Here is a 144,179-nt window from a genome sequence, read left to right as displayed (position 1 = left end):
TTCTCACAATGGAAGATAACACAAAAAGAATACCGAGCACGCATAAAAAAAAATAAGTGGAAACTTTCAAGAGGGGCGAGAAAACGTTGAATTCAAAACCGCAAGAACGTAGGTAGAGAACCGCGCTGAGCGGGTCTTCACAGTCCAAGAGAGTGGCAGAAAATTTCTAGCTGATAGAGGGCGCGAGAGTCGCACCAGCCGCATGAGCATCAGCAACATGGTGGCGGCCTACGAGCTGTTTTTGGAAAAGTGAGTTTGCGTAGACCGCGTTTCTCCCACCTCTAAACAAAAACACGCTCAAAAAGAGAAAAACGATTCTTGTCTGCAAATACGGAAGAAAAATAATATATTTCTAAGAGATCTGTGGAGAGAAACATGATCGATAAGTTGATTGCATACACAGTACCATGAACGTTAATTACATTTGCGAGGAACGCTTTCAGTACTATGGGGCTCAATAGCGATCATGACGCGGCATGGTTCAAAACGGCCCTCTCGAAGCTTCGAAAGTTTGAAAAGACCGAAATGGCGAATGCCATGGCAACAGAAACCTATCAGCCAATCGCCTAGCGAGGTTCGGTCGTCTGTTTGTTAGTATTCGTTAGCGTCCTGCTAGAAGGGAGGGAAGGCGATGACGCTACTTTCCTAGGATCCGGTGACTGTGATCGGTATCAGGTTGCTGTCCAATCATTCGGGTCCCCCGCACGTTCCCTCGAGTTGCGGGATCCCATTCCCGTGTCCTGCTTTCCTCAACATAAGGTCCGATAAACGACAATTTCTTGTTCGACACCAAAAAATAATTCACACCGAAAGACACCGAGTTTGTGTGACAACATGGGCCACAAACAAACATCCCAAATTCAATAAAAAATAAACCACGAAAATACGAAATCCCTCAGTTCACTAAAGTGATTATTAGAGGCCGGATGTTTAGGCACTAAAAAAGGCCACTTTTAGGCACATATGAAAGGCACTAAAAACTTAGTAATAAGCATTTATAGGTGTGATATTTCCAAGAGATATACTAATTAAGACACCGAACGCGAAGTGGTGTCTGGCTGGCTATCAGCCTCGGCTCGGACTGCCCGAGCGCCGTCGTCGTCGTCTTTATTCACACCGTTCTCCGCACCTCGATCCATAACAATAGGCACAATCAGTTTTTAGTCACAGGGCGCTTTTGAAAACATTTAAGGCATCTGCCATTCAAATAAAAACAGAATAAAGTGATACAATAGGAATTACAATTTAATTTTTTCAACATTCGAAAAAAAAAAAAAGTCAACCAAGCCCACACCGAACTAAGCTGCCCCCAGGCAGTTCATAGTCAAACTAGAAACAGTGGGAAAAATTGCCAGAACAATAGCAAACAATCACCTTCTCAAGATTCTTGATTTTAAACTTCTGCCTCTTGTCGCTTAGAACCAGTTTGTACACTGATAAAAGAGCGTTCCACGTCAACTGATGTGAGTGGGGCGTACATGTACTTAGGAACATTCAATGCTTCCACACCCTCTGGTTCCCTGGAGTGTTATTCGATGAGAACCTTCGGGACTTCTTTGAGTATTTCTATTTCTGCTCAAGACGGACTGAAGCTTTGAATAAACTTTTACAGTAGCGGTGCCTGCGTGGACAGCGTCGACTCGTTTTTGAAATTCGAAATAAGCCCGATGTTCCAAGCCAGAGTTCCGCCAGCACTTTCGAGTCTTATGATTGTGTCCGCCCGAAACGTGAAATTGGAGCACAAATACGCCAGGTCACCTTCGAGAGTGTCCTCGTGCAGGATATCTTGAGCCTTTCCGAATGAGACTCTATCGTCTGCTGGAAACCCGTTAATGAACATCTTCACACCAGCAAAGTTAGTACTGTAATACTCTCAGCTTTAAGCCACGTACCCTATCGCGTCACGATGGGTTCTGGTGGAAGAGGCACCCCATGGTAGCTGTTCCTGAAACGCACAAACATGAGACGGTGACTTAAGGAACATAGCCTTCACAGCAGCAACGAGATAATTTACATGTTTGAAGTGTTTTGTTATCTTTTTTCAAATGCGGTGAATGCCGTGGGCGAGGCAGGTGACGTGCAACATCCGCGGGTAGAACGCTTTCAGGAGGAGGGCAACTTCGTGCATATAAGCCGCCGCATCCGTGTAAAGTAGCCACACCCTGATGTCTTCCAGTCCAGTAGGGTGTAGCACCTTCAAAGACGCGTTGACAAACTGCGGCACGTTCTCCCTATTTGCTCCCTCTAACGTCTTGGAGCACATAAGAAACGACATTATTCTCTTGTCTGCCACAAGCTTCCGAACTACGAGGTGCGCGACAAAGCGTCCAATCACATCTGTCGTTTCGTCCACGGAGACCCCAGTGCACTAGTCCCCAAGTTAATCACTGATTTTCCTTAGTGTTTCCTTGTACGTGGGCCGCAGATAGGTCTTGCGAAGACTGGACTCTGACGGTACGGTAATGCTTGAAGTATTTTTCTAAGGATGTTTTAAAAACTGGGTTTTCTACTTTCGCCCAAGGAATATTAGCGGCGATTAATGCCTCGCACAAGTCTGCGTAGAATGCGTTCTTTCCATCCCTCAGGTTTTCTCTGAAAAATGACCGCCTAGACGTTGAGGGCAGGTTGCTTTTTGCGTTGGCGTGATGTCCTGCTGTTTTTTTGTGTTGTGCCAGGTGGCAATTGTTCTCGCATGGAATCTGTAAAAAACAACATTACGATATGTTGAAAAGCGTGGTGCGCCGTCCTTAGCCGGGATGGCTTTAAGCGAATATCTTCCTAACACTTCTAAATATTCCGACACTGAAAATATATAAATATTTTACAACGGTGAAAGAGCCTACTCATCGTGCAAGCTTGTTCAGGATTTAGTTTAGCATCAGTGCACACAGCTGCCATACGCTGCTCTGCCAAAACTCACTCTTGCGAGACTCTCTGCCGTTTAGGTAACAGGGCGAAGGGCTGTTGGGTGAACTACGATTCGTGCCCAAATTGGGTGTGGGCTGTTTATGAGGGGTATCGTTAAAGACTGCAAGCTATTTATCTTTCCAGAGTTGGTTTGCTGATTATATCGAGCAAGGTAAGGGGTATTTCAGTTGCCTCACCCCCGGCGTTAGTTTCAACTGTACACGCCTAACCAAAGCATGACGCGATGCAAAAAGCATGTACTGGAAATCGGTTATCCGATAGAAGGTTACTGTGGGTTTTGTCTTATTACTGAGTATAGTTAAATTATTAATTACTATTTCAATTAGCGTCAAGAAGTTTGTGTGACTCCTTTTAGTGGTCCTAACCGGGACGTCACGGAGATAATTTGTTTTCTGAGTCACTTTGCGAAAGGTCCTGCAATGGCTGATGGCAACTTCGAATATTCTTTCTGCTTGGTCTTCGAATACCGCGCGTACAGTTTAATTTGTGCTATTTTAATCTCACGGAAACAAGGTCTATTTCCTTACTGTGACGTCGCGGAGACGACACAGCAACCAATCAGCGCGCTGCAACTACCAGCAACGGTTGTGCTCCTTCTCGGGCAGATAGATTTTGAAAAACAAAAAAAAAAACATTGTGCTTGACTGATATCCGTCGAATAAAAAATCACTTGGAATGTTTTTGGAGGGTCATGCCAGGATTCAGGAATACCCTCTATTACTAATGTATGTGCCAGTCTTGGCACAATTTTGTAGAGGCTTGTGGACTTTGCGCAGGAAATTCTTCTCCAATTCATAAACGAGTAAACCTTTCTTAAAATAATTACATCTACATCACCTTTTTAATAAATATGCGGGTGTTTCTTTTTGTCGATAATATATGAGCGCATGGCGTTTTAGCGTTCAGAAAATATTTGAGCGGACGAACGTTCTTGCGAATGACATTTTAGCGAATAGGCTATTTTTTTGGTGGTGACGAGCTAGGCTTTTAAACTGGCGAGGTTACCCCTCGTTGTCGATCAAGGGAAACGAACCTTCCATTCGCTACAGCGTGATTTGATGAAACGTCGTGAATTCGTTTTCATTCGCTAAATCGTCGTTCGAGAAAGTTTTGGTTTTTCTCCGAAACAAGGTATTGAAGGGTGTGTTCTTACCTGCTCTCCACGCGGTTGACAATAAACCATATCCCCGTCGGTCGAGTAGCAAACGGAATGTTCGGTCCATTACCGAATCAGCACGCTTTTTGGACCTTCCTTTTAGGCATTGTTAAGAAGCTTCAGGCAGCGAAAGCGAAGAGCAGCAAGCCAGACCACCGGACACAATAACGTTAGAGACCGACGCGCACGCGAAAGGAGCAAACCACGGCCTCCTATTTCCTTTCCCTCACATGTAGGCTGGCCGGCACGCACACGCACACGCACATACACACACGCACATACACACGCACACAGACACACGCGCTCGTTCCCTAGAGAAAAAAAAAAAGACCTTCGGTGGGCATTAGGCTCCGTTTCCCGATCTTACAACAAACCGCAGCGAATAGGACGAGCCATCCCAGCCAATCCAGTCTTATGAGGACGTGAGTGGAGCTTCCATTTGGGCGCAGCGACACGCGGAGACTCCAGATCACAAGCCACTCTCCCAGCGCTGGACTGGCTGGGACGCTCCCAGCATTTCCTAAACTCCATTTAGTGTGAAATGGAATACAGCAGCATCCAGATCCAGACATCCTGCCCCCAGGAAGCTCCCGAGCTCCACACGGTCCAGGCATGCTATGACAACAAATTCGCTTCCCTTGGACGAGGCGTGAGGGGGAGAAAGCGAAGGCGCGGCAAGAAATAGAAAGAAGGACGATGCGTGGGGAAGAGCGGGAAGTACCTTCTTCAAAAAGAAAGGCGCCGTTGGCGCCTCGGCTGACAGGCGTGAAGAAACAAAAACAACGATGTTTGTGGTGGATCTCGGGACAGAAATTGGAGCAGCCTGTTGCCATGCGTCGTAGAACTAAACAGAAGAAGTCATTTTGGGGTAGCGAAGCCAAAAAGTAAAAAAAAAAAAAAAAGAAAAGAATTTATAGGCAAGAAACGGTCATTTAAACCCAAACACCGAAATAGCATTTATAGACACTATAAAATTACTCTTAAGACGCTTGTTCATGATTCGTGCTCATATATAGAAAAGGCACAATAGGAACCAAAGGAACAAAATAGGCATTTACCTAAAGATCCGGCATCTTGATTATTGTCGAACTTTTGAGGCGTTGGCTATTGTCATCTTATTTAATCTGAGACCTATTCACGGTTGAGAAGGAAAAAATGGAAATACCATAATTTCACTTCTCAAGTTCTCTCGACTTCATATAAAAAGCCATTGTTTTTGAACAAATGGCTTATTTTTTAACAATTGGTCAGTGATCTGTACTCATTAAAATGCATAGATTCACTCATTTATTACTTCAATTAGCAGACCCGTTAAGTAGTGTTCTTGGTCCACCGTTTCCCTAATACAGCGTGTCACTCAAAAAGTGTTTTTGTTGTTGTTGACAGAAGAAATAAGTTAAGCTTCGCCGAACGTTAAGTCTCCGCCCTAAATGCTGCGCTAGCGGTCCGGACCACACACCAAACTCCCCGAACTCGCCGCTGCCTTATTAAAAAGTTAAAAACATGTTTAATAAAACTTCCAATGAAAAAAAAAAAAAAAAAGTCCCCTTCTTGCTAGTTGACGCCATTCATCCCCGTTCATTCCTCAGGTCCGTCGGCCTCTATGTTCCAATTAAAAGTTTCCGAAAATCGCTTATCACATGATTAGCACAATGCCGGGATCTCACTGCTCATACATCATACAAAAGACTGTCTGCAAACACGGGTCACCGCAATACCTGTGGTTCGAATGCCGCGTGCCAAGTTCTCTGATTGAACTCATTGCCATACGGCAATCGAAGCACGGATAAAGCGGTGACTCGCGTTCGATTCTGTATGGGCACACACAACGTGTATGTATGACGTAGGAGGAGTAGCTGTGTCAACGTTCGGCGTGAGCTCGGGCCAGCTCGCATCGAGAGCGAGTATAGTGCTACGTCAGCCTTCGGCGAGGCGTCGGATCCAATCGGACGCTTCGTCGCGCCCAAGAAATAACGGCCGCCAATGTGGCCAGATGAGTGACGCCGCCGTAGCTGTAGGTCACAGGGTATACTCGAGATAAATTTTACTAATTTTCATCTTGCATCAACGACTGTAACTCACTCACTGACATTATATTGTTATAGCTAGTTTATGCTTGTCCTGTTCCAAGAGCAACGCGATTTCGGGAATGTAATCTTTATTGTTGCGCACGTTTTATTTGTTATACATATACCTTACAGTGCGTAACTTACTTAGTGTTAGTCTTCAAACTATAGATTTGACGTTAAGCGTTTTACTGACTCGTTTGTCTATTTTGTGACACCCTCCTCATGTCATAAACCTTACGTACCTTTTTGAGCATTAATTGAACTTGTAAATATTTTCTTTGCCAAATGGGGCATTTTTTTAAAACAATTCCTCTTATTTATACATCTTCCTGGTATAAGAAAATTTACTCAAAGGTAACTAGAATTCCAAGGGTCTCGGTCAACTAGCCGCAAACACAAGCCCCGGGCCCAAATATGTAAACTTCACCTTTTCGGCATTCTTCGTAGCAATTAAGTGCCACCAGCGGGCGGCGAAAGAGCTTCTCTGTGGTTGTGTGCCTTGTGGGAAAAATGAGTTGAAATCAATCAATCAATCAATCAATCAATCAATCAATCAATCAATCAATCAATCAATCAATCATATGATCATTTACATAATAACGTAATAAATTGAACGCCAATCAATTAAACTGCCGACTTGCTTGCAGCGATGAATTTTCATCTTTTTCTTTGTGTATAATTTCAGCTGGTTGTCTCGCCCTATAAACAATTAGGATCTACTCTCGTAAGTCAGTACTATTTGTGCGTACTCTTTTACGAGAATAAACTACATTATACTATAGTCACTCAACAAATAAAATAATAAAACAATCATTGAATGGCTTATCCTTTTGTTTGTATACAATTTCTGGTTGTTCTCTCTCCCTACTCAAAATTAGGATCTTCTTTAGTAGGCCAGGACTATTTGTGTGCACTCTTTCACGAGTATAAACTCTATTATATTATATTTAATGATCGAATGTAATTGTCAATCAATCAATCAATCAATCAATCAATCAATCAATCAATCAATCAATCAATCAATCAATCAATAAATCAATCAATCCATCGATCCATCGATCAAAACTGCCGACTTGCTTGCAACGACGAATGTTTATTTTGCTTTCTATATCATTGCTGCTGGTTGCCTAGCCATACGGACAAGGAGGATCTGTTTTCGTGGGCCAGCGCTATTTCTATGCTGTGTTTCATGAGAATAAACTGTATTGTATTTTATTCAGTCAACCAATAAAATGTGAATAAAGAAGTAAATTAAACAGCCGACTTGCTTGCAACGATGAACGTTTGTTCTTTTGTGTGTATATTATTTCTACCGGTTGTCTCGCCTTAGGTACAAGTAGAATCTGCTTTCGTAGCTTAGCACTACTTGTATGTACTCTTTTACAATAATGAGCTTTATTACAATTAATTCATTAAAATATCAATCAATCAATCAATGAACCACTCAAGACTATAAGTAATGTAATATAAGTAATCAATCAATCCACCTATTATTTTATAATCAACCAGTCGATTAATTTATAAGTAATAACAATAATGATTTAATTACTCGAGGACTACTAAATCAGTGCACCTAATGAACAAATAAATCATTTATTGGTATACATACAAAAGTACTTGTAACAGTGAACAAATAGCAAAGAAATGATTACTAGAAGTCGTATCTTGCATAAAAGTGGTTTTGGGCCTTTTGTGTTTGTAACGGGTCACAACGAGTCATCCGATTATAAGGGCAATTAGCCAGTAGTACTTCAGTAGCTTTTTATCTCTATTTTAGGGCATCTGAGCGATTGCGACGTAGCAAAGAAAAATGACGGACAAATGGTGAAACCGGGAAACGACAAGTTGAGGTAGCGGAGAGAGAGAGAGTTTCAGAAGAGCTGCACAGTGGAACGGGGAAAAGGGGGAGAAAGAGAGAGACGGGAGGAAGAAGAATGGCGAATGCACCTTACTCCACTTATTATCGAAGGGGTTTTCCTACGCGGTTACGCACGCCATTTAGGCATTTTTCCGCCTTTTATCGGTACGGTGCACGTATGGAAATTAGTACTTCTTTCAGCCGATTTTCCGGAAGCTGTTTACCGTCGGAAATGCCTGGGCGCGTGATCTCATGCGAGGTGGTACACAGAGGGCGCAAGCGTGTGCAAGTGGGCTCTGTTCCGGTCAATAGAGGTTCGGAGATTGTGCCCTATTTGTCATCAACACCCATGCGAGACTTTTTCTCCGACGTTAGAGGCTGATGCACTCACACGTAACCAAAAGAACCCAAGCTCGTTCAGTAGTGTCACGCACGAAAAAATGGTAGACGAACTCAAATCTGAAAATAAATGTTAAATAAAACCAACTTGCGAATAAAATCTTAAAAAAAAAGAAAAGGAAAAGGTACACGTATTAACGCATTCAGTGTCGGAGACGAAAGGGCGACTGTCGAGAAGCAGTGCGCTATCTCCGGTGTTGTACACGTTTCTTAAAAAAAGGAACGGAAGCTCGCTTTTAGTTCCTTTTTATTTTTTTAGCGCTTTCCCGTTACAAGTTGCATCCGTGAGAAAGGAACCCGTTTCCGTTACCGTTTAAGAAATGAAACGTATCGTTACAAATACGTTCCTTTTGTATTTTGCAAATTTTTAAAAAGATATACATCGCGTCAAATCGTAACATACGAATTTGAATGCCGCGATAAAAGGACACCAGGAGAAGAAAATATTTCGAAGCAAGCTTTTATTTGTTGATATATTCAGCTTAAAACAAATCGTAGCGTTTTAGCTTATTTTTGTTCATGGTGAGCGATTCAGACGAGCCAAATGTGCTGTGATCCGGGAAGGTGGAGCGGAGTTAATTTAGTGTCCTTTATTAAAATGTAATCCCAAATTGCACGAGCGTTTTACAGCAACCTCACAGGTTTCAATCCAACAAAGTCCCTTGTTTGAACTTTCGAACGGTTGCTTTTTGATGTTGCAGTCCGCAAGACGAGCAAGTGAAGAGGAGTGTAGGGCTTTCGGAAGGTCAGTCTTGAAAACTACCAGTTCTTCTTCGTGAAGGTCGGATTCGTTGTTCAGTTTGATGGTCGGGGTGAAAGGGATTGGGAATGAAGGTTCATTTTTTTTGTATCTTTTAACTTAGTGACCAAAGTTCGAGCTACAAGGGTGCGTTCGATATCCGGTAACCTGGTCTTTTGTTGTAACTGCAGGTCTTTCATAGAAGTTTAGTGATGGCTAGAGCCGGCCTTAGGTTTTTGAGTGTATGAGGACACGTGGAAGTACTGAAAGCAGATGAGTACGAGACGCCCCTCGTCCGGCGTCGTCATTTTCAACTAAGTGTTTTGTTTCTTTGTGCAGCGATCTCGGGCACTGAAAAAAGAATTAATTTCCACCAGCTCGCCTGCACCCTACTCTTAACAACCGAGGACCTCACAAGATAAACCCTAAAATAAGTAATAAAAAAGTTATCGAGATCCTGCTGTTCGTAAAACGAAAATATTGTGTTTTTTTTACTTTTTTAGGTTTTCTTCTTGGAAAAAAAAAACAACATGGAAACGCCTAACTGAAAGTAGAAAAAGGGGTACGCCGCTCCTTTTTCCGTTGCCGTAAAAACGTAACCAGTTCCCGTTCCAGTTCCACCAAGCAAGATGGAACGGGGCATTCCCTCGTTCCTCCTAAATGAAACGCGTTCCAGGAACGCCGTTCCGTACAACGCTGGCTATCTCTGCTCCTATATGCGCGGAAAGTGAGCAATGTTCAGAAACAAGAACGCACGGTGACAGCGGCCGCGAGCGGCGTTTCAAACCCCGATCCTCGGCGTGGCAGCAGCCGCGTGCTTTGTCGACTTCGCCACGCGCGTGGTGATGTACACAGTCGCCCATCCAGGGAGTTTTTGACCGCCGTCACTGTTCACTTTATCTATAAGCAGTATCGAGTATCTCTAATTTTTGATTCCCCGCAAGCATAGGAAGACTGCTCTTGAAGTGACAAGGCTGAAAAGATATATAGACCTCAAGCAAACAATCTGCGCTGTGACACTGAACTCAACTTTCCACCATGCTCATTAGTGCAGCGCAGGCTATTTTCCTTTGGTCGAATCACTTTTCCAACCTCGTTCTCATTTGGCGAACTTTATCTGTAGCTTCTAACGATTGGCTGGCTCTCGCAAGGGCTTTGCGGGAGAGTGGACACTGCAGGTTTCCTAGAGTGTTTACCTGAACATGTTTTTTGACAGTGTTTGTGAACAAGCCTATAGTTTAAATTATTTCTCTCAGAGCACGAGTAGTCGTAACTATACCAAAGAGGCAATGCGACCCAAAGGTAAGTACGTGTGACATTTAGAAACCGAGAGGTCGCGTCTGTCGAAATGTGCAACGAAAACACCCGAGGCCCGGGGGTTAAAATCTGAAACAAAGGAAGGGGGATCATACACGCATCGTTGGAGTCGAAAGCAGAGGATTATTACGAGAAAAAAAATGAGCCTCATGAGAAAAATAAAGGCTAACCTCCTATATATATATATATATATATATATATAAATCTGTGCTTTTTATTTATTTTTATTTAGGAATACTGCGCCTCTCCATTGAGAGCCATGGCAGGACTGACATATAATGTTATATTTTACTCACAAAAAAGTACATGCACACTAGAGCGGTCTAAGTATATGAAAAGAGAAAGGAACATGCACGCAATCTACATAAATCCCTACTATTTCTTATATATTTTAATAATCTTAACTTATAGCATGTCAGCCGCACAGCAATGACCCCGATCTTCCTGGTTCAATACGGGTATTGAAAAAAAAAAACGAACGAATCTAATTTCCGTACCAAAAAAATGAACGGGTTACGTGTAGGTGTAACAACGCTATAACCCTGACAGTGTATGGTTTTCTTAAAAAAATAGAACGTATATTAAAACAACAACAAAAAATCCTGGAACTTGTTTCTACACTTCAAGAAAGACGCACCACAACAGCACTGTGGTAACACGACTTCGGAGAACCCTTGATGCTAGCTAGCAAAGAGAAAAACGTGATTCAGAAGTCGTATAAAACAAACAGAAAAAAAGAAAACGTACGAGAAACAGGCTTTCGAAGACAAGCGGGTAGGGCTACTAGCAATGAGTCTAACCCTGGCGGCGGTGACGCCTTTCGCTTTCCTGCTATCATTTCATCTCTTATCGAGGCGCGCATCCGATTCCCACGACGCTTCAATCCTTACGTTTGACATACGAAGAGGAACAATAGCACTGCCGCCGGGCATGTAGACTTCATCTCACAAACATATCTAGTGTCGACAGAGGCAAGGGACTGATCGTGCGACTTTGGAAGGTGCATCTACTGCGCGAGTTCTCGTGCAGATAAAAGCATTCTGATGAGTTGATGTTGATGTTTATAACGAGCCAAAAAAAAAAAAAAAAAAACCCACGAATGTTATGGAGAGAGAGAGAGAAAGAGAGAAACAACTTTATTAGAACATCAAAACTGGGAGCCGCAGGGTAAGCATTCACCTACCGCGGCTTCCTAAAAAAGATAGGAAGCTTCTGGAGGCTACATGATGCCACCAGAGGTGAAGCCGGAGTAGATTTCCAGTTTGGAGGGACACGCCCCAATGATGTCAAAAAACACACTAAACAAAAAATACTATGAACATGAACATTCATGAGGACACATAAAAAGGAGACAGTGGTGCTCCTGAAGCATTTCCGGCTATTTTTAACTTCAGATGAAACGTTGTTCATATCCCTCGAACAGATCGCATTTCGGAGTCATGGCAGTTTTTGGGAAACATTGTTCGCTACAGACGGCCCCTCATAGCAGTCACTGGAACATTGCCTGCCGCGATACGTACTGTGCGGACTTTGAGGGCTTGTAGACGTGAAAATATGTTTGAAGGTGTATGATCTTTCGGTAGACAAGATTTTCAAGTACAGAGAAGGCGACGCTACCGAGGGGAAAATATGCGAATGAGAGAAAGAGGGCGCTACAGCCCATCCCAGTGTGCAGCGGAAACTGGTCAGGCAAGGGTGGCTGAAACGTAGATCAGAGGAATGGGGATTAAACGCGAGTTGTTGGAGTTGCGATTATATTATCATTGACAGCCTTAGGAACCCTGTGCGTGGTTTGGATGTTGAACCGTATATAAAAATGATTGTACGGATAATCTACGACAGGTATTTTGTTCGCGAATATTATGCTAAATATGATTTTATTTTATCTAGACTAAGGTTGAGGACTTTAAATCACAAAAGGTCTATCCGGAACGTCAAAGTTTTTAATGTTTTTTTTTTGCGTAGGTTTGTTCCTGGAACAATAGAAAATCCTAGTCTCCTCGCCTTTCCACACTTCTGTTATCCTGCTAGCGTAAGCTCTAGATATACAGTGTATTTTACCCGGATCTTCACCCCAATTTCTCACCGGTATCACGAAATTAACATGTTTTAAATACAGAGTTTTGAACATCGATAATTATTTTGTGCAAATTTGCCCCTCTTTAAGCATTTGTATACGTTTTCAGCATGCTCATGGTTTTAAGCTGGTGTACGACATTTAAGCGTGTATATTTGTGGTGAATATGTATCTAATGTTTTGGCGTTTTACAACAAAGGCCTTCGGGCTGTTCGAAAATTATCAATTAACATTGAATTGAATTGATTTAGTTTGTTCACGTTCTTTGCTTCTGAAGTTGTTTTTCGCCATTCTAATTGGCTGATTCGTTTTTCGGCATTCTAATTGACTCTCGTTGTGGGGAGCAATGATAAAATGCTCTTGATTGGACCAAATATTTTGCAGTCATGCTCCTAACTGTTCACTTCAGCTTTGTGGACGACACATATAAATTACTACTGCGATAGCAGTTAGTGGGACACTTCGTGGATTTCGCGCCGTCGACCGCGCTCCATATCGACGCGGGCCATTTTCGGCACTCCGCCAAAAGACGCTGACGTCATGCCGCTCGACACTACTCTGACATGACGCCGAGCATCACGCCACCTGTTACCAACGTTACTAAATTACCTGATCTGTGAAACACCCGGCAAGAAGGAACCTCCCCCCCCCCCTTCCCCCTCACTCACTTCAGCCCGCCTCCCGTCGTTTAAAGCGCCATCTGGATTTCCGTTGCATAACTGTGCGTTCCATAAAGTATAGCGGAACGCCACCTAGACGTTTGCTTCAAAACGTACGTATTCCATAGAATACACTGCAGTTACCATAGCAGCCCTCCGGCGCGTCGAGCCGAGGGAGACAAGCCGTGGTGAGAGAGAGGGGGGGGGGGGGGGAAACTACTCGTGCAAGCAGCGTCTATGAGCAGTTCCGTAACTGAGCTGAGCTGTTTCCTGCCACCTGGCGTCAGCTGGCACCATGGCGTGACGTTGTCATGTCAAGTCCCGTTGCACAGTGACGCCATGCGACTTAATGATGTCAGGGGAAACCGTGAGTCACGTGATGTCATGACGTCAAGGGACAATGTGATGTCAGGTCACATTCAGACCTCACGCGACGCCATGACGGCACGCGGAGACATGAACATGAAACTGATAATCATGGAAACGATAAACACAAACCGTTTGTGCTAGTTAAGCCAGAAAGGTTTTAGGGCGATAAAACGCACAAAGCTAGGTCCGTGTTAAGCCGGCGAAACCCCGGGCATCAAATTAGGTGGAGCTACACGGCTTGAGACTTGAGTGCGCGAGTTTGGAGGTGTTCTTCAGTGACCACAAGGTGGTGTTAGTTCTTGTCCAATACCATTTCATACGACGTTCACAGGCAGCCACACCAAGGACAGGGAACGGTTCACGCATGCACACGCAGTTTCGTCGTTCCCTGGATTTCATCCTTGAGTACGCGAGTCTCTAAATGTTCTTAAGTTACCGTGAGGCGGTCCTAGTTTGTGTCCAATAAAATTGTTTGACAGGTTCACTAAAATCTCTCCACTTAATACGACCTCACTGGTTTCAAAATGTTGTGTTGTTCGGTTTAACACGAAACGCCTATGCGGTCTCTAATGACATGCGCGCTCGCACCTCCCCCCCCCCCCCTCCCCCCCTTTACCGTTCATTCAGTTCATCTTCTCCGAAATGACACCTTAGCGCCTCCGACGTCGAACCTCAGCTGTCGCAGTGTTTCACCTTACGGGTAGCGTAAGTGTTTACCATTTTTTTATCTGTTTCTGACGCGGTCTTTCGCTGACCTACAGCCAAAAGCTACGTCAGCGTTCAGCTGGAATTCGAGCATCAGTGTTCAGCTGGTGCAGCACCATCTATGATGCCCCGTGCTCGATCAAAGTGGATGACTGGATAAATGCAACGCACATGTCTTGTGTTGGATTAACATTCAGCAGTGCGACGAACAAGCCGTGACAGAGTGCCGCTTATTGTACGATTTCCTCTTTAATGGCTACCCAAACTTTGGCACCCGAGGCCATCGTTATCCAGTGCTTATGGCACGGGGGCCCAACAAGCTGCGAGTTACATTCCGGACGATTGCACGGTATGCCGGTGAATGCGTGTTCTTCGCTTTGGAAGAGATAAAAAAAATACACATACTGCGCTAAACGCTGGGTTGACACAGTGATTCGCGTATTTGACTTCTTTCATTCCCACGCCTCGCATATCTTGGGTGAATGAACTCCACTGGCGCACCTTCCGCCCATAAGCCGTCACCACCGCATTCTGCTAGTTTTGGGAAACGAGTCGTTCGGAGAGGTTCGCATAAAAACGTGTCGGCGTCGGCACCGCGGAATGTTTGGTGATGGCAGCTCCTTGGGGTTTGTCTCATCGTTAACTTTCCGAATGTCACGAGGACCACTAAATGATATACGCGTCGGAGTAACAGTAGTGCAGCCATTTCGTACTTTATATATATATATATATATATATATAGATGCAAGGTGACGGTAGAAAACAAACCAGGAGGATTTTATTCGACGTTTCGACCTGAGGCAGGTCTCCGTCATTCCTGACGAAGACCTGCCTCAGGTCGGAACGTCGAATAAAATCCTCCTGGTTTGTTTTCTACCGTCACCTTGCATCTGTTATCTACGACTTCGGCCTCCAAGCCAACATGCCTCTATATATATATATATATATATATATATATATATATATATATATATATATATGTATATATGGGTGGTTTCATCTCAAATCGTGCAGGCAAAAAGGGTTGAATTTTTAATTTTGATTAAAAAAATATATGTTATGGCGCCGTTTCTAAAACCGCAGTCGACACAAACCGCAAGGTCGTCGGATTTTTTGTTCTCGACTTATGAATTTTTAAAGAGGCCGCGGCGAAAAGCAGTGTTTTTCACACCCGTCGTGGGTCGGATGTTTCGCTTGATCTCCCGCCATGGATTTTCAGTCCACATTATATTATCTTTTTCGAAGCACTCTGTGGACACATTTAAAAGGCTCCAATACCATGAAATAATTTTAGGCCTTTTGCTTTTTTTCTGTAAAAATGTCAAATACGCCTCCTCGGTCAATTGTTGACGAACTTTGACAATTAATTACTGGAGATCTACTTAGGTTACACCGATATTGTTTATGTCCACGGAGAGCCCAAAACACGCTCTTTTTATTTATTATAAAATTCCTTGGCTGTATAAAATATCCTTTGCGGTACGTTTACGTTAATATTATGCAAAAACCAAAAAGTACCATTTTTGAAATTGATTTTCTCAAAAAACCCATTTTTTATTTTTTTTATTTTTTGTTCAAATGTAGATATGATAGTTGTCTACACGAAAATCAAGCCTAGAGAGTGTATATTTTGTTTGCATGTTTTATATTTAGGCCTCAATATCGGAAAAATACGTCTTTGTTTTGCAAGACCTAAGTTAGACATAGCGACCCATGCGTCTCTATGAATTGTGAAAAAGTTTTCTTGAATTTTCTTCTGCATTTTTGTAATCAATTATAAACAGATTTTGTGGTATTGAATATTTATGTATGTTTTGATAAGAGCGGGAACCATGAGATACATATCTAACCAAATCAGCAGGCCTAGTAGACTTTCAATAACCAAATGGGACAGACGTTGTATTGTTTCGATTTATAAACCTTTCAAAGTAAACTAGCACGACTAGCTATTAGCTGTCATATTACTAAGACAAAGAAAGTCACCACATTGTCGATATATACAATTCTTTACGAAACCAAACACTGGGGCTTGTTCACAGCACATCGCACAGGTCACCAGGGAATGTCCTTTCACTTCCGTAATACACAAAAGTGGTGACTCAGAAACGGTCCGAAACACACAGAGAGTGTGTCATGGAGAGGGGTAGGAAATAAAAATAAATAAATAGGAATTAAATTGCCCAACTCCCATCTTAACGAAAATTGCGTTAAAAAAAAAAAAAGTATTTAGGTTCGAGTGGTGGCAAGGCGATAGGTCCACGCCTGGTGGAGAGTCAGACAAAGAAGTCGACGGCACGTAAAGGTAAAACAAAAAAAAAAAATCAATAATTTTATAAAGACGGGAAAACTCAGCCGCACATGGCAAGAACAAAAACCAACTCCCCCGGGCATTCCCTAAACGGGACGCAACCAAATGCGTGCGAACACGCTCTCTACATCACCGCCTGGCCGCTACGCCATGACGAAATAAACCCAACAACCGAACAGTGCTAACAAAAAGTTAGCAAGAAAACATTGAAAAAAAACAAAAAACGTTCAGAAAAAACCGCACCCGAGAAACAAAGTTCAACGGGGCGAAGAAACACGCACGAGTCGGTCCCACGACATTGAAGTCTGGCAGGATGACGGCGTCCAGATGATGCTCTAATCTGTTCCTCCCTCTATTGCGCACATCCACGACGGCTATGCGGAACAGTGGCTGTACGAAAGAAAGTGAAGAATAGATTCGAGCAGGCGATGCGCGACAAGGTAACCGAGACTATGCTTCAAGCTTTATATCGGGAGAGGAGCTTTCGAGGTAGTTTCTGCAGTTACTCAACCTTTCTCTGTCCCCTTCCCTTTTTCAAGAGAACACGTCAGCCGGCGCTAACGTTTCATCTCGGGAGAAACCCACTCTTCACAAACGGTTATAGTTGACAAGGAGGCTGACTTCGACCCAACTAGTCTCCGGGCAGAATACAAGCACAAGTATATTTACCAACACGCTCGTTTTTCCAAAAGATATAACCCTTTATAAGGACAGAACGAGCGGGTTGGTGGGGATAATGAAACTTAAACACTCCCTTCTCGTTTTCTTCCTCAAGTTTAATAGATAACCCTTCGGTGCTATCGGATCTCCCCGGAGAGAGAGAGAGAGCACGGCCGTTTCAAGGTAAGGATAGGGCGCTCGAAGCTAGGGCAAACAGGCGGTATCGTTTCACGCATGCACGGATGGCTGGTTTCAAATTCCCCCACATCCCTAACAAAACCGGCCCATCTTCGTGTGTGCGTCTGCGGGATTTCTGTCCCGCGCCGCCGATTTTAGCGCGCACGCGGCGTTGTTTTGGCTGGCAGAACAGTTGTTGACCGTCGACATTGTAAGGCCCTGGTGTTCTCATCCTTTCAGGCAACGATTCCTTTGCTTTCCCTTGTACAATACTCTGACAGACTCCTCCTGGGTGGCTGTCACTGTTCGCCGCGTCAACGACAGAATCGTACCATTTCACTCCTCGTGACACAGGGTGCGCTGCTCGCTTTACTGTCACGGGCTGTCCCATCTAACACAACGAGCGCGAAAGGTCGAGGTCATCTGCTGGCTCCGAAAGGGTGGGACGTTCATGCAGGCCAATGAGGGCCCCGAATCAATAAGACGTCTGCCGACTCCAACACGTTAAAAATTTACGACACCTGCTGCTCTGTTAATAAGTGTTGCTTTCTCTTTTTGGAACTCCTCCGATGTAGCTAGCCGCCTATAATAAAATTTAAATAATCAATAAATATATCTGGGTGGAAATACTGTATTTTATTTTTATGTGGGAACGTTGAAAAAAAGAAAAAAACTATTTCCAAGCTTGTGAAGACGCGCAATTCGCAAGTCCAATTCGAGCCGTAAAAACACGTTTTTGTACGATGTTGATGCTTAAATGTAGAACATACAAACAAAATATACACTTTCTAGGCTTGATTTTCGTGTAGACAACTATCATATCTACATTTGAACAAAAAATAAAAAAAATAAAAAATGGGTTTTTTGAGAAAATCAATTTCAAAAATGGTACTTTTTGGTTTTTGCATAATATTAACGTAAACGTACCGCAAAGGATATTCTAAACAACCAAGGAATTTTATAATAAATATAAAGAGCGTGTTTTGGGCTCTCCGTGGGCATAAAAAATATCGGTGTAACCCAAGTAGATCTCCAGTAATTAATTGTCAAAGTTCGTCAACAATTGACCGAGGAGGCGTTTTTGACATTTTTACAGAAAAAAAGCAAAAGGCCTAAAATTATTTCATGTTATTGGAGCCTTTTAAATGTGTCCACAGAGTGCTTCGAAAAAGATAATATAATGTGGACTGAAAATCCATGGCGGGAGATCAAGCGAAACATCCGACCCACGACGGGTGTGAAAAACACTGCTTTTCGCCGCGGCCTCTTTAAAAATTCATAAGTCGAGAACAAAAAATCTGACGAACTTGCGGTTTGTGTCGACTACGGTTTTAGAAACGGCGCCATAACATATATTTTTTTCATCGAAATTAAAAATTCGACCCTTTTTGCCTGCACGATTTGAGATGAAACCACCCATATATATATATATATATATATATATATATATATATATATATATATATATATATATATATATATATATATATATATATATATATATATATATATATATATATATATATATATATATATATATATATATATATATATATATATATATATATATATATATATATATATATATAGATATATATATATATATACCTGGTGTTTTTGCGAAGATTTTCAGAAATCCTAAAAATTAGGGCGTTTGAAAAAAGAAGAAACTGTCTTCGGGAACAAACTACCAGCCACGGCGGACGTCAGGGATCGCCAAAAACATACTAATTAGCCAGCTAATTAATTAAAATTTGTTAATTAACTTTTTAATTAGGGGAAATAGACATATGGTTCCAATTAGAAAGTTGCTGAGCGTTATTGAAAACTACTAAATCAGTCGTTTTCAGAAAGACTTTGAGCCCGTGAGAAGCGTAGTAGCGCACTAAAGTTACCGCTCTTTGAACAGGTACAAAGCTAGCGGTTGCGATAATGCGCCCGCGCGAGTTTTCCGTCTTTTATCTAGCCCCAGCCTTGTACCTGCTCCACGAGTGGTAACTTTAGTGCACTACTACGCTTCTCACGCGCCGAAAGTCTTTTTGAAAATGACTTATTTAGTGGTTTTCGATAACGCTCAGCAACTTTCTAATTAGAACCATATGTCTATTTCCACTAATTAAAAAGTTAATTAACAAATTTTAATTAATTAGTTGGCTAATTACTATGTTTTTGGCAATTCCTGACGTCCGCCGTGGCTGGTGGTTCGTTCCCGAAGAAAGATTTTTTTTTTTGACGCTTTAATTTTTAGGATTTTTGAAAGTCTTCGCAGAAACACCCGGTATATATATATATGCACACATTTTTGAGGGGGTATTGAAAATTTTATACACATTTTCACAATGCCCAATTTTTACTTTTTCTGGGATGTGATTTAATATCTCAAAATTCGAAATAGGTAATGAGAAAACAGCGAGTGACGGTTTACGAAAAAATAACATTCCAAGCTTCCCGCGCAGAACTCCAGTGGGGTGTAGCCACATGTTTTCGTCTTTGTCAGGAAGAAAGAAAAAACAACATTCATAACAGGGCAAAAAGAAAAAAAAGAAAGAAAGATGTACTTGCGAACAAAAAGGAAGAGAGAAAACTACCAGAAGCGAAGCAAAGGAATAAATTAAGATTTGAAAAGCACAACACCGAGTACAGTTACTCTAAAGGCGCGTTCACACCGGCGATGCGACTTGATCGCATCGAAAAAAAAAAAAAATCAGATGATTACATTGGCGCGGGCGTTGAGCGAGTTGCTTCCCGTAAACTCGCCCTCGCTGAAGGAAATGCCGGATGTAAACAAACCGGCGAGTCAGTTTCGGGGCGTCGCTGATTGGCTCAGCCGCTCCGCGACTAGATCGCATCGCAATAGAATCGGGTCAGCTGGCGACTGCTCGAAACGCAATGCGTTTTTTACAGCGGAGCTGTTAAGGGCCAGGTTCCCCAGGATGGTGTCTGCGTATGTCGACACAAACCTACCTGGACAGCTACCGCCATCAATAAGCGACGGCGGCAAGCACAGTATGGTTTCCGCCGTTGCTCGTAGATGGCGGAAACCTTTCCAGCTATAATAGAAGAAGGGATAGAAGCACACAATGTATCGAGTACAGCTACAAATCAAATTTGGGGGTTTTATGTGCCAAACCAACGACCGGCATCTGGCACGCCCCAGCGGAGGACTGAGGATTTTTGGACCACCTGGGGATCTTTTGACGTGCAACCGAAAGCTCGGTTACACGCCGCCTCCTCCGCATTAGGCCTCCGTCAGATTGCGGGCACCTCGGCCGGGATTCGAACACGCCAGATGGGGATCCGTAGGCCAGCGCTGTCGCCTCGGAACCACCGAGGCGGTGAGTACAGCTGTGCTGGTCTTCCTTCTTCACGAGAGTGGAAAGGCTGAACGTTTTTTTTTATTTTTCCGCGATGGTCGGTTTTGCGACGAACGTTATCGCGCGAGTGCTGCACATTGCCGGTGTGAACGCGCCTTAAAGCAGTCACGATTAGAAAAAAGTCCGAGGACACCTAAGCACTTCTTATAAGTTGTGAATGCAAAAGCATGAATGTCGTTCTTCCGCTCCCTTAGTTCGTCTGTGGCGTACTGGCGTGGACGGCCACGTTTCGCTAAAACGGAGGCTGTGGCCAACGGCCGAGCGCGCGCTCTCGTGAAGTGGTCGCGCCGTGCTGAGCACGGCCGTGCTGCCTCTCCGGAGTTTGCCCTAGCGGGCCGTGCGGCCAGGCCCGCACTTTTACCGGTAGCAGGGCCCCTGAGTGCGCTACGCCACCATGAAGAGGGCTTCTCTGGTGGCGTTTTTTGGAACTACGGCGCGCGAGAGCCAATGGGAGCCTCGTTCCTTGATGACGCGTGCCAGCCGATGGGAGCCTATCCATCAGGGATCTCGGCTTCACTTCGCTCTATTAGGACAGGGGAGTTTCAGTGCCACTTGGCTCGGTTTCAAAGCTCATGACGTCGGTTCGATCCGTGAGACAGTTAATACTTTCGAATTAATAATCCCGTTGTAGCTCTCGTCTAAGTCTCTTCTGCCGGTGTCTTTCAGACCGTCGCCGCTTGACGAGATATGGTATGGATGGCGGTGCAGGGCGCGCTTCTCCTGAGGCTGTCCGAAGCAGCGCCGCTTCGTTGACGCTCCGCGCTGACTGAGCACTCGTAGCCAGCCTTCGCGGCTGGTCCTCTCCGGGGTTCTGGCCGTAACGGTGCGTTGCGGTCCGACCTATGGCTTCGAACCCCGCCGTTCTCCTTCGTCACGCTCGCCTTTCACGAATAGCTTGCTACTTCTCTTTTTCTTTGTATGTTTGCGCGTTTCTTTTTTTTTTTGCTCGGCGGGAGCTCTCTCGGCATCTATTTAACACCGGAAAACTTCTTGTAACTCGTAAAGAAAGCAAGTGTACTGCCCACCTATTACAACTTTTGACGTCACGTTTTCGGTGTTGTCAGTATAGAACTTCTCAGCCTCGCAAACATACTTAAAAATGCAATAGCTTCGCGAAAAAAAACAAACAACTATGGTTATTTGCAATTCGATTTACCAGTCCAGATGTGTCTAATGATAAGTTGAACCAATCTTGACTCAAATCGGTGACTATCCAAAGTTCGTCTTGTAGTTCATTCTTTCCAGATATCTGGAGCTTTTATCTGAAATGGCAGGAAACGCTTTTTCGTACTCCTCTTAGAACAGTCCGCGGGAGGTCAAGACGATATCGCCAGAGTTTTCTGACATAGCTGAAGAAGTTGCATTTTCGAACCGTTAATTATTGCCAACTTTGCCATCTGTACACAAACAGACTGTTTATAAACTAGCCCACATTTCCGGCACCGAATGTGGGCACTGCACGCGTGCGTTTTGCACATGCGCTGTTGCTCTGCTGAACTTGCGCTTTTGCTCTGCTGAACATGCACTGTTGCTCTGCTGAACATGCGCTGTTGCTCTGCTGAACATGCGCTGTTGTTACGGACTTAAGCTGAGCAAGTTGGTTCATTGCTTGTGAATGGGACCAGCTGAACATGAAAAACACACAGAGAAAAAATTTTAACATTCGCACCGCTGGACTAGCAACAGATATAATATTGCCTCTTTTTCTTTTTCTGCTAATCCTTGATTCCGGTTTTCTTTTTCGTTACACAAACTTAGATTTTTTTTTATTCTTAACACTTGATTTACGTTTTCTTTTTCTTTACACTTAATTCGGAATTTTTTTTCCTTTAACGCATTGACCTTTCTGCAGTCAGAATGTTCTAATCCCTTCTCTTCTGTCTACTTTAAGCGATCTACCTTTGCCTGGAACTCATGTCACTCCGCAGGAAAATCTTCTCTGAGTTGTGTAGTGCAACGGAAGGGGCACTAACACAGTCCTCGCCTTTCTGTTCTATGGCTAGGGCTTCCAGTAGTTCACTGGCGAGTTGATTTTTATATCGCCCCACAATGTTTACGTTGCACAAAGTTGTCTCGCATTGTCATGCGCGACAATGGGCTGCGAAGTGTCCTGCTGCTGGTCAAGTTTCGTAGAGATGTGGCATGTTCCCTGGTTCTATCATTAACGCAGCGCCCTGTCTGCCCAATATAGCACCTTCCAAATGTTAATGGAATGTTATAAATTACTTCTTTTTGACATTGGGCGTACCTTGTTTTGTGTGGGATCTTACATGCCTCCTCGTGCCTACGTTAGTTTTCGTTTACCTTGCCGCACATTGAATACCCCTTGTTCGGCGCGGAGTTTATCATTTGGACCCCTTGCCGGCCTGCGATCTTTTTCAGCCGGTGAGTGATGCCATGGAGATCTGGTGCTACCACCATGGGATTTCCAGTCTTTTTCTTTGTTGTTCGCTCGATGCCTTTCTGTCCGCGCTTCGGCTTCTGGGATATCTTTTCACATATTGATACCAGTAATGTTTCCGGATACGCAGCATCAAGTAGCCTAGATATCTGAGTGTCAAAACTCTTCTGGATCTGGTGTTCACATGACTTCTTTAAGGCACATGTTAGTGCCGTGGTGGTGACCCCACGTTTCACGTTCTTTGAGTGTTCGGATTCGAATGGAAGGAACCCTTTGCAGGACCGAGCTTAATATCGCCAGCAGACGTGACCATCTTTAAACTCTAAGGCAAGATCAAGGAATCTGATAGATTTGTTTACGGGTAGTTCATGAGTGAACACAAGTCCTGAGCAGCTCTCGTCAAAGCATCTCATGAGATACTCGCGGCAACCGTTTTCTTGTTCTTCTACCTTCGTGTTACAAAGTATTAAGAAATCATTAACGTAGCGGAAGATGACTTCAATCTGGGGATCTTTCATGTTTCGTTGCGAGAAACATATCGCTGATGTAAGGAGCCACTCGATACACGTTGCATACACCCTTTTTCTGCGCATACTGCTGATCTTGATAGGACACCACCGTCGCCTTCAAGTAAACACTTAGCAATTCCAAAAAGCTGTCGAGGGACATGCCAGTCGCACTTTGGAATGATGCGAGGCCTAGCTGTTCAATTGTTTTTCGAAGTATGTTTAGGAGGCTTGCATGGGAGATGGAGTAATACATATCTTTTATACCAAGAGAAAATCCAGGGCAATGTTAGGACCATTTTCCTGCAGAAAGGAAATCACACTTTCTGAGTTTGGAATCTTGAAAGGGTCTTCTGCCTGCACTTGGGACAGTTGTTTGGCCAGAAATGTTGACACTTGTGCTTGCCAAGTATTTATTTCTGATACAATTGTTTATTCATTGGGTCTCAAGTGGTTCCTTACCTCAGTGATGTGTTTCTCGCAGTATGCGGACTTGCTATCCAACGAAGCATGAGAGATCCCCGGATTGAAGTAATCTTCCGCTACGATGATGATTTCTTAACACTTTGTAACACGGAGGTAGAAGAACAAGAAAACGGTTGCCGCGAGTATGTCATGAGATGCTTTGACGAGAGCTGCTCAGAACTTGAGTTCACTTATGAACTACCCTAAATAAATCTATGAGATTTTTTGATCCCGCCTTAAACTTTAAAGATGGCCACTTCTGCTGGCGATACCAAGCTTGGTCCTGCAAAGGGCTTCTTCCATTTGAATCCGGACACTCAAAGAACGTGAAACATGGGGTCGCCACTACGGCACTAACATCTGCTTTAAAGTAGTCATGTGAACACCAGATCCAGAAGAGTTTTTACACTCAAATATCTAGGCTACTTGATGCTGCGTATCCGAAAACATTACTGGTATCAATGTGTGAAAAGATATCCCAGAAGTTAAAGCGCGAACAGGAAGGCATCAAGCGAACCACAAAGAAAAGGACTGGAAATACTATAGTGGTAGCACCAGATCTCCACGGCATCACTCACCAGCTAAAAAAATCGCAGGCGGGCAAGGGGTCGAAGTGATAAGCTCCGCGCCGAACAAGGGATATTCAATGTGCGACAGGGTAAACGAAAAGTAACGTAGGCACCAAGAGGCTAGTAACATCGCACACAAAACAAGGTACGCCCAATGTCAAAAAGAAGTAATTCATAACATTCCATTAACATGTGCAAAGTGTTATATTGGGCATTAATGATAGAACCAGGGAACATGCCACATCTCTACGAAACTTGACAGCAGCAGGACACCTTGCAGCCCATTGTCGCGCATGCCAATGCGAGGCAACGTTGTGCAATGTAAGCATCGTGGGACGACATAAAAATCAACTCGCCCGTGAACTACTGGACGCCCTAGCAACCGAAGAAAAAGGCGGGGACTGTGTTTGTGTCCCTTCCGTTGCACTACACAACTTATGGCGAATTCCACAGGTCGTTTTGGAGCGCGACGGGATCGACTTTTCTGGAGCAAGCCTATTTCACTGGGCGATCGGGATTGAGACCGACGTGTTTCACATGTCCGTTTCGGATTAGCTCCCGCTCCAGATCTCGATCTGGATCCGAGAAAAGTCGCTCCAACGATTTCGGGGGATTCAACAGGAAGCCAGCCGGGCCAGCCCTCGGCGCACACACGTGACTTCCTCTCTCGTGGGGCATCTCGCCTGATCTCGCCTATCTCGCCTCAGAAGAAGTAGCACGTCGCGGGCTGGGCTCCTAGATTGTCTCGACATCAGAAGAATTCGTAATGGCCGCTTGCTTATTCCTTGGCTCAACAGCCGGTTTGTTTTCCAGGAAGGAGAAGAGAAGGTTTTGACGCGCTACGGACATTCCGGCAATCCTTGCTAGAAGCGCCTGAGCCACTCCTGCCGCTCGTGCGTCGAACACGTGTTAGCGCCGCGATTGCGAAAACGTCTTCGAAACGACCGCAACGACCGCGGAAAGGGGATTCCCGGGCAGGTTGAATGACGAGAAGGAATCCGCCGATCCCGGAGCACATGGTCATGTTCCACGGGGGATCCGTAGGCGGCGCGACCCCGTTCGGATCGTGTGCTCCAGTCCGGATCTGGTCAACTGATCCCGGCGCGCTCGACAACGTTTAGTGGAATTTGCCATCAGAGAAGATTTTCCTGCGAAGTGACATGAGTTCCAGGCAAAGGTATAAGAAGAAGAAGATCGCTTAAAGAGGAGTGAGAACATTCCACCAGCAGAAAGTTCAATGCGTTAAAGGAAAAGAAATTCCGAATGAAGTGTAACGGAAAAGAAAAACCTAAATCAACTGTAAAGAATACAAAAAAATCTAAGTTACTGTAAAAAAAAAGAAAACCGAATCAAGGATTAACAGAAAAGGAAAAGGAGGCACGATTAAATGATGATAGTCCAGCGGTGCTAATGACTGTATGTTTTTTTATGTTCAGTTAGCCCCATTCACAATCACAAGCAATCCGCTGTTGCTCTGCTGAACATGCGCTGTTGCTCTGCTCTCAGATGCTCAGTGACTCAGAATTTTCGCCAGTGTGATATACGCTGGAAAGCTGTTTACGGCATGCAAGTTCGTCTGCTCTTTACGCACCTCGTGTGTTTGTTTACCCGAAAATGCGCCCGCTTGCTTTCGTTTCCACCCGACCTTAAGCAATGACGGCGTGAGCTTGGGTGCCTCATCGTCGTGCCTTCCCTTCGCGGTCTCAATGTTGCCCTTTTGGTCGGTATGCTCCTTCTGGCATTCCGATGTGCATAAGAGACATCTTCAAAAACTTGCCGTATAGACCTCTGCAAAATTGGCCTTGCAACTTGTAAAACTTGTAATAGCGATATGGTTAGGATCCCAACATATATGTATTTATTTTCTGTTTATATATGTTTATTTTTTTATGCATACAAACAGTAACATGCCTTCGTGGTGGTGCATCACAACACAGGCGAAGAAGACATATGCACACACATGAAACACTCTAACATTATAAATTCACAGGTTCTATCATACTCCTGACATTACTGGTAGGCTTTTAATATCGCTTGAATGCATGAACATATCAGTTGAAGGTGGCAAAATACCATGATACAAAACTTCCATTCAGGGGACAGGCGAAAGCCGGGAGCTCCCAGCAACATAAAACAGTTCCGTTGACCGGAAAATGCAGGAAGAAGAAAAAAAAAAAAAAAAAAAAAAAGCTCACAGTGGATAATAAACTTGAGCATGACACTTCTCCACTTAAAAGTTTGTGCAAAAATACCAAATCATAAATATATCTTCTTTAGGAGAGTATGTCCATACTCATTTTACTCAGTAGCCAGTTGTTGTGATAATGATACTTATTTTCCAGGGGTATCGGTCATAAATTAAACGAATAAATTGTCTCTGGACGCGTTCAATACGCTTCGATTTTGAAGAATTAAGAAAATTCCAGGCAGTCAAAGCAAGTTCCAGTTTGTAGCGGACAAAGAAATCATAGACGCTTTACACACGCGCCGAATTGAGCCGCCATAGCCGACCTTCTCTCGTGTTACCGAGATGCCTAGCCACTGAAGCGGTCATTGACCAGCCTCCCCGAAGGCCTATGCTGCGGAGAAAGACACAGAACACCTAAAGTGGCAATAACCTGCCCTGCTGTGGCAATGATGAAGTGAAGCGAACGGATTAAGAGGACACAAAAACTGAAGGGCGTTTATGGAGGCGCCCATGCACAGCTGCTGCAAAGCGTCTATACAGCACAGGCACAGATGGAAGAATTTTAAACTCTCGCCTAATTCTTGTCACCACGCCGAGCATCCTCACCAATGAAGCCACCAAAGCTATAAAAAGTGAGTTCATCCGAAGCCCGGAGTTCCATAACACATAAAGGTCGCCTATGCCAGATGTTCTTTCTATTTCGAACATGTTGGGCACGTAGGAATATGTATATAGTATATAATATGGACTAAATGGGATAACGGGCCATTACCTGAGCACCACATATTGAGTGCGTCGATATCAATCTGTAATTCCATGAAGTCACAGTGGGCTAAAATCTTGTGAAATATTTGCTCCATTAGAATACTGCTATAATTGAGAAAACTGAAAAATAATAGAAGGGATCATTAGCAAAATGTTTTACAAAAAGGGAGCATGGTGAGATGCCGGTCGGACTCTAGAAGGGGAAGTGTACGGGGCCGACGGCCTCCTCCGTCCACTTCATTCAGAATATAACACATACTCTGGTAAATAAAAAGAAAACAAGCAAACATATACCGCGATTGCGTCTCCACAGCGCTTTAGAATTCGATGTAAACTTTCATCCGAACCTAAGAGTTTCATTAGTATTTTGTTAAAGATTAAAGACTCCTTAGATAGCAATATTCGTGCAAATACACCGCTGACATATCTGTACAGAAACAAACAGGACCCATGACAGGTGAGTTAACAAATATTGTTGTAAAGTTTGAGCTCGAATGTGGACTGGAATAAGCACACCAAAAAGACTATTACGGATACGCTGACATGGTTCGCGCCGAGAGAAAGTGCGAATCACAAGGAACCGCAACAACACCGCCTGGGGGCGCATCCAGCGCGAACAGGATTTAACAGAAATCTGAGAGACCAGTATGAAAGGAAAAGCACTTCCGTCAGAGAACCGAGATGGAACTGATCGACAAAGGAATGCTGCAGCAAAATACACTAAATTAATCTCCTCCACTTCCAACCGAACTTGAGTTCTAAGTCGCAGAGAGTTTTTGATTCCCCATACCCCGCCGACACCCTTTCGCCCCCATCGTATCGTTATCGGGCATCTTTACTGGAGGCATGGGAACGATCTACGAATACTCCCTAGTGATGAACTAAAGTTATGAGAACGGCTACACGTGCGTTTGTGACTAAAACACGAACAAATGTGTTGTCACAGAGTCTCGGCCCCTACGAGCAAGCGGCTTGTTCGGCTAGAGTGCATCATAAACATCATTGTCCATTGTAAAGTGACCGTTTCACGGTCACATCACAGTGGACCACAACTGAGGGTACGAGGCATCCCATGGGCCATCCGGGACTGAGCATGTCACGTGATCACGCGCTGTGCGCTTCACTGCCTCCCCACCAAAGGTCACGTGACAATCGCATCGCATTGAATTGGCTCCGATGACTCGCAGCGTCCGCTGCAGTCTTCGTGAGGAGAAAGGGAGGATGGTGGAAAAGGATAAAAATAAATAAAAAAAAAAGTTATAAACAAAGACTTTTCTGTTTTTTTTTCTCGTGCAGGTGCATTTGTGATGGCACATAACGGTGCAAACCCCCGAGCTATGGCATCCATTCCCAAGTGATCACCACGTCCGTAGGGACGCAGACGGATGTCGGTCTATTTCATCACGTGTTGAGGCAATACTATGATGCCCGGTACGTGTCTCCGACTGGTGTTTTCATCGCGTTACCAGAAGCGAACCCTCGAAGGCGCAACGACAGCAACACTCGCGTTTGCTCGCCCTCTGTTTTTTTGTTTCTTCGTTTTTACGGATCTGCTAGCACCGATTCCCAGGATCGCAACGTCACGCAACATGCATAGCCGGCTTTTGTGACTGTAAAATATGGGCGGGATAGGACGCTAAATACACCGTCCAAAACGTGTTTCACGCACAGTTGCAACACCGCCTAAAACACAAGGCCCGCGTCTTTGCCTCAGAAACGTCATAACTAGCAGATTCACGCAGCGGGTCTTATAGCAATACCACCTAGAAGAAAAAGCCTGCGCATGACGTTTGGTTAATATACAGGGTGTCACAAAAGAAAATTTACACGGTCTTTTTTACCGCAAAAATAAACTAGGCATCGCCGAACGCTCATTCTCCGCCCAAAGGTAGCGCTAGAGGTCACAACCAGATGCCAAAGTTTCAGCCCGATCCGATAACTTTATCAAAAGTTATAAGTGATTTTCTCAAAATTTCAATGGGAAAATGGCGGCCCACGGAGTTTTCAAACACATGGGGCGCCAGAAACCGAAAACGGGCAAAAATGGGCTCCATTTTCCCATTGAAATTTTCAGAAAATCGCTTATAACTTTTGATTAAGTTATTGGATTGGGCTGAAACTTTGGCATCTGGTTGTGACCTCTAGCTCTATCTTTGGGCGGAGAATGAGCGTTCGGCGATGCCTAGTTTATTTTTGCGGTAAAGAAGACTGTGTAAATTTTCTTTTGTGACACCCTGTAGATCCCCGAATCGCTCCAAGCGGCCAACAGGCTGAAGCTTCACGAGAGTATGGACCGCGTCACAACTACGTCGCAGTTACTGGCGGCCACAGCTGGGTGCGCGAACTGCTGAGCGCGAGCTGATAGCGAGCTTCCACAGTCTATTTGCAACGTGCATGCGACACCATTAACATTGCCGGTCTTAGCAGACGAATAATGTGAGCCCGTGCGACACCATAAGATTGCCGATCTTTGCAGCCTATTATTGTGATCTCGTTCTAATCATGATCACTGAAGCAGCCGATGGAGCAGACAATGTCGCAGTCGATGGAGCTGACGAAGATGCTCATTCGGGCTACCTAGGGGCGCTGAGGGGATTTACTAGTGATGACGTTTAGAGGAGGAAATGCGCAGGCATTGTCTTCTAGGTGCTTTTTTCTTAGTAGTCTAGTAATGTGAGCTTGTTCTGAGCATGACCACTGAAGCAGGCGATGGAGCAGACGATGTCGCACTCGACGGAGCAGACGATGGTGCTCATCCGGGCTATTTAGAGAGCACTGAGGGGATCTACTGGTGATGACGTTTGGAGGAGGAAAGGCGCAGGCCTTGTGTTCTAGGTGGTATTGCCTTAGCAGCCTATTAATGTGAGCTCGTTCTGAGCATGACCACTGAAGCAGGCGATCGAGCAGACGATGTCGCAGTCGATATAGCAGACGATGGTGCTCATCCGGGCTACCTTGTGGGCGCTAAGGGGACATACTAGTGATGACGTTTAGAGAAGCAAAGGCGCAGGCCTTGTTTTCTAGGTGGGATTGCTTGCAGCCTCTCACAACGAGCGCGACGCTATGCGGAGAGCAAGTCGTCTGCTACTTGCGCGGGAGTTGTAGTGACGTCAGAATGGCGTCGAGCTCTGATTGGCTTTGATTGGAACGATAGTGGGTAGACGTCAATGCTAGGTGCCTCGAGGTCTACCCACTATTTTTTTTTTTCAATCAGAAACTGAGAGCTCGGCGTTCTGGCATCATCGCAACCTCTGTGCATGAAGCAGGCGTACTTGCGCTTCGCTTACACTTCATTCCACTTTAAGTCCAGACACAGCCGACGCTATACGACCTCATCGGACCAATCAGACAGGCTCAAAAGCGTATCATCCTGGTGTTTGTCACGTTTCTGCACGTGTTTTGTTATCGCTGAACCAATCATAAACAGAAAAAGGCGAAGTGACTTGCGCTTTTGATGCTGCTTGATGAGTAACATTAGCTCGTATCGCGTCGGCTGCGTCAGGACTTGAGCTGAAACAAAGTATAGCGCACGGCGACGCCAGGTGCACTTTCGTCGAGCTTCAGCGTGCTTGCCGGTAGGGGCGGGGCGGCGATCCACGAACAATGACGTCACACATAGGCCTAGTCTTCTAGGCGCTGTTGACTGAAGGTGACTTGCTCCCGTGCGCCCTTCTCAACTTGCAAAACGCCGTGTCGACGGTCCTCGCGCAGATGTAAATGCCTGGCGAAGAGCGAACACGTGCATGTTTAAAGCAAACAGAGTTTGCATATAACGCAACCCGTGTGGCAAAACCTTTTAGATAGGCGCAAGCAGAAAACGGATAATGTATCCGCGCGCGTCTCCGGCTTTTGTGCTGTCGGCGCAGGGACACCCTAAACACGTGCGTAGTCGGGTAAATAAACTGTACTTGAATGATGTGTCCGGCGTGACGGGGTCGCCGGGGGAAGGGGATGTTCTTGACGGGCGACGAGCGCGGCTCCTATTGATCGACAACCACACGTTCTGCGACACGTGCTGCAGCTCCCGGGAAACGTACGGATTATCGCTTCTATTTGAAAGCAAACCGAATCAGCGTTCACGTTGCCCTTTCGAAAGCAGAATGTTTTTGTACGTTTTTTTCTATAAAAAAAAAATAAAGAAAACGTCGCACTCGGATGGAACAGTAGGCAGCTACACGTAGTTTAAAGTTATTTAAGGCATACACAGTAGACGTCTCACATCCTTGAAGGCGTAATGGTACTCAAAACATCCATCTAACACCCTAATTTTTGATATGAAGGGAGTTGGAAGGGTGTCCGACACGACTAAAACACCCTTGTTACACCCTTCAAATAAGAAAGGGTGTATGGTGGGTGTTACAAGGGTCCAGGGAAGGGGTTAGGTGATGAGGGCACACCCCATGAGGCTGCTATAAAGTGTAAGGGTGTCTGTAGTTTGATTCTTGAAAACAGTGGAGAGCAGTTTTAAGATTAATTCAAACTGAGGCACACGCTACGATCAGGTGAAGCCAATAAAAGAAAATGTCTTGTTATGGCGCTTGCCGTCTTTGCGCGTCTGCTATCACTGCCAGGACTCATCACGCAGAGTGAATGCGTCGTGGTCCTGCGCTTCTTTCTGTGCTATTTTGGTCGAGCCGGCAAGATCAAGCGCATGAAAACGACGAGTGACATGACGATGCACTTTTTGATCTGCTTGATTGGCTCCATCAAATCATGACGTTGGTTGTGGTCGTACCTAATAATAAACTTAGTACAGACCTCTGCCAAAATCGCCTTCTGCACGCTGCCACCTTTGTCTGCTCGGCTGTGAACACCTTCTGAGCATGCGCTGTTGCTCTGCTGTGCGGTGGGTATATCAGACGCTGCACATGATTTCACAGCTTAGTGACTCAGCATTTTTCACCCGGGTGATAAGCGATGCAAAATACTATGAACGAACTTGAAACCCGGAATGCCAACGTTACGTATATGTTCGATTCCGTGTTTTCGGAGTTCAGTTCTCGTCAAATTCGGAGGGTGTTTTTCCGAGTTAATTTTTTTCCGAAAACTTGGAGTTTACAGAAATTATCTCTGTTTATCTCTGAAATTATCTCTGAAAGAAAAAAATAATAATCAGGCGTAAATGTAAGGTAGATAAAAAAAATGAAATTTTATTAATTAATATTTCTTCAGATGAATTTGGGGTTAGTGCCATTGCCGCTGACAGCACTAATTTGTCCAACGGCAAAAGTTGAACACATCTGTGGCTTCGATAAACGCCCATACCTTAAAAATAAACTACTGGAGGAAGTCGCTCGGAAACACGTATTCATTCCATCCTATTCTATGCCACACCGCGGCCGCGCGAGGTGGAGTGGTAAAGGATGCAATAGGGAAGTTTCAACTGACTTCTTGCCAATTTTATGTAATCTCTATAGTACATAGCTTTCACTCCTATAAAAAACACAACCTCTCCTTACTTAAAACACGAACAGTATGGCCCAAACTAGAACCCAATACAGAGGCTTTGGTCGTGACCCGAAAGTACAATGACATGTCGTCCTGAACCTCGACAAGATAAGCGGTAAGACCACCTTTGTCAATGATACGCGATTTTAAAGATAACTGTGGTGGCATTTTACCGGGACCATTGCCGCCCTGTTAGCTGAACAAGCTTAATTGTACAATACCGTCTTTATTCAGCTTTTTTCGGGGGGGGGGGGGGGGGGGGTGGAAGAAGGAGAAGGGGGAAGGTGAAGAAGACATTGGCCCGTGAAAATTCGGAGTTCAACGGATGAATCCGAATTGGCTAAAATTCCGGAAAACTCCTTTCCGGATTTATGGGAAAACACGGAACCCTACATATATACTGCGCTTCACGGGCGTAAGAGCTTGTCAGGATGACGCGCATCTAAATGTATCATAGGCCAACGTGACTTTTTACAAACAAGCTCGCGTTTGCCCAAACCAGGTGTGGGCACTGCGCATGCGCAAAAACCAGATTCTTTCGAGGTCAGAATTGTCCGCGCATGCTCGCTGTGGACAGCAGCGCCACCGCAGCAGTGTGACGTCAGAGCCGCCGGATGGCGTAGGTATAGAGCTTTAGAAATGAATAAAATAAATGAGCAATGCAAGCTCCGTTAGCCTTGATGTATAGGACTGGGTATAGATTTACATTGCTGAAATGGCGCGTTCCCTGTTTCGGAGAAGAAAAAAAGAAAAGGAAGCCTCGCTCTTGATGGGAGAAAATACATATTCATATTCGGGAATTTTAAACTTTAACGCGTCTTCTAAATCGGAACGTGGGAATATTAAGTTGTCAAAAGCAAAGTAGTTTCCGAAAAACGGATATTATAATAGTGCATTAATTAAACTCGAAATGGTTGTATCTGAAAGAAAAAAAAAAGAAACAGACATTTCAGTATGATAAACAGCGAATAATTCAAAGAAACATTTCTACACCGTGCTGTTTTAGAAAAAAAACAAAAAAACGCTCCACACACGCGCACAAAAAAAAAAGAGAAAAAAAAACACTTACTAGAGGAATGAAGACGGTTAAACATATTAAAGGACCAGCAATATAGTTCAGTACAATAACACAAATATGCATCTGTGTAGGGTATTGCTATACTAATCTTATAAAAGCAGGCAGCTTGAGAAATGCAGGGCGTGACTTTTATGTTCAGGCTTTTAACTTCATTATTTGTTATTCGGTGTACTTCGTTCGGAAAATGTCGAGAAATATTAGGATGTAAATTATATTGGGAAGAAACATCTCACTATTATTTTGATGACAACGGATAGATCAAAAACATTTTGGATTTTCTTCTGTGTATTATGATTTTTATGTACAAAACAAAGCGATTTTTAAGCACTTGCCAACGCTTTAAAATTATATTTACCGCGGAAAAAAAAACACCACTTGGATTGTTGATTACAGACTCGTGAAATCCCTTTCATCAAAAGGTTGTTAACCACGCAGGCGAAGGAGTAAAACAGAAAAGCTCAAAACAAGCCCTCGGTTTGATTAGGAGTGTTATGCCATATGAACGATGAAAAGGCAGCATTTAAACCAGCAAAATGAAAACCGTTCTAAAATTACAAGTTTAAATAGAATAGTGGCGCAAACCATCCCTCCTCTCAGCTTTCGTTTGATTGAACTTAAACATTTATATTAAAAAAAAATGAAAGCCGTTTACAACTCCCTGTAACGCCAAACTAGAGCGCAGCTCTTGAGGAGGACGAGGGAAGGGTACTCAGGGTCACGTGTTGTCGGGGGGGGGGGGTCACGTGACCTGGGGGAGGGGTCACGTGACCTCGGGGGGGGGGGGGGGGGGGGGGGTCACGGGACCCCCCAGAAAAATTTTTCCGCTAAATCTAGCCGGGAAATTTTCCCGCTAGATTTAGTGGGGAAATTTTTCCGCTAGATTTAGCGGGTAAATTTTCCGCCAGATTTAGCGGGGAAATTGTGCCGCTAGATTTAGCAGGGAAATTTTTCCGCAAGATTTAGCGGGGAAAGTTTTCTGCTAGATCTAGCGGGGAAATTTTTTCGCTAGATTTAGCGGGTAAATTATTCCGCCAGATTTAGTGGGAAATTTGTTCCGCTAGATTTACCGGGGAAATTTTTCCGCGAGATTTATCCGGGAAATTTTTCCTCTAGATTCAGCGGGGAAATTTTTCCGCCAGTTTTAGCGTGGAAATTGTTCCGCTAGATTCAGTGGGAAAAATTTTCCGCTAAATTTAGCGAGGAATTTTACCCATAATGCACCGCGCGGTTACGCCGACGCCGACGCCGACGGCGACACCGACGCCGCTCAAGCCGGAAACGGGCGCCTAAGAGCTGCGCTCTAAAAGCATCGGATGAAACGCGAAGCAAAATAAGTGCACACGAGCCCCCACCCAAGATACCGAAACGAAACAGCAACAAGTCTTTTAAGAAAAGGCAGGCGTAGGTCGTAGCCAATCCACGTTCGTATCAAAGATGGCTTCCTTTCGGTTACGGCCGGAACTGCGACCGGGGACACTTCTACGTGTGGATGGAATTACAAGTGAAAATATTTCGGCAGCATGCTTGTAGAAGAATTGATGTGTCCAGGAATCCAGTAAGCGACTAGCGATACCGCTTACACAGTGATCGACTTGCTTAAAGCTTAAAAATGGTGGTAGAAAGTGTAATGACCGGCTGGCTTCAATTTTTGTTTTTACTCTTTCGAGCCATAACCGCCAAAACTACTATTGAAAGACAATCGTGCTACTGATTTCTTTTTCGTTTTCACGCCGGTGCCTCTTTTCTCGCCAACTATTGAAACTGTACAATCTGGAAACATTATTACTTCATCGGTGGGGAGTGTGGGCATAGGTTTCTTGTTTTTGCGTCATAAGCTCGAGAATTCACCAGATTGTGTGTATCGCTTTCGAATTGTCGTTGTTTAGCGATTTAATTAACATTCTCAGCACCAGTTCTTACGTTCTCTTGGCTTGACAACAAATTCAGCACAAAAGACGAAGACAAGAGAGAGACACAAGCAAGGAGATGTCTTCGTCTCCCTTTCTTGACCACGTCTTTTGAGCTGAATTTGCTCTCATTAATTACCAAAGCCCAACTATCAAATTTTGTCTTCGCTTCCGGTCATATAATTTAATTAATTTATATTGAAGCTAAGGTTTTGTGGAAGCACGGTGTTTTTTGATCTGATGTCAGGGGCAAATGGTTGTCTTCCAGTAGATAAGGCAAACTGCACAGACTTCGTAATTTTTCGCGTAGTCGAGATTATGTGCGAGTCTCATGTTTTCAAGTTTTAGCAATTTACGTAATTAGAAAAAAATAATAAAAAATCGAACATGTACCTGGGTCTTGCTTTTGCTACTGTGATTGACATGAACATATGAAGTATTAATTAGAGCATCTAGACCAGTTTAGAGCAGTAACTTAAGTAAAGAAATGCATTTCTTACAAAGGTCTAATAGTAAGCATTGTTCAAGGTGTTTTGCACTGAATATAAATGGTATAAACTTAGTTTCTTTTAGCTATGGACCTGCTGAATATGTGGCTGTGAGGGTCCTGCTCTTTTTTGTAAATGTGGCTCTGTGGATTGTTTCGCCTATCATAAGATATGTTGTTTTAATATCATAAGTTAAAGTGCTTCAGTGACTTTAAAATTTCATGTTGGCTTCCAGAGCGCAGAAATTAGGGTTCAAAGCCTGGGTTGTTCCTTTTGTGGAGCCTTTGGGTCTTTTATTTCAATTGTTTTGTGGCTAAAAGCATCAATAAACTCTTTTTTATTAGATGCATTCCAGGCCAAGCAGAAACTCACGTGTAATATGAAGATTCTGATGAGCGTACACTCAAGCCATATAGTTTTTATTGTCTACGTTTCTGGCGTTCATCGTTTGTAACAACCATTCAGCAGCAGTTATTCTGAGAAACATACCTTGACTTCAAGGGTGTTGATAGGAGGTGCCTTAATATTTTAGCAATACATTAGAAACAGGTCATTCATGCAGCTGTCAGTGAAATTTTAATGCTGTATGAATAACAGGAATGCCGCAAGGTTATCTATTAATGCAGTGTTTTTCTGGGTTAATTTTTTGACAACATGGTCAATCAAATGAACGGCCGTACGGCAACAATATTGCAGTTCCAGAACATTTGGAGGCAAACAGCCACTGACATACTGTAAATGTGCAGGGCTCTGGCTAACTAAGATGTTTGTGTTCCTGCTTTATTTCGGTGCATGCCATAAGTTGGGGGGTGGAAACATGTCGAATATTTCGTAGCAACGTCTTATGTACCCGCCTGGCACTTGATATTGACTCTGTCATGACACTGTCTGAAAAATACGTATGAAAGTGCATGTCCTAATATTAAGCCACACTTCTGCCTGTGACTTGTACGTATGTGATCACATAAATAAATGCCCCTTTACAAACTGCCAAAAGTTTGATGCAGAAGAGACAGTGCACCACACCATTTGTGCATGCCCGGCGTGTGAAGGAAACAGAAGTGATGAGCCTATGAATTAACAAAGGCAACCCAGTATCATCAGTCGACATTGTCTACCCAGACGCACACCGACAGAAGTGTCAAAGGACTTTCAAAGAAGTGCTCGACTTCCTTCGGGACACAGAAACGATTGACCGCCTGTAGGTCAATGCCGGGGCGAACAACGCAGTAAGCTTGTAAGACCGTTAAATAGCCCTCATCAGGGCTTGTCTCCTGCTTATACCAGCGACTTTCGAGCAGGGCTAACCTAAGGGACGTAAAACCTCAACGTCGTACCCCCACCACCACGCCACGACGTAAATGCCCAAACATCTCGCACTTGGAACGCCACCACGATACTGTAATAATTTTATTTCACACCCGAAATGCTGTAACGTCAGATAAAAGCAATGTTTTTTTTTTTTAAATTTAGGTATCATTTTAGTTTTGTTTAAATATAAGAATGATATGGTGGGCGGTCGATCAGTCGTGTCCGCTTGGGTCGTCTACGCAAGAGAGGCCTCGTGTGCTGTCTTCGCAAGTCGCTAGCATCCAGTTTCCGGTGATCGTTGCCCACCTTGCTGGGTCTTACAAACCGCTTATGACACGCACCTCCCGTGGGAGGTGCACGTCAGAAACGGCTTGGAAAACCAACAGAATTCTCAAGGTTTGGTTATGAAAGGAATATATCTTTATGATAGATTCGCGCACGGTCACCATCACAAACACTAGCACCAGCAGGACTTTCAATCCAAAGAAGAAAAAAAAACGCTGCAAGAACACTACGCTACTTAGTTTGTTGTGGCTTATTGAACGTGCGGACTTGAGTGTGGCAAGGGAAAAGGTTGTGCGCTCTATGGGGAAATTTTGATATATCATTTGAAACGTGAAGACCGAACAAAACAAAAGAGTAAAATACAAACACACGCATTTTTGAATACGGGGTTTGCGTTACTATTTTCCTCTTCTCATATTCGGACTTAAAACTGGCGATGTATCAGGTTTTGTAATCCCCATTGGGGCATCCGATACTCAGCCCCTCACCTATGCCAACTTGCTAAAACAGCGTCTCAGCTGAGACTGGATGAAAGAAAAGTACTGCAAAGACTGGGGCACCCGAGCGTCTTGAGACGCGGTTTGAGTCCCGCTCAGCTCATGCGCTGACTTTGGCACTGCTCCCTTTCACCCAGTCTCAGCTGAGAAGCTGTTTCTGCCAGGCCGGCCCAGGTGTCTAGGCAATTGCAGGGTATTGCCTACTGGGGTGCGAGTTTTAATAAACGAGCAAAAAAAAAAAAAGAGACAGCGGACGTGATAACAATTTACGTAAAAACACGCCATAAATACTGACATCCGTCGCTGTCAGCAGCAGCCCCAAATCACAGAGAGGCTTCTAGAGGATGATACCCTTATGTTGATCAGGACGACACTTAGATGGCAGTAGAAATGTTAAATGCTAATCCTCCTGCACTTTTTACCTCTCCCGTGGCATCACAGTACTTGGCAGTGTATTCTAGCACGAGAAGCCTTTGGTTTCATGTAACTGATACGAAGCCATCTTTAGTCAAGATCTGGCGGGAGTCGGAGTCAGTCTTTCCCTCATAAGTCTTCGATCTCGTCTCTGAAGTACTGGTCGTACTCTTCCTTGTAACATTTCAAGCGCTTCCTTTCCCAAGCCATGACGTCTGGCGAGTTCTGGTAGCCATCGGAGTCCACGCAGCGACACGAGGACGGTGTGGTGCACTGCATCGGCAGATAGTTGCCGTTGCGGGCGCACCGTTGCAGTCGGAACGTCGTGACGAGCATGCTCGACGCAACCGATGGCCCGGCGTCCCAGAGCAGCTGCTGTTCACGAAGGCAATCTGCGCGAGAACGAGATGGGCAAACTCAAGAACATAGGAACAGAAAGTCAGGGTGCAAGCGAGCTGGTGAAAACGATACATGTTGAGAACTTTTAATAAACTGTATCCGTCGTCGTTTCTCGGGGTAGTATTACGTCTAATTAGGAATATATTTATTAACCTTTTAACTTAACCCGAAGCGCCTAGAACGCATTAGTGGAGGAAATTGCGAAGAGTAAACTATACCAATGTATCCAAATATGCGCACAAATATGCACACAAATATACAAACAGAATGATTAATAAAATTGACTTTGTAGAAAATATGTATAACATAAAAATACGCAAATCATCGAAAATAATTAGATAAATAAACCATACTTGATCCATCACGTACAGCTCATTCATCTGAATATGTTCCGATATTTGCCGCTGTGGAGACCACGTATGATGATGAAAGTGCCCGTAATATATTAAAGAAAAAAAAAAAAGAAACGTTAATTATTGTCGTATAACAGAGGCTGTGAAAACAAGTAATTCCATAGCATCGATGCAACATTGATGGTTAGCCGGTTTGATGCTTGAACAGCACGTGGAAAAAACGAGCACTGGAAGGTATCAATTCTACAGTTGAATTATCTCATTTTTCAAGTGTGATCTCTCCTTAGTGAAACAAAATATTTCACGAAGGACCGGCGTGAAATAATAAATGCGAAATACAATCAGGAGATTGAACTTGTTGCGCGCAATAAGACTCGGTTACCAACCGGGAAACGTTGGAGTTCGGTACGCAGACCCTTCTGCTCCAGAAACCTTTCCCTAACAATATACAAACGACCTCCCCCGTACGAGACGCATGATTAAAAACGCTCTGCGTCCGCGGTGAACTTAACTGTAAGAAATCTGGTGCGTCTACGTTTCTGAGATAAGCTTGAGAGAGCCAATAGACCCTTTTTCAAAATGTGCGCCATATAGTATATATAGCTGCTGCGCCAATTGTTTGACTCCGCCATTGTTTTGGGCACGCACTCTGAGCATGCGCTAGACTCGAGAGTTGCGCCAGCGCTCGGCGACGTCTCGGATCCAATCACACGCTTCGTGCACTAAAAATGGCGATCGCCAATGTTGCTTGACGTACTTTTGAAAAGAGCCTATTGCTGCAAACTACGGAGGGAGCACGGGGAATGGCGAAACTGAATATATGCTCGAACCCCCCCCCCCCCCCCCCCCCCAAAAAAAAAAAAAAAAAAAAAAAAACTTTGTTGTTAAGTCTAGTGGTTAAGCAATGCTCAGTGTCACAAGCACATACTTTTTTTTTAGGTCAAGGCACATTGTTAGTATCGCCATTTGCCGATAAGACTGCTAACTGGGCGAGTTGGTAGCTCATGTTGATTAACGTTACAGCCCGCACCACAAGAGAGACACTGACAAACAGACACACGTAGAAAATATACACTCACTCGGCGCTTACTCACAACTTATGGTTTGTATTGCCTTCTTCTATGCACAAAAAAACAACTACCTCTTTTTCTACGTTCTAGGAACGAGACGACGACATCAGATGCAATTACAAAAATAAACAAATAAATAAATAAAACATAAAACAATTTAAACAGTAAAATTTATAAAAAATACATTAAAAATAAAGAATATAGTAAAGGATTACCACTGCTGATGCTTAAGAGACCTTTTGGTCAAATACTCATGCTCTTCAGTGAGAAAGTTAAAGATGGCCTGCTGACATAGTTGTCATTGTGTCCTTCGGTAATTGCTGCCTCGATAATCTGGTGAGCTAATTGGAGCTTCTTCCCAGCACAGTACAGTTACTCAAAATCGCCGAACACCCACAGTCGCTGCAGTGTAGTACTGTGGGGGTTCGGCGCTTTTGAGTAACTGCACTGTGCTGGGAAGGAGGGGCTCCTTCCCAGTAATCTGCTATTATATTAACCATTTTCGCTCTTCCCATTACCAAGCCGAGTAGCGACTTTCCCCGCTATGGAGGCTCACATATTATGGTTATATATTTTTTTTCTGAACAAGAAACTAAACAATAACATAAATGGATAAACCCTACTTCTGGTACCTTTATCATTTTACTAAAGCGTTCAATTTTGCAAACCACAGTTTTTTCGCAGAGAAAAAAAAAAACGAAAACACAAGCTCTGTTGTCTGACATGCAGCACATTATATCTATCATACCGTAAAAACATACACCTATATAGCAAACAAAATTAGCGGAGGCCACGCCACCCAGTGGAAAAGACGTGAAGGTAGAATCAGGGAGCTACCGTCATACAAGTAAGCACCAAAAACTGTGACGACATGGCGGCCAACATGGGAAACAGAGAAAATGAGATGACATGCACGCCGTTGGAGTCGCGAATTAAAAGGGTCACCTTAAGCATGCATTGTGTTCCACCACAGTGTTTGTACGCGGTGATCATAAAGAAGTATAAATATACCCTAATCTCACGAATAGGGTCGGGAGACACAGAAAGTGCAGCATGTTCTGAGCCCTCCCACCATTGGAGCGTCAGTTATTGTGGCAATACGAGCACACATATTCCCACTATAACTGCGCTAACCTAAGAAACTTACTTCCCTTGCACTGGAGATATATGTCACTGCATTATACTGAGTGTGAAGTCGGGGGATTTATTCCTGCTGAAGAGCACATTGTTTTGTAAAGACAACTGGCCCTGTTAGCATATTTTTGTTACGCCATTTTTTGACGCTCGAGGCTTGGAAACCTTCTCTAAGACACAGAATGAAAAATTGGTCCACTTGGTACAGATTCATTTTGAAACAGCGCAACTAGACACGTACGAAGTGAGAGACTGGACAAAAAACACATTCTGTTCATTCTAAAACACACTTGGTGCAAGTACAAAATGTGATTTCCATAGGAGTTAATACGCACTGCAGGTCATCTCTTCCGCTTCTTTCGAGTAACGAGGCACGGAGTACTTTTCCATGTCGTACTCCTTTCCACTGGGACTCACGCAGTAGCACCTGCGGGAAAAGAAAGCAAGAGCGCGACAAGTTGGACAGGGGTTGACTCTCTGAAACGAAGCCACCATCCCCTTCCACTGACAGATAGGAGCTTCCAGGCGATAATGCCATGAGATTGCACGGACGTACTTAGAAATAGGGAACGCTTTTCGAGATCATTCCTAAATAGACATAGTCAACCAAATGTCCTGCAAGAATAGCACTCTACAAGTTGAGAAAAAGGACGGAACAGGTTTTTCCGATGGTTTCCCTTTTAATAAAATAGTTGAATTGGGCAACGGAAAGAGTGACTGTGGCGTAATTGCACGAAACGAAAATTACAGCACAGATTGGCGGCGTTTACTTCGGAGTAATTTATATGCTAAGAGGTAAAATAAAGCCAATATAACGCCTTGGATAATTACTGTTTAGATTTAATCTGCGGCTGCCGTAGTTAGATTCTGTCCGAGTGCACACACACGCTACTCATTGTGAAATGCAGCAAAGAAAATTTAACAGCGTTCGACTCCAACTCGCGGAGCGAACGGCTGTGCCAAACTCGAGCAATTTAGTCATTGAAATCCTACCGAACCAAAGTAATTATCTCTCCCAGAAGCGCAAGGCAATATATCAAAGCTATACCAACGTCTCGTTGCCTAGACATGCATTGGTGAACACTGGACCACATTGGGATGAATGGATAGATGAATGAATATTACTGAACACTTTTATTTGGGCAGGGGTTTGCGCCACCTAGCCAAAGCTTATTATTTCAACAATTAACTGATCTCCAACTAAAAAAAAGTAAGGTTAAGGTTTTTAACCGGATAGTTAATTATTTCCAATTAGTGGAGCTCTGTAAATAATCCAATATTGCAAATAAGCTTGATAATTTATTTAACATACTGAACAACCGAATGTCACAAGCTGTGCGGCGATGGTGCTTTCATTTTCCGTGCCACAGATTTCGAAATTCGGTTCTCCGTGGAAGTCGTTGATCACTGCACAATGGCGAACACGGAAAAACATTATCCAAAACCGCAATGTCATGGAGGACCTTCAACTATGATTAGCCCGGAGGGAGGGGCAGGATGACCTGCTTACTTGTTCCCCTTGCACTGTCTAGGTGCGTAGGAGCCGTCTGGGTCGCAAGTTGGAGGGTCGTGGTTCAGCTCTGTGATGAACGCTCCTTGCTTCTTCCCGAACCTCTGCACTGCTTCCTTGCGCTCATGGAGGCAGCGTGTTAACACGGGATTCCCAGCATGTCCAAAGTTCGCGTTGACTGAAAAAGAGCGGGCCTTGCTTGTTTATGATAACACGCTGAAACTGTAGACCCTTCTCAAAAGTGCGTGCCCTCCCGTGGCTGTTCCGAGGCAGCCAGAGTTGGGGGGTGCATTTTGAGCATGCATTGACCACGACCACTTGGTCGGCGTTCGTTGCGTTCTTGGCTGCAAACATATTTGACACGAGTACGGCGTCAGCGCTCGGCGGGAACTCAGATGCAATCACACGCTTCGCGCGATAGGCCATGGTCAAAATCTGGCGACCGCCGGTGTTCCCTGTTTGAAATTTATAAAGTCTCTATTGCTTCGATTGCGTTCGCGGCATCATGAAACGCATGAGTGAGTGGGACAACCTTGCTTAAACCGCTTGGCAACCGTAGCAAGGTTTAGCAAGGCGAAGCAATTGTGGAGAGAAAAGGTGCGCGCCTGTGTCGCTTTCTGTTCATGATTGGTCGGTCACAAGCCACGTGACTGATCCATCTGTCTCTTGAGTAGAATTCCACTTGGTGTCTACGAGGCAAGGGTTTCGCGTTTAGTTGTAATCGCTGGCATTGTCGTTGCGCTCAACGCAGTTAGGCATATCTTGCAAATGGCTTTCATTATCCCTCGAGCTAATTGATATCATAAGATAATTTCGAGAATCTAAAGGGTTTTAAATAAAACTTTATGGTAATTAGTTGAGAACATGTAATTACCGCATTCACCTCCCATACAGCTGTATTATCTGAAAATTCGAAATATTTAAATCTCACAGTAAGGAATGCTCGGACGGTGTTTGCAAGTGTGATTGTTTACGAAACATATGACTTTGCTTCGTTTCAAAGTCTCCGTTTCCTTGAATTCTCATTTCTCGAGTAAGAAAATGCGTTTTGCTAAAATTTTGGAGTTTGTTCAGAGATATCTTACGTATAAGCAGAGTTTTTTTTTTTTTTTTTTTTTTTTTTTTGCATGGGTAAATACATTGATATCTTTTCTATGCGCCGAGAATGTAAGAGAGAAGAGGAGACGAGAGCGCGCTCTCTCGTCTCGTCTCGTCTCCGAGCTCTGATCTCAATGATTAGTGGACTACACCTAAATCTAGCTGCCTTTGTCTTCACTGCACTCGTTGAACGCGTTCGAATGCGAGAGCTAAACGCCAGACGCCGGCGTTCCGCGTTCTACTGGGTTCGACGAGCGCCGTGGAGATAAAGGCAGCTATAGCTTTAGGTCTACCCACTAATCATACCAATCGGAGCTCGGCGTTCTGACGTCTCCGCGCGCTCTCGTACACTCCTCTCCCTCACTTTCTCGGCGCGTTGGTGCCCCTTTGACTATTGTCTTCAGTTTTCGACTATAAGTAGCAATAATAATATTGATAATATTAATTTCATTGAACATGAAAAATACGAGTGGGCTTAGCTTGGGGCGGATGCCCATGAAAAGCTCCGGCTCGTGCCCACCGTCTTCACAACGCTGCGAGTAACTCGCTATAGTCACCGACAGGCTTAGATAGGCAAGGAGGTCTTTTACTGGCCCCGCTTCCAGCGCGAGCTTCCTATCTTCGATAACGCCTCGGCGTAAACCGCAGTCCTCGAGCGTGCACGCGTGCAGCCAAATCACGGCGTGCTGAAGGCCGGACGTCGAAAACAGAAATCAGCCTGACGTTCTCATTCCTTCAGTGGCTATACGGAAGGAAAATGAGGGAGAGAGGGAGACGACAGCGCGCGGGGGCCTCAGAGCGTCGAGCTCTGATTGGAAGGATTAGGGTGTCAACGGAAAGGCTTAGCTGCTTTTTCCTCTACCAACCGCTTCCCTCCAATCAGAAAAAACAAGAGCGTCGTCTGTTTCTCGCGCAAGATCTTGCGTTGGAACACCAAACACCAGCGTCTGGAGTTCGAACGCCGGCACCTGTGCGAAGAACAGACGACTTTCCCGTTTGCTCTGATTAGAGGAAGACAGCGGGCCAAACTAACTTTTCTATGTATTCGCTATCCTTCCAGTCAAACCTCGGCATCCTATGATGCCACCGCGCGCTCTCAACTCCTCCTCTTCCTCTCAAATGTTTACCGTGTAGGTGAAGTAAGTAAGAGATAAACACCCACAGCATTTGAGCCTCTGGATGGGTTCCTTGATGGGAATGGGCGGTCCGTCCAGGCGGCCGTCGGGGGTCAGGCAGTAGCAGTGAGTGTCCGAACACTGCAGGGGGCTGAGGTTTCCGTTGGCCGTGCATCGCAGTCGCCCCTCGGGTGCCACCGCCATGCTGAGTGCTTGCAGCCTTGAGCAGTCTGAACAAAGTCACGGAGATATGAACAAGAGGTGGTGGTGAGGCCAGAAACTCTGCATTCCTTAGAAGAACCTGACGTGCATACGAAATATGGCGTGGTTTTTTTTTTTTTCAAATTTGTAAGTTTGCTGTGAAGATCCTAGAGTTTAAAACGCGTTTAAACTTTGCGAAGACGCCCTTGCATTTGTAGGTCGTCTTCATTATTATTAAAATAAAATGACAAACAAAACCTTTACAGCTGAATTTTGATATATTGTCCAAAGCGTAATTTTCAGAATTGAAGCGCATTTCCGAAACATCGCTAAGTTTCTGTTTTTTTTTTTTACCTACTTCTTGCGACGACATTGAGAATGCATAAAGATGAAGCCTAGAAACGTCGCGTGGGTTGATTCATAGCTTGTTATGACAAGCAACGCTTGCGAACATGCAGAGTTTGTGGGAAGGGCCGGTGTTTTTCAGTCCGCCAGCTCTGCTGCCTTCTGCGTCCCTTCGAAGGCATGCTTCAGACGACGTAAAGTTTGAGTTAGTTTTGGTGGTAAGGCAATCCTGCATTAGAAACGTCGCGGATATCGGTGACGACCTGCGCTTTTTGACTTACAGTTCAACGCCGTGTTCCCTCAAACTCTATACTTCGACTAAGACCGATATCACTTAGCGTTCGGCGCATGCGTGACGCCGCCATAACTATAGTCCACCGGAGGCGGACGGCCGTGCATGCGAGGGGTCGTGCCGTCTCCTACTTCAGAAGCGCAGAGCTTCAGCAAGATTATTGCGCGTGCAGAAAAACCTAAAGTTCCCTCGACGCATTGCGGTAGCTGTGGCGTAGTCAAACTGGCTAATGAGATCGGTCTAAGTATTCACGGCGCCTTTTTGTGATATATCAAAATCTGACCCTTCAAAACAAGCTCAACATCGTATATATATATATATATATATATATATATATATATATATATATATATATATATATATATATATATATATATATATATATAAAAGAAAAAAAAAACATCTACGTGAGGGGTGAGAAACGGGAACGAAGAGGCCTCACTTAAGATAAAATATTAAGTACAGTACTAAGAGCGGGGCCGAAGTTACGTGGACGAATGCAAGGCGATATGGAAAAAAGTGAGTAAAGTTGTTGGGCTAAAAAAAATATGCAGACGATATAAAATTTAGGACAATTTTAAGCATAGTCGTAGAACAGATGGTACATAAGAATATCTAAACACAAGGTCAAAAGGTTAGGGAGAAATTTCAAACTGCTTCTAACACCATGAATATCGGCGCGAAAACAACGATGAAGATTGACAAGGTGTAAAACCTTCACCGGGACCAAGAAAATAGACCATAGTATCGACACATGTGTAAACGAGGTTAAAGAGTTTTGTTCATATGTTTTGTCGGCTTGCATATTCAAACAAACATGGAAATAACAAAAAAAAAAAAAATGAGGAAAATGCGAGCTGCCTTACTGCAGCAGCCAACATGCTGTGAAGTTCCTAAAAAAACAAAATTTTATAAAGAAGCTGAAGTCTGAATCAGTGACAAAATTTGAAAGTCTCGAAGAGCCCCGAATGATCGAGGTAAACATTTAGAGAAGTTACAAATAACACTTTCAGGTTGGAATGAAGGTCTTTCTTGAGCCTGATGTCGACTCATCAAGGCCGAGTACTTCTTTAGACACGGCCGAACACATGCTTCAGACCTCTCTTCATTTTTAGTTCTACGACATGTTGATATTTCGTGTTTATCTTGCTCTATAACTTGAGCACGGTATGCTTACTGCAATGCATTTCGTCCGCCTCGGAGTGCAGGGCTGTGCCGAAAATTCGCGTTCCATTCTTGTCAACGCAGTGGCATCTGAAAAAAAAAAGAAGAAAACATTGAAGCATTCTTAATGAGACCCTGACATCTCTACAGAAAACATAAATAAATTAGTCATCTTTGCATTTTAATTATTGCCACCTATTATCAACCTTCCTGGCACTGGCACGCCTGATCCCCCTCCCTTCATTGACACCCCTGCCACTGAGGAGGTATAAATGGATAAATGATTAAATACATAACCGCCTGGTGCATGGTGACGGCGCTCATGAACTTTGTTCGTTCGCTATCCCCGATGGTACTCCGTTCATCTTTAAATGGACACTGCAAGGGGGAAAAAAATTTCGTTTTACAAGGCATCGATGGGGGGGACACGTAATTTTAAAAATATATTTTCCCCGAAAGCATTTTTTTTTTCACGCAATATTTACGCCGTTCGACGCAATTTGGATGCAGAAGGTGGAAGTAGCAGACAGCTAAGCACTGCCCCGTGCTTACAAGGTGCCTTCATCTTTTATTGGCTGGAGAGATGATTGACGTGTGAAAGGTTGGTTGTAAATTTGTATCTCCGTGCCTTGACAGTATTTTAATGGCTATTTTTTATGTTTGAGACGCTAATAATCAAGATAGGTTCAATATTGTTTTCATGTGTATTTCAAGATGGCTTTCCCGATTTGGTTTGAAACGTTAAGAAACATGGCTGCCGGCGTCTGCGGAGTGCAATAGGGGCAAAGCTTGTTGAGCTCGTCAGTTTTTATGAGTGCGAGTGCTTTTGAGTTCACAAACATGCTTAGAAGAATATCTCCTCAACCGGAGTAGTTTGCAACAAACAACTGCCGCAAGTACGCGCCTTCGTAAGCACTGTGCAGGTGCTTGTTCTCGAAGCCGGACTGGTCTAAACCTAGCATCCGAGATCAATTGTTTTGATCGATCTGGCTCGACTTCTTTCTTTGCACAAGTGGATGCTGAATAAAGACCTTGTTTCCCATAAAAGCGGCCCCGCTGTTTTGTGCATTGTGTAACCGTCGTGATTGCGATCACGGTTTCAATACCGAAAATATACCTAAACAGGCAAGAATTGGCGAGCCGTTTGGTTACAGGGAATCTGACGTTCGGCACGCGTCAAATTTGTCTACATATGTTCCCGTCATTGCGACACGAAAGACAAGCTTTGAAGTTTTGCTGCGCACCTGGCCTACCAAAGCGTATATGTTTACGTGGCGTTTCAAGTGTGCGTCATGACACTCACCCGCCTTGCTCGCGGATGCCATGTGAAAAATATAACAAGAAATGTAAATCCTTAAGGACAACATATTTATTTTGTTCATTTTTTGGTTCTCTCGGTCGCTTATTTTTCACATCCATAGAAGCTGACAGACGCCCGTATAAAGGGTATGCACTGAACGCCGTATTGGAGGGCGATGCTTAGAGAGAGTGCTCAGAAGGAGCTCATATGAGTAGGCAGCTAAGACCGCCAATCTTGGTGATTGCGAATGCACGTTGCACAAATAATTGTGGAAGCTCGCCGTCAGCACGCGCTTAGCAGTTGAGCACACAGCTATGGCCGCCAGTGAATGCTCCCTATTGGACCGCGGGTCCTGCATGATGGAACACTAGAACGTCGCTTTCATGGTGGTGTCTTCGGAAGTTTACAGAAGTTTTTAGACGGCGGATGAGTAGCAGACGGAAGGAGGCGAAAACGGAAGCCGACGCGCAGCTTTCGTGTCCGCGTCTCACGGCATTGCAGACGACGTGGAGGTGACATGACGTCACCAGAGGTGAAACCAAAAGTGTGGAGTGATATGCCCCCAACAATGACCAAAACCAAGAAACGCTATTGGACGAAAAGGAGAGCTCTCCTTTTCGTCCAATAGCGTCTCTAGGTTTTGGTCACAGTTGGGGTCGTGTCCCTCCACACTTTTGGCTTCTCCTCTGGTGGCGTCATGTAGCCTCCAGTGGCTTCCTACCTCTTAGGAAGACGATGATAGGCGGCGGTAAAATAGCAGGCGATGCCGGAGGCTGCCGCTCGTCTGCCCGCACGACTAGCAGAGACTTCCAGACTAAACGCACCGGATGACGCGGGAGGCAGACACTACGCTTGTTTAGGGCGATTCATACACTTGCGTTGAGTCTGCCCGAGTGGGAAGGTTGCTATGGCAACAGCTGCGTGGGCTCCGACAAAACGGAGTGAAACTTGTTTTTGTTGGAGCCGATGCCGCTGTTGCCATAGCAACCCTCCCACTTGGTAGGACACATCGCAAGTGTGTGAATCGCCCTTTAGCTTGTTCGGTCAAGCAGCCAAGCCAGTCCAGTAGTAATGGGTGGGGCAACTGCTCTGTGGGCGGGGCTTAGAACGCCCCCGCCTTTATTCCATCTAATGGCGTAAATATTGAACGATTTTTTTTCCTCTGGAAGAAATATAAAAAAAAACCTGTCCCGTTTATGCCATTTTAAAAAAAGTCTTTGCCCTTGCAGTGTCCATTTAAACTGTCAGTGACCATAAACACGCCGATGGCTTTGCTCTTTGCAGTTGAATACCCAATTTTCGCCACGTGCAAAGGGTGGTCTGCTCAGTGATGGCGATAATGGGAAAGAAGAAAGCTTTTCCAGCGAAACACAAAGTTTGGGATGACACCCAGCCAGGCCTTCTTGGATAATCTCATCGTGTTCAATGTCGCAATGAAGGTTAGTTCAGGCTTGCGTTTCGTCGCGATCGAGTGCGTTGTGTAGCCTCGTGCAGGCTCGGGATACTTAACGACGATGAGAACGCACTTGTACGCTGGCCTCATTTATGAGGTTGCCGTCAAAAAAGCATTTAACTATGGTGAAAATTTTTACAGTATTTGCGAGGTCAAATATTGTACTATGTATGAGAAGTGGCCGTTTGTAACAGCGTCAAGCGTTTCTTTTTTTTTTTTTTTCAAGTCTACGGTGAAAGAAGAAGAATGCGGAAGAAAGTTAGGCATTTAAACTAACAAGTGTGTCCTGCTCTACTCGATAGATAGAGGGCGCCAGTTTGTCCTGTTGTCGTACGCGATCACGAGAGGTTCTGATGCACTCGGTAGCAAGCAGACGAAAGTGTGCGAACTGTGTACTTTACTTTCAGGTCCGGACGTATTTTTAGTCGCGTCACTCGCGAGCCCCATCTGGAGATCAGAGAGGTCGATTCCTATAGAGTCACCGATGTTTTAAAACCCGACAAGAGCAGCGAAGAACAAATAGTGAAGCAAAAAGCGTGGATACCCGCCTTGCGTACCTGTCAGTGACCATAGACGGCTGTGCAGCAAAAGAAACGCAAGGAGTTTTTTTTTTTTCCTTTACAGTGTTAAATATTACAGCAAGCGGAGCTTGCCTTCATGTATTGATTAAACGGGCGGGGAAACGATTTATCAGACATTGGCCACTGAATTGCGGGAATTTATCTGTGTCACCGGTGGAATGAATAACAGAGAACCACGCTTTTATTCACGCGCTAGTTTATATATATATATATATATATGTGTATATAGATATTGTTACGAGCGTTCCAGCCGTTGCCCTTTCCTACTGTCCGTACTTCGCCCACCTCCTAATGTCCCCGTTTGTCTTCTTTACTTTCGCCCGTTACAATCGCCCCCCTCCAAGGGACTGTCCGTCCCGGACAGAACCAACGTCGTCATCGCGGGCCCCATAAAGTTTGAGTTGACTGACATGAGCTGTCAGAGTCCGGTGTCTTCCTTGTTGAGGCAGCGCTCGCAATTCCTCGAGGCGATATGTCACAGGACCGTGTTGCCTGCTTATTTTGAAGGGCCCGCAGTACCTTGGGAGCAATTTCTCGAATCGCTGCGGCCGTCTGAGGTGACTTCGAAGAAGCACTAGATTTCCTGTATTGAACGATGGTCCAAAACTTCCAGTGCGCAGGCGCTGGGTGGGATGTGACCGCTTGTGAAGGATGGCGAGTCGAGCTCTTTCTTTTGCTTCGTGTAGTCGCCCAGAGAAGTCGCATTCATAGTCCCGCCCGCGGCGGGTCCACGTTGTGTTCATCGCTGTCTCCTCTGGAAGCGTGGGAAGCCTTCCATACACCAGCTCGAAAGGCGATTGGCTCGTTGTTTCTTGACGGGATGTATTTAGTGCAAACGCAGCAGGGTCAATATATTGGTCCCAGTTCTTGTGGGATGAATTAACGAATGCAGCTAATATATCGCTCAAAGTACGGCTAGTGGGCTCTACCAATCCGTTTGTTTGAAGGTGGTAAGGTGAAGCCGCTGCATGCTGAGTCCCGTAGTTCCTAAGGACATCCTTGAAATCACAAGACATGAACGATGTTCCTCGGTCAGAAATTATCATTCGTGGAGTCCCATGCCGCAACACCAGATGGTTGTTCACAAAACTGATGAGGTGTGTCGCTGACGTGTCGGGAACTGCGTGTACCTCAACCCACTTCGTTAAGTGGTCTATGGCCACAATTATGTGCCTGTTGCCATCTTCTGATTTTGGGAATGGTCCCAGATGGTCTATACCGATTTTTTCAAACGAACTTGTTGAGGGAGGTATCTGGTGAAGTTCTGCCTTTTTTGGTTCGGCGGTGTTTTGCGCATTAGGTAAGTGGTGCATGAAGCAACGTACCGCCGAACGTCACCTCTCAAACCAGCCCACCAGAACCTTTGAGCGATTTTTTCTAATGTCCGGTGTTGTCCAAGGTGACCAGCAGTTGGAGCGTCGTGACACATGACCATAACGTTGCGGCGCAGACTCGTGGGAACAACAGGCGGCCACGAATCTGACTGCCGTGATCGATAACAGAGACGCCCGTCACGGAGCTGGTAGCGTGCTCGCAAACGTTGCAGGCGTCTTCCGTGAAGACGAGAAGAGTCACTGTTTGTGTTTCCGAGATGACTGACGATAGTTGAAGTCTCTGTGTCGTTTGACTGCGCTGCCTCCAAATCAAGCAGAGCTGAAACAGAAACTGATGAACCATTCTCCACGGGATTGCGGGAGAGGAAGTCGGCGTCTTGATGGTGTCTTCCGCTTCGGTGAACAATTGCAACATTGTACTCTTCAAGTTTCATTGCCCAGCGAGCAAGCTTTGGCGTAAGATCGCTCTTCGATTGGGGCCACTGCAATGCAGAGTTGTCGGTGACCACTGTAAATGTCTGGCCGTAGAGGTAAGGGCCAAACTTTTCCACAGCCCACACTACTGCGAGACACTCCAGTTTGGAAGTGTGGCACCGGCTTTCTGGTTCACTAAGCCTCCTGCTCGCGTAGGCAACGGGGCGTTCTCGACCATCTTTTTCCTGTTGGAGAAGGGCAGCACCCAAGCCTTCTCGACTGGCGTCAGTGTGGATGACGGTGCGTGCGTCATCCACAAAATGAGCCCGCGTAGGCGGTTCTAGAAGAGCTCTCTTGAGGTCCGCGAAGGTTGCCGCTTCTTCCGCTCCCCATACAAATTTGGCGTTTTTTCTTAGGACCCGGTTCAGGGGAGAAGCCCTCACTGAAAAGTTCTCCACAAAGCGGTGAAAGTAGGACGCGAAACCTAGAAAGCTCTTTAGTTCCTTTATCGTTGTGGGTTCGGGTATATTAGCAAAAGCTAATAGCTTTGCAGGGTCTGGACGAATACCATTTTTGTTGACGACATGGCCGAGGTAGATTACTTCGTCATATCCGAAGAAACATTTTGATGGTTTTACACGAAGTGCAGCTTTCGAAAGGGCACCTAAAACAAGACTAAGACGATGTTGATGCTTGTGTAAGCTCTCGGCATACACGATTACGTCATCGAGGTAGACCAAGGCCATGGTCCATTTCAAGTGGCCGAGGACTTTTTCCATAAGACGCTGGAAGGTCACCGGTGCATTGAACAATCCAAACGGCAAACGTCTGAACTGAAACAGGCCGTCAGGCGTTACGAAGGCTGACTTTTCAGCGTCATCTGGATCAAATTCAACTTGCCAGTATCCCGAGATGAGGTACAAGGTCCAGAAATAGTGGGAACCATGGAGACGATCCAGGGCATCATCAAGTCGAGGTAGGGGGTACACATCGGGCTTAGTGATGCTGTTCATCCTTCTATAGTCGACGCAGAACCTTGTCGAGCCATCTTTTTTCTTGACGAGCACCACAGGCGACGACCACGGGCTGTTAGAAAGTGTTACTATGCCCCTTTGGAGCATATCGTCAACTTGAGCGTTGATTTCCCGTCTCTCGGGCATAGAGACTCGTCGTGGGTGTTGATGTACTGGCGCGTGGTCACCGGTGTTGATGGCATGGCGGACGAGGGGTGTATAACTCAGCTCTTCTTTTGTAACGGCGATGCAGCTTCGGAAATTCATGAGAAGGGACTGAATAAATTCCTTCTCTGCCGCGGTTAGATTGGGTCCAAACTTAAACTCAGACCAGGGCAGGGGTCCGGTTCTGCCCAACTTCTCTTCTGAAGCGGGAAACGAAGGTGAACTTACAAAAGTGGCAACCACCGTTTGTGACTTAACCTCAAAAGCAACTCCTAAGCTGTCGACTCGCTTTAGGTGAAGGTCGTCGCTGGCCAAGTTAGCAACAAGAATGTCCAAGACGCCTTGGCGAGAGGAGGTGAGACAGCGGGGCGTGACGAATTCCGCCCCAGGGCGCGAGTGCAGGACATTTTCGTTTATAAAGTCTCCAGATCGCTTATCTCCCTGAAGTGTTGCTCGGATCCAGACCGCCGAAGACTTTGGAACCGTAATGTCTTTCGTGGCAACAACTGAGCCCATAAACGGTTCGCACACGAGCGTAAAACAATCTTGAACCTTTCAGCAAGTAGGCGCATGGTGTTCAAACTTGTTTGTACGAAGCTGATAAGGAAAAACAGTGCGCAGCAGAAAAAACCTTTGTGCACAGATGTTTCCTTAATGTTTGGCCTCAGTTCTTCACAAAGTTCCAACGTTGATGCGTCGGCAGCTGTACAACAGGACTTGCATTCTCGTTGTGTTGATAACTGTGCATGACCGTGTTCAAAGGAGACGAGCAGATTGACTGCCGCACACCAGTCACATCCGAAAATAACTGGAGGGTTTAAATTCTTCACAACGAAGAATGAAAGTGTCACACTCTCCCCAAGTGTTTCCACGGTCAGTTCGATACGTCCGATGTGAAGAATGTGGCTTCCGTTTGGCAAGAGAAGTCTTAGTTCTTTACAGCCTGTTGTTGATGCGATACGGTCGGCCGATCGTAGCAACTTAGCATCGATGACGGACATTCCAGCTCCGGTGTCTATAATAGCATCGGTACATTGTCCGATTCCCGGCAGGAAGACAGCGACGTGTGGGGTCAGCGATGGGCACATCGATGTTGTAGCCAAGGGAACTTCGTGGACCACACGGGACCCCGCCCTGTCGGGCACGCGCGGAGGGTGTTCCTGACGTGGAGGGCACGGATTCCGGCAAGATCGAGCAAGGTGGCCTCGTCATCCACAGTTAAAGCATTGACGCCAGTCAGGCCGGCGGGGGCCGTCTTGCGTGCCACCACTACTAGCAATATGGTTTGCTGGGCTCACCGTAGACGCTGTTGCTCTTATCACCGCGTGCGTTTCCAACGCGTGACCCAGGGCAGAGCGGAGCGTGGAGGGTCGCGCGAGCCGCACATATCGTTGAACTCCGGGATCCTTCATGGCATAGATGAAAGCAAAAGTGTTCATCAGGTGGAGTGTGTCTTCAGAGCACCTTACCAAAGTCTTCCTCGCCAATCTCTCGACGGCGTCGGCTAGCTTTTGTAGCGGCTCTGTTCCCTAGCGATAGGTTTTGAGCGCCGTTAGGTGGAGCTGTTGTAGATGCACATCATTAAATCGAGAGTCCAGAGCTTGTAACAGATGTTCATATGTAGTTGGACTTGAATCCGGAATACACTCGAGGTACTCTGCTGCTTTTCTACGTAGATGGGCGACTCAGGCAGCAGCCTTGCCAGGGGAAACCCAGCCATTGTGTACAGCCACCGTTTCGAATTGCACGATGAACGCCCTCCAGGAGCCAAGACCATCGAACGTCGGGGGTTTGAGCCGCCTAGCGCCGGAATCCGATGGAGCTAACTCTGCCTGTCTCTCGGGCTCATCGTTCCTGCTATGGCGAACCGCTGCTGCTTCCTGGCTGGGAAAAGGGTTGCCCGAACCTTCTGGAGGCGTCCCAGCTTGTAGGGCCTGTTCCAGGTGCTCCAGTCGAGTTTGTACAGATGAGAGGTGTTGATGTACATCGGTGACTTGTTGATGCAAAGTCTGCTCCACGTTTGCAATGCGAGGGGCGAGGCGATCGTCGAACTGTGCAAGTATATGTGCAGCGTCAGTCGAGCTCTTCTCCACCAACCGATTTTAAAGCTGTTCGGTGAGTTGCTCCCAATTGGGTTCCGGATTTGGAGGCTGGGAGCGGGCGTTCATGCTGAAAATCCCACTGCTGCCACCAAAATGTTACGAGCGTTCCAGCCGTTGTCCTTTTCCTACTGTTCGTACTTCGTCCTCCTCCTATTGTCTCCGTTTGTCTTCTTTACTTTCACCCGTTACAACACACACACACACACATCTATATATGGTGGTTCAAGTCACCAGGCTCGATCTAAAATGGACCGTAAAAATCGACGCCTGCACGTAGCAATCTAAACTTTTCGTCACAGCTGTAGTTCACAGGTCGGTGTTTCCTTGCAAAAATACAAAGCGTAGCTCTGTTTTTTGTAAAAAAATAAGGCCAAGAAACTTGCCAGTGTCTATGGCGGCCAGCAACGCAGACGACAGGGGTCCAATAGCGGGGTGTGTTTGGCGTTTGTATTGATAGATGGCGCTACATCCTTATCGCGACGACTCACGATCACCATGGCTTATTAAAATGAATATAGTCTCATTGAAAGGCACCTTCGGTTAAAAAATAAATGCGAACAATAAAAGCAATACTTAAAGTAAAAAACGCGTCTGCATAACGGCGGCGCTTTTGTTGCCAACGGGTTTCGTCTGCGTGTCGTCTGCTATCTTTCGCTGGTCGGCTGCACCTTGAGACGCTGCTCCCGAGGCCATCTATCAATACGAACGCCAAACACACCCCGCTACTGGACTTGGTCGTCAAGGTCGCCGCCCGCCGTAGACCCTGGCAAGTTTCTTGGCCACATTTTTTACTAGGAAAGAACTACGCTTTGTAATTTTACAAGAAAAAACCAATCTGTGAAAAACATCTTTGACGAAAACTTTAGATGGCTACGAGCAGTCGTCGATTTTTACGGTCCATTTTAAATCAAGCCTGGTGATTTGAACCACCATATATATATATATATATATGTAACTGAAAATGAAGAAAACCCTTGGTGAAAACAGCAACAACGGACGATTTATTCTTCGACGTTTCGGCCGGAGTCCGGCCTTCGTCAGGAAGAACTTTTATGGAAAAAAAATGGTTTGCGCTGTGTGTTTACACAGCCTTGATGGAGATACGCCACGACGGGTAGCCGTAGATGAGAAATTTAGCCAGTGCAGTACAACCACTAACCTGAAATTTTTAACGTGCATCACGCAGTAGTGATACACGAGCGCGTGCCGGTACAAAACTCATCCAGATCGAAGCGGGCGGGAGTAGTGGGGAATCGAACCCAGGAGGTTCCCAGCGCAAGCTTTCGCTCCACGCTCCGAGCTGAGTCGCGTTAGCCCACTCGGCCCCTTCCTCCCCTAACTTTTACAGATGAACGCGGGTGGTATTTATACAATGCTACGGTCGGGTCCAAATTTCGGCGGGGTGACGATTGGAGCTTTCGTGAGAGGGAAGCGTAAGGCAGTAAGTATCCGGGTGAAAAAGGTTGAAGGTCGGAGCCAAGTTCCAAGGACGCTGGGATGACAGTTGTAGCTTCTTGGGAGGAGGCGCAAGGTGACTTTGTGTCCGGGCGGCCAGGGGTGACCTGGACGATAGCGTACAATAGACGAAAGATACACGCGCAAACTAAAATGCTGTCTCAAGAAAAAAGAAAAAAAGACGGCACGGTCGTTTGTGTTCTTTTGTGGGGCATGCATGAGTTAGACCTGGAAGGGAACAACGTTAAACCTAGAAAAAATAAAGTAAGAAAATGAATATTAAAACCTGGAAATAAAAGAGAAAACTGATGGTCCAGTTCCGGCCACAAACACAGCACCACTGCTAACAATAAGGTCTGGGACCTGAAAAGATGTCCCCTGTTCGCTGTTGCTATTCGTCTGTTATCATTTCAATCGATGCCAGAGTACCGGGCTTTCACTTATTACTTGTTTAATAGCGTTGAAACGGTAAATTAGATAGGATTCACGCTGTTCACGTGCGCGATTTGATTTAAAACCGGATTCTAGGATCGTCGCCGACAATTTATCAAACGAGTGTTTTGGGAGAGCGAGATGTTTGGATTGAGGCAGTGTCGGAAGATTTATGGCTTGAGATTTGTGATTATTAAAGCGCAGTCTAAATGCCGTTCTAGTCTGCCCTATGTATTGCATTTTGCATACCGTACACTCTAAAGAGTACACAACATTCGTCGAGGCACATGTTAAGTGCCCTTTAATTTTGATCGAGATCTGCGAGTGCGGGCTGCTGGCCGTGTTTGTGTGCTGCATCTGTTTACAGATCAGGCATCCTGGGTGCATGGTGGCGATGCGATGCGGGGCGCGGTGCCGCCCGGGCCGATATGCGATCCGGTAGTAAACCGAAACTTAAAAACCCGGCGAATTTGTGCGGTTTTTCAGAAAGCCGTAAAATGATGCGCGTGCCTTCTATCGTTCTGCAATTTGTTGATTTACTGTTTTTCTACGATGCTGAGCAATTTTCTAACTGAAACCATGGCCTTAAACACAATATTAAAAAAATTAATTACGCGAAAATAATTAACAACTGAATTATCGCGGACTTTAATAGTTTTTCTAAATGGGCCCCTGGCCCGGAACCAAAACGACACAAGCCTTTTTTTGTTGCGATGATTATTTTTGGCAGGAGCGATTTGGCTTGAGTTCTTTGAAACACGCTGTATATAAATATATAAACGCATGGAATGTCAAAGTGCTTCTGAACTCTCACGCCCTCTTTCGAGTGACGTCTCTGGTGGACCACCTGGTTGGCCGTTTGGTTCTCCCTTCAGAGACCCCAGCCGTTTCCTCCGAAATTGTGGACATTTCAAGGGCTAGCATCGCCGAAGGTCACGGCGAGCGATCGACACAAAAGGCGGTTCTCGCCACGTGGCTCAAGGCGAGTGTAGCAGAGGAGGGGGACAAGTTTCGTTGACTTCCGCGAGTCCTCCAGAGACTTGCCACCGCAGTTCCCGTAATCGCCCCACGCGGCTGCAGATCGACAAACAATTCTTTTTTTTTCCCTTTGCGATTACTCAGCGCAATAGCAATTTTGGGGGCAAGGTTTCGCATTTTTTGTCACATGTGGCTAGATAGACGATCTACAAAAAATACAAACTGCAATTTCGTTCAAGATTAGAATCGTTGCACTACCCCTTTTAAAAAATGGCGAGCTGTACTCATTAAATAAAATCGACGATTGTCGCTCCAAGAGTACTGGAGGGCAGTATGCGTGGTGGCACTCCTAAGAGTGTTGGACATTGTATAAGAAATAATATCCCCCAAAATTAGCTACACACTCTAAGAGCTCGCCGAACGACGAGGCTGAAAAAAATGTATATGGAGAGAGACGCAGAAAAAAACAATGCGCTGTGGCACGTTTCACCTTGCTTATTGTAACAGCGCAGACGACTATTAATGTGAAAGCATTAACTGTCCTTGGAGCGAAGCCGGTGTTGTCTGTACACGTTGTCTGTAGCAGCGAAGAACGGCTCCTAAACTCCTTTTGGATGAGCGAAACGACAGCAACGCAAATGCTTTGTCACGGGAGGCGGCGGGGGCGCTCGAGGTCCAAAGCGGATGCGCCTCAGAAATAAAACACAAAGAAAACCACAGTAACACAGATGCTTCGTCACGGAAGCAGTCGTGGATCCGGCGGGTTTCGCCGTGCCTGTGAAGTGGGGTAGCGTGATGTCACCGCCGGAGCGCCGCGTAAAAATGGAAGACGTGACGCGCTGCTTGCAAGAATACGCTGCGCGTAGGAATGCTTTCGCATTCCTACATGTAAGCAGTTTTAAGTGTCTCTTTTAGGTATAGACGTAGTGCTAGCCTCATCAGACTTGTACGGTACTCATCACAGGTAATCAAAGTACTGCAATCGATTACTTTATGGAGTTCATTCGTAATTATTTGAATACATCTATAGAAAAGTAATTACGACAGTAGTTTATTTACTTTCGGCAGTACTAAAGTTACCTCTAACCGTTACTATCCCTCCCCCCCCTCCCCCCCTTTCACTAAAGCCCTTTGTTTCTACATGTCTCTTCTAAGAAATCCTCGAAGTCTCCGAAACGAGCAGGGTTTACCAAAGTGTGTAAAATTAGAATAATAAGTAGGTTATAATTCGATGATTTTAATCCAACATATTGTACAGTACGATAGACTTTTTTTTCAAAACCCGAGTACATTCTGTCGCTTTGAAAACCTGAAGATGATCGGAGCAGTTACGGTTACTTTTTCAAGTAAGGGCCAGTTACTTTTTTCTCAAGGAATGGAGTAATCTAATTAGGTACTTAGGTACCTAATTAGATTAATTACTAATTAATCTAATTAGTAAATAATTACTAATTAATTAGGTAACCAAGAGTAATTGTAATCGATTACTTTTTTAGTGACGTAGTCACAGCAGTAATAGTAACTTTTTCAAGTAACTGCCAATGACATTTCTTGTAAAGTACTAAAGTAATCTAAGTTAATATTTGTACCAAGAGTAATTTCAATCGATTACTTTTTGGAGCAACGTAATCGGAGCAGTAACGGTTACTTTTTCAAGTAACGGCCAATTACTTCTCGTCTATAGTAATTAGGCAATCTAATTGAATGCTTTTAATCGAGATTAATTGTAAACGATTACTTTCTTTGAGTAATGTGTACAAGACTGCTCATCATTCGCCGAGATCTCGGCGTATATGGGAGCAATTGGCTCTTCCAAGTGCCTGGCGGGAGAGGAGTCGCTTAAGATTTTCTCAGATCATAGTCAGTGTCAGCTTAAGAAACACAGGTCGTAGCCTATTATGATCACGTTTCTTGCTTTGTGATAAGTTCCTAGGCGTTAACTTACCAGCTTATGCAGGAATGTCACTAACCAGCAGAAAACAGAGTGCGTCGTCTGCTCGCTTCGCCTATCGGGAGATGGCGCCACAGGTTACAATCATCGCTAACTCGGTCGTCTGCGAAGCACGTCCGCCGTTGACTGTGGCGAGTCCGTCGGTTTGATTTCTTGCAGTGACGGACCTACGTCTTTTAAAACCTGGGAAATCACCACTGAGCCTGGATTCCTTCCGCGCTGTAAGTTTAACCAGTAGCGTCGGAAAGCTGCTCGAGAGGATCTTACATAACCGCTTACAGTGGTGGTTGGAAACTATTGTAAAGCGTTTCCCGAAGAAATTACAGGATTTCGTCCACGTAGATGCACAATGGATGGAACTTAGACCCCACCACCTGTGTAGAGTATGAACGAGATAGCGGAAACATTACAGTAGGGGTGTTCCTAGATATTCGCCGAGCATTTGATACGGTGAGTCACGCTCATGTTCTTAAAGGACTTGTGCTTCATGGTGTACATGGACGCATGTTTCGCTAGATATAAAAGTTTCTTCGATGCAAGAACATCGTGGTGTGTACAAATGATGGAGACAGCAAGCATCATGAACTACACCATGGAGTACCCCAAGGTAGCGTGCTGAGCCCTACTCTTTTCAACGTCGTAATAGCACAGTTACCTCCGAAACTCCAGCCACCTTTACAAATATCTATTTATGCTGACGATATTTGTATCTGGATCTCTGGCTTGTCCCCAGATATTTTAAAGAACCAGCTACCCATAGCCTTTGACACGACAAACAATTTTTTAACAGAACGAGGAATGGAGCTATCTGCCACGAAATCGATATTTATACCATTTACCTGGAATGTCCAAGATACGACCAGTGGCGAAGTCGATTACGAGTGGGACTAAGCATACTCGACAATCGCTCTTTTTCTTTGGCCAAAATGTTTAGGTCCCTGGCCGGACTTAAAAAGCCAGAAGAGGGCATCAACTTTTCTACGTGAATTTTTACTGACACAAATATAGTTGACAGATATTAGGTATTATTCGAAGGTCAAAATACGCAAGACGCGCCCTTAAAAGATAACTGCGTTTGTTTATGGTAATTTTATTACTATGCTACTGTAATCTATTGTACATATCTACAAATGTATTTACTGCGTAATCGCTTCTCTCATCCGTGTAAATTTTTTGTGCGTGTACGGTAACTAAGAGTATTATTCATGGTGTTCTGATTTTATAATTGGATGTTATACATCACTCATACTGTACAATACTTGATTTGATGTGGCCGGTCCCAGGATACGGAACCAAACTGCTCAACTCATCAAATAAACGTTGAATTGAATTGACTTAGGTCTTACAATTCCAGAAGGTAAAATCCACCACCTAAATGGGCATTCGGTGAAAGTTTCAGTTTTATATGTGCAAGCGCCGTTTGTGTTTCGGCCTGCTTTTACAGCGTAGTAAGAACATTGTGGCCACGATGCATATGGCACTCACATGAGTCCTTTTTTGCACCGCTTCGGTTTGAAGTCGCCGTAGATGTCGCAGTCCGGTGCGGGGCTCCCGTATACCATTTCGGAAGTGGCGCCGTCCTTGAGCCTCTCCTGTACCTTCTTTACGCAGGGCTTGTCTGTATCTGAAATGTGCACACACCGAGTGTCAGTGGCCGTGTTCCAAAATTTACTCGATCTTACTCTAGGGTAAGGGTTTTCTACCTTCGCGTTTCAAAACTTACCCTTGTCCAGCGTTTTTCAATCTGTGCCACGTGACACGACCCGCCGGAGTAAATCGGATCCATTTGAGTAAGATTTGGAACACAGCCAGTGAGGCCGCTGGATAAATGAACGGATGGATGGTAATGTCTATGCAGGGTGGTTGCGCCACATCCGGCCGCCATGACAGGGGAGAGAAATACTTCCGGTTCTCCTTTGTGTACTGTTGCAATCGGCAACGGCAGCGCGGATGGCTGTTGTAATCGGCACATCGGCCCGCCGATGGACGTCAGCGGCCTTGGTTTGTCGTCTCATGTTTCGCTCACGGGCGAGGCCCGTCGTCACGTAATTCACCGCCGAAATAACGTGTCTTCGAGGCGTTGAGCCGGCCGAATGTCTGCTCTTCTTGAAACCCAAGTGAAATACCCGGGCAAGGTCAACCCAGCAGACCTCGGACCCGAACATTACGTCAAGCTCTCGCCCTGCCTGCCCCAAGACACCTGCAAGGACGACGCCTTCAAAAGAGGCTGGTGCGTTGATGCATGGCGCCATCGAGTGAGACGACCTCTTCGGTATGGTGTGCGCGGACGTGTGACGTAACTTGGACAGAGGGTCTTTCCGAGAAGGCGTGGGTGACAAAACTGGTGCACCTCCGCGATTGGTTTCCGCCCGACCGCATGGCAACCGAAATACTTTAAAAGAACTGAGCTCACCTAACTCGCAGAGCTCACCAAGATCAAGGCTCATAGCTGCGGCTAGCTGCTGTATAGCCAGAGCTCATTGCTCCCCTGACATGTAAATAAAGGAGAGTTTTAACCATCGTCGCCTGCTGAGATTCCTGCCCGGAGCTCCGTCCGGATCTGGACCCCACCCGAGCCTGGTCCATCCTGGGGACTCACGTCGGCCGCGACAGTACCTTGTGTTTGGGTGGGTGTGCGACAAGTCTTATTTCCCTAGCGAGGAATTGCATGAGAGCTATGCTCTAGAAATGCCCCTTTACAGTGCTTTTAAGTTTCCAATGCGTACCGGCACGAACAAAATGTAACAAGTGAAGTTACTTCCATTATCTTGAGACGAGGAACGCCACCGACGTTGACAAGCTTGGGTGATCGCCGGGCGACGTCATTAGCAGACGGCGCGAGCCTACCTGGATGTGCTGGCGACAGATGGCGCAACGTGACAAAAGCGAGAATGCGGCGCCGGTGTGGGACGCTCATTTAACTACTCCGCCAGAAACATTACGGTAGCCATCATTGCGTACGCCTAAGTACCGTAGTAGTTTCGGCGTATGCGAAAGCAACTACGGCAGTTTTTTCCAGGTACCCTACTTTCACCACCGTCACGCCGAAATCCTTACCCATTACTCCGTAAAGAGCGATCGTCAACTGAGACAAGTAACGTACTGACCATCGCCTAGTCTGCTCCTTGTGTAATTATGAGATGAAATGAAACTTCCCGCTCGTGACGAAGTGAGGGATGACCGCGCAGATCGCGGCCTCTTTTAAACCAAAGTTAGACCATTCGCGGTTCTGGCCCCAGGACGAGCGCCGCGACTCACGGGCGCCTCAAAGATGAAACCCAAGGGTGCGAGAACCCCCAGCCACAGGCACGACTACAACAACAAGCGAAGTGAAGCCCCCTACACGTTGCGGGAGCGTGCAGTTCACAAAGCAAGTTTCCACGAAACGTAAAGTGTTGACGACGCGGGTGCCTGTCAAACGTGTTTTCATAAAACGATACGTAAACCTGTCGCCCAAACCAGGGCCGCTCGATCGCAAGGATGTCATTGGCTGTCTCTATCCTTTCAACTGTTTGAACCACCAAACTGCCGACTGTAATTGCTACACAGCTGAAGAAACCAACCTGCATTCGCATGCCGCTATGGTGGGCTCAAGGAAGAGGTGTGCGAATCGCTCGCTTCGTCCGGCGGGAGAGAATGGCAAGGCTGTTCAGCACGCGGCGTTAGCATCGATTTGCCCTCTGCAGTGCCACAACGGCACTCCGTCGCACTGTGAATGCTATAGAGGAAAATTTCTTTACTGTTGATCGCAATCGTGAAGTGCCGCGTAATGAATCTTTTTTCGCAAGGCAGCACGCATACTGCGGACCTTGTTTCAAGGCATCGGTCCGACCCAGGAATAGTCCGTTCCCATGCTCAAAATGTTTCAAGTTTTTTTTTTTTTTTTTTTGGAAAAGCCAGAAAAAAAAAAAAAAAAAAAAAACGTCGCATTTTTGCTTTCTGACCTTCAAGACACACACCCAGTCTTGCAGCCTGTGACGCAACAGTGTTGTTGTCGCTGCTTGTTAGCCGTATAACGAAATTTGGCACAGCACATTGAGCTCGACGCAATGAAGACAGCATACAGTGAAGCTATGGTTGACTTATGAAGCCTCTTGATGTACGGGGAGTTCCCAAGAAACCAGAACTGGGTTTTTCGGCTCGGGTGAATAAAGTAAGCATCGCAGAAAGCTCAAACTTTGTGAGAATGTGACGTTAGCAGCTGCGATAGAACGCGAAAGATTGAGAACAGGACGTCATCTGGATCAAGAGATAATTGAGAAAAACGAAATTTTTTTACGAGCCGACCCCCAGCTAAGCTTAATTTCGTTCGTCAAAACAAGAATGACACTGTGGGCGCATGTAGTATCTATTTCGATGAGATAAACTTCTCAGCAAGAAGGAAAATAATATCCCCTTTCTTGCTGCTAAGTTTTTTTCCACTGAAATAGACAGCTCCCACAGTGTATTTTTTTGTTTTGTTTTAACGATATTAGGCTTATGTGTTTCGTTTTTATCAATTATTTTTTGAAGAAAGTAACCTCATGTTCTTAAACTTTCACGTTCTATCCCAACCGCCATGTGTCACATTCTCAGAGAGTTTGAACTTTCTGCGATGCATAGTTTATCTACCCGGGCCGAAAAAATAACCGGTTCTCGTTTTTCGGAAACTCGCTGTACTTCTTTTTTAACCTCCTGTTCCCTTTAATGCAGTGTGGCGCTGCGATCCACTTATCCATGGCTCACCGCCCCGCTATAACGCACCACAGCTCAGCATGCTAGATGGATGAGTCACTTTCACAAGCGCGATCATCACACCTCCCCCTTTCTAGCCCACCATAAGGCCGCCGTGTAGGCACCCATTTTGATCATGGTGGTCGACTGAGGAAAGTTTGTTCGCTAGTGTGCGCGAAATTGGAAGCCCACCGAAAAAGTTCAGAGGTTTGGAATTCGGCGTGAGGGCAGTGCATTTGGGATACGCGTAAAAGACTACAGATGTGGATATTGCGTACTCCAAAACAACTATACCGTGGTTATTTCGGCGTATGTAATAACCGCTACCGTAGTGAAAGTAGGTTTGGCGTACTACACCGGTGGCGCTGCTCCTCAATCGACTGTGTAAGTACAACCGGTACAACGATGGGCCATTACGGCACGTACAAATACAATGTGCACAGTGTTCTGGGAAAGAGACGCGTAATATGCCAAAGCAAGCAAATCAACACATTCGAAAATTGTGCATTACAGAGACTCGTGTCCCGCTAAAGGAAGCGTAATAAAAGCTTTCGGAAGATTGACTGCTAAAACGAAGACACGGCTCGGCCACCTCTGCGGGGAAGCTCGGCGCGTATCTTGTGACGACTGTGGGAGTTATAGTGTCCAGCGCCGATGCCTTGCCGTTCACGAAGAAGTTGAAAGCGTTTACGGCCTTGTAGTTTATAAGTCGTTCCTTGGTATATGGACCAGGCAAGTCGAATAAATAGTCCTGCAGATGCGTCCCCGATACTTACGGCAAATTTGTAATTTCTTTAAGGAACAAGTGCTCTTTCTTTTCACCCACGGGATCAAGAAGGCATGTCGATCGCGTAATAAGTAAATTTCGGGAGGTACCGCTGACAGCCCTCGGCGGTGAAACTTTTAAAGTATGCGATACTCACTGAGGTTCCTCAAAAACAAGCAAAAACAATAGCCAACCGGAAGTAACACACTCCACCCGGACGTTCAGCCATTTTGTGGTTTTGTCTACCTCTGCACACCCGGTATAGCCTCTGAATCGGACAGTGGCTTGCGCTACTTTGCTTAAAAAAAGATTACAAGTATTCTTTTATACTTTTTTGTAAACACCGCTTTTTGTTAAATCGTCTAATTCACGAATTTTGTTTGTTTGTTTGTATTAAAGTACTTTATTGCAACTTTTCCTCGATCTACTTTTTAACTTCCTCTTTGTCGAAGTAACCCTAAATATTGCTAAACAGCGTTCTCAGCTCAAAAATAAAAAGAATCCGAGTGAGAATTCGTAGAAATTGACAAAAACCACTAAATTCAAAACTCTGGGCAATAACTACAGTAGGATACAAATTATTTGTACAAGGATCATTCAAGGTCGAGCGATACTTCCCACAGAAGAAATAAAAAAGTCGACCAACACAAAACTATACCAGTTGTTCAAGATATCCAAATAGACCGCCGTCAAAAGTTTATCGAACAACATTGGCGGTCGCCATTGCGCGGCCACGAAGCGTGTGATTAGATCCGATTCCTCGCCGACCGCTGACGCAGCACTCGTTTCCAGCAGGAGCTTAGCCGGGTTCACGCCGAACACTGAGGCAGCCTTCGTGTCCCATACATGCTCGGAGCACGTGATCAAGCAATGGCGGATTGGCGATGGTGCGGACATTTTGCAAAGGGTCTACCGCGCTCCCAGGCACCGCTGACGTTGATTTGGCCGTTCCCTGATTTCTTTGCCGTAAACATAATTGGTCTATGTGACTGCAGTCACATAGCCCAATTATGGCTATGTGACTGCAGTCCGGGCCCATGCGGTTCGTTTGTGTACCCGTCTGTTTCTACTAGCGCAGGAGTGGCAGTGACGTCAGAGGGACGTCGAGCTCTGATTGGCTTTGATTGAAAGGATAGTGGGCAGACCTCAATGATAGACATTTCGAGGTCTACCCACTACTTTTTTTCAATCAGCCAATAAGAGTTTGGAGTTCTGACATCATCGCAACCCCTGTGCAAGTAGCATACGAACTTGCGCTCCGCATAGACTGCGCTGCGAGGCTCCTCTAATGATGACGTTCAGGGAGGATAGGTGCGGGCCTTGTATTCTGGGTAGGATTGCATCATGCAACGCTTAAACTGAAAAAGACGCACTTGGGACGCAGACTTTGTCGACGCAAGTGAGGGACGGACCGCATTCCTGGCTCGGAAGGGACGCCGTCTCCGTATTTTCACAGCGAGCACCTTCTCCTGTAACGTGAAAGCGTGACACATTCTTTTTGTGGCAATGCGGGAACATGAGTTAAGAAGGCTGCTTTTTTTTTTCAAAACTTCTCATGAACTGGGTCAAGAAAACAAGAGTGCGAAATTTATTTTTGTCATACACAAAATGCAAATGCAAACTCTGAGTGGAGCGCAAGTTCGTCTGCTTCCTGCACAGAGGTTTCGATGGTGTCAGAATGCCAAGCTATGATTAGCTGACTGAAAACAAATTCGTGGGTAAATCTCAAAGCATTTATCATTGAGGTCTACCCACTATACTTTTAATTAAAGCCAATCAGAGCTCGGCGTCTTTGTGACGTCACCGCAACATTCTGCGCAAGAAGCAGACGACTTGCTTTCCGCATAACTACTTTTCCGTAAAAATCACCGCACAGATTAAGGCAGTTATTATGACTTGGCACTAGATTTAGTTTGCCGTCCACAAAGAAGGTTGCCGCTCGAAATTTCAATCCTTCCGATAAACGGAGTAAACAAAAACGAGTGATGAAATATTTTTTAGTATACACAAAGAATGTAGAGTGCATGCACCCAAACTTAACGAGTCCACTGGGTTCCCAAACATCAAGCTTGTGTCGGCTACTTACTGTTAAGTTTGTCACCAAAACGTTTGGGATGCCTTCATAGAATGGAATAGAATTCTGGAACTCAAACATTCTTCAGATAGTTGAATCGGCCGCCGCAGGGACTGTCAGAAACGGCAAATGCTGCGGCGGCGTTAAGTTTGAAGCGCACTGTATGTGCAAACTCTAACCACTTTTTCAGATAATCACCGCGCAGATATAGACAGTCATTGTGACGTAGTACGAGAGCTTGGGTGCCCTCTCTAAAGTGGTTTGCCTCCTAGGCCTACGGTCATTCCATCACGAGTTCGACAAGACCCCGAAGTCGCCTCGACCGTCCTTTTCTAACCCACATTCTCAAGAACTTATGTTCATCCTTTATGAAACTTTTTGCCGTTTCCTTCACGCACATTACACTTCTATGGCGAGTGACGGTCTTGCTAACGCAGGACGGAACATCTGGGAACGGAGGGTTGACCGAGGCGGCGACCTTGTTTGGAGAGGCAATCCAAAAGCTTGCACCACGTCATACTGACTGCCGAAATCTGTACTGTGATCACGTGGATAAGTAGCTAGAGTACGTATCTACATTCTATGTATATATAAAAAATGCTTTATTGTTCCTGTCTTTTGCTTAACCAAATCATAAAAATCTGCAGCAACAACAACAACCACAAAAAAGTACGCGGCATTTTTGCACATGAAGAAATCCGGTGCGTCCGCGATCGCTCAAAATACTCGAAAGAACCAATCGCTGCAGTCTATGGAAAAAAGCTCGGTGAAGGGGATATCTGTAGATGTCTCGTCTGAAGAAAAGAAGCAGTGTGCGTTGCGACATTGAGCATAAAGATTCACCACCCTCAGTGCCATATCACAGACTTGCTTCTGTTTAGGTCTAAACAAATTTCCAACCTCCATCACTCGTTTACCCCTCCATGACCGCAGCGATTGGTTTTCAGAAGTGCTTTATAGGAAATTAGATTTTCCAGATTTCATTGAGTCCAGAAAAAGGGCGGGGAGGGGGGGGGGGGGGGGGGGGGAGCTCGAACGGTCTCGATCATCTCATTATCGTTCGTTAACCTATCAGATAGCGACATTAGCTGATAAGAACGGCCAACAACCAATCAGGGAGCGAGAGGCGTGAACACAATAAGCAACACTTTGCGCGTTTCTCTAGTTCTCATTGGACCATAGAATCTTGGAAGCTTAGACGTCGACGCTAATACACTTGCCTAGGGGCTTGACGCAGATGGGGCAGCAGCCGCACGTCGTGGCATTTTGAATGAGGCGTCCGCCGTCGCAATCGACGGGCTTACAGCCGGCCTTGCACGCCCCCTCGGTGCAGTAGAAGAGGATCTGTGCACTGGCTGCACCGAGTAGGGCGAGCACCAGGACAACCCAGGAAGAAAGGTGCGGTCCGCTCATGTCGACGTCACCATCACCCGACGGCGTGCTTGAAATGAGTGGTTTCTGTTTACACCGGTGATAAATATTCTTCTTGTTTGCTTTCGCAGCTCCGTGCCTTTTTTTTGTGTGTGTGTGTGTGTGTCATGGGACACTTTTGTTTTCAGTGCGGTCACGAGTAAACTGCTGGACGCGTTCTCACATCTTCATGCTTTGTCAAGAATCTGCGATAGTATTAAGGTTCCAGGAACGCACCTTGGACTGGCGTGTTCAGCGTCCTATATACCCTATACTGGATCGAAAGTGGTCCCCAAGTGTGTAATGGGAGTCGTTCGTGTCGCGTCAGATGTCGCGATCTTGGCGGTTGGTCGTAGAAGTTGCGGAAGAAAGTATGAACGAAAGCAAGTGTCATTGTCATTGCGGCTTTCCAACCTTTAGCTGCTAAAACTTCAGTGGACTCTCAAGCCGGTGAGCGATTTGCAACAAAACAGACGTCTATCGCTTTCCACTTCCGCTGCTGTACGACCGCCAAAACCGCGGCAGGCAACAGCCTGACATTTCTATGGAATCATCGAATGGCAATTGATGGACGTCTTAAAAAGAGCTAAACACACCTGCTGGAGACACATTCCAGGGAGCATGATAATACAAAAAGATAAATTGTTGTGCGTCGTCAACACAAAGCCTGCTTTCTGGCAACACGGGTAATAGCTTTCCTACCACCACCTGTTTGCATACATTTTTGTGGTCAGGTGGCTACGCTCAAACTTATAAGATGCTTCTACCAAGGTGTATCTGGTCTGCCTTTGAGCGGTGCTCATTGCTTGCAAAGCTGGTTGCTGTAACTATGCTCTAAAGAATGGTTCACTCATTTGCGTTGGAGTGTAAATGCTCGTTCACGCACTTGCGCTTGACTGCGTTAAGACTGCTCGCGTCACGCTGTTGCTATGGCGATCCTTACGACGAGCCAATGTGGAAACGCTGTGCTGCACGACGGAACACAGTTGATGGAATTGTGTTAACGAGCCTTAAGAAATTGCGTTACGACCGTTACGACGAATTGTGACCGCTTAACACTAGAGAACATCCTGGCCCTGGAAACACTCTTTATACAGCATTGGTGAGATCAGATCTACGCATCGTCTATTAGCTATGGTCGTTCATTAGTTATTACGTTATCAACGTTATTTAGAGCCCACGGTAAAAATTGATGCGCAATAAAATGAGGAATTATACAGGGTTCAAAAGTGTTCTAATGCTGCCTGATAGAAGACGCTAATGTGCTCTCTTGTTGTAAGCAGTCACAAGCCTTTGTAACACATTAAAGCGCTGCAATTACCTTTCATATCATAGCCGTACTGGCGAACGTAGTCAAATAGTTCCCAAACATTTCATTCGACAAAATTTATCTCTTTGTACAGGCGGCTGCCCGACATCTTGCTTATCTGAACTTCAGCAGGTTGGATGACTATCGCCATCAGGGAAACATTAGCTCTCCTCTACGTGTTTGTTATAGGAACCACACAAGACACTGCGTCTTGCGGAGAACTCGTGACCTCTAAAGGCTACTTAAATTAGGTAAATTAAATATTAGAATAAAAATAAATCTTGAGAACTGTTTAATGGTGGTCGTTGTAACTTCACAATGCTGTTGCCCAAAAAGGAATAAACAAACAAATTTAGTGGTTAATTTTTTTTGTACTTCAGGTTTTTGAAAGAGTTATTTTTCGTTTTAACGCTGGCTTCTCGTGAGTACTCTGAATACATTGAAGCCGAGGACATCACTAGGGATTATCTTATGTTTGGCTATCTGAATTCCCATAAAATCACCCTTAGTCCATTTAATTTAATCTATCCATCTCAACAGTTGGCAACAATAGCTTCTAGTTTATTCTCCTAAATAGCAGACATAAAAAAATATGTCAGACTAAATACGAAAATAGATTCATCATCTTATTGTATCAGAACTGCTCTTACGGGTGTGCTGATAAAAGCAACGCGACACGTTGTTGCAACGGTGTGACGTAAGTTAGGGAGGCAGAAACGCAACGACATTTGTTTTCAACAGTAAGTTCTACGATGACATTTCAGGCTAACAGTAGCCACATAACTGAAATAGCTTTCTGACCATGAACCTTTATATCAATACACCCCTCTTATTTACAAGCTAAATGCAAGAAAGGTTGTATATCGCGCGGTATTTGAAATATCATTTTGATGATTATAATAATTGAAGGCCTGCGATTGAATATGTGCCGGAATTAATTTGAATTATTTATGCACCAGTGAGATGTCATGCCCCGAGACTTTGTGAGTTTAGATTGAAAGACAACACGACTGCCGATTCATTAAATCAGCGAAAACCTTTCCCTTAGGTACACATTTCGCTTAGGGTTAATATCTTGTGAACAACTATAACAAATATGTGCAAAGCGTGCTAATCCTCGACGTCCAAATGCTCTTTCTGAAGTTTTTAAACACCGTGTAATATATTTATCAAATGATCAGCAATTCAATTAACGGAATCTACTTAAAACCACTCCAAAAGTATACAAAGCTGATGAAAAGTGGTGTAGAACAAGGCGGATGGTTATTCCTGAAATGTTTATCGAAACTGATGTCGAACTTACCTTTAGAGTTTTCACTTTGCGAAATTCAACCGAACGTTGTCTTTTTCACGACGTCTCCCTTTTCCGAGAGACAGCCCAGGCAGGTTTGGCACGTCGAGACGGCTGCGCAGTTCTCCGGAGCGTTATTTTATCTTGCACTCGGCGGTGACGCGTGCGATAAGATAAGCTGGAAAAACGTGCCCTTGTTCATTGCACGCTGAATCAGTCTCGGGTGATTACAGGTACTAGAACGCTCGAAAAGTGCTGGTTATTATCGGCAACGCACAGCTTTCTTAAGGTGACGTACAAAGTTAATCACCATAATATTAGAACGGTCGCGGGAACCCTTTCTTTTTTATTCGGTGGTTTTCAACGACCGTTTTCGCCAGCCGCATCGATCCCCAGAACCCACTAGGAGATCCGCAGCTCTATAGCGAAGGCTAGCGGCGCGGGAGTGCCGCGGGATGTGCCCTTTCGCAATTCGGGTGACGATTATTAGAAGGTTGGGACCACTGCGCAAGGGCGGGACAACTGACATTGTCGAACGTGCAAGTCATTTCATAAGAGTAGAGTAGAACGTCGGAGGGCGGCCAACGCTAGGAGCCGGCGAGCCAATCAAACAGCGTCGAAAGTGCAATGTCACTGCGCTCGTCGCCTTTTTTTTATTCCACTCGAACAAAACGCATAAGGTGTGCCCTGGCATTGCGGTTTTAGGCTGCCATTGTGCAAGGATTTCACAGCTGCCAACAGAGGGCGGTATTTCGAAAGGAGTCTATTGGCGGACGCAGAACAGAAGGCAATGTTACTAAAACACTCAGTTGGGAAACTTACCCTTGAAACCCGTACCGCTCGCGTCACCCGAGACCAAACTAAATACGATGACAGCGCCATCCTTTAGAGAATAGTCGAAACATAAAAGTTAATTTGTACTGCTGCTACGAAATGGGACTGCTAGCTGGTGCGAGCGGCCCCTGCGCGACTCGACCCGAACCACGTGCAGGCGTCCAGTTCCCTGAGTGGCCGCTGCGGGAGAAATGGCGTTGTTGCAATCGCCATTAGTTCGGTTCTCGAGTACGGATCGGAAGCCACTTTTTCAGGGGTCTGTTGCGGACTTGTGCCCGTTACTTGAAAAATTACAATTACAAATTACCGAGCCTCAAATGTAATGGATTACCGTTACAAATTAATTTCGCTGAAAATTAACGGATCACTTTACTCGTTATGTTACAAATTACTCTCACTTGACTTGTTCTGGACACTCATCAAGGAAGACAATAGAAACAATATTGAAATCTTTTCAAAAATATTCTGCAATACTGCTTTCCAATTCTGATACTTAGGAGAAAAAGAAATACACGATGGAAGGTGATGCGTGGCTTCCGAGATCCCGAAGCGCGCGCGCGAACGTTCGCGCGCTTCGGGGTCTTGGAGGCCATGGGTGATGGAAAGAGGCAGAGCCTATCTCGGCGCTGTCTTCTTGACCTTAATTTTTTTTTGCATATTTAATGGATTTTGCACGTTTTTCAAGTGGTTCTAGTGACGAGTCATACCAAACATCGTGTTTTAATTTCGGCTGTTCTTCTCTTCCCGATCTTCTTTTTTTCTTTTTTTTAGTTTGTTATGATTTATGCTGCTGAATTGCCTGCTCCACTTTCTGCATTATGTTCACATAAAAAGAAAAGTAACGAGTAATCGAGGCAATCCGTTAGCAATCATTGTGACGAAATTACATTACAAATTACTGCCCCAGAAAAGTAACGTGGGAATTACAAAATTACTCATAAAAGTAACGGATTACAAGTAATTTGTTACTTGTAGCGGATTACTTGCTAAGTCTCGTCTGTTGGCTTCCGCAGAGAGGGAAAAACGGTTTGCGAAAGCACCCCAGTACGAACAACAGAATGACGGATTCTTGTAACGTTTTCGTGTTCACGCCCATGACACCGAATGAAGTGGAAGCGGCGGTCCTTGGCTAAAGCGGATGCGCGCACAAAACAAACAAACAAAATGTTTAAAATTACGCGTAGGAAAATAAAAAAAGAAGCGCCGAGAAGCGCTTCTGTTTTATTGGCAGAAGGTGAGAAGGAGACGAGAGAACGTGCGCGAGGGACTTCGGAACGCCGAGCTCCGGTTCTAACAATTAGTGTGCGGTCCTAAAACTATGCGGAGCGCAAGTGCCGTCTGCTTCCTGCACAACGTTGCGATTATGTCAGAACGCCGAGCTCTTATTGGCTGATTAAAAAACTACGACATCCATGACATCGTTACTTTTGATAGCAAAACTATTTCTCACATTCTTTCTTCTTTTCTGATTTGATACAGTACAATCGTCAGCCTGTAAAAAACTTAACACAAATTAGAAAAAAAAAAGAAGAAAAGAGGTTGAAGCATGGGGAGTGAAGATTCTCGCTGCAGGAGCCAGGGTTCCTTAGTTCAAACCCCGCCCCTGCTTGTTTCGAAATGAAGGAGAATCCGTACCGGTATGTCATCACTGCCCGGTGCACTTGGAAGACCTTTGGGTTGTTAGCACGTGGCCTGCGCTCTCTGATCGACTTTTCCCCACAGCGAAGGAGTCGCCTCGTTTGAAAGCAGACCAAACTTCACGCTTTATAAATATTAACAGATCCGAATAAAATCTCCATTTATGTCTAAATCGTCCAAACAAGTGGCCTATTTCTTTACGTCTAGAGAATGAAAACACATTACGATTAGAATGATTACGCAATTTATGTTATTAAAAATCGTTTTTTTTTTATTGTGGCCAGATATTTAGAGCGCCGTGGTTGGTCAACTCACGGTGCAAAACACTGTATCGCCATGTTTTTCTTTTTTTTTTTTCAACACTGGTTTAGCTTTTAGCTGAAACGTCATCGTATCATCGACAGTAAATCTCCTGAATCCTGGCGTTTGCACGCCTCCACGTTCACGTGCAATCTGTATACGCTTCGCATTTAAAGGAAGCCTGATATGTACAGATGAAACTTTCCGGCGACATGAACTCGTCTGCTGCACAGTGGCCGCTATGCGCGAAAGTTCGATGTACTGTCAAATACATTTTGTTCGCGTAAGAACGCTCTTTTACGTGTCCTCAATAAGTCTCACTTAACACGTATTAAGCCACCAGTATCCTACGTACGTTGGTGCATTTTGTTCCCCGGACGTACGAGAGACCAAAACCCAAAAGTTCTCACAGTCTGATTTTAACCTTGCCATTCGCCAAACTCGCTCAGCAGATAGCAGTGATTGACACTCCCAAGTGCTTTGAGAAAAAGTACTTGCTCCTTATTTTTTTAGAGTGTACAGCGGCATACTTTCCTTGCGAGTTCATAGAAGCAGTTTTACGAGGTTGAACGCAGATATTTGTGTTTCAAGACGAGGGATCCGCAAAATTGTTATTACTCGAAAGAAAAAAAAGAAAAAAAAAAGAAGAGGGCAGATAAGTGCGTGCTTAGTGCCCCACTTATATGCCAAGTCCATGTAAACTATGAGGGCATCAATATTTCAAGCGTTACAACGAAGAGGACTACTGTACTCTTTTGACACCCGTTTGTCGCTCACATTGAATGGGCTCGCGGTTAGACTGGGAGGGTGGCGCCATCTCAAGGAAAGTAAGAGAATTAAGCAACCACCGCGTTGTAAGAAAAAAAAAAAGCTTTTGCGTATGACACGCACAGGGTGATGAAATTACTTGAAGATGGCGCCAGCATTAAGTTTATATTTTTGAAGCGTCTTGCTTTTCGCTGAATAGCACCTTGGATGTAAGAATCGCCGAGTTTCAAACGTTTTCGGCACGCGTTATTAAAGGGGCTGTGTAAAGAATTTGTTACTTTCGCTAAGTACCGCCTGAAAATCGCTTCTGAGTTTAAGCCTAAGGAAATACGTGTTATTTTTTTTTTCGCCCTTCACAAAACGTCGCAGGACAAAAAAAAAAAAAAAAAAGAAAAAAAAAGAGCAGCTTTCAGTGGCCACGCATCTGAAGACGATTATAGCCCTCACCTGGCGTGGACAAACGCGTGCGCCGAATGAAGATTCGCGTAGGGCAATAATAATAATCCTATTAATATTTTATTTGAACATGCGCATGCGCCATGAAGACAGCAGCGCCACTGCAGAGGCGGGACGTCATAGCCGCGTGTTGGTGTGTATGCACGCTTCTCATCTCCTTGCGTGTGTACGCCACCCATTTTATCGTATCGTCGCGCGCTGCGCTTGGCAAAGCTCAGATCACGCGCTGACTTCCAGACTTGGTTAGGGTTCGGCTAGTCGCGTCATCGCAGCGATTAGGCACAAGCCATCACCCGAACGTTTGTCGAGGCGTTCAGCGTCGCGGGCCCAAGCCGAGTGCATATGCGGTACTCGCGTCCAATCTACGATCAGCATTCAAATATCGTTAGCTCGGACGATTCCTGCCATACGTCAGCATTCCAACCCCCGTAAAGGCGTCGTCAGTTTGGAAAAAAAAAAAAAAAGACTGAACGAAAAGTCATCGTTTATTCCGGAAGTCGCACCGCTACAGAACGAGAGCAGGATGGAAAGACGGGTGGTAAGCCTGAGCGCCTGTCTTCAGCAAACTATGCTATGTACACTCAACAGAACCTTGAATAATCAAAGCCTCCGCATGGCGTCCTCTCCCGTCATGAAACGTGAACAGAGTGGGTTCGCGCAAACTCGGCTATTGGGCCCGGGTCCGACCTTCAAGGCGTTAATTCAACACAAGCCCCGGCCGAACCTTGACGCAGCGCTCGTGCCCAATCTCAGGCCTCGATCAATTTGACTGGGATGACGGTGCGGCGGTCTTCTGCTTATCTATTGGGGAGGAGGAGCGACCGTGACACCCCAAGTGGTTAACTTTAGAACTACACTGATGGGGGCAGCAAATACAATGACTCAGCGCTCGGCCGACATACCCGAACGCGGCGTCAGTGTTCGGCTGGAGTTCGTGTTCTCCGGTGAGGGGGAAAAAGGGCTCTTTTGTTACCACTCCGGCCTGCATAAACAATGCAGCATGCACTGTGCCCAGCTCAGAACGAAAGCCGAAGTGGGTCAAGCTCGCATTCTCTGACGACTGCTTTCGGGGTAGATTCGGCCCTTAACGTCACTTCGTCGATTGTTAGTATTTTTTACATTAGACTGTGCCCCGAGCTTTATTGTAGAAGATGACATGGACATGCCCATAAGTCCTGTGGGCATGTGCATAGGCCTTGTGTTGAGTAAACACAGGAGGTGTGGGGAAACAAACAGGTCATTGCGCCCCCTATAGTTCGAGCTCCTGCCCAATAGGTGGTGTTGGTACACCGCGACCAAGAACATTTTTGGTCAGTGGCGTCGTGGAAGAGTATGTTATGGTCCCATTAAAGTAACTTACTGCTGAGGATATGCAGGGTCTGGCGATTACCTTGCATATTATTCTGCATAATTATTTTTAACCTGAGACTGGAACAGAAGAAAACATTTTTTTAGCGAAAGGAAAAATAGCTTTTCCCTTTTCTGTTGTACTCTCGGGTTAATATCATTGTTAAATTCTACCACCGCGCCCGTGCACTGACTGTAATTTCATCTTCTCATCGCTCCGCAGCCTAAGAGATTTCAGCTGGGGTGGACAATAAAAATTAAGATGATCTAAATGCGATCATGATTTAATTCTTGACATCAATCAGACCGGTTTTACATGATGATTAACATCAAACCTTCGAGAAAAAAAATGTTTTCAAGAAATATTTTTATCTATTTCTTATGATTTAATACGTTCTACGTGCATTTATTTTGTTTACAATTCACACATTATAAAGCAAGGAAGACTGATATCGAGCTGAACACAAGCACAAAGCAGTGGTTTTCTGAGAAAACCAGAACGTCCAGGTTTCTTCTTACCATCCACTTCGTTCACCATTTACGTCACGCACTATTGCAAGTAAATGATATTGCGCAAGAAAGAAACGAACACGAAAATGCAATGTTGCAAGAAAATCACAAGGTCAAAAAATAAAAACAAGCCAATAAATATTTTCATTAACTAATAGAATATCAATCTGTTTTTGTTCTTTCATCAATAAAAAAGTTTGTAATCAAACATGTACCTTAAAAGTTACAATTCTTCATTACGAAATGTATTGAGTGACCGGACGAATTGGTTGATCAATCTGCCGTGTTTACACCATAGAGTTATTATAATAAACGCTAGAGACTCAGCTGGCGGTAGTATCTACGGGACTTCCGGTTGCAAATTGAAGCAGGCAGCATGCAGTCCACATTTCCAGCCTCCCTGTGTATTCCCTTGGGAAAACGCGCGTGAATTTTCTCTCTTCGCCGGAAACTAACATGAATAACTTTTGTCATTTTGGTTGTACCGGATAGTATGTACCTTTATTGGTATTGTGAGAGTGCAATTGCTTTAGTTACAGCATTTTTTTTTACCACTAAACGATGTTAAACTTCGCTCTATTTCAGGTCCAAACCTCTGTCAAGGAAGGTATGTAAAAACGAGCGACGATTCTAAGCAAAATAACGATCGAAAGGAATGTAGAGTGTAGTGAGGTTCTTTTCTTCTTTGATGGTGATCTTTGATGCTGATGCTAGCTGCTTGATGTCAATTTTGAAGTCTTGCCTGTTGACGAGGATGTCGAATAACGCATCACGGAGACTTGACGTCAAGAAGAACAAATGCGTTTACTAATTAAGAGCGAATATAAAAATTACAAGAGCAGAATTTTACAGAACAATCATCCTTGCCGGACACGGCAGGAGTCTTTCGGCAAGACCCGCTCCGGGAGCGTATATCTCCCTGGAGCTCGTACAAAAAAAAACTCCTCTTCCCCAGTCCTCCTCGGGTTTAAAAACCCGTGGCCGCAACTTGTTCCACCCAATCACAGTCCAATACCCCTCCTATTGGGTGCAGTTGGCAACGCCCTCATAACATACATACGAGAGGTCACGTACCCTTCCTCTGGGGCCCGAACGAGGACCCTTGGGTGATCGCTGGTCTCCGAACACCGGAAGGGTCGCAGGAAAAGGGCCCGAACGGGCACCCTTTCCACGTGTGGCGGCGTCGACGTAGTCACCTGCCAAGGCGGTTCTCCAAAGAGAAGATGACGAAAGCCAACACGAGTCGGAAGCCGAAAGCAGTATCAGGAATCACGGCCTGGCTCCCCTTGAGAAGCAAAGAGAGCCGCCAGGACGGAGAAACGCGGTGCGGTGAGGACCGGAAAGGCGAACATCGTCGGGTAAGAGAAAGAAGAAAGGGACCCCGACGAGTCGATCCCAGATGCTGTCCGTTCGGATCACGTACAGGGTCTTTCCAGGTGCACTGCCGCGGGCGCGCAATGATCGGGACCCGACACCGCCGAAGAAAACACCTCACCATCCACCCTTGTGAGCCAAAGCCGTCGTGTATACAAACGGAGAGCCGCCTTCGAGCGGCGGCTTCAGGACACACGAAGCTCTTCAAATGGAGCGCCCTTTCGACCGCCACCGCGCATTGCGCCAACCTCACACGTCCCCTCCAAGACTGCGCCAGAACTTCTAGGACTGGTTAGCAGTACAAAAAAATTAGAGGTCGCAGAAAAAAAAAAGGAAAACAAGAACAACACAACAACGTACGACGTACACATAGAGCAACCCCGTTAAGGTCTGCCTCCCAAGGGCAACAGCACCTCTTAAAAAAAAAAAAAAACACGTGTCGCCTTCCCCATCTGAGAGAAAATTACTCTTTAGCAAGCACGTCAACTTTTCAACTATATCGCATCCAAATTAACGGAGTTAAGCAACATGTATGTATACGCAATAGTCACTACAAATAGCAAAGCCGATGAAATGGAGTTGAAGGACCACTCTATACACTGGGACAATAATAAACACGGCACGACCGTGAAACATAGCACAGCGAACTCTCCTGCCTCCGAGGGGCATAACAAATACAGGCGGCCGGAGTATCCTCTCTTGCAGGATTGTCAAAGGGTTCGCACATGCACACACCATCACACATTAGCCACTGGTAGGGCCCTCCGGCCGCTGCAACCCGCACACTCCATGACAGCACAGAATATTCTTTTGTCTCGCAAGTTGCAGGGTTACACGTTTTTACCCTCTAGGTGGTCATGCCTCGGCCGTCACCAGTCTGGAGAGCGCGTCCGCATTGGCATTTAGTTTGCCCTTCTTATGTACAACCGTGACATTAAAGTTTTGCAGCGCGAGAGCCCAACGGGTGAGACGGGCGCTATGTGGGGTGCTGAGTGTCAAAAACCTAAGAGGATTGTGGTCAGTGACGACCTTGATCGATGCCGCGAATAGCCACGTCTCGAGCCGCTGTAGGGCCCAGATGATCGCGAACGCCTCGCGCTCAATGGTAGCCCAACGAGTTTCAGCAGGGGTTAGTTTCTTGCTAAGGAAAGCAATCGGACGCTCTTTTCCGTTGTCATCTTCCTGAGCCAAGCACGCCCCGATCGCGAACTGTGAAGCGTCCGTAGCCAAGATGTACTCCTTTTGGGGGTCAGGCGCAAAGAGTGCAGGCGCCTGAGCTAACCGTGCTTTCACTTCTTCGAATGCCTCTTGGGCTTCTTTTGTCCACGGCAGCTTTTGCGGTACGCGCTTATTGGTGAGATCAGTCAGCGGCAGAACAAGACGAGAGTAGTCGGAGACGTAGTCGCGGTAGTAGTTTGCCAGCCCCAGAAAGCTCCGCAGCTCTCTCTTCGTCTGCGGCCTAGCGATGTCCTGAATTGCCTCTACCCGCTTTGGGTCCGGGCCATGTTTCCCCGACCCTACAACATGCCCCAAGAAATGTACTTCACTGCGAGCGAATTTACATTTCTGCACGTTAACGGTCAATCCAGCGGACGCCACTGCTGCCAAGACGCGCTCCAGATGAATTACGTGTTCTTCCCACGTCCTCGAAAAGATCGCCACATCATCGATGTAGGCGCACGCATACTCAGCATGTGGTGCCAAGATCTGATTGATGATCCTCTGAAACGTAGAGGCTGAGTTTCGGAGCCCATACGGCATTACCTTCCACGCGTACTGACCTTGCGGTGTCACAAACGCTGTATAGTACTGCGCCTGCTCGTCCATCGGAATCTGCCAATATCCTCTAAGCATGTCGAGGATCGATATGAAGTTTGCTCCTGCAACCTCAAGCAGTAGATCACTGACCCTGCTCATGGGGAAGGCATCTGGTTTGGTGATAGCGTTCAACTTTCGATAGTCTATGCACAGTCGCATACTTCCATCCTTCTTGGCAACACATACCACTGGATGCGCGTGACTACTTTCCACTGGGTACACTAAGCCCCATTCTTCAAGCTCGTGCACCTGGCGTTCCACTTCTCGTCTGAACGCCATGGGAACCCGGTACGGGTACGCACGCTGAGGTTCGGACCCCTCTTGCAGTGTGATTTTATGCTTTCCAACGTTGCACATTCCCGGCCTTTCAGAAAATACAACGCGGTTTTTCTCTACCAATGCCTTCAGCTGATACTGCTGGGGTTTCGTCAAATGAGCGACCGTCGGAAGCTCACCGCTTTCCTCATTTGCTTTAGCACTCGGAAGGGTAGGAACGTCACCGAACGCTCGATCCTCCTCGAAGATCACGCCCACTACTGACACGCGAGAGTGATATGCCCTTAGGTTGTTTGCGTGGACAGTTCTGCGACTTTGATCCTCGAGCTCCACTTCATAGGAATACGGACGCAACCGCCGAACTATCGTGACCGGTCCGGTCCACTTTGGCCTCAACTTACCCTCTTTTTCTCTTTCCGACCACAAGACCTGGTCCCCATCACTGAACTGCTTATCCCTAGCCCGTAGGTTGTACCGGTTAGCATAGGCCTCCTGGGTCAGCGCACCTGTCTCCTTTGCACGTTCGGATGCACTCTCGAGGCGCTTTCGCAACTGAGACAGATACGTTCCTGCTGAGACATTCAGCGAGTCTGGCACCGTCCACTCACCCGTCCATGTTTTCTGAAGTATAGCCAGTGGCCCGATCGGCACCCTACCGTACATCATCTCGAACGGTGTCTCACCGGTTGTAGCGTTGGGAACCTCGCGATACGCCCATAAGAGGTACGGTATGTACCTATCCCAGTCGCGCCCATGCTCCTGGACTACGTGGCTTAACATCGCCTTGAATGTTCCGTTCCACCTCTCCACGAGTCCGTTGCTCTGCGGGTGGTCCGGTGTAGAGAACCGCGGCGTCGCTCCTAGCCTTGCCATAAGCTCCTGAGTGAGTTTTGCCGTAAAGTTAGTTCCCTGATCCGAGCAAACCGTCTCAGGAACTCCCATTCTCGAGAAGATTTCTACGAGAGCGTCACCTGTCGCCTTCGCGGTCAGTGATCGAAGGCAGACGACTTCGGGCCATCTCGTGCAGTAGTCCACGACGCAGAGCGCATAGCGGTGACCCCTACCTGAAGGCGGATCGAGCGGGCCAATAACATCCATATTTACCATTTGGAAAGGCGCGTCCGGTCTCGTGAGCGGCGCGATAGGCACTCGGTCTGACTGTCGCGCGGGAGACCTCAATTGACACGTGTGACAGCTTTGGCAGTACGCCTTGACATCGGCGGCCACGCCTGGCCAATAGAACGACTGCTTGATGCGCTGAAGTGTTTTACGCTCACCGAGATGCCCAGCCCATGCAGAATCGTGTGCCATTCGGAGCACCTCCTCACGTCGACCCTTAGGGATCACCAACTGGTTGCATGATCGACCGGCCACTGGTTCACAATGGTATAGAAGCTCGTCCATTACAACCATTCCATGCGTTCCCACGCGAGCTTGTTTCCAGGCCTCATCCAGTGTCGTGTCGCTTTCCTGACATCGCCTAAACTCATGCCTGGCAATCGGATTCGCCCCACTGCCAGTTTCTCGTTCCTCCGTCATTACAGTCAGCATTTCTGCTTCCAACGACCGCTCACCGATCTCCCCACCCTTCTCAACTGTTTTACTTGCCATTGACCCCATGGGCCGAGGCGCGGAGTCAGTGCACACTCGCTCGCTGAGAAGCTGCTCGTAATCAGAAGGTGTGATCAAAGCGTCAACCCCCTCAACCAACCTCTCCGTAAGGGCGCATAACACCCCTTGACTTCCCGGTTGCAACGAGACATACGGGCCCCCCGTGACGGCACTAAGCGGCACATACGCAAGCTCCGCGTTCACCCGATCGCCGAACGCACTCGTGAGCTCAATCCTGGAGCCCGCGGCCTCATAGTCACGGAGGATAGACTGTCGAATCACACTAATGTCGGCCCCGGAGTCCACGATTGCAGTAATATTCACATCGCCACTTTTTAGCGACACCGTGTGTCCGCCACTGCACTCCTTTGATGGCGCCGTTCGGGGCTCAACCTCAAATTCTATCGCACTGACCATAGCTGCCAACGTGCGATCCTTTTCCTCGTTACGTTTTCCCATCCGGTTGCTCGGGTTGGTGTTACGGGTAGGGCAATCTTTTGCGATATGACCCGGCTTGTTACAGCCGAAGCAGCGGCGCCCGAACGGTGCGGCTGACCGTCCGTCCTTGTCGCGTGCTTCCGTATTCGGCTTCTTTGTCGTAGCGCCCCTGTCTGTAGCCGAACCCCCCTTCGATCTCAGACTTTCGTCAAAGTCCTCTGAGAGCTGAGCAATCGCGCTCGGGGTCAGGAAGCCTCCCTTTTCCTTTAGTATGACGTGGGCTCTAGCGTCTGGTGCAAGACACTCCTTCATGCGGTCGCTAACCATTAGCTGTTGCAACTCCTCCATGGTATGTACCTTGGAGCTGTTCAGGTAGTATTGCAAGTAGTTCTCGAGCCTGACCGAAAACTGCTCCCACGTCTCCTTGCTACCCTTCCTAGAGCTCAGGAAGAGACGTCTGTATTCAGCCGCTGACAGCCGCAGACCCCCCAATACTTTGGATTTGAGCGTCCGATAGTCCTTGCGCTCTTCTGCGGAGAGCTTGGCAAGCATGCCCCGAGCCCTCTCACTCAACCGCGGCAAGACCATCCCCGCCCACCACTCGTTGGGCACACCATACGAGTCTAGGGTCGCCTCAACATCCTCAAACCATCCGGGCACCAGCGGTTCATGAGTAGGCATGGGGGCGAGGACACCCTTCAATAGGCTGGCGTATTTCAGCCTCCTATCTTCCTCAGCACCCCCAAGTCCGCCCCTCCCATCCACCACGGACACCGCGCTCGAATTTTGAAGGCGTTCAGTTTCTAACAGAAGCCTTTGCTTCTCCAGTTCTGCCTCTGCGATTTGTAATTGCAATTGCATTAGTGACATCTTGTCTGCCACCGACATCTCTGAGCTACTACTGCTACTATCACCCTCAGCGTTGACCGCCGACGCACGACCTCCGTCCTCCCCGTTCATACCGCCTGGTTTGCCCTTGCCACTACGTAGATTATACCGATCTGTCATAGAGCGTGCAAGTCCCAGCAAACGAAAGGGCACCTACCAGTGAACGCCGATGCGGTTCCGGTGCTCCTCCACCCAGGTCCGTATGAAGAGACGGTGCTTGTCCGTCGGACGCTGTCCGTGACTTCTTCGCGCCCAGTGTTCCGAGATCCCGGCTTCCAGCAGACGTCTCGATGCCACCAGCATTCCTCGATCAGCAGCCCTGCATACGCATCCTGTCGACTGCGCCAGTGAGGTTCTTTTCTTCTTTGATGGTGATCTTTGATGCTGATGCTAGCTGCTTGATGTCAATTTTGAAGTCTTGCCTGTTGACGAGGATGTCGAATAACGCATCACGGAGACTTGACGTCAAGAAGAACAAATGCGTTTACTAATTAAGAGCGAATATAAAAATTACAAGAGCAGAATTTTACAGAACAATCATCCTTGCCGGACACGGCAGGAGTCTTTCGGCAAGACCCGCTCCGGGAGCGTATATCTGGTCACTCCCTGGAGCTCGTACAAAAAAAACTCCTCTTCCCCAGTCCTCCTCGGGTTTAAAAACCCGTGGCCGCAACTTGTTCCACCCAATCACAGTCCAATACCCCTCCTATTGGGTGCAGTTGGCAACGCCCTCATAACATACATACGAGAGGTCACGTACCCTTCCTCTGGGGCCCGAACGAGGACCCTTGGGTGATCGCTGGTCTCCGAACACCGGAAGGGTCGCAGGAAAAGGGCCCGAACGGGCACCCTTTCCACGTGTGGCGGCGTCGACGTAGTCACCTGCCAAGGCGGTTCTCCAAAGAGAAGATGACGAAAGCCAACACGAGTCGGAAGCCGAAAGCAGTATCAGGAATCACGGCCTGGCTCCCCTTGAGAAGCAAAGAGAGCCGCCAGGACGGAGAAACGCGGTGCGGTGAGGACCGGAAAGGCGAACATCGTCGGGTAAGAGAAAGAAGAAAGGGACCCCGACGAGTCGATCCCAGATGCTGTCCGTTCGGATCACGTACAGGGTCTTTCCAGGTGCACTGCCGCGGGCGCGCAATGATCGGGACCCGACACCGCCGAAGAAAACACCTCACCATCCACCCTTGTGAGCCAAAGCCGCCGTGTATACAAACGGAGAGCCGCCTTCGAGCGGCGGCTTCAGGACACACGAAGCTCTTCAAATGGAGCGCCCTTTCGACCGCCACCGCGCATTGCGCCAACCTCACAAGTGTGTTCAAGGTTTGCTAGCATTTCGGTGGTGCTTATACATTGCTAAGATGCCCGTCTTCTCATTGGATGAAAATGACTCCGTCGTGCATCTTTACGATTGGTTAAAGACATAACAAAACATAAAGTTATCATAAGTTTCTTTCATAGAACGTAGGAGCAATTGAGGCCGTGGCAGTTATCAATAAAAATAATGACCTGCAAATAGTACAATTCGAGGCTCTGTGTTTTTGCCGGGACAAAATAATGCAACACACATTTTAATGAAAAGCACGGCAATGTGATGCAATATACTTTACCTAAACTTAAAAAAAAAAAATCAGCTTGTTTTTTTGTTTTGTTTTTTTAGTTGCAAGTTGAATTTGCAGAGCATTTTACACTGAGACATGTTTGAAGCGCTGTAAATATTTTCAATTATAGACGAGAACAACAAAATTTACATCAAAGATTGACCCCTTTTAGAAGAATATATGAGTAAAAACTAAATAGTAAAGCTGGAAAATCTTACGAGATAACAGCGAACCAATATTAGTTAAAAATGTCAAAGTAGACAAATTCCTGCAATTCTAAGAGTTGTATTTCTGTCAGAGACAAAATAATGCAACATACTTTTAATGAGAAAACAGGGCGATATAGTGTAGAATGCTTCACCGTATTAAAAAAAAAAATAGATGTTTTCTTTTGAATTACACGTTGAAGTTGCGGGACTTCTCGTTTTTAGCTGTTTAGAGCACTGTAAATATTTTTTTGGAAGTCATACAGACAGATTATATATAGACAATTGACCCGTATGTGAAGAACCTGGGAAAAAAGTAAACTATATATCTTAAAAAACTCTACGAGATAACAAATCACTAACAAGGTAAAAACGTCAAAGTAGCCATGTTTGTGCATTTTTTACGCACGATATATATTTTCCAAAATCCTATAAATTGTTCCATATATTGTCATTATAAACTACTATATGAGAAAAAGCTTTTGAGTTTTATATATCTTTTTTTTTTGTCGATTTTGTTCCGCCAAACTTGGAAGGAATGACAAAACGCCAAAACGGGTTTGCCGCCTTGATGTCTTTTTTTTTTTTCTCGAGAAATAAAACTATTCTCGCCAAACCTTTTGTGATTCCGTTCCCTCCACACATTGAGGAGTAACATATAAAAATACGCAGAAAAACAAAAATGTCAACTGGACACGCGTGCATGCATGGTCTTATCTGAACACACCCTTTAGGTCTAAAAATAATTTCAGCTTCGACATTTGCCGAGCTTCCTCTCCAGAAAGCGGCGATTCGCTCTACAAAGTTCTTCGGGGGAAAAGTAGACGTACTGGACTTTTCAGTGTTGCTTGAACCCTATTATTTTTGAAATAGGCAAAATTATGTTTTCTGGGGTCCTTTTTGTTAATACGAACTTCTCAATATTAGATACAGTCCTCCAATATACCATTTTACCAATAAAGCCAAGGATTTGCATCCCAAAACAATTCCAAATCAAGTACAGTTTGGGATATTTGTAATCTGTTTATTTTGCATATAACATCAGCCAAACCTTCTTGTTTTACCTTTGAAGATCAGAAAATGTGCTCCTAAAATATCCGAACACTGGAAAGACCTTGGTTTGTTTCCAACATGTTGGATTGAAATATGGACGAACACAAAATTGTTTTTGTTACCAGAAATATGGGAAAAATAAAACTTCCTAAAGGAATCGCCTGGTAGATGACAGTCTTAAGGCCATCAAAACACTTTTATTAAACCAAAGGGGCTCGTCTTGGGGAAAACATTTTTTTTTTTAATTTCTAGTACACTCACATTGACCATGGAATCTTGTAAACTTCTCACTGTGACAGCAGTGAAATTGATCGATCGTTCTTTATCTAGTGGGAAGAATAAAACAGAAAGAGGACTAATATGTTTTATATTTTTCACAAGATGAATACTTAAACCAACACGTTCTTCACGAATATGATTAACCGCAATGCTAATTTACCTAAAATTAGATTCATCTTAATGAGTTAAGTCGTTGAACGGTATACAAGTACACAGGTGAGGCTATGTTTACAATCCTGACCCGCTGTACAAGCGACTTGAAAGTCTACGAAAAAAAAATAACGCAAGACACAGATAGAACAAAGAATGGTGGGAGATGAATCACCTAGACTTCATTTCAAACTCCTTTACGCTGCTCAAGAATTCCAATGTCCCGACTACAAGTCGGAAAAAACAAAAGAGAAAAAGAAAATCGCTCATGTATGGAGCGCGCTCGGTGACATCGTGCAGAGCGACAGAAATCCCGAGTGCTTGATTTCCGGGCGGTTACTCAGCGGCCAATGACAGAGTCCTCCTCGGGATCAGGGTGCCGGTTTACAACCGCATATAAGAATGGAACGTCGGAGGACGTTCACCGGCTCGTTGAGCAAACTGAACGCAGAGACTGAAACTCTTTGCTGCTTTGCATCGGCGCCGATGCGATGGCTGCAAGTTTGCGGCTAGAGTTGCTTGCTCTGGTGGTGACCAGGCTGATGGCGATTTTCGAGGCCAGCGAGTTCACCGTAGTCGACTACACAACATGCGGTGGGTTTTTTGTTTGCTTCATTTTCAATCTCATGCTTCATGTGTTACTTGGATCCTCTCCCGCGCCCCTCTCTCCCTGTTCTCGACACAGTTAGCTACTCGAAAATTAAAGTGAATTCAGCTCGCAGCGCTATGTTTCAGAAGGATGGTTTTCACATCTGCGTTTGACTGTGACTGACCACGCCACGACCACTTGTAAAGGGCTTAAAACGGGATGACGAAATAATACACTAGCCCCCTATATTCGCTAGCCTTGAAACACGCATTATCCGCGTATATGTTACGCATTATTGTTTTATTAGGAGTTTAAAAGTAATTCTGGAGATGTCTCATAGATAGTGCATGGACTTCACCTTGCAAATACAGCGAAACTATTCAGTCCACGGTTATATCCAGATGAAAGGGGTTCCAGGCTACTTGATAGCTGGCGCCAGTGTACCAAAGTGTTTTCTGGTCATAAGTCGTCGGAGGTGGCCGTAGGGCAGTCGATCACAGTCAAACGCAATTATGGGAGGCTGTCTTTCGTTCCGTTGCAGGGCAAATGTGGAAATTCGGGTTATCAGTAACCTCCTTCAAGTTTTGACAGAATGCTGTGATAGACAAACATTCATTGAAGGCTGCTTGTGGACATGCCACGTGCGGCTTGTTGACAACCTTTATTCCATTGAAGCATGGGCAACGGACGACAAGATTAAACGTAAGCGAACAATGGCCACAAATACTGGTCTCCCTGGTCTCGAGTGAGTCGTGTATCATATGTTTCTTTTGAAATATATTTACGATGGAGGCCATTCCAGGTTCGGCTACATGGGCTCGAGGTTACGTTTTGATTTTTAGAGTTCAAAATGCAGGGTACAGGACGAAACCTGGCGTGGCCATTTTCCAAGAAAGCAGCCATGAGCAAAAGTTTTTTTATCCAACATGATTAGTTTAATTTTTCTTGTCACTAAGTGAACCAACTTGAAGCAATGCGATTGAGAAAGATACGAAAGAAAAAACAAAAACGACTGCAAATGACTTGCAAGAGCCGAGGCCTTACTGAGAGGATCACCGTATCTGCCATCTGCAAAGACAAACAAAACTGTTGAGAAACAGATTTGACAGATGGTAGCCCAGCGAAGATAAAATCTGACTTTCGCTTAGACAAGCCCATCCTTGAATGTCAAAGTGAAAAAAAACAATGTCTTAAGTGAAGGGAAGCTGGTGCATATTTAGCGTGACAATAAACCCTGAGATTTTAAAGGCTTTGGCACGCGGTGTGTGCTTTTTTTTCTTCTTTCTTACTATTTTGACATCTTTGTTCAGCCTAGCATCAATGTTGACCGCCATGCCGAATTTCGTATTGGACTCTTTCTATCCACGCACTGGTCCACGTTATGCTTTTTTTTCTTTCAATGACAAAACATTTGATAGAATGAGACGACTCGTGCCGACTGCGTGTAACTCTCCAGGAGGTGAGGCTTTGCAAGTTCGGGTGGACCCGTGCGAGCAGCTGCCTTGTTCGTTCAAGAAGGGGCGCTCAGTCAAGATCGAAATGGACTTCGCCTCATGTGAGCATTTTCTTTCTAAAAAAAACAACAAAAAACAAAAAAACAACTACAACAGTATTTTTTTTTTTCTAAAGCGGGAGTTTTATTTAAATATCTTTCAGGAACTTCGCTTATTCATGTTCTTGGTTGTGCCGCTGTAAGGCCATGGGTCAAAGTTTGCTTATTCAATTCACCTACACGATTCCGCACGAGCGCAGAGAAGCGTAGCGCGGCGCAGAAAGGTGGAAGGCAGAGTACTTGCGGTTGTATCTTGAGATAAGCTGTCCTCGTAAGTCGAATATAGTGGTGTGCAGCAGGAGGTGCATTTAAATCGAACGCAGAAACTGTAAGCAACATATCGGCGCGCAGCTGGTGGTCTGGTTACAGTGTTCTAGAGGGTGTAGTGGCAAGAGCGGCGCCCGCTTACGATGATGCGCGTAAAGACGGTCGATGTATAGATACCGCGAGTGGCGCTGGAGTTCTGTGCCCTAGGAGAATTAATGGCACGTGTGCGATGAACGAAGAAGACTACGAGGGTGACGCGGTACGCTTCTCCGAAATGTAGCACCGTAAAACTTCTTTCGCAGCTATTAAGCCTGCAGCCCAAATGATAGCGTTGCTCAACGATGTGTCAGTACTGAGGGGGGCGGGGAGTCGATATTAATTAAATAATCTCCCTCAAAACACCGGAATATTTCAAGTAGAGGATAGCACACACTCTAGAGGCATTAGTCCAAAGGCAGAACTACAATTTACTATACTTCGTTTCACCTTATGTTGTACCGCAGCGAAGGCTAGAAGCGCGAGCTCATAGCGTTGGCAGCTGCTCTTAATTCACGAGAGCTTGTGCCGCCGAGATGTGCCCCAGAGCAAGGAGCTCGCGCTTGTACCCTTTCCTGCGGTACATTATAAGGTGAAACAGAGTATACAGAACAACATTAGCAGTTGTTTCGCACCGCGAAAAGCTCCAGTAAAACCACAGTAGTAAGCGCCGAACAGCGCTGATGATGGGGCTGACGGGGGCGCTCTCCTAGGGCACAGAACAGCAGCGCCATGGTGTCGTCTACGCGCAAAATCTTCCCAAAGCGGCCGCCGCTCTTGCCACTACAACCCCCTCTAGAACACTGTAGTCTGGTGTCATAGCACGTGCGGCCAATGGTGTTGTGACGCGCAGAGGGGGGGGGGGGGGGGGGGGGAGGGGGGAGGAGGTGAAGAGGGAAGTGTTAGCGCAGCACTTCTCCTTCCCCTCTCTCGCTTCGCTCTACATCCTCCACTCCCTGTCGCTGTTCTAATGTAGAAACTGCTTATTGCGAAAGCTGCGCTATCGCAATTTCTTTGCACTTGGCAGAATGTCTAAGCCACGTGATTTTTTTTTTTTTAATTTTGTTTTCAAGTCGCGAGTTTGTGCGAGATGTAGCAATCTGCGAATATTATTCGAAAAGGTTTAATTTTTCTTGAGTGAGTCCTCACGTATTTAGAAAATGGGGTCCAGCACCATGACCTGTTCCTCGCGCTTCGAGGACGAAAGCCAGAGAATAGAAGAAAAAAAAAATAGTTTGGCAGAAAACTTTGAAATTTTAAAAGTATTACTTTTAACAGCAGGACTGCTAAGTTCAGGTCCTCAGTCTTCTTCATGCAGTGCTTACGAACCTCAGCGCTGACCTGTATGGGTAATTAACGAACAGCGACAAATGCGCCAGAGCAAAAAAAAAAAAAAAAAAAAGAGAAAAAGAAAACGCCGACGAATTAAAAATGAGACTGCGAAGATGTGTTTTTCACCACGCCCTCCTTACTTGTCTGATCTTGTACTCTGGCACAAAAACGTGTGTCAGTGCTTCTTTGAAACGTTATATCCTTACGAAATGGCAAGCAATCTCCCAGCTTGAGTACAAGAAGCGAACGCTTTATTGCTGAAATCTGCGAGTTCTGCCAGAAGGAGTTGCATGGTATCGTTGTCAAGGCTACGAGCACTTGTTGCAGCCAAGAACCAGTCTCAGGTGAGCGTGGGCATCATGGGCAAGGCCGGCGGCATGCTCTTGCCGCTCCCGTTCAACCAGAAGGACGGCTGCAAGGGCTCCGGGCTGGACTGCCCCCTGGTGGCCGGACGAAACTACACCGTGTCCAGGGCAGTCCGCGTTTACCGGATCTACCCCAAGGTAGGCTGCCACCCCGGAGGAAGCTTCCAGCTAAAAATGCCTCCAAACATTTTTTTTTAATTTAGTTACGCGGTTTTTTGGTAGACAGCGCGCTTAGTGGTTGCATGCAAAACTTTTCGAAGCTTTCTGTGGTAACGCTTGTTAAATGGGTGAGGTTGGGGGGCGAAGGGGTGGTGAAGGGGGGGGGGGGGGGCGTGAGAGGTCGCGAACTTGTGGCGAATAGACTTATATCATTAAGCGTTCCCCGCATGCATGACGCCGCCATAGCTGTAGTTCGCAAGAGGTGCAGGAGACAGCTCGCTGTAGTTCGCAAGAGGTGCAGGAGACAGCTCGCCACTCTCAGAAAAAAAGGTGTATTATTACGCCCCTTGTCCCATATAATACACCCCAAAACTTCAATTCGACGCACAGCGCCCCCTAATCGAACAGGCGGCCCCAAAGTTTACGAGGGGCTTGATAGCCGTGTGGTACAACTTATTAAAATAGCTGACGTACGTATTATTGACTACAAAAAAGACTATCGGAGTTTTCTTGGCCGTACTGCAAAAGCTCCGTGTTTTCTTTCTTTGGTATTTGATACGTACTTTAGCAATTTAAAAAGTTATATTGCATCGTTATCAAACCTCTCGTAAAATTTGGGGCCGTCTGTTCGACTATAGGGCGCTGTACGTCGAAGTGAAGTTTTGGGGTGTATTATATGGGACAAAAGGGTGTAAGGTGATACCCTTTTTTTTTAGAGTCACGAGCAGAGCACGAGAGGGCACGTGCCCTCTCGTGCTCTGCTCGTGCGGATTTTCAGCGGGGTTGTCGAGCGTGCAGAAGGAGTGTACAGATACCACGACGCATGGCAACAGCGGTTGCGTACTCAAACTAACTGGTCAGAGCCGTATATGTAGAGAGTTTGGCCATTCGTGGGAAAGTATAGGAGACAAATGAGAAGGCGCCATTGGCCGAAAGCGGGCAGGGCGTGTTTTAGGGCGTCTTCAGAAATTCAAATGGGGCCAACCAGAAGCCGGAAATAATACCCTGGCGGTGGTCGCGAGAAACAGACTTCATAACTGCATCGGAGTAACTCTCGGTGACTGAAAATATGGTGCACGTGATGTTTTAATCACGGTCATCCAAAATCATAGTGGAAGAGTGCGACTAGAATCTGCGTTCCCAGCGGTCACACTCTGTGCAAGCAAAAAAGAGTTGAACGGCGCATTCGTTTCTTGCATCCTTCTGCATGATCATGATCGAAACATGACGTGCACCTTATTTTTAACCATAAAGGGTTACTACATTTAACCCTTACGCGCTTATTAAAACTACCAAAACTGTTTCTCGCTACCACCGCTAGGGGATTCTTTTCGGCTTCTTGTCGGCCAACAGAGCATGACAAGCCCACTTTCTGCGTCTGGTGCACGCCCTGTCTCTGCCCGCGCCACCCATTGACCGAACTCTTTGTATACACGGCTCTGTAGCTGGAAAGATAGCTCTATTCGCATGGTTCTTTCTACGCGGTCTCGAGCGCTCTTTACAGAGCGCGTGAGATCGGATGGTGGAAATGGGGTGCGGTGGGCCTGATCGGCTGGTTTCTTCCGAGAGCGCCCCTCCCTCTTAAGGCCGGTTCAGACACTTGCGTTTGAGTGCGTTTGACTGCGTTGCGTCGAGAACCGAAAGCGAGTCACCGGCACATCTGTGCTTCGTATGAAGCGTGGACTCCAATTCAAGGAATCATCATGGCACGCGACATAAGCAGCAGGGATGTTCTGGTTTCTCGCTGCCGCAACGCAGTCAAACGCAGTCAAACGCAACTGTCTGAACCAGGCTTCAGAGTGCTCGCTAGCACTCTGTCTCGAGCCGTCGGAGTGCGAAGCGGAGCAGGCGTCACGTGGTATTCGGATGGGGATCACGTGGTTTTGTCGACGATGGCCGGCAGTGGTCTCCGGTGGTGTGCGGTGTCCGACACGACGTGTCTGATTCTACAAAGTGCTTGTGCGTTCGACGGTGCACGGATTACAATAGACAGGACAACATTCGCTTGTAACCGTGACAGGAAAACTCACTGGGAAGTGTTCCCAGTGCTTTTACGAGATCGTTCATCTCACGGCAGTAACCCTGCTAAACCTAACCGTCGAAGAAACAGCTCGCAAGCTTCGGCCGCTGTTTCACCGGGCTTTGTGGATGCTTCAAGAAAATGTTCGGGCTTGGTAAATGTGCGTTCGAAGGTTTGTGTCGTACAATAAAGGAAGAGTAACTATAGTGCACTGTGGTTTGTGTCACAAGGCCATATGTGCTATGCCGTGTGGGTGATGCAGGCACGATATTCTGCCGTGAGAAAAATGAGGTTTATCGGCTATTTAATTTTTGGCCTGTTCTGCCGTACGCATGGCGGCTGTCAAAAACGCGATGATTTGACAACTATTTCCAAACATTGGCGTTCTCTCTGTACTGCGAAGATCGATGTGGATGCTGCAGATTTTGTATTTTTAAACGTGCTGGAGCGTAGAACACTCTATAGTTCGTAACAGCCGTTAAATTATCACGTTGCGGGCGTACATTTTGCTAAACGTCCATCGTCCGCTGTAATTTCTTTTTCCATTACCAACGTCAAGGAATTTTACTTCCGTGACTGGTCCGAGAATCTCAGAGCTCTCTGAGCCCAAAAGTTGTGATCGGTAGAAAAGAATCCAGAGTAGCTCTGGTGGCGAGGAGGGGGCACTCTGTTGAGTCAAGGTCGGAGGAGAGAGGCGACCACCCGAATTCACCCTTAGAAATACTTCTCCTTTCTTCGGAAATATCCCAAGACGAGGATGTTATGCGACGTTGTTGCCCGCACCCCAAAAGTGCGATGCTTTCATAGCTCCGATCAGTGCTATGCAAAATATCCATGGGTGTGGTTTGCCGGCCGCCGTATTCGGCATTTCTATCCTTCAGCGTAATGTAGGCTTGAGCTTCCACGCGTGGTCGGCCAAGAAGGACGGAAAGTTGGATTGTGTAGTACCGCATTCCCTATTTTTCATTGGCCCAACGTGCCTTGATTCGCATTTAACGGGGACTCTCGCGAGTGGTGTACGTTTCAGCGCACCCTTGCTGTATTCCGTTAGAGGAGGGCGTTGTTCAACGATTCGATATGTCTCCTCGGTCCGGAAGGTCCCTATATCAATTCTTAGATTCGTGTTCCGATAGTTTAGTCCTTAAACATATTGAAGCTATACCCATTGCTAAGCTGCAGCTGCATTTGTAAATTTAAGCGACATGTAAAACACAAAAACAGATACACAGACGGATACACAGAAGCACGCGCGTATTTACACACGCACACACAGACGCACAACCGCGCGCGCGCACGCACACACACGCGTAAAACGGTATTATTTAAAGAAAGACTCAAATGACCAGTACTTTACATAACCTAATACCCCTGTGTTACGGGCACTTTGAAGGCCTGCAGAATAAGCTCCTTTAAAGAATCAGCTAGCCAGCGCACGACCTCGTGCACGCGAACCAAGCCAAGATCGTAAACTGATTTGCCGATCTTTTTTATTTTTTAAGGTGTTTTTCCTGAAAGCCTTTAACATGCCCGTAAATGTCCCAAAAACACACAATGCCACCGAAACGCGATATTTCTTTAGAAAGAAATTGACCTGAGTGCTGGGATACGCGCTGGAAGATTTAAATATACACACCACCTGCTAGAGCAACTTGTTTGGATGTTGGCAACCTTTAACTTCCCGCTCGTAAGAAAACAAAACAACAACAACAACATAATACAAACTTTTATTCAGTTGCCTGTCAGTGCCAGTTTCAACGGTATGCGAGCGGCAGAGTTTAAAGGGCAACTCAGGTAAATATTTCCGAATTTGGGAGTACGACTGTTTTTAGCTCAGGCAGTGTCCCCTGAATTACAAGATATACTTTTTTTTTTCTTCTCGATATTGTGTGTAGTTTTATAAATATCACTGGGCCTAAAGTTTAGGTTTGGGCGTCTACGGCAAAGCCCAAACTATCTGCGATAGGGATGGCAACATTGATCATCAGCTTTAGGGCCGCGACGTGACGTTACCGTTGTTGCGCGGTATGTGTTGCCCAGTGTTGCTTGACTAAAAACCAACCCGCTTGCCACCGCTAAAGAGCAGCTAGTCGCATCTGTAAAATCGGTCTTAGCGGAGTACGCAGCTTCACTTTGACTAATATTTCGGCTGTGACCATATTTCGTGCGACTAAAGCAACACCAGCCAATTATTTTGGTTTCATTTTCGACCGGAGTTGCCCTTTAAATGAATATCCTCGAGAAACTGGAATTTATTTTGCTATTTATGAAAATTTTACAGATGGAGATTCTAGCGGTGTTCGAGATCAGAGGGAACGACGGAGAGGTCCTGGCTTGTGTGCAGTTCCCCGTGCACATACAGTGATAAAAAGAAGAAAAAAAAAAGTCCTATGTTTTGCCGGAAGATGACTGCGGTACCATTCTTTGGAATGAGCTATTGCGAATGCCGGACCTGAATAAAACGAATAATATATATATTTTTTTGCTGTTCTTTACCACACCAAATTCACCACCCAAGCGTTAAAAAAAATAAAACTTTTTTTTTTTGCCACAAGTTTGAATTTTTTTTACACGTCACTGCATGGGGGGGTTATGTGTTACAAATGCTCTCGAATACTGACTTTTTTATATATTTGTGTGCATTTTTTACTTAAAACAATATATGCTTCACACTTTCGTAGACCTGGGCATTTTCTATATTTAATTGTTTTTGCAGTGTTGCTCAAATGACCAACTGTGGCTAAGGATTTCTGTTCAATATGTTGATACTAAAATTTAAAGCGCATTTATTGTAAAAGGTTAAACAACCAATGTCTATATATTTTTATTGATCTGAGGTTCTCATCGGCATATTATTTCCTACATAAATAGTATACAGCTTTTGTGCCCATTCAATTTCAACATTACGCCGGTGTACCGAAAACTTGGGTAAAATCAAGGTAAACTAATGTTAGCACAAAAATCACTACCTCATTTTTTTCCTTTCGACAAATTGATGAAGTCTTAAAAATGTCATTATATATTTTATCACAGACTTTCCTCATGTTAAAATGAAATAGCGACCATACAAGAACCTAACACAGATAATTCCGTTTTTTCCCTCTGCCCCACCTTATTATTATCATTCTTTCAAAAATCGTTGTTAAACGGATTTACTCATGCACATCATTTCCTGGTTTATATCATTTATGACAGAATTTCACTGCACAAGTTAATAACTAGATTACATCGTCTACTTGGTTATAATGAACGTATCGTCAAACACCACTTAGCGTCAGAATTTTTTTGATTGGAACTTCTGCATTTTCCTAGATATTCGAATACGAATCTACGTGTGAATCTTTTCATGCCGTCCTATATACCGAGTGTCTCAAGTAGCGGCCAGGCTCTTTAAATCGACCGCAAAATTCGGTTTTTTCGCTACGATTTTGTGCCGCGTTGCCCACAGGTGGTGCATTTTTTCTATAAAATTCGCAAAGAGCGAACTTACCTGAGGAAAAAGTAAGAAAGAAAAGAAAAATGCTTAATTCCTATGGAAACACAGCGAAGTCACCGGTCTTCAAACCATAGGGCGCCCCATTGATTGAAGACGTGTCGCTTTGCTGGGTTTCCACAGGAGTTCGGGAAAGTTTGCTTTTTTGAAAATTTATAGAAAAAATGCATCGCCTGTGGGCAACGCTGCACAAAATCGTCGCGCGATAGGTTAAGTAACCGAATTTTGAGGTCGATTTAATGAGCCTGGTCGCTATTTGAGACACCCGATAGTTCGGCTATGGTGGCCTGAAAAGCGACCCTGATATTAGCGACCCATATAACACTAAAGGCATCGAACAGGAGGCGTTTCTGTCGGTTGTTAGCGCGGCTGGTGGCCAAAAAGGACAACTTTGGACATGCAACGCCACCAAACGATCGGGCACAAGTGCTGCGTCCCAATTCGGTAGGGCGCTATATTGGGCGCCCGAGCTCCAAAATCCGATCCAAGGATTGCGGACGTGGGCCATCTGAGGTTTGCTTGAATTATTCCCCAATAAAGCGGCGCTATATACCTGCTAAATTCAAACTTCCCGTTGCACGGTGGCGTCCGGAACATTTAAGCCAAGATCGTACCGCTACTAAGTCATGCAAAGGACAGTCTGCAGACACTGTCTGCAAACATGATTCGAACATGCGTGAGGCGTGTCCGTAGATACCTCTGTCATCATGTCCGAAACGAAAACCGCGTCTTTTGCATGACGTATACACCTTTCCAGGAAACACTGGACCCAGGGACAGCAAACGGTTTTCGAGCCCAGTCACTGGGTCTGAGGCTAGACTCTCACCGGCGTCCCTGCTAACCCTAACCGTGTGAACTGTGATTTCGATATGCGCAGTTTCAAACACTGCTGGCGGCTTAAGTATCGTCTTTTCCCGCTTTATTCCGGCTTATTTCCCGCGATAAAGTTATTTAATTTTTAAACAAAGTGCCAGGCGGTATAATACCCGTACGCATGCTGTCGACTTCAGTCAACGAGGTAGAGGGGCTTAGAGTGATAAACCGGAAGTTCGGAAGTGGCACCCCCCCCCCTGTTGCCGCCATGGTTTACGCAAATGTGACCACTCGTCACGTGACCTCCCAAGAGCCGTGGCGTCACAGGTAAGATGGCAGCGCCCAGAGCTGGCGGATGCAAGTTTGTTCGGTGCGCGGCAGCCGTGATGTGCAGCTGCTTTCCGACGATTTCGTGCTTTTTCGTGCTCGCTGACGCAGGTATAATGTGAAAATATGAAGGAATGAGACTTCGTACCGTTTTTCCGCAAGATCGCTCTGGATCATCTGGATATTAACACCTGTGAGACAGCATCAGCCGTATCGCCGTACCGGTGCTCGTATTCGGGATCTGTTCGAGGATGGATAAAACTTTGAGTGGTTTTAGCATACAATTTTCGCATTCTCTTAGCTTTGTTTGAACGTTGGAATGTCTGAGAATCGGTGCGAAAGGTATACGTCGCGTTAGGACCCAGGAGAAGTTGTTTCAGCCCTGCGTCACCGAATAACGATAGCAACTTTTAGCGAGGAAGCTCCTGCGATCTTTAACCCTTTGTGCTAATCAACGATTCTACATTCGATCGCTTTTCTTCCTTTTTTGGTGAGTGCGAAGTGCACACTTATTTTCAGCTACGAGGATGACGTTTTATTGAGTGTGGGGATGAATAAATCGTTGCAGGCACCTGCTTCAAAGCTATTTGACTTGCAATAAGAACAACTGTTTTGGTGTATGCATAGATTAACTGCAGCTTTTTCTCTTTCGTAGGATTTATTGCAGCATTAGTTTTTTTCATCAAGAGTGCATTATATTAGTCGGTCAATTATTTACTTGTTCTAATTACCTGGTAAGATGATTCATATTTGTGTTCATCCCTTGCCTGAAGAGCAGTCTTGTTGAAAAATGTTGTCCATCCCTTTCGGTCTCTTCAATAGACCTTTTTGAAAAGTGTGGGTTGCCTATACTTCGTATCATTGTAACCTGGAAAAGGGCAACCACCACAGCCCCCTCGAACCAATCAGAGAGACAGAGCGAAGGTGTGTGACAAATCTGTGCAGACGAGCACTCTGAATGACATGTTGTCATGTGCCTCTCTCCAACGTGCATCTCGGCTCACCGAGAGTGCAGCCTTTGCCAAATTGGGATGAAACGAATTACAGTAGCTATTACTCTAATTACCCCAGACTTTCATACTTTGGCCATTTGTTCGACAAGAATGTTATGTCCGCCATCACTGTGAACTCTGCTCGGCACCTATTGGACTCGAATGCTGCATTAGCATTCGACATGAACTGGGGCCCATTTGTGTGCTCCACGCCGAAAAAAATGGTAACAGTTGTGTTGGTTGATGGGGTTCTGCAAAGGGTCTATTGTGTCATACATATAGAAAGTGTCCTGCTATATAACAATGCATCAACACATACTATTAAAGTATATGCTCAGAGGTGTGTTTGTTTTTGCAATTAAGAAGTTAAATTAGTGTGCTTTAATGTTATTATAATGTGTGTAGTTTGAAGTATCCTCTCTGCAATGCCTACGAAGGCCCCTGGAGGGAATAAATTAATAAATAACATTTTCACATCACTGGAGTTGGTTTTCGGATGTGCCACATGTTCAATAGAAGTGGAATGAGTGCAGCCCAATGCAACAAGTCTGCCAGTCTGGTATGTCCCATTAATTATTATTGAAGGGTCAGAGATTCGAGTGCCCTCAAAAGGACCTGCGCGTGCGGTGAACACAATTCTTGGTGTATAAACTCTTGAGGTGTAAAGGCAAGCGGAAATATGTTTATCTGGTTAGTGTATCAAATATGTTTATTTCCACTATATTACATAATTATTGATTCTTAGTTAATGGTTCCAGAACGAGTTCTTTCTGCGACAGTCTCCTGTCAGGCGTTGAGTCGTAATACCTGGGGACCTTGTTGTGGGATGACGCTCCTGGCACGTCGGTGTCCAGTTTGGTCGAGTAGCAACTTTGACCGACTGATGCCGTCTTGTAATCATACGTCATATGCGGCCACTGACATCTGATGCACTGAAGCTGCAGGGCTGGCTTCTAATCCGCAAAATTTTCCCGGTAGTTTTCTGCATCAATGCAGCAAGCTCGGGCATGTATTGGTTATGCTGTACCGTTGACTTGATAACTGTACCTTTTGCTGTACCGTTGACTTGATAGCTGGCAACAATGTTTGTTTGCTATCCAAGCCACTTCACTTCCATTTCGTAATGGAGATTTATTCTGCATCCCGCGACCACTGCAACTTGTGTAAGTCTCATGTGGCAAAGTGAAGTCTGGTGATGCTTGCAGTCCACTTTTGAGAGCAACCAACCATTCTATTTCATTAAGTCACTGAGCGGCATTCTCCCTCAAAGTTGGAAATCGTGTGCTTCGTGGCGTGGACACAGACGATTAGTGTCAGCAAATTATTAGGTATTGTCCTTGGACGACAACCGACACCAGATCAACTCTCCTTGCATTGCCGCTCACCTGCTTTGTCGTGCTTACCTCCCGTCCAGATTGAGTAGATCACGAGCTTCGGGGTAATGTCGACACCAGGGACAAAGACCGCCGAAGATAATCCTCAATCTTCCGCGGACGCTCGTCGAGACGTGGTCGAGGGCCATTCGGCACGAATCTTTGCAGGCCAATTCATTGGTACGGGCACCTCCAGTAGACATGGTCGGCCTCATGCAGTGGTAGCAGAGCGGTTTTCGGTCGGCCATTCGCAATACCTCCGTTTTCCTCGGTGTACTTTGTTTAGCGCGGACCTACACTGGTTCTTCCCGATGTCGGGAATGCTTCGGCGTTGGGGTGTCTCGTCGCATTGGCATTCAATAGTAACAGGTAGCCGGTGGTGTTCGTTGTGACTTTGTGGCATAAGTCGCCCTCAGTTCGTCAGATGCCGCTTCACTCAAAGAAGTCTCCAGTTGAAATGCCTGTCGAACTGCTTCTGAAACAATCTCGGCGATCAAAATAAAACCCGGGCAACTGATGGCAGGAACTAGCTTCCTTATCTCCTCCCGGACACCGTTGTTAATGATGTCACGGATGCCTGGCGTCGAAGTTGCAGCTGGACAACTCGAGTGTCGAGACGCTGGGGTGTTGTTGATAGGGACAGGCTCGGGCCTGCAGTGTACATTCAATGTTAGAAGCCTCATTTACATGAACCCTTCGACTGTTGTCGTGGGGTTGCGGACAAGGCTGCTGAAGGTGTTGTCCCTTACATGAGGGACATGGGATTCTTAGCTTCTTGTCTTCTGTAGCATCAGGGTTGGCGTGGGTGCTCGATCAGAAGCAAAACATCCTCCACGAAGGTGGTGACGCTCTCGTTGGGGCTGTGTCCTGGACAGAGTCAGGAATTCGGCTCTCTCTCATCAATGTTGACTGATGAACGTGCACTTCAGCTCGATCTTGCAAACTTCTCACGACGTTAAGGAGGATTCGTGGTTCTCAAACCAGTGGCTCGCAGTTTCTTCCACGAGAAGTATAGGTTCTGCAGGAGCTGGTTGTCCATCTACCCACTGTGGCGGGCGACACGGACATATTGTTCAATACAGCCCTCGATGTCTTACGCACCTTGCGTGAAAGTGCATCAGGGTGTGAGATGCAACGGGCATGCAAACGATGGTGGGAGCGGACATGGTTTGCTGCTACAGGTTTGTCATTGTTGGCTTAGTCCGCTTCGGTTTTTCTGGCAAACGACCTAATTCCGGTGGTTCTTGCTGATAGCAGCGACTGGCTTGGATTTCAAGTTCTTCGTGGTGTATTTCCGAGTTTCGTCCTTGTGGTACTCTCTCGTCTTGCAGTTTTTCTGCCGGGATCGGGATAGGACTTGGTTCACGGCTTGCCGGGGGTTTAAGACTCGGGATAATGTGCCACCCGTGTCTTCTTATCGGGCAACCCGGCTGAGGAGCCGCCAGGGTCCACACAGAGTGAAGGGCTATGGATAAAGTGCGCAGCACCTCCACCAGAACATACAATGACAGCTGAGCATGGCCTGGAACTTTCCAGAATAGTAAATATTGATAGAAAATAGGACTGGAGCAAGCATCCGTCACAATATAACAAAACAGACAGAAAAGAGTCTATCCTGACCACTAAAGAAGCTGCATTGCTTTAGTGGCATTTTGTCCGAATAAATCCTCTCCTCCGGGGTCTGGCGGCTGCCGTGGACGAGCTGAACTGAAATCGATGTGGGACCACTTTTCTGGCAATAAGCCCCTGCAGACTGCAGTCGCAAAGCGGCGTGAACGGGTGGACTGGGTAGGTGACACGCGCGATGAAATGTCCATACAGCTTGCGATTCCCAACGAGTGTTGATGAAACTTTGCTGTCGACGAAACGAGCGACAGACCAGCGGAATCAATACCAACTGCAACACCTGTGCTCCGTGAAAATGCACGTTTACGCCGGAACAATTTGGGAAGCAGCACAGCATCACCTAAAGCATGGCATAGGAACTACCAGCTTGCAGGCAGCTCTTCGGTACGTCGCACACCTGTGCTCCGTGAAAGTGCACGTCTACGCCGGAACAGTTAGGGAAGCAGCACAGTATCATTTAGCACGGCACGGGAACTACAAGCGGCAAGGCAGCTCTCCGGTGCACCGCACGACCAAAGTGAGCCTTCGGTCATTTGAACGAAGCGGCACCACGATTGCACACTGCCAAGCACGACTCACGCAATTTCCGTCGCTAAACTGTGTATCGAAATATATTGCACACGCTTTACTGCAGATCTCGAGGGTTCCGATGGTCAACGAGAGCACAGAAACGTCGCCTTAAAATTTATCCTAGCGGTGTCCGAATCAATCCGAGGTCCGAGCAACGTAAGGCCGACTGTCTCCTTCGTGGCAATATCCCCGTCGGTCACTAGCGAAATGCACACCGTTCCTCCGTATTTTCACGTTATACCTACGTCAGGCACCACGCTGAACTCTGAAGTCGCTTTCGATCGGCCTCATATGACGGCTTTCGTGTCTGAAATCAGCTCACCGAGACGAACGACAACCAACAAAGCATCCGACAAGCTCCGGCCCAGCTGAGGCCAGCCGCTGCATGGGCGCTGCCATCTTTCCTGTGACGTCACGTCTTTGGTTTGGTCATGTGACGAGTGGTCAAATTTGCGTACAATGGCAGCCGCCTTATGGGGTTCACTTTCGAGTGCAGACCGGAACCCCGGTTTATCGCTCTAAGCCCCTCTACCTCGTTGACTTCAGTGGACATATGGGTTTGTGATTGCCACTCATAGATGGCGCCACCGTACCACTAGTGTTGATATATTCAGCATCTAAGATGGCAACTTCCACGATTTCCAAATAAGGGACGTGCATCCTTGCAAAAGCGTCGTAAACTGTTGAAAAAACTGATTGCCCCTCCGTTAAACAGTTTCATGCCTTCGAGGAAGTCTTGAGGTGTAATCTGTATTAATATGAGTGTTCAATAAGTCTTCATTGCTCACCAAGTGATCTATTTGTGACTTGTTCACTCTGGTGGACACCATGAACAGCAGCATTACGGGGCTATGTGCTATGCACAAATTGTTTTTGGTCAGCGACGCTGTAAATATACTGCAATGGTCCAATTTTCTGTTGTAATGAATAAAGCACCATAATTCTACATATTCGAAGGAAAAAGAGACTATATTTTTTTTTGCTTTAGTGGCAAACCGTCTGCTACCAAATCGCCTTTGAGGGAACTAGACATCGATGCTTTATTGCATATTTCACTATCTGACTCAGGAATCAATGTCCTAATTAAAGACGGTCTGCCGTCAGGAAGTGATGAGGATTTTTTAGAGAGCGAGGATGATGACATCGATTATGCCATAGAGGATGATCAAGCCGGTGTGATGATACCTGGGAAGATACCAGCCAAAATGATAAAAGTGATGATGACGATCGTGACACGGAAACCCAAGCTCCGTCTACAAGAAAAAGACGTCGAGTTCAAAAGGAAAAGCCAAAGTTATGGTCATGGGATGAAAGGGATCTTGTACCTCCAGAGCATGCTGTCCAGTGGAGTGGGCGTTCTGTAATTAATAAACTACATTCTTGAAAGCTAAGAAGATGATCCTGGGTCTCAGCTCAATACTAATGGTTGCCAAAACGCAAAATTTTATGATTTGCAGGGACATTTTCAAAGTATGCAACAAAGGATATGCCTATATTTTCAGTAGATGGCGCTGTATTTCAGTCTTCCGGACAACTAGACAAAAAAAGTAAAAAAAAGTGAGAAAACCAAAACTAATGATCAATACAATTATTGCGTTGTTTATTGCATGAAGCACCCGTCAACAAAGGGTTAAGTCCGCCCTACATGGCCGTTCGTTCCAGAAGGAAAGTTTCCTTTTTTTCAGTCTTTGTTGAAACCCCGGTATATTGCGTTTTAGTTTAAACGCATTCCTGCATGCAAACCTGACTGAGCTCAAACATTCCGAACATTTTGTTTAGTTTCGATTTCACTGTACGTTCTAATGCGGCATAATTTCAAGCTCGACTAAAGCCTTCAATTCAGCTGAAAGCTGCACGTTGGCTTTACATTTGACAGGGTTACTAAAGGTACCCTTAGCGAAAAGTCGTTCAGAATCAGTACACTCGAAGTGTACTGGAGTATACTAAAAGTATACTTTCAGGGCGGTCTTTGTACTGATTGTATACTTTAAGTGTACTTAAAGTATACTTCCAGTAAAAATGGCGGTGGACTGAAAGTATACTCATCCGTACAAAACTAGTACATGTAGTAGAATCGTAGTGTCCGCGGTAAAAAGTAGTTCAAAATCAGTATACCGAAAGTGCACTTAAGTATACTAAAGGTCTACTTTCAGTGCTTGCAGTCGGTGTACTCAAATTATAATAACGGGTATATATATATATAGTGCGATTTTTAACATCAACACTTTAAAAACGTGATAGATAGGCCGATGCCGTTTTCACAGAATATTTGTAGAGCTCGGAGGAATTTAGATGAGTAAATAAACGTAACAGTACGTTGTCTAATTAACTTTTTTTTAACTTACAGTGTAATTGACCATGTTGAATTTTCAATTTTAAAGGGGCTATGAATAAACTCTAGCCCAACTGAAACAATTTGCGAAAAGGTGACGAGTTTTTGGTTATTCATAGCTAAACCCCTGCCTTTCGTCGCCTGATTAAAAACAGCGCACTGGACAGAGCGCAGGATGCTATTCTTACGTATTCCCTTCAGTCGAACCGTTGGAAGTATGATGCTGGAGCATCCACCAAAGGCACGCTTTCAAAAGAGTACAACTTCGTTCATGCTGAATGCGACAGCACTTTATGAGGGTTGTAACTTCACTAGAAAATTAAATAATGCATAGAACTCCAGTATGAGAAGTTCTCGCTAACACAAACAAACATGCCATCACCGATATGCCATGTCAAAACTGCTAATTTCACTCTCCACTTTGCCCGCCCCTGCCGCGCGTGGTTCTTGAATCGAGGGAAAAAGTGCGAAATTTGATAAATAAATATCTTAAAGCCCCTTGCTGTTTCGTGAATAGTTTTGATTGTGTTAGGCTCCAATAACGACTGCCTCTAAAACAGAAATAATAAAAAAAGTAAATTTACGGATTTTAATTACTTAAAAAGATGTTGCCACGGTTATTCACCCATGTAATGTCCGCCGAGTCGCACGACACACATGAAGAGTGCATCAACATGACATATGAGCCCCCAATTTTCCCGAAACCAGTTGATCAAAAAATATCACCGGGTATAGCTGACGTAATGTGACAAAGGGATGCTTCATTTCTCATTTCATTGCAGACCACGTGGTCCAAACGTTCCCCGGGGAAACGACCGGCACTGTCAGAGCATACTTACGTCGCAAATACAACATGGACTTACGCCGAAAAAAAAAGCACAAATAGAAAAATTAGCTACATCGTACGCCACGGAAAGTATCGTTATCTAACTTGTCAATAATTATTTTAGCTAGTCATTTCTACTATATTTATCAATTTAACAGTCTACTTTTATTGCAAAGAGAGCTTTTATTTTCCCTGAGCTGTATTTGTTACCTTTATTGAAGAATAAGAATTTACTGTAAAAAAACTGTTAGCACTATTCGGAAGCTGGGCGATCGAGGGCAATCGCACCAAGTGTTTAATGCTGCTGATGAAAAAGCATGCACATGACTTTGTTTTCAAAGTGCACCGCCACTTGCGTGCTGCCCCATAGGCTAGTAGACAAATTACGTTTGCAGGATAATCCGGTGTTTTTGTAATGCAGGTCTCAGCGTAACTATACGCTGTTTCAGATATCTGCATCCACAACAATCAAAAGGACAGGAGGCAAAAGAAACCACGGCTAATAATGGGGACATAAGATCCTCCACCTTGCATGGTCGCATGCAGCGCAAATCAACTTCCGAACCGCGTAAGCGGAGTGATGTTATGAATGAAAGCTCGCTCTGAAATTGGCTGGAGAAATCGGCGCCTTTATGTAACAACCTCAAGCTTTCACCGAAAGTGTTTCATGGTGTAGATTTATCTTGCAAAACTCTGACATCTCAATTCACGTGAAAAGAGATTGACAATTGCAACAACGAACAACACCGTCGATCGAGATTTCCACACTGTAAAAAATCGACGTAAATTTAACGTGTCTTTCCCTCGTCAAAAAAGACGAGCACGCTCATTGTTTCAAAACACGAGGTTGCCCTCATTATTTATGTGCCGCGAGAGCCGATCCTTCCAGAAAAGCCGAAATACGAGCGGTGCAAGCATGCGCTGATGAATCAAAATAGCCTTGGCGACAAGGGAGAAATTGCTTGAGATAGTTTCGGTTTTACACTGAAAAAGAAAACCGAAAGTTTAGATAAAACCTAAGATAGACTAAAAGTTTTGTTAATTTTTTACGAATATAATAAAGTGATATTATTATTATTAATATATTGATTTGCTTAGTTTTGTCTTCAAAAAAAAAAAAAAAGAACAAAAAGAAGAGACATTTGAAAACTGCGCAAGACCATCGCTATTGCAATCAGCTTCCGCGGCTTCCGTTCGGCCCGTTCGGCCGCCGTTGGAGTTCCGGAGAGTTCGAGCATCGCTTCCTTTTTACGTTTTAGCCGTTTTTGCGGATATTTTAGATACCTTACTGACAAATACCGTGTTCAATAATAGCAAGCGATTACTGAGAGCTGTGAGACGCAGCGTCGCAAGTGGCGGACAGTCATGGCCGACTGGTGCAAGCGAAGGTGAGTAAGTTCCTTTTGTTTCTGCGAAGTGCGCCGCTGTTTCAAACTTTGTCTTGTACCGTGTGCTTGCTAAGCTATGCTTGACTCTCACTATGCTCTACCCGGTTTTATTTCGTTATTTGAAAAGAGCGTATCTTCAGAATTTATGGCTCTCTCCGCAGAGTGAGAAAGATTCGCGTGCGGCGGAACCGAGGGCCAGCCGAGGGCCTGTCCTGGGCGCCGTCCCTACGACGGTCGCCCGACGACGCTTTTGCGGAGCGTTCAAGTACAGTCTGACGGCAGTTCAAGCAATCACAGGTCATGCTAGTTCTGACGTGTGGTTCCAACAGTCTCTCGTCAACGATTTGTTTCATAAAGCGGGAGCGTGAAAAACGTTACAAGAGCGAGCAGCATGATTTCTTGCCCGTGCTGATGCCTGTGCCGTAGAGACGGACGATCTCTTTGCGTATGCCGAAGCGGCACGCTTTCCAAGTTTGCGATTTTGTGTTGTGAATAAAGTGAGTTTGGATGTCACGTTTTTTAGTGGCGGCGAAAGCCGCTACGAAAGGCAGAGCAGTTAGAAAAAGCAAGAGGATGAAAAAAATGTTAAAAGGACCTGAATATTCGATGGGGTTGAAAGACTACCAACGTACCAACTCGCCCAGTTATTCTTTGTCAAAGAATAATCGCCAATACTAATAAATTAAATAAATGCCAACTTTTAATTGGTTAGAAATTTATAAGTGATGCAGTACAGCCCTACCCAGCTCTAGTGCTTTTATGATAACAGATGATGTGTAAATGTGTGTAATGTTCATAGCAACCATTTATGTGTAAAGTTCATAGCAACCATTTATGTCCGGCCCATTATATTGAATCTTTTCTCTAAAAGCTTGAAGTTATATAAAAAAAGTATTTATCGTAAATTAAGCCGCACCACTGAATGTGTAATAGCGTATGACTTGTATGTGTGTTCACAGCAAAAGAAAAGGAGGCATTAAGAAAATGCCAATCATTTTGTTTGCTCTGTGTTAGAGCCTCTTTCAGGTATCAGGTTTTCAGAAACGATATTGTCCGATTTTCCTCGCCCTTTGTCAGGATGAAGTTGTTACTATCTTGCCTTCCTCACATAGTTGTCCTTTGAGCGAATTATGTGATGTTATATCATAGAGTGGCATAGGGTAATTTTCTCTTCTCTTTTTACGCAGGATGTAATGGCATACCATCATCAAAAACGAGAGTGTACAGTGAGGCAGGCTCGGAAACTTGAATAAAGTGATAAGTAGGATTCCAATTTCTGTCTTATCAATTACGCGAAGAACACTGATCATAATGTTTGTATGCTACACATACATACTTTCAGTTGAAAAATGCAGTGCACCTCTTCTTTATGGCTTTTGTCACACAGTTTCAGAAGACGCCGGTACGTCATTCTCACGAGGAATAGAGCTGCCAAAGATTTCTTCGTTAATTTCCTGACTCATTTTTAAGAGTGCATCTCCCGATGGTGGCGCCTCTGCATTATGATCATCAATTGAGTTGTCAACGGCGTTTCTTAAGATTTCACGAGAATGGAGCTGTATGAGATGAAATTTCACAGGTTGGGAATACAGCCGTTCAAAAAAACACCTTTGAAAAGTCAGCTTTTTAAATGCAGGCGCCGATTTTTCTGGTCAATTTGAGACCATTCTTTCCATTCAGAATGCCCGACATACACGGCGTCCCAGATAACTTGCACCATACTTAAAAAGCACCAGAGGGCTCTGCAGGAGTAAAATCAACTGTCGTTAGCAAGTGTCTTGAGAAAGTGCACAGATTTTTTTAATGCGCCTGGTTATGTAAATAACTAAGATTAATGAGCTAACCTTTCAAATATTCTTTTAAGGGCCAAGATATCAATTGTAAAGTTGCAGGGCGCATTGAGAAACACCTAATTAAAGTGTTTGAAACATAATACGTTTTCATGATTTTTTCCGGCCTTCAAAGAACGCACATTCGCGGCGCGCTCGCACGCCGTGATTGGGGAAGCGAGTTGTCACGCGGTATTTTTTTGTATTTCGCGGGCGTTTTTTTTTTTTAAGGCTAGGGAAAAGGAGCATGCAAAGTGCACCTTGTTGAAAATGGTTTAATTGGGTGTTTCTTAATGCGCTCTGCAACTTTGCGTTTCACACCTCAGCTTTTAAACGAAGATTTCAAAAGTTAGCTTGTTACTCTTAATTAAATAACTAGGCGCACTAAAACAATTTCGTGCACTTTCGCAAGAGACTTTCTAACAGTCTACAGTTGGTTTCACTCCCGCAGAACGCTCCGTTTTTTTGTTTTTTTTTTAAAGTTTGGTGCAAGTTATCTGGGACACTCCGCATACATGTACTGGTAGTGTACATTTAGTACACTAAAAGCATACATGTAGTGTACTAAACGTGCACTTATAGTATGCTAAAAGTACGCTCGATGTGCACTTATGGTATACTACATATGTACTTGGGCTGTACTAAAACTATACTATTTTGTTTCATAAAAGTGTGAAACTAGTACGATTTCAGTACATACCCTAAGTTCACTATTAGTATACTTTCAGTATACTGATTTTGAACGACTTTTCGCTAAGGGTACGTTTATACTCCAACGTAACGTCGACGGGCGCGGCGTAGCGCACCGCGCGCAGATACTGATTGGTCGCAAATATTGAGTTCCTGGTTCTCGACGAATAAAAGGCGCGCGTTCTGCGCTACGCTGCGTTCACTGCGCTCAACGTTGGAGTATAAACAGCCCTTTAGTTCCACTACGGCACCTTTATTCGACAGGACCATAAGCAAAGCTTGAGCTGGTTCCTTGAGCTGGCAATTTTGTATGTACTTAAAAGTTGGATGGCAGAGATGTCCTCACTCTACACTCCGTTGTGCTCTAAGCGGACAGGGCGCTGGGAGCTACGCGCAAGCCGGCTCAATCAACCATCTGCCTTTCATCACCTGATTTGTCACTCGGCGCGTGGGCATGAACGGGAGCGTGATCACGTGAAAAATTATCGACGTGTGAAGGCCGGTCCAACAAACAAGATTCCAGAATGCGGATACCGGAAACAGCAAATTCTTTACGACTTAAGCTACTCCTAGTGGGGCTCAATTTTGCAGTTCACTATGAACGCTTACTAGCCGCATGAAGCCCTCAATAGCAAGGCGCGTTTTTTTTTGTCTTGCCACCCGGTCGCGAGGTGATGGGGTAACAAGGAAAAACGTCCAGAGAGAGGAAATCCGACTGAACGGTGCGAGTCCCCGAAAGGTACATACATTTAACTCCGAATCTGGCTAGCAGAAGCTTCAAAACGTCGTTTGTGGTGTAACGCGACTCACAAAAGCTGTGCAGCTTTCTGAATTCGCATCAAACAATCCGCTACTGGTTTCGATGGACAGCGATTGACAGGTCTAGGTGTTGGCCTCGAGACCCAAATTGAATTGTGCGGAAGCGTGATTTTGTTTATCCATGGTTCTCTACGAGGCACGTGTTGATTCCGTCTGTCCACAACGCGGGTGTCCACAACGCGGGTAGTGGTTTTGGTGTCTGTCGTCAACCAAGGGAAATTCTAGTTTGCCGACGCCAATTATTTGTGTCCACTCCACGAAGCACAGGATTTTGAACTTTGAGGCAGAATGCCGCTTTGTGGCATGAAGAAATATCATGCTTGATCGGTCTCTAAAACTGGACACCAAGCACACCCCAACTTCACTTTGCCACACGAGACTCACACAAGTTGCAGTGGTCACAGCATGAAGAAGAAAGTGGCGCTGCGGAATGGAAGTGAAGTGGCTTGGATAGCAAACAAACATTCCCAACAGCCATCAAGTCAGTGGCAAAGCAAAAGACACATACCACGTAAGCAATACATGCTCAAGCGTGCTACATTGATGCAAACAACTACCAGGAGAATTCGCGGACTAGGAGGAAAATTTTCGGGTTACAAGTCAGCCTATACAGATGTACAGAAGCCGTCATATCATCTATAAATAATTATATTTGAGTCAGTAAATGTAACAGGAAAATCGTTGTGCAGAATTCAAATTGAACGTTAGCAGATAAAAGCTTACACGAAGAAAATATATTAATGGAAATATATTTTAATTTTAATGGGTGATTTTAATTTACCTGGCATCCAGTGGTGGTCTTTTTCGCTATCTGGTTCTTACGTTCAAATATCTAGAGAGTTAGTGCACTTTTCGTTGTCATTTGGTTTAAAGCAGATTGCACAGGAGAGCACGAGAGAGTTGTCAGTTTTAGATTTGGTATTTCTCGTATACCTCTTCTAGATAACCGTTTTGAATGTGAACTCGTTGACGGTATAGCTGATCATAAGGCAGTCTCTGTTTCTGTTGCTTGTTCTGTTCCTAAAACACGTTTTGCTTACCACATTTTTCCTGATTTTAACCGTGCCGATGACGTGTCCACAGCTGACTCATTAAGCTATTCTTCTGAAGTGTTTGAACAACTTATTATTTCCAGTGACGTGAATGTACTCGTTACATTTTTTGAAGACTTGGTTAAATCGTGCATCCAGCGAGTTGTGCCACTTAAAACTAAAAAAAAAAAAATAACATTGTCACTTTTTGTATAACAAGGGAATTATTACATTTATCGCGACGGGTCGGCAGACTGCGGCGTGGAAAACGTTGCGCTGACCCTGTAAAGACTGCTCAGTTTATTCAAGCTAAGGAGGAACTCCGACTTAAAACTAATTCCGCGAAAGACTTCTATTTCCGTGTTACATTGCAAAACTTAATAAAAAGCAACCCTCGACAGTTCTGGAAATCTATTTTACCAGGCAGCACGACTTCAAACTAACGACGTAACTACCATGGACGCGCTGACAATCGCTACAGCGTTTAATACATACTTCCGGTCAGTATTTACAGTAAATAATTTCGAAGTTCCTTCTTTTACTCATGTTTCGCAGTCTGTGGTTGACGACATAGATGTGAAAGTTCTGGGTGTCCTAAACTCGATTTTGAAGTTAGATACTAAAAAAAAAGTCCTGGTCCTGATGACATTCCTAATTCATTTATTGTCCGGTTCTCCCAAGTCGGTATCTCACAGTTATTTTTCAGAAATCACTGTCAACGGCCACAGTTCCTTCATCTTGGAAACTCGCAAAAATCATTCCCGTATACCAATCTTGCCACTCACAATCACTGTCGAACTACAGACCAATTTCTAAAACGTCACATTCATGCAAATTATTGGAACATATAGTCTACAGGCATGTAATGGAGTTTGTCGATACTAAGAATATTTTGTGCGACTTCCAACATGGTTTTCGACGCGGTTATAGTACTATGACATAACTAACAGAATTTATTCATGATATCGGTCAGTCTCTTGATCTCGGTAACCAAGTTGAATCGATATCTAAAGATTTGTCAAAGGCTTTCGACACAGTTCCTCATTCTAAACTCCTACACGAGCTTAACCTAAATCTAAATAACCATCACTTGGTCATCTGGATATCCAGTTTTTTTTCTCGTCGGTCACAGCTTGTCTACTTTAACTCATCCAAATCTAGTACAGTTGGTGTATCATCAGGTGTTCCACAAGGATCAGTTCTTGGACCGCTACTTTTCTTGTTATACATCAATGATTTACCACGCTATATTTACACTAAGGTACGACTTTACGCTGACGACTGCGTACTAAATCACGTGATAAACTCCTCTGATGACCATATAACTCTTAACAATTCTTTTGTGAATTTTTGTACGTGGTGTAAAACCTGGCAAATGAACCCTAGCTTTCGTAAAACCGTTTTTATGACCTTTTCTAGGCGTTCATCACCTTCTCTGTTTAATTATTCATTTGACAGGTTACGCCTAGAAAGAGATTTTGAATATAAAAATCTTGGCCTCCTTTTCACGCCCGATTTATCTTGGTCTAAGCACACTGATACGGCATGTAACACATCTCTTAAAAGACTGGGATACCTGCAGCGTACCTTACGTGTGGCACCACAAGATACTAAGCTTTTAACTTTTAAAACTTTGATTCGCCCAATCCCCGAATATGGTTCTATTATTTGGTTTCCCTACAAACAGTCCGATATAAATAAAGTCGAATCAGTTCAAAAGAAATCGGTACGTTTTGTTTGTCGTCGGTATGACAGAAACTTTTCTCCTTCTTCTAACTTTTCCGTGTTAGGCCTCAGACTTCTTGTTGAGCGTCGTGGTATTGAGCGCCTAAAGTCTTTGTATTTCATGATTAACTCATCACGTTCTCTCTAGACAACTACATAAACTACAATGTATTGTCGGCTTAAAACTTGCGGTTGGTCTTAAACGACTTAAACGATAACAACCGCGTATGCAAAGGAAGCCGCCTTAGCTTATGGTAAACGGACTTACTCTACAAATTGCCGTCAGTTTACACAGTTTAGCAGCACCCGAAGAAAGGCGCAGCATACACCGCGGTATCCTCCTGTTTACGGCACCTGGTCAAAGCAATATTGCATGATTGGCAAGTCACAAATTTCTGTCCACTGTTATCGCACGCGTTAGGCCGCCGGTGCTCCTTTCTGCCGCAAACACCAACGAAATGCGCATTGGGACATAAATCAGCTGGATTATTAACTTCGTCACGGATACTGAAGCAGCTACCCGAAGCGCCCAAGCAAAGCGCTCAGTTACCCCGGTGGACGACAGCGCTAGCGGCGGCTTGCTATGCAGGCAAGAGGTTGCGCGGAACGGCTGAGGCACGCTACAACGTGCCAAATTAGAAAAAAAAAAAAAAAAAAAGTTTTCTTTTTTACAAAAGAATTTACTCCCTTTAAACTTGCAGAATTGAATGTAAATGACGCGTACTATCATATGAGCGATACCCTGTATTTTTCCTTGGACCGCTTCAAGGCGCCATTGATGGCCGAACATGCGCTAAAAACACGTTTTGCAGAGATTTTATATTTTTTATTGGCACACTGCGAAATGTTTTGTCATTTAAATTTTTTTTTTTTCAGTAGCACAGCTCGGCGAAAGTGCATAAATAATTCTAGAATGGTCCAAAGGGTGTTACTGTTTTTATACAAAAAATCTCAAATCATCTCAGTTTTGTGCCTTTTATGCAAATGATACTGAAAACAAAACATGTAAATACATAACCAAAGCAAAGACATAATATTGCCCAACTATTCCAGAATCAAACAAACAAAAAACGGTGAAAATGGAAGCAGATCTCGATTTCTTTTGATTTTTCTTGTGCTACTCATTTTTACCCACAACTGCCAAAATAAAGTTGCGATTCCATGTCGGCCGAAAACGTTTTCTTTTACCAAAAATGCTTGGGCAAGTGACTACTTCGGTTACAAGTAAAAGCTAAGAATTTTTTAGAATTAATCCGAGATTGTCGAGCCTACACCTTGTTACGTTTGAGGACACCCCTGTTGTTCTACCGTTGCTATTTTTATTAATTTTGTTAAAGCTTTTGATCGTGTTCTTCATAACAAACTAATATACAAATTAGAAACTATGAATATAAACGCTTCTATTATTCAGTGGATAGCTGCTGTTTTAACAAGCCACTCTCATTTTGCTGGAACAAGCGCGTCTCCTTCCTTATGCCGGCAAAGTCCGGAGTCCCTCAGGGCTCTGTCCTTGGTCCGGTATTTTATTTTATAGATAAATAACCTAATATCTACCACACGTCTCATCGCGGATGATTGCGTCATTTATCGGGTCATTTCTAACGCCTTGGATTTTTGCATACTCTAGAGGAACCTAGACATTGTCCAGCATTAGACACCACATGGTTAATGCAAATAAACACTAACAAAACTGGAGCTGTCAGATTTACAACAAAATAACAAATCACTCATCACGTGTACATGATTTGAGAGGACCGTATTGAAAACGTTACGACAATCAAATACCTCGGCGTCCACCTAACAGCTAATGTATCATGGAACCATTATATAGAACATGTAACCCGCAATTCATCCAGAACTCTTGGTTTTCTTAAACGCTCTTTATTTCAAGCTAACTACGAGACAAAACTCATCGCCTATACCAGCCTCGTCAGGTCACCGTTGGAATATCCATCCATCATATGGCACCCTCACCAGCTTTGCTTAAGCAACCATATTGAGGCAGACGAAAAACAAAGCTGCAAGATTTATAACCCGCGATTGCTCCCGTACTTCCATTGTGTCTAACATAAAACGTAACCTCAGCATAACCAAACTGCAGTACATAAGAGGTATTGCTTGCATGTCATGTTTCCACAAGCTCTATCTAGGATCATTTATCTCCCTTTAGGACCTCATTCATTCAGCCTGCTCATCCCATTTTGTCTCGTGTACATCTTCACTTCAAAGTATCGCCCATCTTTGCCCGCACTAACTTGTTCAGGAATTCCCCCCTGGTTCTTGACATCTCCGAATGGAACAGCCTGCCCAGATAAATCGCGTTAATCACTTCACCTGATATGTTCATTAGTTCTCTAAGTAATATATATGAACTTATATAGTGGTGCTTTCTGTCATGTTTTCATTCTGTGTCCTTGGTATTTATATTGTTTACAGCTTGTTTAACATTTTTATGCCGACTATGTAATCGTTTTTCTTTTTTTTCCATTTGACCCAATTCTAGTGCGTACCAAACTTTGTACAGTTGCTTCTCACCCTATGTAATGCCCGTAAGGACTTTTGGTGCAAGTAAGTAAATAAATATATAAATAAAACATGTTCATGCACTCGCCCGAGCAGTATCTACAAACCGGGCGTTGCCGAATGGGGTGGAGATACAGCGGGACCCAGAGCCCCAGTCACCCACTGTCCCGCAGTCCCTCCTAATCCTACACGATACCCGTAACAACTATCGCCTAGTACAGAGTACTTCCGAGCAACCCGCCGGGCTCTGCCCCCTCCACACCGGGATCCAAGGCGGGGCCGACGGCCTGGCGACAGCTCCAAACCTATACATTCTCTAACCTCCACCACCATCGCTGGCTCCCCAACCACAACCCTAAATGTTTCCGGGATGCGGCAACGAAGGCCCCGACCTGTACCACTCCGTCTGGAAATTCCTTCACCCTCCCGAGGCAGGTATCACCCCCATCCCTTCCCCCACCTCTAACTCCTGGGAGGCGGCCCTACCCAACACAGAGTTCAAGGGCCAGCAGCGACTGGTTGATCGGGCCAGCCGGATCGCGGCGGTTAATGAAGCCCTGGGCTAAGGGCACCGACAAGGAACCGAAAGTCCCTCCCCTCCAACTTTTGGATCAATAAAGTGTATAATGATGATGATGGTGGGCATGGCTTGCGGCGCGCTTTTTACGTGGAATTTTCACGTCGGGCTAAAGAAACATGAATATGATTCAATATCTAAAACAGCTATTTGATTTCCGCAAATTCATTCAATTGGTCTGATCTCTAGTCGAAATTCCCTTAAAAACTGCAGTTTTAGCATGAGCCTATAACTAATATTTAAAACGTTAATTAACCGATCAAGTTAATTAGCCAACTTACGATAACGATTATTCTATAATCTAATGTTCGTCAAGCCTGAAAAATATGTCGTGAAAAGGGCAATCGTCTAAACCTTGACCTCTTGTTTTATGTGTTTGAAGTAAAATAAAACGTATGTGAGCTGTCCCAAGCGGACCTTCTGCTATAAAACGCGCCGGCAAAATCGGTGCCTGTTCATAGAAAGCTCAAACATACACCGAATGCGCACGAAGGAGGTCACTTTTACCGTGTGAAATTTCAAGGTGTAGTTGTTCTCCTGAGAGAGGTCAGAGAAAAACACTTGCCAAAGTCAAGTTTGAGCGGGTTCGGAGACGACCGAATGAGCGTCGCTCTTTACTTGTGGCGCCATCTCCTGATAGGCGCAGCGAGCAGACAACAGAGTGCGTCGTCTGCTCGCTGTGCCCATCAGGAGATGCCACCACAAGTAAATAGCGTCGCTTAGGGAGCCCGTATTACAGGGAGTTTCCAACTGCCCGATCGCGCGGTCACGTGGTTTATACGCCTCGCTGGCAATACGAGCTTCGAGTTTTCACCAAGCGACAACGCAGCGCATGCGCATTTTTAACAGATCTTCGCAGGAGGCGTTCGTCATTACATTGATAGGCACTCTCTTCAGTGTAGGCTCTCAAGTGATGCTAACTCAATAGTCTGCGAACAAGCCCAACCTTTGCCGAGGTTTTTGCACCACCTTATTTTTTTACAGGAAAACACCAAGCCTCGAAATTTCACACAAATTGACCTGCTCGGTGCACATTGGGTGAACGTTCGAGCTTTTCATGGGCAAGCATATATCATATATGTGTGTGGGTGCGCGCGCGTGTTTGTGTGTGTTTCTGTGCGTGCGCCCGCAAGACTTTCATGTCTCCGTTTTTCTCTGTCCCGCTCTGTCTGGTGTGCAATATGCCACCGTGTGGCCAATGAACGAAGCCTAAAGCCTCGGTCACACTTCGAATACATATTGCAAAAGACAGGGTGCGCGCCGGAGACTATGTATCCCAGAACTGTCCGCAAACAAGCGACTCATACATGTATGAGATACCAGATTCTACCACACCGGTGATACGTTGTGCGAGACGTGCCTGCAAACCCTCATATATGAAAGCCGTGACAGGTCCTTTTCTGCAAATAGTTGGTATGTATAGAGCGTTTCACACTGGATGGATGGTTGAATATGGAAGCCGCGCTGTGATCAGCTGACGAGCTCTTGTAACGCAATAACTAAAGGCGATTGAGAATTCCGTAGTTTTTTCATAGGCTACAAACATTGGACATTGCTCCTCGTATGTTCCGGTGGTTCCGATCCGCTCACTGGCGGATTGAGCAGGTGTACTGGCATTGAGGTGATCGCAAGCGCTTCTCTCCAGCGCATGGCGATGATCTGTGTTTTTAGTTTCGAGATCTTTTGTAAAATGTTAGCTCCAACGGTGCTAGGTAAACTGACATTGTTCAGAAACCATGGTCGGCTGCTACACTCGATGTTTACTAAAAATACTCCTGCTAGGAGACGCACCGTGGCTCCACTGTCTTGTCAGACGCTTTCTAAATGTATTTATATTTTATTTATTTATTTATTTATTTATGTATTTATATTACACTCAGGGCACAAGGCATTACAGAGCGGGGTGGGAACAATCGGGATAATAATACAAAAGGAACGTCGTATACAATACTGAAACAACAGGGAATGTGAAATTGGGAATAGATGTACAAACCGTGCGCGGTCATTAATTGATGTGAGGGATGCGGCTAAGTGGTTCCAGTCTTTAGAAGTTCTGGAAAAAAAATAGCCACAATAAACGATAAAGTGGCCTAATGGACGCGGAGTTTTTGTGACGATGATTAAGGCGTGCTGAAACAAAATAGGGAGGAGGAAGGGGGTTGCTAGTTGTGATTTGAGCAGAGGAATATGACGATATAATTCGTGGAAAAGGCAGATACGAGAAACTGTGCGACGATGTGCGAGGCATGTGAGTGACAAAGTATTTTTCATTGATGTTATGCTTGCAGTGCGGTTACAATTGGCCGCTATGAAGCATGCAGCTCTGTCCTGTACACCTTAAAGTGAATCAATGGGGTACTCGGTAGAGGGGTCACAGATGGAAGCGGCAGACACCAGCTTAGACTTAACTAGAGTATTTATGAAGAAATAGTTTTAATGATGATCAAGCGAGAAAAAATATTAGGCTGGAAAAAGACAAGCATTCCATAGGCGTTGTTAGACAAATAGTTAATGTCAAGTTTCCAGGAAAGGTCAGCGCTTAAAATCGCGAGCAGATGCCTGTATGAGTCTGCAAGTTCTAGGGGTGTGTTATTAATACTATGCACAAGATTGAAGTTGGTTTGAAGTGTTATACGCATTATTTTACGTTTGTTAAAATTGAGCCCCACTGACCAGACTTCACTCCAGTCAAGCTTGAAATTTAGGTAATGTTTTAAATTTTGTGAGTAAGAGTCATTAGGTATTACATGATAAATAGCACAGTCGTCATTTAAGAGTTTGATTGAACAAGAAACCACTGATTGGAAGTCAATAATATATATTAGTAAATAGGGGTTACCCAACGAACTTCTGAGGTACTCCGGAAGAAAGCGGTGCGGAGGAGTGAGAACCATTACACGTTACAAATTGCGAGCGCTTCGTTGGAAATAATAGCCATTTAAACACGTTAGAGTCTACGTGAAGTTTGCTTAACTAAAGCGATAAAAGTTTGTATCTTGTCAAACGTTTTGGCAAAGTATAGAAATATGCAGCCCACCTGAGATCCCTGATAAAAGGTTGAATGAAAGTCGCTGATGATAGACAGAATTTGCGTTTCACAAGATAAATATTTTCTGAAGCCATGGTGAGCAGGCGAAAAATGTATAGGCTAAAAAATATACATTGCGCTGTGGCACTGACCATGGAATGTCATTCTAGTACCGCAGCGCAGACTGTATTAGGTCTAAAAATAATATCAGTCCAGCCATTCACCGAGCTCCTACGTAGATTGCAACAATTTCACTCTAAAAAAATGTTTGTGCGTCTACCTTCACGCACAACACTCGGAGAGCCTATCACCGCAACTTACGGAGGCACCTCAGCGAATTACAATGCCGAAACATATGTTTAGACCAAAAAACGCAGTCTGAGTTGTGACATTAAGCAATGCAAAACGTCACGCTTGCATTGCTTAATGTCACAACTCAGAGTGCGTTTTTTGGTCTAAACACATGTTGCGGCATCGTCATTCGCTGAGCTTCCTCCGTAAGTTGCGGCGATTGGCTCTCCGAGTGTTGTGCGGGAAAGCAGACTCACGGGCATTTTTTTAGTGTGGCTCTCTGCAGTTTTTTTTTCGGTGATGTAGATGCTTTATAATTCCTAGAGCGAAAGAAAACAAAAAATAAAAAAAAACACTGTGATATATCCGATAAATCACGATAGAGCTTACACATTTAGTCATCTTGATCTATTTGATCTCCCTAATGAAAACACTGTTGTGGTGTCCAAATAGGATCGAAGAGTAATCGTATTTTATGCCGATAAATTTATTTGCGCTTTCTAATGGCCGTAAAATTCTCAAAGCCAGTGTGATGTGCCTCTTTATTTTTTTATTAAAAGCGTGATAAAAATTACACGACGCTGATTGTGGGTACTTCATATTCCGGCAATCGGATTACAAAAGGCGCCATTATCCAATCCCAAGGCAAGTCCTCTTGCGCGACGAATAGCGGACGAGCACGCTTTTGTCTTCCGCGCGCTGAAATAGCCACCTCGCACAATAATCGCTCCATAAATGTTTAATGGCCCTTGTGAAAAAAAAAAAAAAAAATAGGCCAGCCATATGATAGTAAATTCGTGATTTTTTTTAGGACGTATAGAGCTCGCACATAAAGGTATTTCCAGAAGAACAAAACTTGAAAGGTCATTATAGCACACGTGTAACCTAGAAATGATAGGCAGTCTGAATCATTCTTCCGTTACCTGAAATCAATCTTAGCTTTTTAGGTCATACAATTTATTATGCAGCGATCGAAGCAACCTCGCATGAGGATGGCGACAGAAAGGTTGTATCAAATTATAGACCAATATCCGTTTTGCCTGCTTTTTCAAAGGGACTTCTGTCGTCTTGATAGTTTTCTCCAGAAGCAATCGTAATTACCAAATCCCAGTTTGGCTTTAGAAAAGAAATATCTACCGGATCCGCACTTCCTTTATAGAAAGATATCATTATTACAGAATATAAAATGCAAACACTTGACACTTGGCACTTCTAATGATTTTAGTAAAGCTTTTGGTTGTCTCAATCATAACATACTATTGACAAACTAAGCAGACAGGGAATACGTGATATACCACTTTCACTTTTATCCTTATACCTAAATGAACGTAGGCAATCTGTAATAATCGATGGCCGTTTCTCATCACTGTTACAGATAACGTACGGTGTGCAACAAGGTAGTACAGTGTAATCCACTTATAACGATACCAGATATAACGATATATCGCTTATAGCGATCAAATTTTTTAGATTTGTCAATTCTCCCATCGCCCCTATGTAAAAATAAACCATATATAACGATAGAATTATCGGCGACATATCGGATACAACGATAGAATTCTGGCCGCCCGGAAGGTGCTTATCACGAAAAATTTGCCTGGAAATTTGAGAAAAATTAAAATACTTGAAGCGAACGACATGAAAACTAGTAAAAATATCAAAAACCGGTCGGCGTGGAAAGATCCGCTAGGTGACGCGAGGCGCCGCCCGATTTAAAAAGTTCAGCCTCATCCTTCGGAACTAAGTGCTATCGTCATCGAACCTGCCGATGTGGGTGAACTTTGGGACCACATAGCAGCTTCCGAGGAGAATATCGGCGGAGCTCTCTTGGGAGACTTTTTGAACGCGGACAACGCTGCCGCTTCATGCGAGGAGTCTACTGATGAGGCCATTGCCGAGGAACAGCAATCGCGACGAAAAATCACATCGAGCGACTGCGAAAGTAGTGACGACGACGGCGGCGACGAGAACACCCCGCCTCCAATGTCTTCACAAAATGCCCTGCTCTCCATCCAGTCGCTGGTCGGTTTTGTGCACGCAAAAGGACTGCCGCCAGCGTACGCGCAACAACTGGAAGCAATGCACACGGCAATTGTCAAACTTCAGCTCAAGCAAGCGCAAATTTCCGACTTTTTTAAGCATGCTTAAATTATTTTATAGTCATTTTCGTACCTTTTAATAAAGCCTTCGGTTTTCTTTGCCTCGGCTCGCGTTGTACGACCTGATTCACTCATCGCCCGTAAGTAACTTCTCTTTGTGTTTTTTTTTTGTCGGTCCAGATATAACGATAATCGGCTATAACGATTGGATTTTGCGGTTTTCTCAATATCGTTATAAGTGGACTGCACTGTATTTTGAGTCCATTGCTTATTAATATTTATATCAATTATGTGGTGAAGATTTTAGAAAATGTCCTTTTTGACTTGTATGCCGATGACACCAGTCTGTTCCTCAGTGACGTGAATGCAGATAACCTATTAAAAAAGCAAGCTTTATATTGTCTAGATATTTTTGTGGTCGCAAGCAAATGATTTATATATTATTGAGACAAAAACAATGGACATTTTATTTATATCGTTCAGTAATGGAGGGTTTTATATAAATGAAACCCTCCATTTTTAATTCATACCGATTGAATTAGTGAAAGAACTTAAAATATTAGGAATTATATGTTCAGGAAACTCCCAATAGGATAAACATATAAACCAGCTAGTCAATAAATGATGCAGAATTGTTGGTGTATTTGCACGTTGTAGAACCATTCTCCCCGAAAAAATAAAACTACAAAGATATAATGCGTCATTGAAATCGCAAATATCTTATTGTAATCTCGTTTGCGGAACAACCCCAGGGAAACATAAATATTATTACTACAAAAAATTTCGCACCTTGTTGGAAATGTTCATTCCTTAGCCTACACAGAAGTTCTATTTTCACCATACAAAATGATAAATATACATAAATTTTTTAGTACCTTTTGACTCGGTCATTTCGTTGTTCTTCCCCTGAATGTATTCGTTTTCTAAAACAAACATCAGCATTGATTAAGAACATGCCCTCCATCAGCACCCGCTACTCCGAGGAATGGAAAGTATATCCGCTTCGTACAAACCACAGTTAACAGTCTTTGAAGCATAATCTACACTCATTGTTCAACAAATATAATGTAGATGACGTGGACATTTATGATATAAACCCTAAATCATTGTACTTATTTTTGTATAGAAATTTCCTTTAAACCTGTGAAACCTGGCTTTTTATGTATGTATTTTACTTTTTGCCTGTTGCTATAATCTCTGCAGTTATTTTTCTGTCCCCGTAGCTGTCTGCCAAAGTGCACGGGGCGGGGACTTCCTCAAGTCACCATGCGTTGACTTTTTGTCCGTGGCTCCGGCGTCTGCAACGTGTACAGATGCAAAACAAATAAAAAAAATAATATATACACATATTATAACAAACGGCAATGCTACTTTCGTACCTTCGTTCCGCACCTGTTTTCATTAGTGTGTCGACGCTTGCAGCGCAAAGAAACAAAATATAAAGCGAATGAAAAAAGGCTTTCCGGCCTCCCAGTTTTAAAGTCACTGCTGCGAACGCCAGCCGCCATGTCGAGTACATGCACGTTCTTTTCTGGCAGAGTGGTCCTGGTCAGCGGTGGAGGCGGCGGTATCGGCAGGTGCGTTAGCCAAGCACTGGCGGGCGAAGGAGCACGGGTCATGGTTGCCGACATAAGCCTCGAAGCGGCGCAAGCGACGGTGCAGTGTCTTCCAGGTAAGCCTCCCTCGAGAAAACTCGAATACCTGCGCAGAGCTTGAGCAAAGTCCAGGTGTCCACATTTCGGCAGCATATACGGATAGGGAATAAGTTGCCATGATCCATAGAAGATAGTTAAGTGACAAAACGCCAGTAAGCTTTTACTCAAAACACACTGCCCTGCTTTTTAAGACCGTTTTTAAGACATAATCCTTCCACACTGGCAGCTGCCACGGTTGCAACACTGGCGTCACCCACTAGGTAGCGCAAACTACCGCCCGTTACAAAGGGTATAGCCAATAACATTCATCCACGGAGCACCAAGTGTGTGATTGGATCCGAGTCCACGCCAAACGGTGATGCTGCACTCGGTCTCGATACGAGCTGGGCCGAGTTTCCGTGAAACGCTCACACAGGCTTCGGCGCCCAATAAGTGCTCAGCTCCAGGCGATACTGCGCACGCGCGCGTGGCTCATTATTGTCTAGTGGCGCGTTTGTGTTGCTGAGTTGTTAATCGTCTACGTAGGCCCGTTGCTGGAATACGTTACAGCATTTGGCAAAAAGCGCAATAAAAATTATTTGGAAATAGAAATTCTGGAATCCATGGGGGAGAAAGCTAAAATACATTGATTCTGATTCTAAAGTGCAATTAAAAAATGGTGCAGTGATTTGTGTCAGAAAGGCATAATGACAAACATATATTCGAGAACTGGTTGGGTCTATCCGCATACAGACAAAAAGAAACGTCATCAGCCTCACATCAAACAAATATATCACGTGAGTTTTGAAATAAATAAATTCTGGTTGTATTTTGAAAAAAAAAATTATTTATATTATTATTTATTAAAAATAAATATTATTTATATTATATTATTAAATATTATTTATTAAAATATTATAATTTTGAAATAAATAAATTCTGGTGCCTAGATTTGTGCGTTGACGTTTTCAGACACAGAAGAACTTTCTTCAAAACGAACATTTTACGTTTTGCCTAGTGATAAGGAATGGAAGCGGGTATAGAGTAAAAAAAAAACGTCTGCCCATCAAAAAATTACCTGCCTTTTTTTACAGCATTCATTATCCTCTAGCAGTATTCAACCAAAGTGTTACTGTTCCTGTTCCTTTTAGGAACATAATATTTTTGCTTCATCTTTGCTGTTTTAAACAGAGATCTCGAAGATTTGGTTTTGAATGCTTACTGGTTTTCTACATTCTTTTTAAGTATCTCAGAGTTCATATTGTTTTGTCTGTTTCTTAAATTGATGACGGGTTCAAAGTTCAAACCTTACGAGCAAACTTTTACAAACTGTTTCATACTTTTTCTTTTAATTTTCAGTATCTATGGATGCAGTGATCATAAATGGCTCTCCAGAACTAATGTAAAGAAGCTTGGTCTCTGGCTGTAGACATTCCTGGGACACAAAAAGCGAAATGATATTTAAATTATATAAATTGAACACATTTATTTTAGTGTTCAGTGAATTCTATTGAAGAAAAATTTGCCCAGTGTTGGGTAAAATACATCTAAAAAGTGGTTTAAGTAAAGCACAAATAATTGATAAGTGATGTACAGTTAGTTCACGGCAAAAAAAATCCGTTTTTTTTTCGCCAGGGTAAATAACCTAAGCATTACAGAAAGCTCAAACTGAGTGAGAATGTGACGCTAGCAATAGGGTAGAATGCGAAATATTGGGAACGTGACGTCATGTGGATCAAAAGATCGAGAAAAGAGAAATTCATTTATCAGCCGACATCCACCGGACGAAAACAGTGAAAACAATAAACGCCGTTGTGGACGTATGTAGCATTTATTTCAGTGAAAACAAAAACCTGTCAACAAGAAAGGAAATTACATTTTTCTTTTTTTTCAGAAAAGAGTTGTTCACCGATATAAAACCGCAATCGTCCACAATGTGAGTTTTTGTTTTAACAATATTAGGCTTAAGTGGACGTCCGCTCAGAGAAGTTTTGTCGTTCTCAAATATATTTTGATCCAGGTAACATCATGTTCTCAAACGTTCGCGTCCTGTCCAACTGCTACCGTCACATTCGCACGGAGTTTGAGCTTTCTGCGATGCATGGTTTTTTTATCTGGGTCGAAAAACGCGGTTTTCTTCTCTTAGCAGCTCCCTGTACTTCAAGCAAAGCAAAAAGTACACTGTGTGGAATGTACTTAAAGTAAAGTAATATTAATAAACAGTACGTTTAAAGCGAAGCACTAGTATATTTTAACACAATCTTTCATTATGCCCTTTAATTTGGCGCCGCCTGCACTGGCTTGCTGTGCCTAGTGGGTTTAAACGTACTAAAAAAAAGCATGACGTCAGCCCCGTAGCTCCCGCAATCCTTTCGTAGAGGAGTGTCCGCTTCCTACCCCCGTGCCTACTAATAACGAATGTCACTCGTGCCACCCCTCTCGCGTTTCGGTTTCGGCACTTGTTTAGCGCGCTTTCTGGCAGATGGCAAAACCACACCTGTTGCTCCATTTCCTTTGGGTAGTTTGCTCGTTTGTTTTGCTGTTTGCCAGAAATAGAACGCTCCATCTAGCCAAGAAAAAAGAAGCACTGACTAGCGTCGATTCTGAAACAACATGCCTTGGTCACGGAGCTCCACTTTAGCCGAGAAGGGATACAAAAACTTCTTTTCGAAAGGGACTAATGATTAGAAATATGTGACGTTGAATCCTACGGCCTTTTCGGTTTTGAGGAATCGGACGATAGTTCGATGCGCGGTGACAGGAGAGATGAAAACAAGGTGAATCCAGCGAGCATTCCATCAACTTCGGCGTTTGCACGTCAGTGGGACTCAGACCAGAAAACTTGATTTAGAGCAAGATATGACACCTGGAAGTCGAGGAAATGTTTTTGTCTTATTTTAATGCAAACTTCCTGTTTAAAATAAACTTTTGCTGTACGTTCCTTGAAGAAAAACAATGAGTAGGCAAGGAGTTGACGAAAAAAAAACAACAAACAGTGAGGTTACAGGCGAGCTGGTGATAATTAAACGTAATGTGACACCTGGACCTGTGGTGCGGAAACATTAAAGAACTTCCAAGTCAAAGGAAAGACAACATAGGATAACATTTCAAAAGAGTGAGAGTTCTTTGTTGTCATTTTCTTCGACTTGAAGGTTCCTTAATTTTTCCGCAGCGCAGTCTCAGGAGTTACATCATGATTGGTTGTCCTCTTCTAATATTTTTTTTGCCTCCTCGATTGTGCTGACGAGGCGAGGAATAGCGAGAGTTCGAAAAGCTACGGGAAAGCTTCCCCCACAACAAACAGAGCGATGCATCGTCTGCTCACGTTCCTGACGAGAGCAGAATATCTCTCCCAGTATTTCTCGAGAGTTGACCAAGCATCATTTGTTATACAAATTTACCGAGACCAAATTTGGGGAATGTACTTTGTAGTCGAAAGATATAATTCTATGGAAAGTACCAGAAGAAATACTCTAAGTTAAGTGCTAGAACATACACAGAGAATGGTCTTCAAGTAAAGTACAAGTTTTCTAAACCTAATTTACGTAGCACGTTTAGTCCAATGTACTTGAAGTACTTTCTAACACTGAATTTACGCTGTTCGGCAAAATACTCTAGGCTACAAATTTATATTTTACCATTTCACCCGGTGCTAGTAATTTTCAAACCACATTGTCCCATTCATTTACCTCCGAATCTCCTAGTAAATGCTGCTTAAACAAATAATGAAAATTATGTCCATTGATGAAGATATCTGCTGAGAACCAGAGCCCTACTACTATCAATATATCATTTAACAAAAAATTATGTGATTATGAAAATTGGTAGCGTCGAAAAAGTAGAAGCTGAAGCACCGACCTATTTATTAGGGCCTGGAGTACAAATGGAAGCCAGCATTATAACCTTATGTCTTGCGGTTCTGGCTTTCCCGTCACTTAGTACAGCGGAATGATATATTCTGAAGCGGTTTAGAGCCCTAAACAAATCGTGTAACACGTTTTTATACATATTATTATGTTGTTCGGCAGATCTGTGTGCTAGTATGTGAAACGGTAGCGACAAAACAAAAAGAGACGATTTAACAATCTCAGTTCTTCGACGAGTAAAAAATAATATGAATTTGAAATAAAAAAAAGATTAATATTTTTGTTGTTGATGAAATTTTGTGTTGACTAATAGCAACTCTATTACTGTATTGACTAATAGAAACTCGGAACAGTCCAAATGTTCGTCAAGGCAACATGGTCGAACTTGTAGCTCTTGCATTAACTGCACTTATGGTGAAGCAAGTACGATATGGCCGTTTCTTTCTCAATCGTGTGCCTTCCGCAGGTGACGCTCTGCATCAAGCAATCAAAGTCGATGTTGGCTCATCAGGATCCGTGAAGGCTCTGTTTGAGGTCATCGAAGAGACGTGTCAGCAGCCGGCAACTATTGTGGTCAATTGTGCTGCTATTCCAGCTGTTCTCCGCCCGCTCGTTTCCATGGACGAAGAACACTTGGACGATGTGATGCGCATCAACTTAAAGGTGAACCTTGGCTGGTACAACTTGACCTTGCTAATTTAGAACGCACTGCTCGCTTACCTTCAAAAGTAACCAAGATTACACGCACACGTAGAGAAAGTAAATTCTTCATCTCGAGAGGTTTAAAGGAATCGCAAACAGCCTAAACTGCGCATCTTCGCTTTTCGGCCACTGGCATTGATATTCATTCTGTAACTAAACAATCACTCTTCGCTAATTTAATATAAGTAAAAATAAGTATATATATATATATACAACACGGGCACTTTACACCGTCGTACGTGGTCTCCGAGGAGGATATAAACGAATATGTGCAGATGAATGAACCGTACTTAAGCGCGAAACACATGTACGACGAAACCGTCCGATCCGACGTCCGCCCGCGCAATACGACGGTCGGAGGCGAGGGTTTTCAACGCTCTCCGATGCTACGAAAACCCTCTCCCCCCCAAGGTCATTCCGGCAGTCCGCACGTCGGATCGGAAGGTTTCGTCGTACATGTGTTTCGCGCTTTAATCCAATGAATCAAAGAATCAAAGTTTTAATCAAAAATAAAAAAAAGGCTCCGCCGTTTTTTGGCTTTCGGCGGGTTCGTGAAAAACTTTGATTCTTTGATTCATTGGATTAAGTACGGTTCATTCATCTGCACATACTCGTTTATATATATATATATATATATATATATATATATATATATATATATATATATATATATATTTATATATATATATATATATATATATATATATATATATATATATATATATATTTATTATGAAGTTGCCCCGGACCCAGTCAAGATTCCTATTGGAAGCTTATTGTTGGGTATCCTACGCACAAGTTTGTTGTAATAAACTTCACAGTTCAAAGCTGAAATTTCAAAATTTCGGTGGGAAATTGTCTGATGCATTAACTGCATGAGTTTCCTTTCCACCTGCGGCGCACCCAACTGCATGAATCAGGTCAGAGGTAAAATATTTGCTGTTTGCAGCTGTCCATCCTAGCAACATTGAACCAACTGAACGCGTCGCGTGGGAGTGAATGTCAATTGGAGGGATCTGAAGTAACGTTCGACAAGAAAAAAAGATACTCAAAGGTGACTTCCGCTTTTAGTCAAGAATTCTAACTTGTTTGACAAAAAAATTGATTCCTGATTTTTGAAGGTTTACCTACGCGTATGTTTGCTGGGTGCACCTGTGTCAAATACAAAAATGCATATAATAAAAAAAGAAGGATAAATACGGCTGCGGAGATTGGCAGATACAATACAGTGGCTGAAATAAAACTTTTGTGTGTGTTATTTTCATTGTCTTGTCTCTCCTCATTACTTAATTCCTTCTCCGTAACTTATTTGTGTTGGAAACCCCGTACATAAAGTAAGTACTAAGATTGGTGTACTTAATACAACAAAGAATGGAATTATTGATTCATCTACAGAGCTGTATTTAATGGCAGGTAACATACTGAAAAACAAATGCACACCATCATGCAGTTAAAAATTATTTGCATAATTTTAAGCCAAAATAAATTAATTTGTTATTTTTTTCAGATTTCCTCAAGCTATATGTGCACCGCAGAGGGGAGAGAGTTAAAAATATTACATACAAAGTGCGCATATTAGTTGTAGCATTTTTAAATAAAACAATATCGGTTGTAGGAGCTGGATTGAGAGCAACCAGTAGAGACAGCGGTAGGATTCGAACTGCTTTTTATGTGCCCGCGACGCGCGAGCCCCGCCTCTTCTTCATTTTCTTTTGTAGACCGCCTTGTGCTGACCGTGAGGGTCGCTATAGGGCTCCCCCCTGTAGAGCGATGGGTGCCGGAGGAACCCAAGTGACGCGCTGGGGTCTAGGTGCAGACGCCGAAGGTGGCGATGGGGTGGTGATGGCAGAGGCGGGCGTAGGCAGGGCAGTGTCCAGGTAGGCCGGTTTAAAGCGGTCTGTAGCCACAACGTCATGATGACCGTTGATGTCGAGAGTGTAGGTCTTGACCTGGCGATCGAGCACTCTGAAAGGTCCATCGTAAGCTCGTGTAAGAGGTCGACGAGTACGATCGCGCCGTAAGAAGACGTGGGTGCACGACTCAAGGTCTTGGCTCGTGAAAATGTGTTGAGGACTCCTCTGAGCGGGAAGAACTGGTTGCAGCTCACGAATGGTTTGTCGAAGGTCTGCGACATAGCTGCTTGGTTCGTGCTGAGAGTCGGGAGAGGTTGGAGAGAAAAAGTCTCCAGGGAGGCGCAATGGGGAACCATATACAAGCTCAGCTGTCGTACAGCCGAGGTCGGCCTTGAGCGCCGAGCGAAGGCCCAGGAGGACGAGGGGGAGATGGTCGGCCCAACGTTCGCGCGGCTCGTAGGTGGCGAGGGCTGCCTTCAACTGCCTGTGGAGTCGTTCCACCATGCCATTAGCTGATGGATGATAGGCGGTGGTGTGAATGTGTCGGACTCCCAGGATGGAGACAAAAGCCGCGAAAAGGGCGGACTGGAACTGTCGTCCTCTGTCGGTAGTTACGACTGTAGGACAGCCGAAACGGGACACCCAGCCGTCGAGGAAGGCTTTCGCGACTGTCTCTGCTGTCATGTCGGGGCCAGGGATTGCCTCGGGCCACCGAGTAAACCGGTCCACGCAAGTCAGCGGATAACAGGCACCTCGGGATGAAGGAAGAGGTCCAACCAAGTCGAGGTGGACATGAGCGAACCTCGAGTCTGGTAGGCGATATGGTGAGATCGGGGTGACGGTGTGTCGGATGATCTTGACGCGCTGGCATTTAAGGCGATTTCGAGACCAGCGGCGGACATCCGCATTCATGTTCGGCCAAAAGAAGCGAGCAGTGATCAATTTTTGTGAAGCTCGGATTCCCGGGTGGCTTTTGCTGTGCAAGTGGTCGAACAGACTCCGACGAAACGTTGGTGGTACAAACGGGCGTGAAACGCCGGTTGACGTCTCGCAAGTGACGGTTGTTGGAGAGAGAGGTAGGGGAATGTTAGTGAACTTGAGAGATGCAGAAGAGTCACGAAGGCGTCGTAGCTCGGGGTCCTCGTCTTGAGCGGCTGCTAGCTCTTCAAAATCCACTGGATGTTGAACTGAAGTAATGTTTGCTACGCGAGAGAGTGCGTCAGCAGCAGTGTTTTCCTGGCCGCTGACATGTCGGAGATCGACGGTAAACTCTGAGATAAAGCAGAGGTGCCGGATCTCACGCGCGGTGTAGTCGGTGTGGTTTCGATGGAACACAAATGTCAGGGGCTTATGATCGGTCAGAACGTAGAAGTCCCGGCCCTCGATGAAGTGGCGAAAGTGTTTGATGGATAGATACACTGCTAGAAGTTCCCGTGCAAAGGTACTATACCTCTGTTCAGCGTCTTTGAGCTTGTGTGAAAAAAATCCGAGCGGCTGCCATCCAGAAACGTTCTGTTGAAGAACCGCACCGACAGCTACGCTTGATGCGTCTGTGAGGAGTCGGAGTGGCGCGTCTGCGGCAGGATGGGTGAGCATTGCGGCGTCAACAAGTGCCTGTTTCGCTAACGAAATGGCAGACGCTGCACTTTCGCTCCAATTCAGAGACGCCGAGGCTTCCTTTTTGGTGGCGAGCAGGTCAGTTAGAGGTTTTAGTAACTCAGCACACTTCGACAGGAACCGACGATGGAAGTTTACTAGGCCCAAGAATTCACGCAACTTTTTTAAAGATGTTGGTTGAGGAAAGTCACGAATGGCGGTGACTTTGGTTTCTAAGGGCTTGATGCCTTGTGGGGTGACGAGGTGGCCCAGGAATTCGATGTTGGCTACGCCGAAAAGACATTTGTTGGGGTTGATGACCAAACCGTAGTCGTCAAGCCGGGTGAAAAGGGCGCTCAGATGTTCCTCATGTTCTGTCTTTGATGCGCTGGCGACCAAAATATCGTCTAGGTAAGCGAATACGAAATCTAGGCCGCGCGTCACCTCGTTGATGGTGCGTTGAAAAGTCTGGGCGGCATTCCGCAAGCCAAATGGCATTCTCACATATTCAAAGAGGCCAAAAGGTGTAAGGATGGCGGTCTTTGGGATGTCAGCAGGCTCCACCGGAATCTGGTGGTATGCCTTCACCAAGTCGATCTTGGAGAAGATCTGGCATCCAGTCAGATTCCCGGTGAAGTCTTGTATGTGAGGCAGTGGGTATCTGTCAGGTTGAGTATTGGCGTTCAAGGCGCGATAATCACCACATGGTCTCCAGTCGCCTGCATCTTTCTTGGCGACCATGTGAAGAGGTGATGCCCAGCTACTCGACGATGGACGAACGATTCCAAGTTCGAGCATGTGCTCGAACTCGCGACGAGTGATGGCCAGGCGTTCTCCAGACAGTCGACGAGGACGAGCAAAAACGGGAGGGCCAGAGGTAGCGATTTGGTGAGTGATGGTGTGTTTCACCGGCGACTCTCTTGTGTGCGGTCTCGTGATGTTTGGGAAATTCGCAAGAATTTTCTCGTAGTCTGACGACGGCGAAAACGCGCGAATGGCTGTCGTCGTGGTGGTTGAGAGCACGCCATTCACAGAGAGGTGTGTGGTCAAGTCAACGATGAATGTCTACGGAAAGGTTGTAAAAGCTGAGAAAGTCAGCGCCCAGGATAGCTTGCTTGATATCGGCGACAATGATATAGCCACCGAAATGTGCGGCGCAGTCCGATGTTGAGTGTGACGGACCGCTGACCGTAGGTGGCAATAGGCGAGTTGTAGATCGCCTGGAGCGGGGAGGTCCTTTGCTTGCGTTGTCGGTCCAAAGAAGAGGCCAGTAGTACGCTGACCTTGGCTCCAGTGTCGATAAGGAAGCGATGGCCAGCTACCCTGTCTACGATGTAAAAAAGGAGGCTTTCCTGTTGACCGGTGCCGCTTGCCGCCGCCAGTGCCCGGTCATCTAGTTTCCCGCCCTAGAGCAAGGTGGGGTGCAGTTGCGGGCAGCGTTTCCGAAGGTACGATGGTACCAGCACACACGCGATGTAGTGTCGTCCTCACCTGTGTTGGAGGAAGTGCGCTCGAGCGAACGGGAGCGAGAACCCGATCGTCGACGGGAGCGGAACCGTGGTTGGCGATGCCGCGTCTAAGGTGCAAGGGTAGCAAGTTGACAGCTTAGAGCATCAATGCGGTCTTCGACACGAGAAAATCTTGAGTCTTCCGTTGTTGTTGGTGACAGAGGAGTGACGGTGCTGATGCTAGGGGACCTCGAATAGTCTGCGACTCGGTCAGCAAGCTCGGCAAGCTTGTCTAGTGATATGTCTTCCGCGGCCGCTAGCACCAGAACCATGTTCAGCGGAAGACGTTTGAGATATACAACCAACTCACGCAGGAGATGGTTGTTGGGGTCCTGGTTTTGGTCTCCCAGCAGCTGGCGCATTCGGTGGAGGAGTTGCGATGGGCGTCTGTCACCAAGTTCCTCTGTGGTGAGAAGTTGTTGCAGCCTGCTGCGCTCCGATTCGGACTTCCGGTCAAGGATGGCTGCCTTCAAATGATCGAAGGGGCTGACCGGATCCGGTGTGGAGAGAATGTCGGCCAGTTCCCCGGCTACTTCGGCTGGCAAGGAGGAGACGGTATGAAGGTATCTCGTCTCTTGGCTGGTGATGTGCCGGAGAGGGAACTGTGCCTCTACTTGCATGAGCCATACTCGGGGATTTTTGGACCAAAAAGGCGGAAGCCGAATGTTCTGGATCGTTGCCGTGAGGAGGGCGTCGCTGTGAGGAACGTTTGATGGGCCGGCGTGAGCCATTAAAAGGTGAGGTCAATCTCTTCCCCTTGTTTTCCGAGGCAGTGTTGACGAACACTCGTCGAAAAGGGACTCTCGTCGATTCCTTCTTCTTGTTTTGTGTGATATAGAGCTGAAATAAACGCCGTATGGATTACCTTCGTAGCACGGTATGCACTACACTTTGTTATTGGTATGCCTTTTTTATTCTGACAGACTGCACGTCACTGTCGAGCTATAACAGTTCGTGCCGGTCCAACCTTTCTTTGCCGAGTGTAGCGTCAGTATCGAGTTCCAATCGTAAAAGAACGGTCCCGAAGCGTTTACCAACAGCGCGAATACAGCACTTCCATCAAGCGCGAGCGTCCGCTCCGAGTGTAAACAGGTATTTACGTGGCTCTTGCTGACACTCGTAGTTCAAACGTATCTTTTTTAACGTCGGCTCGCTCCTGCATCTCCGAGGCCGCGGAAAACGCCGCGGCAATTCGTTTCTACTACGTCGCTTTGCAAACGACTAACACGGGCCGCCTTTTACCAACAATGACAGTTGGGTTGACTTCTGGAGTCTTCACCGGAAGACTCACTGCACTTCCCAACAGGCATACCGGCGTATGGGACTAGTCCCATGCTGTCGCTGTAGCGCAACATATCTCATTGACTTTCGCTCAGCTGCGATTCGGCGATGAGAGGTGCCGATTCAGAAAATACGTCTGTGACATCAGCGCAGTAAAACCTACCGGCGCACCCTCACTCGTCGCCGCTAACGCTCCCATTCTCCTACTGCCGAGAGAACTTCCGGTTCCGGAAACGGCGTACGTCACGGCTTGTTTTGCGGTCAGTTGGAGAGAAAGAAAAAGTCGATATCTCATTAATTTTTTGTGTAGAAGTTAGTAAACCGAGACGAAAACGGATGTCTGTTCGGCATTCAGTGAACATTGACGGTTTAATATAAAAATTATCTGGAAAAAGTAAAAAGGTCATTCCAGGGTCCCTTTAAGAGGACACTGACCACTTGTCCCTCTGCTGGTTAGCGAGCCTGAGATACCCATCAGGACGCCTCGCTCGGTGGAGCCTACGACTGCAAGAGTACGACGTGACCGTTGTCTACAAGTCAGGCCAAATGCACAGCGATGTCGACTGCCCGTTCAGAGCCCCGGTTGAGTCAGCTACCGGCTGCGCCAAAGACGACGACGACGACGACGGCGATCGCATTTTCGGGGCAGTGACCGTTAACGGCATGGTAGCGCTCCAACGGGACGATCCTGAACTGCGCGCGCTGATCGACCACTTGGAGCGACGAGGGGGTACAGTTCCCTGAGCCTTCTCACGTGCCCTTCCAACATTTGCCGTCCGGCTAAATATTCTCAGCAAAGAGAACTTCAAGGACAGCAACTCGACGTGGCTCGAGGTAATCACTTCAAGTCTTCGAGAAGAGATCTTCAAAGCCTGCCACGACGACGCGACATCTGGTCACCTGGGCTGCCATAGAACACTTCCACGGATTTGAGAAACATACTACTGGCCAGAGCTCTCAAAGACTGTCCACCGCGAATGCCAATGACGCAAGAAGCTGCGACGAAGCCAGCAGGACTCCTGCAGTCGATCTCTAACCCGACGACGCCGTTCCAGAAGATCGGAATGGACTTGCTTCGACCGTTCCCACCATCGGCGCAAGTAACTCGATATATCACGCGTCGCGAACGATTACATCACCAAGTACGCCGAGACAAAAGCGCTCCATTCGGGAACCGCTGTGGTGGTAGCCAAGTCCTTCGTCGAGGCCATTAGCCTCAGGCGCGGTGCCCCGAAGTACAGATTACAGACCGAGGGTCGTTGTTTTTGGCCCAGTTGACTCAGGAGATCCTCCGGCTCAGCCACACAAGCCATCGTCGAAAAACGGCGTACCATCCGCAGACGAACGGGCTGACAGAACGGCTAAACAAGACCACAGCCGACATGATTGCCATGTACGTCGACGTGGAGCACAAGACGTAGGACGAGGTCTTACCCCACGTCAGGTTTGCGTACAACACGGCAGTTCAAGAGACCGCTGAAGTTACACCTTTCCAGCTGGTACATGGTCGGAAAGTAAGGACCATGCTGTACTCGCTGCTGTCCCACGAACCAGCTCACGATTGGAGCGACGACGCCCAGGTAGTTGCTCAACGAACCGAAGAAGTCTGCCAGCTCGCCAGACTCCGGATTCGAGACCAGCAGCGTGTCGACGCTGGCTGCTACAAGCTTGCCGTCGAGACGCTCACTTCCAGCCCGGAGATAGGGTGTGGGCGTGGACAGAAGTTCCTCGCCGCGGACTTAGCGAAAAACCGTTGAAACGGTACCTCGGAACGCACGAGGTACTTCGTCGCCTCGGGGAGCTGAACAACGAAGTGGTGCCCGACGAAATACAAACATCATCACGACGCCGACGACGACCCGACGGGGTTCACGTTGTTAGACTGAGGCCGTTCGACGCTCGGTAGCGCTGAGGATTTCGTGTTCCAGAGGACGTTTATAACTTGCCATCGCTTTGTTTTGTTTCGTTTTGCAGTGGGACGATGTGCTTTTAAAGGGGGAGTAATGCCGCGAACATGATCGAGAAGATACGCTTCTCCGTTCTTCTAGAAGGTTTGCGTATACCCTTAAGCCTGTTCCACATGCAGCGACTGTTGCGATAAAATCGGTGCGACAGCCGACGCAGCGAATGTGATCGCAATGTTTGGTATCACAAGCTCCAACAACCGCGCGATTTCTGTCGGCGCGGCCGGCTGTTCGGACACGGACGCGGCGCATTTGACTTTACCTAAAATACAACAGAAATGTCTTAATAAATCCAAATGTTTTAGGAATACAATATGTAACTAGACATCTTTAGTAATTAAACATTAAACCAAAACTCTTAAGGTGCCTGAATTTATTTTCGAATACGCAACTATCGCGGATGAAAGCTGACTACTAAACGGCTGGTCGAAGATGAAGTGCTTGCACCGAATCTGCGACAAAATACCAACTTGGTGGAACCCAGTCGCAGAGCCGCTGCGACAGTGCGACTGCGATTTTAATCGCACATTTACTGGAAATCGCACCGATTTCGGACGATCGCAGCATGTGGAACAGCCTTTACCCCGAAAGTAAACGATGAGGGTGCCGAATTCCCTTGCCTAGTCAGTCTGCCCTAGCCCTTTTCCGAACATTCTAGGTAGAATATTCGAGACGACGAGCATAATAGATAAAGAGCCTAGCGCCGTATTGCCCATTCATTCCCCGATTCTCTCTCGCGATAGCCAGCTGTTACGCCGACTTACCATCGCCTTCTGCTGCCGCCGTCGACGTTAGCTGCTGCTTTCTCGGCGTCTGTTCTCTTCTTCGTTTCTGCACAACTTCGCCCACCCCCCCCCCCCCCCAAATAAACCTTAAGTTCTTCACTTTTCGCCTGCCTCATTGTCTGTAACTCGTGACATCCGGCTGACACAGAACTTTTGTTTTTAGAGCGTAGCTCTTAGGCGCCTGTTTCCGGCTTGAGCGGCGTCGGCGTCGGCATCGCCGTCGGCGTGGCCGTCGGCATAACCGCGCGGTGCATTTTGGGACACGTGACGTCACTGATGACGTCATCGGCATTGTCATCGTCACTGATGACGTCATCAGTGACGTCAAGTATGACATCATCGGCATCCGCATCTTCATCGTCACTTATGACGTCATCAGTGGCGTCACTGATGATGTCATCGTCATCCGCATCGTCATCATCATCGTCACTGATGACGTCATCAGTGATGTCGCTGATGACGTCATCAGCATCCGCATCGTCATCGTCACTGATGACGTCACAAGTGGTGATAACGTCACCAGTGACGTCACTGGTTGCGTCACTGATGACTTTATCGTCATTGTCACGTGACCTCATTGGGGTCACGTGACCCCCGTGATGTCACGTGATCCCGGTGACGTCACGTGACCCCTTGAGGTCACGTGATCCTCGTGAGGCGACGGCGACGCCGCTCAGAGGGAGGAGTAGCAGACAGGATGAGGAGGTGAGGAGGAGGTAGGAAAGATATACCTTCCCCTCAGTACCCTTCCCCTCCTCCTCCTCAAGAGCTGTGCTCTAATTTGGCATTACAGGCAGTTTAAAACGGCTTTCATTTTTTTAGACTGCAGCTCTTAGGGGCCGGTTCCCGGTTTGAGCGGCGTCGGCGTCGGCGTAACCAAGGTCACCCCAATGTCACGCGACCCCCAAGGTCATCCCAAGGTCACGCGACCCCCAAGGTCACGTGAACCCCCGGAGGTCACGTGACCTTTCTTTCAGGGTCACGTGACCACCAAGGCCACGTGACACCCAAAGTCGTGTGACCCCCCCGAGGTCACATGACCCCCCAAGGTCATCCCAAGGTCACGTTACCCTCAGAGGTCACGCGACCCCTCCCCCAGGGTCACGTGACCCCCGAGGTCACGTGACCCCCCCCCGGAGGTCATGTGACCCCCCCGGTCACGTGACACCCCCTCGAGGTCACGTGACCACCCCCCAGGGTCACGTGACCCCCCGCCAAGGTCACGTGACCTCCCCGATGACGTCACCGGCATCCGCATCGTCATCGTCATCATCACTGATGACGCCATCAGTGACGTCACTGATGACCTCACCGGCATCCGCATCGTCATCGTCATCATCACTGATGACGTCATCAGTGACGTCACTGATGACGTCACCGGCATCCGCATCGTCATCGTCATCATCACGGATGACGTCATCAGGGACGTCACTAATGACGTCACCGCCATCCGGATCGTCATCGTCATCATCGCTGATGACGTCATCGGAGTCCGCATCGTCATTGTCACTGATGACGTCATCAGTGACGTCACTGATGACATCATCGGCATTGTCACGTGACCTCTCAAGGTCACGTGACCCCCCTTCCCCCCGGTCACTTCACCCTCCCCCCCAGCACCCTTCCCTCTTCCTCAAGAGCTGCGCTCTAATTCGGTGTTGGAGTTGTAAACGGGAGTTGTAAACGGCTTCCACCTTTTAGAGCGCAGCTCTTAGGGGCCCGTTCCCGGCTTGAGCGGCGTCGCCGTCGCCGTCGGCGTCGGCGTCGCCGTCGGCGTAACCAAGGTCATCCCAAGGTCACGTGACCCCTCCAGGTCACGCGACCCCTCCCAAGGTCATCTCAAGGTCACGTGACCCCACGTGACCCCCAAGGTCACGTGACCTTGGGGGTCACGTGGGGTCATCTTGGGATCACGTGACCCCTCCCAAGGTCATCTCAGGGTCACTTGACCCCAAGACCCCACGTGACCCTTTGAAGGTCACGTGACCCCCAAGTCACGTCACCCCTCGGAGGTCACGTGACCCCCGAGGTCACGTGACCCGCAAGGTCACGTGACCCTCCCAAGGTCATCTCAAGGTCACGTGACCCCAAGGTGACCCCCACGTGACCCCCCGTCACGTGACTACTCTGAGGTCACGTGACGCCTCCAGGTCACGTGATCCCCTGAGGTCACGTGGGGGTCACCTTGGGGGTCACGTGACCTTGAGGTGACCCCATGTGACACCCAAGGTCACGTGACTCCCAGGTCACGCCTCCCCGAGGTCACGTGACCCCCCCTCCCCGAAGTCACGTGACACCCCCCCCCCCCCCGAGGTCACGTGACCCCCCCCCGGAGCATATTAAAGAATGAGGGGAGGAGGAGGAGAAGGAGGAGGGGTCTACCCTCCCCTCAGTACCCTTCACTCCTCCTCCTCAAGAGCTGCGCTCCAATTCGGCGTTACAGGGAGTTGTAAACGGCTTTCCTTTTTTTATCCGGCTGACAATGCACTTTTGTGTTTGAAGACCAACGCATGCAGCGCCAGGATGTTTTTAAGTCGTGAAACTTGGCGCCTGATTTAGCAGATTCCAAAGCCTTTTGGTTGAGTGTATACTTTTAAACCAGTTTGAGCTTTTGAACAATCTCTACTTTTGTAGCGTGGGCTACGCTGGCCGAGGTTGAGCAGTTTCGCGTGGCTCCCAAAGAGCCGTGTTGCGCAAGCGCGACGAGCAGTGACGTCACACGGCGCACAGCTGGCGCGCCGGAGCCGCCGTTGCCGCGCCCGACTCTCCGGTCTGCGCATTAGAGAGGCGTGACGTCATAGCCGCGGCAGACGCACTGGGGCCACCGCGTGCCCAGCTGTGCGCCTCCGTTGCACAGTAGCCAAGTCTGACGCAGCACCGGAGCCGCTTGATTGCGCCTCTCATTTTGGGCGCATAAGCTCACGCTACGTATATCCTGGCATAGCCGAGCTAAGCCGCCGTAATTTTTTTCATCTCCTTCAGGGTACCTTCCTGGTCACTCAAGCCGCCGCTCGTGCCATGATTGCGGGGAAAGTCAATAACTGCGCTATCGTGAACATGGCAAGCATGGTGGCCAAGGAAATCTGCCCAAATATGAGCGTGTATTCCGCCGCCAAAGCCGGAGTGGTGGCCCTCACCAGAGTGGCCGCTACAGAACTGGCCGTCCACGGCATTCGGGTGAATGTCGTCCTGCCGGAAGTGGTGGACACACCGATGATTGCCCACGAATTCACTGCCGAGGAAATAGCGGGGATCGTAGCCAATCAGCCTCTCGGGAGACTCTGTCGTCCGGAGGAAGTGGCTGAGACGGTCAAGTTCCTTTGCGGCCCCGGCAGTTCGTGCACCAGTGGTGTTGCTGTTGACGTCACCTACTGTTTCTACAAAAATAGTAGGCGCAAATGAAGGATATGTCTTCGTTTCATGATCCATGAGGAGCTTGGCCTAAGTCGCTCTTGTGGCTTTGGCGGCAGTCTCAGATTAAAACCATAGTCACACAGGTCACACTCTTCATACATCATACACAATAAATCGTAGTGGCTGCAGAAATGATGGTAAAATTACCCCTGGACACTGCATTTTCAAAGCTTTTTTGCTTTATACAATTTTGTAGTTCTAACATGTCTGCAGACAGTTCCTGTATGACCAATATGACTGGTCCATCATAAGAGGAAGACCTCAAACAGGGTCTGCCGGCTGTCTTTTGTATAATTTGTTAGCAGTGTGACGGAAGCTTAAAGGTGAACGGAGTAAAAATACTCAGTCAAAACTGAAAAAAAGTTTATCGTGCGTTTTGAATTTTCCGGAGTAATTCGTAGCATTATACCAAAGTATAGTGGCCGCACTCGATGAAAGAGACATAGCCGTCTGCTCGTTTGTGCGCCGTTGTTGACTAAATTAATTGTAGGCGTGTTACGCTGCAAAATTGGTAGGCAATGAACCAGTCTCACCGGCCAGTTTGGCTACGCCACCGCAGCCACAAAACGTCAGGGGAACTATAGTTTTGTGCACGCACGTAAACAACGTCGCTTACGCTCTGCGCCCGTTTTTGCAACCGAGAAGTTCTCCCGGAGCCGAACTCGACAGCAGCCAGGACGCCAAGGCAGGAAGCAGGAAAGTTGGGACCGGGAGTTGGTTTCTCTCGATTATCTCTGTTTATTTACATAGTTCACGTATGTACAGTCGAAACAAGAGAGCACACGTGCAGGTCTCGCGTTGCTCCTTTTTAAGGGTCTTGTTTCCCCTGTTGATAGCGATGTGCTTCCCGCAGCGGGTCCGGAGCCAATGCCGAGTAAAAGATCCACCGGGCTCCTGCCTCCCCCTTCCCATTTCACGCGAGCACGGACACCACATGTCAGACACTCACTCGACGAGGTCATTCGCGTTAATTCCACAGGCTGGCGCCGTAGGACCTAGAAGTGGCTGACCGTTCCACCTGGCCATACAAAGCGACATGGTCGTGCGAGTCGGGAAGGGCGGAAGGATGGTCCGACTTCCATGCATTGTCCACGTGCCCCTGGGGGTAATACTCTCGGCGTGGTATTCCGGAGATAGAGCTCCTATGGTCCCTACATTAGGCGGCGTCTGCCGACCCAACGGCGGGGACGAGCGCTTGGTAACGTTGGCAGCTGCCCGCGCGAAGGTCAATCACAAAAGCTCCTCCGCCGCCAATAAGCTCATCAGGAAGGGGAGCATTCCATAACTGCTCGCTGACTCGATGAGACCTTTGCAATTCTCGAAGACGATCCGGTTTTCGTCACCAGCTTGGTCGTTCGGGCAATGGCTGGTACCCAAGACCTCCGCCGAAAAGGGGGGGGGGGGGGGGGGGGGGGGAGGGAGATCTTAAAGGGACACTGACAGGGTATTTATGCTCGCCGAGGTTTTTAGTTGTACGTGACATATGAGAGCTCAACTACCCAGAACAGAATTTGCGGCTCGAAATTCGTTTTTTTTTTCGCCCGAAAACCGCCGATCAAGAACTGGCCGGTTCGACTCGCTCACTCTCTTTTTCGCGGTCACGGGCCGTTTTCTAAGGTATCGATGCGACCACCAAATTTAATCAAAGTCGTGGGTCACTGAAAGCACACACTCAATATTAAAAATAAAAAAAAAAATATGAAACCCATTTTTTGTGGCTTCTAAAAAGCTGTAAATACGTTGATTGAAAAAAAAAAAGTTCCACAGACAACCGGAAGCATTCTGTGCGTTCGTCGTTTCGCGTATCGTGGGACTCGCGGGGACGGCGATGGTAGCGGACGACGGGCGTGGGACCTCTATTTCAGAACTGTCGTTCGCGGGACCGGCGAATTCTGTCTACCGTTAAAAGAGAAATTTGGGACTGATCAAAAGAATCGGTATTCATCCCGTACGACACGCCCGGCCACCAAGCCGATTTGCACGAAGACGTCGCCGAGCCGTCGCTCCCTTCTCGTGGCTGAAGACATCGCTCGCGCAAACGTCAAGCACGACGTGTCTACTTCGAGTTGAATATGCACGCGTACGATTTCTTTACTAGGTGCGAATGTCCCCAAAGCGTGGTGCTTCCCGACTTCGACCCGGGAGTGCTTTTGCTAGAAAAAAATGGACAGCAAACTTTCCAACTTATAGTTTACCGGCTGAATTGTTACTAGGGAAAGAGATCCAGTAGAAGAGGAATGCCCCAGTAGCTCAGTGGGAAAGACGTCCGGTTCACACGCGGTAGAACCGGGTTGGATCCCACGTGAAACATTATTTTTTTTTCAAACATTTTGTGATGTTTACATATCTTTTTCATTTTTTTAGAATCATCACTGAAGAAACAAGCAAAAAAATAACAAACAAATGTTGTGGACGATACTGCGCTGAATTAAATGGTATGGGATTTCCGTTTTGACACTTGCGAATTCAATGTAATCACTTTCCACAAAATGCAAGGAGCAGGTAGCGTTCGCTTTCCGAGGTGCCCGTATATGTTCTACAGGAATTGCAGCCAGCCATTGGTCCCGATCCCGTTGATCTTTCGGAAACTCTGTCGCACAATGCCACTTTTTTTCGGATGCAGGACATGCGAGCCAGCTCTTCACGCAACATCTTAAGTGTATTCTTTTCGAAGCCGATCATGGAAATTCACCACGGGCACTCACTACTTATCTCCAAATCCTCAATGTACAGAATAACTCATCTTGGAGTAAAAAACAACGAGCGGAACAAACATAACTGCAAAAGAATCGCACGGGGAGCAGTTCCCGCACGCCGC

At 45.7% G+C, this 144,179-nt stretch overlaps 3 protein-coding genes across 4 annotated transcripts; 2 read left to right on the top strand and 1 right to left on the bottom strand.

Moving 5' to 3' along the window:
- Nucleotides 1-39,180: 39,180 nt before the first annotated feature.
- LOC8025460 lies at nt 39,181-72,717 on the bottom strand. 2 transcript variants are annotated; one of them, XM_029983833.4, is made up of 9 exons: nt 72,552-72,717; nt 69,750-69,970; nt 67,829-67,924; nt 62,462-62,600; nt 47,812-47,888; nt 45,844-46,026; nt 43,584-43,761; nt 42,409-42,500; nt 39,181-39,509 (listed from the first exon to the last, which is right to left on the bottom strand). In XM_029983833.4, the coding sequence occupies exons 2-9, from the start codon at nt 69,940-69,942 to the stop codon at nt 39,247-39,249; spliced, it is 1,221 nt and encodes a 406-aa protein (XP_029839693.3). In that variant the 5' UTR covers nt 69,943-69,970; nt 72,552-72,717; the 3' UTR covers nt 39,181-39,246. The 2 variants fall into 2 exon arrangements, with proteins under 2 accessions (XP_029839693.3, XP_029839694.3); XM_029983834.4 differs by having other exon boundaries at nt 69,750-69,987; nt 72,552-72,667.
- LOC120850783 (NPC intracellular cholesterol transporter 2 homolog a) lies at nt 72,508-96,771 on the top strand. Its single transcript, XM_042294192.1, has 6 exons — nt 72,508-72,634; nt 72,773-72,828; nt 78,978-78,999; nt 90,135-90,233; nt 92,193-92,368; nt 96,688-96,771. Exons 1-6 carry the CDS (start codon nt 72,508-72,510, stop codon nt 96,769-96,771), a joined length of 564 nt encoding a protein of 187 aa, XP_042150126.1.
- A 27,493-nt stretch (nt 96,772-124,264) lies between these two features.
- LOC120850784 (estradiol 17-beta-dehydrogenase 8) lies at nt 124,265-141,349 on the top strand. The gene is made up of 3 exons (XM_040223451.2): nt 124,265-124,430; nt 128,725-128,921; nt 140,930-141,349. The coding sequence occupies exons 1-3, from the start codon at nt 124,265-124,267 to the stop codon at nt 141,347-141,349; spliced, it is 783 nt and encodes a 260-aa protein (XP_040079385.2).
- Nucleotides 141,350-144,179: the final 2,830 nt, after the last annotated feature.

The sequence above is a fragment of the Ixodes scapularis genome, unplaced genomic scaffold (assembly GCF_016920785.2).
Source record: "Ixodes scapularis isolate PalLabHiFi unplaced genomic scaffold, ASM1692078v2 PGA_scaffold5__190_contigs__length_132052651, whole genome shotgun sequence".
Classification (NCBI taxonomy): domain Eukaryota; kingdom Metazoa; phylum Arthropoda; class Arachnida; order Ixodida; family Ixodidae; genus Ixodes; species Ixodes scapularis.
The sequence above is the reverse complement of the archived record's forward strand: the minus strand, read 5'-3'. Positions and strand labels throughout refer to the sequence as shown.

What these genes read in the sequence shown, in the direction of transcription:
- LOC8025460 (XM_029983833.4), bottom strand. Translation starts at nt 69,942, where the DNA reads ATGAGCGGACCGCACCTTTCTTCCTGGGTTGTCCTGGTGCTCGCCCTA. An exon ending in CATCTGCGTCAAGCCCCTAG is followed by an intron (nt 67,925 to 69,749) that starts GCAAGTGTATTA and finishes TTCACGTTACAG; the next exon opens with GAGAAGGTGCTCGCTGTGAA. An exon ending in CATCCAGAGGCTCAAATGCT is followed by an intron (nt 43,762 to 45,843) that starts GTGGGTGTTTAT and finishes GCTCTTTTTCAG; the next exon opens with TCAACGCGAACTTTGGACAT.
- LOC120850783 (XM_042294192.1), top strand. Translation starts at nt 72,508, where the DNA reads ATGGTTATTCCTGAAATGTTTATCGAAACTGATGTCGAACTTACCTTT. An exon ending in CCGAGAGACAGCCCAGGCAG is followed by an intron (nt 72,635 to 72,772) that starts GTTTGGCACGTC and finishes GGGTGATTACAG; the next exon opens with GTACTAGAACGCTCGAAAAG. An exon ending in CAACGCACAGCTTTCTTAAG is followed by an intron (nt 72,829 to 78,977) that starts GTGACGTACAAA and finishes GCTCTATTTCAG; the next exon opens with GTCCAAACCTCTGTCAAGGA.
- LOC120850784 (XM_040223451.2), top strand. Translation starts at nt 124,265, where the DNA reads ATGTCGAGTACATGCACGTTCTTTTCTGGCAGAGTGGTCCTGGTCAGC. An exon ending in GACGGTGCAGTGTCTTCCAG is followed by an intron (nt 124,431 to 128,724) that starts GTAAGCCTCCCT and finishes TGCCTTCCGCAG; the next exon opens with GTGACGCTCTGCATCAAGCA. An exon ending in TGATGCGCATCAACTTAAAG is followed by an intron (nt 128,922 to 140,929) that starts GTGAACCTTGGC and finishes CATCTCCTTCAG; the next exon opens with GGTACCTTCCTGGTCACTCA.